This window comes from Ascaphus truei, chromosome 1 (genome assembly GCF_040206685.1).
Source record: "Ascaphus truei isolate aAscTru1 chromosome 1, aAscTru1.hap1, whole genome shotgun sequence".
Taxonomy (NCBI): Eukaryota; Metazoa; Chordata; class Amphibia; order Anura; family Ascaphidae; genus Ascaphus; species Ascaphus truei.
This window is the reverse complement of record NC_134483.1, coordinates 511,322,688-511,466,866: the sequence shown is the minus strand read 5'-3', so window position 1 is coordinate 511,466,866 and position 144,179 is coordinate 511,322,688. Positions and strand designations below refer to the sequence as shown.

At 42.4% G+C, this 144,179-nt stretch overlaps 1 protein-coding gene across 21 annotated transcripts; it reads left to right on the top strand.

Moving 5' to 3' along the window:
• Positions 1–45,677: 45,677 nt before the first annotated feature.
• Positions 45,678–142,550, top strand: ADD1 (adducin 1). 21 transcript variants are annotated; one of them, XM_075570539.1, is made up of 19 exons: positions 45,678–46,172; positions 95,192–95,316; positions 96,914–97,127; positions 98,625–98,787; positions 99,768–99,919; positions 104,286–104,366; positions 107,412–107,561; positions 108,715–108,858; positions 108,968–109,066; positions 109,453–109,626; positions 110,725–111,069; positions 116,321–116,422; positions 118,180–118,269; positions 118,370–118,387; positions 120,581–120,673; positions 128,738–128,894; positions 129,457–129,660; positions 131,501–131,590; positions 138,344–142,550. In XM_075570539.1, the coding sequence occupies exons 3-19, from the start codon at positions 96,933–96,935 to the stop codon at positions 138,715–138,717; spliced, it is 2,631 nt and encodes an 876-aa protein (XP_075426654.1). In that variant the 5' UTR covers positions 45,678–46,172; positions 95,192–95,316; positions 96,914–96,932; the 3' UTR covers positions 138,718–142,550. The 21 variants fall into 21 exon arrangements, with proteins under 21 accessions (XP_075426654.1, XP_075426644.1, XP_075426752.1 ...); XM_075570629.1 differs by lacking the exons at positions 45,678–46,172; positions 95,192–95,316 and adding exons at positions 62,754–62,810; positions 133,752–133,785 and having other exon boundaries at positions 138,344–138,482; XM_075570529.1 differs by lacking the exon at positions 95,192–95,316 and having other exon boundaries at positions 45,680–46,172.
• Positions 142,551–144,179: the final 1,629 nt, after the last annotated feature.

The window sequence follows — 144,179 nt, the reverse complement described above, 5'->3', positions numbered from 1 at the left end:
AGATTGTAGGGGAGACAGGTGAGAGGCAGGAAGGCCGGACAGTAGAAGGTTAGTGAATGAGGGAATGTGTTAGTTAAAACAGTGGAGCAACAGAGAAGAGGGTGTATCTGCAATATTACAGAGGGAAAAAACGGTTTAAGTTGCATTGTGAATGTGAGAGGAGTCAAATGTGAGACAAAGGCAGTGTGCTTGTGATACTGGGTATATGATAGTGTTGCCAACAGCAATGTAGAAGGGTCCAGGTTTGGGAGAAAGTATGAGGAGCTCTGTCATTGACATGTTAAGTTTGAATCGGCGGAGATCCATCCAGGATATAGTGGAGAGACATTCAGAGACTTTGGTCTCTATAGCAGGATAGTTCTGTTACCTTTTCTACTGCAATATACAGATGTAGCCACACTTGTAGCCTTGAAGCTGAGCACCTGGGGCCCTGACTTAAACTGGACCATGTAGAGCAAGCATGTCAAACTCAAATGCTAACAAGGGCCAAATAAACAAGGTTTTAAGTCTAGGTGGGCCGCAAAAAAAAACAACTTACATTTTCATAGAAACGTAGATTTATTTCGAAAAGTACTGCAGAGAGAGAGGCAGAGAGAGAGGGGCAGAGGCACGGGGACAGGGACGGGCACAGGGACAGAGGCACAGGGACAGAGGCTCTCCCTGACACTCCCTCTCCCTGACACTCCCTCTCCCTGACACTCTCCCTCTCCCTGACACTCTCCCCCTGACACACTCTCTCCCTCTCCCTGACACTCTCCCTGACTCTCTCCCTGCACTCTCTCCCTCTCCCTGACACTCTCTCCCTCTCCCTGACACTCTCCCTCTCCCTGACACTCCCTCTCCCTCTCCCTGACACACTCTCTCTCCCTGACACTCTCTCTCCCTGACACTCTCTCCCTGACACTCTCTCCCTCTCCCTGACACTCTCCCTCTCCCTGACACTCTCTCCCTCTGCCTGACACTCTCTCCCTCTCCCTGACACTCTCTCTCTCCCTGACACTCTCCCTCTCCCTGACACTCTCCCTCTCCCTGACACTCTCCCTCTCCCTGACACTCTCCCTCTCCCTGACACTCTCCCTCTCCCTGACACTCTCTCAGACACACACACACACACACTCATATATATATACACACACACACACACACACACACAGGTTTACCAGGCTTCAAGGAGAATGCAGTATCTCCGCCGGGGTTTTGACTCTGCCCCCGTGTCCTCCCACACACGGCACGAGTGCAGATTGACTGCACCCGGCCACCGTACGCCTCCAGCCCCTGCAGGCCAGATTTTACTTCCGCCCGTGCTACTCGCTTCCCCCACACCCGCGCTCGCTTCTCCTGCGGCCAAAACTTTTAACCGCCGCCCATGTGCTCGCCGACACACACGACCGCCGCGCTGGTTGTGAGCGGGCCGCAAAAATATCCGTTGCGGGCCGCATGTTTGACATGCCTGATGTAGAGCATATATTTCCCCTCGGGTAGATAACTAATTTAAATCCCTTAAGCCCATGATTTGTTTTAAATGTATGCCTGAGAATTTATATTTCTAGGAGCCAACCCCCCGATCTTAACTCAGAAGACCCCTTTTTGATGCTAGGGGGAGAAGTAGAGGATGAGTTTGAATGTTTGTGGCACACATATGTAAGTTACTTTATATTAAACTACAAGCATGCGCCACTTTTGTGCGCCATAAATGATGTTAAAATTACCTGTAAAGTTTTTGGGGATGTAAAAAACAAATGCAAATATTGGCAAACATTTCTTGATGCATCCACATGTATGAACATAATCACTCTGTTGATGCTTCGTCTATCAGCAATTTTTCTCGTGCATTTGTTTAATGAGAAGCTAAAGTAAATATATCCTCGTTATTCATGGAGATATATCAATTAAATATCTTTTAAATTAGGTTATTAGGCTAATGATTTAAGGTGAATTTTTTTTTTTAAAGGCAATGAACTCTTGCAATCCATTTTGAAAACACAAGTCTTTATACATTGTTCCCCTTATTGTTAATTATGACTTTGGGCGTAATTATATATACCCAAAAGGAAAGAACTCATTCAAGTCAACTGGGTTTTATGACCCAGTTCATCCATTAATGTACACTCTTATTTAGAATGTAACAAGAAATTGATTGGAATTGTTATCAATAGACTGACTGTCTTTCTCGGTTGTATCATTATTTGTCACTTCTTCCTGCCGCCCTCCTCCTGAACCGCAGCGTCAAATTACGCCGCGGACATCACCAACGTGACGTCACACAGCGTCTTGTTCCATGGCAACGCGACGTCACAGCGTCAAATGACGGCACAACATCTTGTTTCCATGGTAACATGACGCAGTGCGATACCACGTTGGTGACATTCATGGCGTCATTTGATGCTGCGGTTCAGAAGAAGGAGAGCGGCAGCAAGGACGCGGCCATCACAGCTAAGTACAGGAGAGAAAAAGATGCGGGCCCAAAAACATTTTTTCACCGGGGTCCGAAACCGCTCTTGGTGGCCCTAGACAAGGGCTAATACTTTTACTATTCATCTGAGCAGTAGATCCCTAAAATGAACTATATCTCCCCCAAACCAAAACAGACTACACCTCAATTTGCTGACACCACCATAGATAGTTGAAGGGCTTATCTTTAGGAAAATGTGTGATTTAGGGTCTTTGGTCCATGTTTACTGTGAAAAGTATGATTAACACACCTATTGTAACAAAATAAGTCAGAAAATGAGGTGAGATGCATTTAGAGCCCAGAGACCGTACGAAAATAGTACAGTGCTTAGTTACAGAAAAAGAATAAGGTAACAAACATAGTAAATGCAGACAGTTTCGAGAAATAAAAAGGGATATTAAACAGAAAACCTAACATATAACAATATCAGATCCCTCCAAGAGGTCGTGGAGATTGAAATATAGAATTCACGTGTCGTTGGCATAAAACAAACCACTTGTTGAATTCTAATTTCATATCCCAAATACAGGCTTTTTATCCAAAAAGCTCTGTATTGGGATAGGATGAGCCCACCCTCTGGGGCGAATCCTTAACTCCCCCACATCAATCTCTTGATATTTATGATGGGGTGACAGGTTCTTTAAAACTCAAATGGCTCAGAGTACAAATGACCTCATTACGTTCTTTCTGTACCAACGAGAATAATGAGACCTACCTTTTTGCGTTCAGGTGAGTTCGACGGATGCATACTGTAAAAATTAGGAGTTGCCCATGCAAGACTGATTTCGAGGGGCAAACAAATATCTGACTTTTGCACTCAAAATAGTGTTTAGTATCATTTCACCCGTCTGATGTCAAATGCAACAAAGATGTATTTTTTTTTATCCTTGTAAATTATATTAAATCCCAAATATTTTATATTTAGTCAATCTAAATTTAGACATGTGGAATGTCTTCCTTGCCACAACATCTGTTTTGCCCAGATCCCTTTGGAATCCCCGTAAAGTCCATTCAATAAGTCCTGGTTACTTTTACTATTGTAGCACCCCTGTGCGATTCCTATTTAGTTAACGGGTTAAAAGGGATTTAAGGCGTTAACTCTTAATAATACCCCATTTTGATATATTGTTGCAAAGTAACCAAGCAGAGGCCTGTTTACTCCCTGTATTCTAGAACAGGGGTGCGCAAACTTTGTATGCCCGCCCCCGGCACCCTCTTACCTGCTCTCTGGCATCATGGCAAAGCGTCGCCATTTGACGTCACGTCGTCGCTATCACATGCTACAAGAGGAGAGCCAGATAGAAGGTAAGAGGCAGTTACGGTGGCCCTGCACTCTTTCCCGTCAATCAATTTAAATGTCGTGGGGAACAGCACAGGGCCTCTGTTCAGGGTGCGCTACCTTGTTCTTGAAATTGCTGGAATGGTCACATGGTTCAAAGTGACTCATCATAATCTAAGATCTGCCACTTTTCTGCCCAGAAACAGAGAGTTGGGGTTGGGGGGTTATAAATAGGAGGGACCTAGAACTCCACCTTCCAATCCCAGGAGCAACCAGAGGATGGAGTCTCACCTGTACAGAGTTAAGTTACTGATGTAACTGGAGTATAAGCCTTTGTGTTGTTTTGATAGAGAGGGAAGGGCCCTTGAAGACAGACTCCCTAGAAATGTAGGAGTACAGGCTCCCTGCTGGGAGGGCCCAGAACAGGGAAGTGTTCACTAAAGAAATAGGGTCGCACTATATGGCCCTGAGGGGTGTTCCACCCACAATAGTGAAATACGGGTACTTCAGTCAAGGGTCCTAGTTAAAGCCTAGGAGTATCACCAGGGAATTACAGGAGGGAAAGAATCTCTCCAGTTCTGTCCCAAGTGATAGGGTGAATGCTTAGGTGAAATGGCGCCCTGCCCATGGATCTCAGAGGTGAGGAACCACCATCATCTGTTGTCTTTCCCTGCAATGTGGATAACAAAGTAAAGTGCCTCTTTGGGAAGTCTGCCAGAGCATTCCAAAGAAGATGTATTGGACTGTTCCTGTTTAATAAAGTTTAAGAAAAGTTCTTGACGCCCTCCATTCATTTGCTTACCACACCAGCTTGCACGGATGAAAAACATCCTGAGAGACAAGGTAATACTGTAAGAGCCGCTGAGCATCATCTGCATTTTAGTACCACACCTGACTGACATTGGGACACTTTGGTGTGGCCACTTCTATGTTGGCCAGGGAAAGAGGTGTTACACTATCAACAAAGGTTGTGGATCTATGGTTTTAATGACCCTACCATCCCAGGTCACGCTCAGATAACTGCACTTTTAGGCCTGGGACATAGTGGTTTTAAGCTCGCTGAGGCGGGCTGAGCCGCGCTGATCAGATGCACAAAGCCCCTGCATCTGTCATCAGCGCGGCTATAGTTTCTCCCTCCGCATGTGTGCGGAGGCGGAGAAACTTTCCCGAGACAGGCAGTTTTGAAATTTGCCGCGCGGAGGAGCGGTCACGTGACCGCTCCCATCCAATGGGAGCGGGGGACTAGCCCCGCCTCCCGCTCCGCCTCCTGGCACGCCTCCGCCCCGCCCCCAGAGCGCACTCACTGCCTCGCCTGCAAGGACAGGGAAAAGCCCCATTTTGGAGCAGGCGAGGCAGAGCAGGAGCGCGGCTCAGCGCTGTTTGCTCCTCTATGTCCCAGGCCTTAGACATAAGCACAGAAAAACAGCCGGGTCATTGTGGCCTGACGTCAATAAAATAAAACATGTATTTTTAAGATCTAACTTCTAATTCAAATTAACATTTTGGTGTACTGGAGTGTTAGAAGACAGAATATTAGATAGGCCCTATTGTCACACCCTACATGTGTATTAAGAAATAAAAATAATAATACTGAAAGGACAGAAAAAAATAACCAAAAGATACCAGCACGGTAGTGCTTATTCAGTCTCTAGTGCGCCCCACATTCCAATGAGATGTGTCAAAAATAAAATACATCTAAAAAAAAAAAAGGGGGGAAAAACAGAATAAGTCCCAATGACTTGTACAGTGTGCATGAATTCGTTGAACTTGTAGAATCATTTATATTACACATTTCTATCTTTCCTTATTAACCGAGTTTAAATTATGTTTTCATTGAACTGAAATCATTCATGGAAGTGCAAACATTTTAGGTTGTCGTGTTGTCCCATGACATGCGGGGGGGGGGGGAGGGGGAATGGGGGGGTAGGACGATGTACCAACATTTCCAATTAGCAATCAGCCGGGGCCCTATATAGGAAGCATGCATGGAACACCAAGGTACTCTTTGATAAAGTGCCTGTCGGCAAGAAACGCGTCAGAGGAACCTGTTGATTTTGTTGTATGTTTCTAGGCTTAATGCCTGAATAAACTAGCCTATTTTTAACCCGCCCCCAGCCCGGATTCTTTTGCAGTGCTTGTTCCCGTTACCTTCGCTTGCTGTCCCATGACATACCACAGTAAAAAAAGATCGGTCAGTGTTAATTTTGAACGGATTCAGCTTTTTCTGTGATTGTGTTAATTATGCATTGATGTGACTTTGTTTATTTGAACTAGGCATACATCTATACTGCGATTCTATAAGATTATAAAGGTTTCTCGTAAAATTATGGCAACCAGGAATTCGTTTTCTAACTGTTCAAAGTACTTTGTAGGTGTAACGGGTATTCCCCCACCCAATCGCATATAGAGTGTATGTGAGGGGGAACCTATATGTTACCAGGTGTGGTGCGTTATACCTGTCAGGCCCACAGGAGGTCTGAGCCTCCGCTAGTGAGAGCCTGGGGTGAATCTCTGGAATGTTTCTTGTCAGCGCCTCCACCTATGTGAGATTCTAGGAGTGTAGAGTGGCCCTCACATAGGAACATCCATAAAGTAACCAGCCCACACAAAAGGTTATGGCTAAAAGGGTTTACTATATGACAAATAACACAACATAACATACTTCAACAATATGACATTGACAGTGTCCCTCTATAACACTAATAGGCACAACTACCCAGTCACCACGCAGGGCTTTGTACCCCACACGTTATATCAATAGTCCCAAATGTCCCACAATACCCCAAGTGAGTGACTGTTGGTAAAGTTGGTGCACTTATAGATACCTGCCCGGGCACACGTCCGTGCTCAGGTGTAAAGCTCTTCAAAAGGGTCTGACGCAGGAACAGGAATCCGCCTCCGCGTGAGGTGTCTCCCTCGTGGAGCGTCGCACCCACAGAATGTCTCTTGTAGTAGAGCCTGTCTGAGCCCAGACGCAGGCCGCGATCACTGAGTGCAACTGGCACCGGTGATATCACATAGGACTGGGTACTATAGAAAGCAAACCCCCCTTGCACTGAAAGGGACCTTTCCTGAAACTGCCAAACTAACTGATGTGGCTGCACTGCAAGCCACACTGTCTCTTCTTGTCAGAGCACACAGCACTGCAGCTGTGTCACTGACAAGACTCAGACTCGGATAAGGGCAGGGTCCCTACCTAAGGGGTCTTCCCCATGAACTTACCCACTAACCTAGTGGGGAGTGGGGCCTACCTTGGCCTGGGGTGTCTGGGGCCTAGTACAGCAGAGCACTGCATCTGTGTACACTACCTTCCCCAATCGCTTCCTGGATCCAACTGACAAAACCCTGTCTGCACACAACATTGTATCTTCTTTGCTGCAGGAGAAGCTGCCAGCTCTATTGGCTTCAATGCTGCCTGTGACCAGGGTGAAAGTGCAGTCCCCAGAGGCTGCTGGGAATTGTAGTTCTTGGTACAGCTCTTTCCTATGGGGACCGCGTGCGCGATCTTTATTGCGCATGTCTGAAGCTGTAATGGCCGCCGCTACTCTTAACTGAGCAAGCGCAACTTCCAAGAGCTCTTGCACACATGTAATGGCCACCTCTATGCTTGCCAACCTCTGTGCATTGCACGGCACAGGCGCGAACTCCCGCGCCAACCTCAACATGGCCGCCGCGATTGCTTTGCTTACGCGCAAGCCTCCGCACATGCGCGAACACATTAAACATGGCGGCGTCCTGCCGCAGCTGCCACCGGGAGCCCCCGGGAACGCGCTCGCCCCCGCAGCAGCACACACGCCAGGGGGAAAGAAACCTGCAGACAGGGGGACCAGAGGGACCCCGGCTACAATCTCCCCCTGGTGGAAATACCAACGTCCCCGCTCGGAGGACAGCGTCACACAGCACAATAAAGTTATATAATGAAAATACAGTGCATAGTATATACAACTTATCACAGGTGCTTTAACGTTATTGGTACATGGCATATCACACACAGTAATACCCGAGGCCAACTGAGTGTTAGCTGTTTGCTGAGACCAATTGTGGGGTGCCCTTAACTGATAATGTGGGGGTACCTCACTTTGACTTTGGTGAGCCTCCGCCTGGGTAGTCTCCGTTACCGACACTGGAGTCTCTGTAGACTCTCTGAGATTGTGGTCATGTGCAACAGTCACTGGTTCCATACTACTGGTGGAAGGAATAGCACAGTGTCTCTTGGCCAGACCTTTACCCGGCCATCCGCGGCATGGATGCGGTAGGCCAGGAGGCCTTGACCCTTTCCGCGGTTCACCACATGGTGAATGGAGCGCTTCTTTTTGAGCTTAAAAGAGGCAAATTTCACGGTATCACTCACAACACAGTCCTTGTCCCTACGCACTTGGGCGGCTTCCACTGGGAAGCGAGCGATTAGCAATGTCTCCGTAATCAAAGTCTTTGTTACATCCTGCAGGGAGTAAAGGGTTGATACCTTACCACTGTGGTGATTCATGGTGGCCAACAGGTCCTCGGGGACTCCGTCAGTTCCCACCTCGGCTGTCTTGGTACCTGGCCCCGGCACTTCTGGGGCAGTCCACTCATTGTCTTGAAACTCAGGAGCGTTGGATCCCAGTCCTGGGACCATTTGGGTTGGAGCGCACGGGCTCACACTAAGTTCGATCACAGTAATACTTATGGCAGAACTGGACATCATGATGGGGCTGACTTTCCTCTTCACCTAGACGATAGGCGGTGGGTACTGGTCCACTCGCACCACTGGACAGCAATCTTCTAAGGGGGACACCTCCGCCAGGACGCGATGCCGAGTGGAGCCAATCGCCCTGGTGGCCAGACTTAAGGAGCTACCGTGCTCCGCAGTCACCTGGAAGCTCACACCCGACACGCCTGGGGCAGTCAACTCACCCTTGTCGTTGTTAGGTACTGATCCAAAGCCTAGGACCGATGGTACCATCGTAGTAGGCCGGACTGGCCGTTGTAGGGCACACGGGCCCTCATCAGGGTCCGCTGCAATTGAGGTAGTTGGTTCTTTGTCTGCAGCTTCACTTCAGTGGTCCGCCGGTTGGCGCATCACCACAAGTCGTTGACTACTGTCTTCAGTAGTACAGGATAGGGGTAGGGACATCTCCGCAGGGGAACAGCGTCGGGGCGCCTCGCATTCACTGGCGGCAACCGGCATGAAGCGGTCCTGCTCCGGTAGTACCAGTGGTAGCGATCCCCCTTCTCCCTGGTTAGTCACCTTACCCTTCGTTGATTCCGTCAGCTGTGGTTCCATCATCTGGGGTTCCGGTTTTGGAACCGGATCTGGAGCCATCTCTGTCATCGGGGCTTGGTACTTCTCAAGCGTAGGCAGAAAAGGGCTAGACACAAGATGGTTTGCTCCATTCACAAAGAAAATAGCTCCCCAAACAAATTCTTTACCCAGGAATACACAATCGGGGCCCAAACACCTCAAGCTGGTGATCCCGTCAGTGGATACTTCCCGGAATCCTTTAGGCAATGAATAATAGGCAAAGTCCATATCGCCCTTCCTCACTTTATGCAGACACAGGCACAAAAGAAATGGTTGACTTACTTTCCTCGCTCGCCATGCCCCTGGTAGCTGAGGTTGTGGTTTACTGCATCCTGTATCTTTTTTAGGGGGAACAGAAGTTGCTACTGACAGTTCACTGTGCTCACTCCCCCTGGTGGAATTTAGAGGAGGGGCGGCACACTCTTTCAAGGGGTGTTTCTGGCTCTGTGCTGAGTCACTCACATCGCAGGGGAGGGGCTCTGATTTTCGCGCCAAACCCAGACAGATTTTTGCAACACTTTTCTGTGCAGGCTGGCAGTCAGCAGCACGTGCGCTCTCCTGACTTGGCGGGAGACGCCATTTTAGGTGTGACTCGTTTTTGGCATTCCCTGATGAGAAAACCTCCATTTTGTGTACAGTCCCGTTAACTACGCTAGGGCTCTCTGCATATAAAAGGGGATAGCCTTCTGGTGGGGCACCTGGGGCTGATAAAGTCCAAGGGCCATTTTCCCTGCATAATTCCTGACCCGCCACTATCCATAGGCTACTCCACTGGACAGTGATGTCAAACCTTTGCTCCATCTGCTTCCACTCTTGGTCTAGGCCCAGGAGTTTCTTTAGGGCCTCCCAAATTTCAATCCCATCCACATGACTGGGAACGTTCCTCTTCTACCACCACGTGACTAGGCAGTGCTTTACGCCAGCAGGCCCAAGAATGGACCTCATGGATTGAGGGTATGAACATGGTGGACAATTTGACACAAAAATAAAATAGGGCACCCCAGGTCTGATCTCAGCAGCGCCTCCAAATGTAACGGGTATTCCCCCACCCAATCGCATATAGAGTGTATGTGAGGGGGAACCTATATGTTACCAGGTGTGGTGCGTTACACCTGTCAGGCCCACAGGCGGTCTGAGCCTCCGCTAGTGAGAGCCTGGGGTGAATCTCTGGAACGTTTCTTGTCAGCGCCTCCACCTATGTGAGATTCTAGGAGTGTAGAGTGGCCCTCACATAGGAACATCCATGAAGTAACCAGCCCACACCAAAGGTTATGGCTAAAAGGGTTTACTATATGACAAATAACACAACATAACATACTTCAACAATATGACATTGACAGTGTCCTTCTATAACACTAATAGGCACAACTACCCAGTCACCATGCAGGGCTTTGTACCCCACATGTTATATCAATAGTCCCAAATGTCCCACAATACCCCAAGTGAGTGACTGTTGGTAAAGTTGGTGCACTTATAGATACCTGCCCGGGCACACGTCCGTGCCCGGGTGTAAAGCTCTTCAAAAAGGGTCTGACGCAGGAACAGGAATCCGCCACCGCGTGAGGTGTCTCCCTCGTGGAGCGTCGCACCCACAGAATGTCTCTTGTAGTAGAGCCTGTCTGAGCCCAGACGCAGGCCGCGATCACTGAGTGCAACTGGCACCGGTGATATCACATAGAACTGGGTACTATAGAAAGCAAACCCCCCTTGCACTGAAAGGGGCCTTTCCTGAAACTGCCAAACTAACTGATGTGGCTGCACTGCAAGCCACACTGTCTCTTCTTGTCAGAGCACACAGCACTGCAGCTGTGTCACTGACAAGACTCAGACTCGGATAAGGGCAGGGTCCCTACCTAAGGGGCCTTCCCTATGAACTTACCCACTAACCTAGTGGGGAGTGGGGTCTACCTTGGCCTGGGGTGTCTGGGGCCTAGTACAGCAGAGCACTGCATCTGTGTACACTACCTTCCCCAATCGCTTCCTGGATCCAACTGACAAAACCCTGTCTGCACACAACATTGTATCTCCTTTGCTGCAGGAGAAGCTGCCAGCTCTATTGGCTTCAATGCTGCCTGTGACCAGGGTGAAAGTGCAGTCCCCAGTGGCTGCTGGGAATTGTAGTTCTTGGTACAGCTCTTTCCTATGGGGACCGCGTGCGCGATCTTTACTGCGCATGTCTGAAGCTGTAATGGCCGCCACTACTCTTAACTGAGCATGCGCAACTTCCAAGAGCTCTTGCACACATGTAATGGCCACCACTATGCTTGCCAACCTCTGTGCATTGCACGGCACAGGCGCCAACTCCCGCGCCAACCTCAACATGGCTGCCGCGATTGCTCTGCTTACGCGCAAGCCTCCGCACATGCGCGAACACATTAACATGGCGGCGTCCTGCCGCAGCTGCCACCGGGAGCCCCCGGGAACGCGCTTGCCCCCACAGCAGCACACATGCAAGGGAGAAAGAAACCTGCAGACAGGGGGACCAGGGGGACCCTAGCTACATAGGCAATTCTTTATATGGTATTAAACAAAATTTAACATTCAGTAGATTCAGAGGATATTTTCCCATAACCTGTTTTAATTAATAGGATGCGGGGATATGTAAAAACTAATATAAAAAGATTATGCGGGGATATGTAAAAACTAATATAAAAAGATTATAGTGGATGGCAATACTTTCTAAACATATTTACACTAGTACAGCCAAATGAAATAATAATAAAACATTGCCTTCCCCTCCACTACCATACACACATACTGGATTATGTGCAAGCCCTGGGAGTTTGAACACAGAATAGCATGGGAAGGGATATATGGATCAGGACAGAGAAGGGGTGTGCAAGAACAAACTTTATTAATATGATACGCAAGGGAAAGTAGTCATGTCAGCAGTGTGACAAGGAAGCTGCTGTCTTGTTCTGTTTGCCTTAATCAGCCTCTTCATTTAGCAACCCACCTCTCAGCTATACACAGTATAGTGCCAACAGCACCAGAATGCACTACAGGAAAAAAAATGCAGACATATACTACCACGTTGTCTCCCAAGATTAGCCACAAGGAACGGGACGGACGAGTCAGTCTTTTTCTCAAGATCAACCTACTATAAAATAAGTGAGAGCACTTCTTCAGGAATTTAAAGCTCTCTTGGGTCTGATCTTCCACCTGCCGTTAGCTGACTCCTTCTCTGGCAAGGATTGCAGAATTTGGTGTTTAAGGAGTCTATTACAAGGAAAACTAATAGCCATCTTTTCAATACATGCTCCAAATGAGAACCAACCTCCAGTGTTTGATTCTCTAATTCAGAACTATAAATATTATTTTGTCGGGTGCTTTAATTGTGAGGTGGGGCGGTTGATCTAATCATTTCCATATATTGACTCGTCTCCATTTTGTAAAGTGAAACAACACCTTTTTCTTGCAAAGCAGAAGAATTTACGTTAATAAAGATACATAGCAAACAATGACTGTCTTACATGTAAACAGAGAAGCCCCAGTTCACATCCAATATGACAAATTATTTTCTATGTTTTTTCTTCTCCTGAAGTTCAATCTTTTGGCGACATGTGATGTCTGCAACTATGTTAAGGTAGACCCTTCAAGCAGGTGCGTACACTACCAATGTTATACCGTATTCACTTTGTATCTCCTCCACTGCATAGTGAAAAGAGGAAACAAAGCAATGATATAATCAATAGCATGGGATCCGTGACATGTATGCGATGACTAAAGTGTTTATATTTAGAAGCACTATATGTGCTATGTGTGAGCTACAGGGCACTTGCTAGAAAAACAGAAGCGCCTTAAGAAATAGTGAAACAAAATCTAAAAAAAACTACAAGAAAAATATAGATGTATACTTCCCAAGCTTATTTCTGCAGCAAATGTCATCACCACCTTTCTCCTGGGGAAGACATCTCTCAATGACTACTGATTTTACATGTGTGCTTGGACCTGCTGATTAAATCGGGTGGGATGGGTGAGCTAACTAAGAGGAGGTGGCACATACCTCGCATCAATTTACAAATCAAAATACACAATCGTAGCCAGCTCAAAACCCAGTCCCACAGTATTTTATATTTAATTGTGTCAACTGGAGTGCCACTGCGAAAGTGACCTCAAATATACAACAGGGCAGAGTCTTACAGTAAAGACTAGGTCAAGAATTCAGTGCTCTTGAATAGGGCATTTCTCAACAGAATAACTGCAATAGAGGTGTATTAAAGGTCTTAAATATAGATATTGTAATTAACAAATGCCGCCTACCCATGGAGTCTGTAGTTCAACTTTTATGTTTTATGTGGCCAAACTGTGCTTCGAGGAGATCTTCAGCAACCGGCCGCATCTGGTGAGAGCGCGCACATGCCCCCACACCTCCCCGCGAACGGCCGCTCTGCTCCTGACCGCCGCAGTGAGTACCCAGAGGGGAGTGGGCCCGCAACAGAAGGGGGACCATGCTACAATTAATTAATCTCTCGTACATGTGAAGCTTGATCTTAACGGTCAGAGACCACAATTAAATGCTCTCTAAAAAATATGACACTAGTGAGGTAGTCCAATCTTCCACCGCATACACAGGAACCGTATTGTCATTCAGAGATCAACATATTCAATTGGCTTGTAAAGCTAGAGATGAGGTATTATCTGTGTAGACCACTGTAAGTCAGAGATAGATAGTGCGAATAGATTAAAAAATCTATATATATATTTTTTTTAAATTAATCAGCCTGAAAAATATCAGTGCTATAAAAAGCAAATTGCGAAAAAAGGGAGAAATCTATATTGGATCAATGAGGCTGTATAAACAGTATATGCCGAGTCCCAATAGTATAAATGTCCTTAACAAGCTATATCCCAGCTCTTGCATATTAGGTTATAGGTACATCCCATGTGAGAATTAGTGTCTCAGCCAACAATTGTTCTCCTTACCCCCTGCAATGACGCTCTTCTGGTTGGTGGCACAATATAGAGGAAAAGAAGGAGCACACAGGAGACTTATTTTGAGTTTGAAAAAACTTAAATAAAGTATTCACAGCATCAGAGTTAATAAAGGTAATGTTTCAGGACTAATGCGTCCCTTCCTCAGACCAGGAGGTGCTGGGTCTGAGGAAGGGACGCATTAGTCCTGAAACGTTACCTTTATTAGCTCTGGTGCTGTGAATACTTTTGTAGCCAGGTCTTACCTTTATCTCCGCAGGCAGGGAGAATAGGGAGGTTGCTGCGTGTAGGGAGTGCTTCGGTGCATCGGAGGCTCTGCAGTGACCTGAGCAATAGGGCGCCGCCATGTTGGTGTTCGCGCATGCGCGGTGAGCCGTGGAGGTGGTGAGGGAGCAGAGGTCGCGCATGCGCAACAAGAGGTTGCAAAGCCCGCGAAAGAGGAGCGGTTCCTATAGGGTGGAGCGCACGGGACTAGGAGTCCCATCAGCTATAGCGAGACCAGGTGACGTCAGGGAGCTAATAGGGCGGTCAGAATAACGGGGGGTTAGAGGTTGCGCAGGGGAGCACGCCGCGCAGACCGGAGCCGGAGGAGGAAGGAGCTCTGCGTGTAGGGAGGCCGCTAGCCCCTTACACTAGGCCTCATACCCCAGCCCAGTTAGGCCCTGAATCCCCGTAGAGTGGAGCGGAAGTAGGGCCTGGCCATCAGATAGGGTGCAGTCCCTTAGTTCAGCAGAACAGTGAGACATTCAGAGACTATTGTACAATCTTAAAGAGGTCTGGGCTCAGACCTCTGCTGCACAGCACAGCCACACGGGTGGGATCGCCCCGTGAAGGTACTCCTGGAGAATCCATCGGTCGTCTGATCCTTTGTGAAGTTCTTTGGCAGGCCCTGGCGCTGGAGCGCTCGGCAGGTAACCCCATCAAGTGCACCAACTGTATACATATATATATTCCTATTCGAACACAGTGGCTGCGCAGTCACACACGTATACCTCACTTTGGGGGTGGGGCAATATTGAGTGTGGGAAGTGGACACGGTGTGGGTACACGGTGAGGGGGTCGCGTCCTGCGAGACGCAGTTGTATAGTGTCTCCGCCAAAGAGGGACACCTGTTGATCATATACAAAGTTATGGTTGTGTCAGTAAAGTCATCGGTTATATATATATATTGTGTGTGTGTGTGTGTGTGTGTGTGTGTGTGTGTGTGTGTGTGTGTGTGTGTGTGTGTGTGTGTGTGTGTGTGTGTGTGTGTGTGTGTGTAATACATTATTGTCCTGCGAGGAACAACTTCCACTCTGCTGGGAGCCATCGCAGGTGGAGGCGCTGCACCAAGTAATAGATATCCGTATTCATATCAGCTGCCCCAGGCTCTCCGTAGCAGAGGCTCAGTCCCTGCGAGCCAACAGGTCACATAGCATTGGTAGCGTACTGTATTAATAGGAAACAGGGCTACACTTTATTGAAGTTTTTTCAAACTCAAAACAAGTCTCCTGTGTGCTGCTTCTTTTCCTCTATTTTGTGCCTATTATCAGGTCCAGCTTTGAGACGCTGGGACCATTGGAAGGTAAGCACCAGAAGCAAAATAATATTTATATACTCTTTACAAACAGTGGTGGTCCTTCTGGTTGGTGGGACCGGAGCGGTATACCCCTATGCCAAACGGTATACAGTCGGCTTATCCCCGGCTTCTCCTCCCGCACTCACCGCTTCCGCGTCACGTAGGGTAGTCACCACACGTTTATCGAGAACTGGGTAAGTTGTAGTTCCTCCTTACCCCCTGCAGTGACGCTCATCTGGATGGTGGGAGCGGAGCAGTGTATCGCTGTGCCACACGGTATACAACCGGCTTCTCCTCCCGCACTCGCCGCTTCCGCGTCACGTGGGGTGGTATTTGCGCTATTTTGTTATATATATCTATATGTTAAAAGTAGCACTGTATGTCTTGTATTTGTCTTACAACCCAGGTCCCCCCCCTCCCCCTTTTCCTTCCCCAATACTACTTAACGCATTTTATAGAACAAAATTAAATGGGGGTTATGTGATATATGTCAAATATCTTGTGAATCTGTCTTGAAAATACAAAATAAAAAGTAACAATAAAAAGAAAAGTTCCGGGCGCAGTTCATTTTAACATCTGCATATATATACCCAGCCTGCACGGATCCAGCACCTTGCAAAGATATGAGACACTGAGCACAGCCATATAAATGGTCTATCTGATGTAAACTCCTTAACAGCCGGACAAGGAGGGTTACAAACGTTACATACGTTGACCCTCTGGGAGATTATGCTATTAGGCCTCATCCAGGGTTGCTTCTTGCTGGCGGAGGCGCGCTGAGGCGCGCTTCCGCTCGGCACTGAGCCCCTACAGCTGCAATTAGAGTGGCTTTAGTAGGGACTTGCCTACGCTTCCGCAAGCGTGCGGAAGCGTAGGTCTTAGCAGATTTTTACATTTCAGCACTCGCCGAAGCGCAGGGCCGGTCACGTGAGCTGTTCACCCAATGAGGGCGAACCAGCTCCGTGACGTCACTGGCCCGCCCCCGGCCTGCCCCCGACACGCCCCCTGACGGCGCGCTAAGGCCAGGGAAAGCACCTTTCCCTGAGCCTCAGCGCGCCTCAGCACGCCAGCGGGGAGCTTGGCCGAGGCCTTACAGTGTATCATGTGCTTGGTACCTGCTGGTTCACAGAATCTCTGAAGTTCCGCCGATGGTGTTGGGGAAGACAGGACAGGCTTTTGGGGTGATAGATGGTTCTCTCTCAATGGTGCTGCGCCTCCATCTCTTACAGGCTCCAGGAATGCTGGAGACAATCCCTTCAGAAGAATCATGGTTCTGAAAAGGCTATTGTGAATTTATCTTCAGAAGTACTAGTAGCCCAGGGCTAGAGTGACATCTACAGGTTAAAAAATTAACAGGAGAAATATATTTAACAAAAGGTCAAGACCACTATCTTTAGAACCACAATTTTTTTTTAAACGACATGAATACGTATAGAGCATATATAGCATATATAGCAACTGCAAAAGCTTTACACAGTTTACAGTGAAGTGGATGTGACCTGGTTTGACTAGGGAAGTATGGAATATGTGCACCTCCTTTTTAATAGGTAATACAAACCTCTCTCTAAGGCATGTAATACAGTGTGCGCGCGTCAATTAGAATTGGCTGTGTCCAAGCATGGCGTTCTATACTTCAGGCGTGCACGCAGCAGTGAGCGGTGGCGTAGCAGATGACCGCAAAAAATACAGGAATATTTATATTTTCGTGCTGCTGCCGCACCACGTGACACTGCCAAGCCAATCACAGCGCGGCTATCGCACGTCTATAGCACGTCTATAGCCAAGGCCGCCACCGCTTACAACATATAAACGAAACGTGCGCACCAGCACCAACTATATAGCAAGTGAAGGCTAGGTCCCCAGTGCCTGCTGCAGCGCACACTATGGCATGCGCTGCAGGGACAAGAAACGCCCCTCAATGGGGACGGGTCCGCTTGCTGCCTTGGCCACCACGTTGCGCGACCAGATTTTTCTTAAGACAGTTGAACTGGCGACGGAGCGCTGTTCAGCCAATGAGGGCGAACCTGCCGGGTGTCATCATTGCCACGCTCCCCCTCCCCCCCGGTCTTTCCACCTGCAGCTCCGCACAGACCCCGGGGATCACAACGCCAGCACCGGGGTCGTAGCCTAATGCTTCTACTGACCTCTCCCCACACAGCTATGGTATGTTTTTTTTTTCTTTTTAATAATTAAAATGTTATTTAAATAAGACAGTGGTTGTTTATTTACAATATCTCTAACCAGGGTCTCTACCCAGGCACCCGGTTGGTGAGCAGGTGGTGTTTGTTTCCCCACTGTCGGCGGCCCTGCGAGCCTCTCTCCGTTCACTCACACACCCACTCTTCTCGCACACACTCCCATACCCTTCTCTCACATTATTCTGGATCCAGGGTCATGTCTGGAGGTATGAATGAACCCAGCTAGCTTCAACTCAGCCCTCTTTCCAAAGCACAACAAGTCCTGTATATTTTCTTCACTTTATTTAGGGAAAGCAGCAATAAAGACAGGCACTTGTGGATGAGATGTTTGTGTTGGAATAATGTCTCTCTGTGGGTGCTTTGTAGTAAGGGCAGGTGAAAAGGATGAGGCCCTGCCAGTAGAGCAAATTACAAAAGGTACTCACTCAGCCAGTGTTGAAGGTGGAAAAGGAAGTGTGAGTGTATTCTGGGTAACAAGATAGCCTGGGGACAGACCATCAGTAGGCAAGGCAGAGGGGGAGAAGGCAGACTAGCCCATTCTGATAGAAAGGCTGAGGTTGCTGTAGCAACTCACTGGCATAATGCAGAGACAGGGATCGCAACACTGTGTCTAACACACAGGCACTGTGTGTGTACAGAGCAAACTACATGCAGCTGGAATGAGAACGTGACAAGCAGAAGCTGCAAAGGAAAGGGGGGCGGGTGAAACAAATATGTGGTTCTTGTTCCATGACACTCCCCGTCTGGTATCTGGAGATACCACTATAATGAAGTATGTGGAACATATGTGCAATGCAAACATAATATAACAATGCAAAAGTACATGTTCACATAGCGATCTGATACCGGCATGCATCACTGGCTTCAAAGTCCCTTGGCCAAGGTTCTTGGGCAAAGGATGCAAAGTGGATGCACCGCTACAGGTTAGCTGGGCGCACCACAGTGTCTCTCTTGGTGAAAGTCCCTGGCACTGTTTCCTTTTGAACTTATGGAAGAACAGTCCTTTTGACTCTGTGGTTTTATCTACAGAGTGCATCCCCTTGTAGGTATGCCAGTTGTGGCAGCCTGTCACTCTGACACCTGGCGTTTGGCATAAGGAGATGGCTTTTGGCTTCTTGCGGAAGCGGATCGACACTCCTGGAAGACTAGTTGTCGAATCTAGTCCAATAAATAGGGCTTCATTCGGGGAGACTCCCTGGAGCTGAGCACTGGGGCTGAACACTACACGGATTTGATCGGGTTCCTGAGGGTGGTAGACCCCAGATGATTGGAGGTACCAGCATTCTTCACCTTTCTTTATTAGAGGTGCTGGCATTGCGTTGCCGGTAAGGAATATCTTCTGGATGAAGGCCACAAAGTTGTTTTTGGTCTCCGGTTCCCTTTGTAGGTCGCAGAGGTGCGAAGTGAACCTAGAGATGGCATGTTCTCCATTGTTTGGGAGGCACCTTCTTGGTGAACGGAATGGTAGTGGGTTCACCCAACTGCCCGGTCCGTCTTTGACGAGCTCCTTGACCGTTAACGTCAGGAATCCTCTATCTCCAATCGATGGTGTTTGCTTGTCGTCGTCCCTTGTGGTCTGGAACGCTGTGAACCCTAAGTCATTGGTGCATTCCTCTTGCAAGAGGACGTCTCCACATATTTTGGTGATACGCCTTTGTGTCTCTTTGTTGACTGCCCTCAGGAGGTTGTTCTCTCCCCGGACATGACGAAAAACAGTCTCTTTTGTCCTTGTAAATCCTTTTGGGAAATGTCTCTGCAACTGTCTCCTCTTACGTGTGCGAAAAGAACAGTCTATTTATCCCTGTGGTTTCACCTGCAGGGTACAATTCTTTGCGGCTATTCCAGCCGTGGCAGCTGGCTGCTTTGTCGCTTGACATTCTGTGGAGAGGAATGGCTGTACGTCTCAGCTGTGTCATTGCTCTCAGGTGGACTATCTGATTGTTTCTTTCCTTTTGGGAGATCCTTTTGTCGGTCACCTTCGGGTGGATACTTTCTTCCTTCGTTGGAGTCGACTCGTTATCCTTTGTTGTCTTAACCACTAAGCATCCTAGGCCATTGTCACATCCCCCTGATGTGAGGATGTTCTTGTCGATCTCAGGGGTATGACCTTGTCTCTTCTCTTCACTTGGCCCTCCTGTCGCTTGGAGATGGCCAAGACCTGGTTCAGAGAGGGATGTGTGTCCACATTCTGTTATCACCGTTCTGCGGGCGTCAATATAGTCTTGTCCGTGCTCTTTGTCAGTGCACGCGTTGCCCACTATCACCCATCCTAGGTCAAGTCTTTGGGCGTATGGTGCATTGTGGGGTCCGTTACGCTGTTTACAGACTTTATGTACCCTCAAGATGTCCCTACCGAGCAGCAGCAAGATCTTGGCGCCTTGTTCTACCGGCGGGATGTAGTTGGCTATTCCTCTGAGGTGCGGGTGATGGCGTGCCACGTCTGGTGTGGGAATCTCATCCCTGTTTGTGGCCATGTGGTTGCACTCAATGAGTGTGGGGAGAGCTATCTTCACTCTGTTATCCACTGAACATATGACTTAACCGCTTGCTCTTCTCCCTGTTGTCTCAGTTGACCCTGCACAGGTTCTGAGGGTGTAGGGTGAGGCATTGTCTTGCGAGTTGAATAAGTGGAAGAACTCCGTCTTCGCCAATGATCTGTTGCTTTGATCGTCGAGGATTGCATACATCCGAATAGCCTTCTCAGGTTGTCCCTGGGGGTGCACTGCGACAAGGCATATTTTGGAACAGGACATTTTCTCACTTCCTTTTCCGCAAACCTCTGTGCCCGGAGACGTGACAGATGTTGGCTCTCCTTCTCCTTCCTCCCCGCCATGCTCCGCTACGGAGGATGGGTTGTTGAGTTGGTGGAGTGTCAGCGCCTCTGGATGTAAAGATGTTACGTGCTTGTCACTTTTGCACACTGCACATTTGATCTCTTCTTTACAGTCTCTGGCTAGGTGAGTCGTGGAACCGCAGCACCTGAAGCAAACTCTGAATTCACCAAGTAACCTCTTGCGTTCTTCTAGGGACTTCATCCTGAACCCAAAGCACTTGTTAAGTGGGTGTGGCTTCTTGTGTATGGGACATTCCCTTTTTGGGTCCCTTGGTTCCTCGTCTCCGGCGACCGACTGATCGGGAGTAGTTTGGGTCGTGGGAGGCACGTCCGTCCTGTGGACCGAGATGGGTGTTTGAGTGTTACCGTATCTCGCCACTGGTCTCTCATTCCTCAGACTGCTTGCCCTGTGTGTGGTTTGCGCACCCAAGATGAAACTGGGATCGTTCCTTGTCCTTGCCGCTTCGCGGATGAAGCTCAAGAAGAATGAGAATGGGGGGAAGGCGACTTGCTTCTCCCTTTTGTATTTGGAGCCTTGCGAAATCCATCTTTCTTGGAGGTTGTAGGGTAGCTTCTCCAAGATGGGTCTCACTCCACGAGCTGAGTCCAAGACGTTGAGACCTGTTAAGGAATGGTCTTTCCTTGCAAACTCCAGCTCTTGCAGCAGGTCCCCGAGCTCTCGTAACTTCGAGTAGTCTTTAGCTGTGATCTTGGGAAAGCTGTCGACTCTTTTGAAGAGCGAATCCTCGACTGCTTCGGGGCTACCGTAGCACTCTTCTAGCCTTTCCCATACTAGGTCAAGACCTACTTGGGGGTGGTTCGCGTTTGCCATCCGAAGTCTCTTCGCGTGCTCCCTGGATTCGTTTTCCAGCCATTTGGATAGCAGGTTGAGCTCTTCCCTTGCTGAGAAGCCCAGGCTGTTGATTGCGTCCTTGAACGTGAACTTACATGTCCGGTAGTTCTCAGGACGGTCGTCAAAGTTGGTGAGTCATGTTTGCACCAGGTCACGCCGGATCATGTACTTGGCTATGTCTGTCAGGCCTGAAGCATCGGCGTGTTAGTCACGTTCTGAGGTTGTTGCTGGGAGGGTCCGTGCGGTCGCCTCTTCCTTGGCGTGGACGCGTGATGACTGCTGGTCAGTGTGAGGGGCTGTGTTCTCACGTGTGGGTGTACTTGGATTGCGAGCCTGTTGTGGTGCATCCGTGTGCGCGCTGGCGTGTGGATCACTGTTGCGGCTGTGGCTATCCCAGGCAGCATGTACCATTGAAGGAGCAACGTCTTCTCCTCGTGGACCTAGCAAGTTTTCGGTGTCTGTGGAGTCACTCCCTCCGTGTTGAGATGGTGCGCTGGTGATTACACTAAAGAGACTCCTTATGTAGTCTTCAGTGCATTGGGCTGGATTCTCTGAGGCTATCCGTCTGTACGGTTGCTCCCCGCCATCCTGTTGCGCGACTGCTTCTAAGACTTCGGCTTGGGCTATGGCGGCAGCAGCTTCCCTTTCTTGATTTAGGGCCTCTAGGTTAACGTCCACCTCTGTCTTTTTCCGTGCAGTGGTGACAGTGGCTGCCTGCTCCTTCTCTTCTAAGCGGGCCCTTTCTAGTTTCATGGCTGCCTCTTTCTAAGCGTATGCGGCCCTGGCACGCGCGGCCTCTGCGGTGGCTCGCGCCTTGGTGGCGTTTGCGCTAGACACGTGAGATTGCGCTGATATTGCTGACCTTGATGAGTGCCTGGATGCGCTTGAGCGCTGTGATGCTGTTTCCAGCAAAAGGTCTTTTCTCCTACTCTCGGCCTCCGTGATAGTGGATCGCACGCGGCTGTCACGCGTTAGGTCAATGTTACTCTGTAAGTCTCTTTCTTGTAGGCTTTCGCTGGTGTTGGCCCTGGTCAGGTAAATAATGTATGCCTCTGACAGCTCTTGATAACGCGAGTGATCAGTCCTTAATTGCGTTATTGCCTGCTCGAGCTGTTGCGCATAGTTGCCAACGCTAGTAACATTGCGTATTCCCAGTGTGGTTGTTTCCCAGGCTAACTCTAATTTAGCGCGGTGCGCTTCAATGTCAGCCTCATATTTTTCGCTGGCCTTTTGTGTCAGTGTGACTGTCCGTTTAGGCCTTGCGTCTGCCTGTTGCAGTTGCGCAGCGGTCTCTGTGTCTGAGTGGTCACTCTCCTGCGTGATATCTGGTGAGGCTCTGAGTTCTGCCATGCTGTAGGTGTGTGTAGGCCTTAGCCAGTGCGTGTGGCGTGCGGTCTTTTACCTGCGTCAGCGATGGGCGACTGTCTCAGATGATGCCGAGCGGTGTCCTGCAGCGTTCAGCGTAGGGGTAGCTTTACTCACAGGTGTCCGGTGGCTCTGACCCGTGTCCTGGCGGGTGCCTGGTGGCGTGGCCCTTGGTGGCGCTAGCTGTGGGGACGTGCGCAGGGGTAGGTGAGATGGTAGCTCTTCACTATGGAGCTGTGCAGAGAGTGGGCTCAAAGACAGAAAAGAGCAATCAATGTTCTGTGTGTATTGCAGTCTGACTGCAGTGCTGCTGCCTTTGTGTGAGCTGCAGGCTGTGTGCAGTGTAAGCTGCTTGCTGTTTGTAAGGGTGCTGCAGGCTGTGTCCAGAGACTGCTCTGTGATAGCATAAAGTCTAGAGTAGCAGCTCCTGTATGTATATCTCCAAGACACACGGTCTTCCTTTTCACTATTCTGGATCCAGGGTCATGTCTGGAGGTATGAATGAACCCAGCTAGCTTCAACTCAGCCCTCTTTCCAAAGCACAACAAGTCATGTACATTTTCTTCACTTTATTTAGGGAAAGCAGCAATAAAAACAGGCACTTGTGGATGAGATGTTTGTGTTGGAATAATGTCTCTCTGTGTGTGTGTGTGCTTTGTAGTAAGGGCAGGTGAAAAGGATGAGGCCCTGCCAGTAGAGCAAATTACAGAAGGTACTCACTCAGCCAGTGTTGAAGGTGGAAAAGGAAGTGTGAGTGTATTCTGGGTAACAAGATAGCCTGGGGACAGACCATCAGTAGGCAAGGCAGAGGAGGAGAAGGCAGACTAGCCCATTCTGATAGAAAGGCTGAGGTTGCTGTAGCAACTCACTGGCATAATGCAGAGACAGGGATCGCAACACTGTGTCTAACACACAGGCACTGTGTGTGTACAAAGCAAAATACATGCAGCTGGAATGAGAACGTGACAAGCAGAAGCTGCAAAGGAAAGGGGGGGGGGGGTGAAACAGAGATGCGGTTCTTGTTCCATGACACACATGCTCCCCCCCTTCACTCACACCCACCCTTCTCTCACACCCGTGCCCCCCCTTCTCTCAATGTTTAATTGCTGCGGGGCCTATGTAACCCCTTTAGGGCGGGGGTCATCAGAAGTCGGGGAGGCTTCTCTCCCTCAAGTCGGGTCCCCGAAGACATGCCCGGGCGGTAGTTACACCACTGGTGCGGTGGGTCCCCAGCAGCAGCGGCGGTGGGTCCCCCTGCAGCAGCCAAGCGGTCAGTCTGCAATACTTTACCTCCTCCTATCAGTGACAGGATCCAACTTCCGCCAGACCGGAGGAGGGAGCTGCAGAGTCCCTGGACCAGCACAGGACTGCGTCTCACCCCAAAGTAAGCCCGTTATTATACCCAAGGCAGCCAGCGGCACCGTGCGGCTCAAAATCAAATTGCTACAATACAATTAAAGTTTAGTTACCAAGCGTGACGCGCTCACGCAGACACGAACTTCAGGGCGGCACACAGGAGAACAGACCTGGGATTTTGTTTTCAGCAGGCAATGGCCGCGTCATATGAGCGGTTCAGCCAATGAGGGCAATACGCTCACGGCCACGCCTCTGTCTCCTCCGGCTGCCTCTCGTGTTGCTCGGCCGGATCGCATTGATGACGTCACACACCCAGCCGGAGCTGGTATATTCGTAGCCTAAGATTGGTGGGGGTGTCGGTGTGGGTCTCCAGGGCAAGTGTGTGTGTGTTGAGGGTCTCTTACCTTCTCCGGAGCGGCATCTCTTCCTGCAGCGGTGTCATGGTGACCCATCGTCAAATGACGCCGCAACATCACATGGCGATGCTTTGCCATGACAACAGAACCGCACATGACGCTGCAGGAGATGGGCCGTTATTGAAGGAATCAACCTGTAAATACCTGAAACCCGCTCCCTGTCAACCAATGTGACAAACAAACCCAAATTGCCACATGCCAGAATTAAAAGATTATATAGTGAAGTAACTGAGCCAAACGGTCGCAGGCTAGAATAGCTCCGCTTCCAGACTCTATTAGGCCTTTGTTACAGATCAAAACACCAAAAAAACAATAAAAACATATCGGAGCGGCGGGTGAGCGATCAAGGACCCCCCGAGGTCCAGACGGGGTTGTCCGGGGAAAGGGAGCAGACACAAGCTCGAGGACTGAGGGGCCTCTGCTGACTTGTCCCCGCGAGTTAGCTAAAATGGACGCCTGGCTGGCGCATTTCCCCAGATAGCCGCGACTACTAACAAGCTGAAAGTCTCCGGACGGGAGGGCCTTAAGGGGCAACGAGCTGACTTCCAGCAACAAGAAGGTGAGGCAGTGCGCTTGGGAAGCAGCGGGGAAGTCCCCCCCTCCTACTCAGACCCGACCGCTGGCTCTGTCAGGGAGAAGTGAGCGCGAGCAGCAGTGCACATCCCTGCCTCTGCCCCCCCCCCCCTGACGTCAAAGTCGTCCCCGTCACCTTACCTCATCCCCGTCGGAGCAGCAGCAGCAGTGCTGCGGGTAGGGAGCTGCCGGCGGGTTTGCACTGAAGGGAGCGGTGGCCATTTTGGATCGGCGCTCCGAGGTGGTGCCGCCAGAGTGTGAGGCCCTGCATCTCCCCCGGCTGGGGCCTCTCACGAAGGGGGGACCCCTGCGGTGATCTCCTTGGACAGCTCACGGGCAGGAGCAGCGCATGATCCTCGAGCCTCACCATCATCCCCAAAATGGCTGCCGTGAGGCAGTGAAGGGAGGCGAGGTGCAGCTGTATGCCAGAGAAAAGAGAGACTGACTGAGACCTGATCTGGCTGTATTTCAGGAGGGCTGCAACCTGAGGCAGCTGAATTCTCCCACACAAATTAATAAAAATGTAGGCGAACACCTTTCCCAGATCCTGGTGAACTGAAAGGGGGCTTACTGCCACTGACTCACAGCAGAACATTAACCAGAGGAACAGCATGTCCGCTCAGCTCCGAACATAAACAGAGCATACACTTCCCATAAACCACCATACAAAAAAAAAAAAACACCCCCAAAAATAATTTCAATAAAAATATGTCCCAGCAAAGGGGTGCATATGTGTGATCTACAAAATGACCGTGCGACGCGCATGTGCGTCAAGGAGCGAGATGTCCGCCTGATCCGGTAGCCCCGCCCCAGAACCCCACTTCTAACAGCTATTCAGCAATCATCCAACAATAGCCAACCCACTAATCCCCCTCCAAACATGCCTCGCAACTCTGCACCCAAAGTATGCCTTCCAAGGTCGAGAAAGACCCCCCTCGGCCCAGCGCCTCAAATTTCTTCGGAAAGCAACCCGAGCAAGCACAGGCAAGCCAAAAAAAGCATTGGGACGCAGGGTGAGGGGGAGTCAGAAACAGAGGTGGGCTCCAGACCCACTGAATTCCCTCAAACAGGATATAGATGACTTAAACATAAAACTAAAATCTGCGTTTCAGTTTGAAATTCAAAAAGCTATAAAAGACCTCCGCGGGGATCTGGCCCATGTGGAGGAGCGAGCTTCTGATTTGGAGGCCAGGTTCAAAAAGTTTGGGGAGGTGCAGGACTCTTTAGTGCAGGACATGGCCACTATGAAAGACCAAGTTGCATAGCTCAGAGATGCAGGAAGATCAGGACAATCGCCCCCGGAGGAATAACATCTGTGTGCGGGGCATACCTGAGGAGGTAGATGACCTCAATGACTTCCAATCAGGGCTGTTTATCATGCTATGCCCTGATCTATCTGAGCCTCAAATGCAAATGGATAAAGCACATAGAGCTCTGAGACCCAGGGCCCCTAATCAGGACAAATCGAGGGATGTAATCCTGCGCCTTCATTATTACAGAACAAAAGAATCATGACAGAGGCCAGACACCGTGAGTTTATTGAATTTGACTCCATAAAACTACAGCTGTTCCCGGATATGGCAGCAATCACGCTACAAAAACGCAGAAATCGAAAGAAGATCACAGAAATCCTACGCAACGCTGGAATCAGATATCGGTGGGGTTTCCCCTTCCACCTCATAGTACTCAAAGATGGCACCCAAGTTTCAATCAAGGATCCAAGCGAAGCCCCCAGCTTTCTTGCGAGATTAGGGCTGCAGTCGAGGCCATCGGAAGCGCAGGGAGATGGGTCGACCCCAAAGAGAGGCCAATCGAAATGGGTCAAGGTGGGTGCTCAGAGCAGTTCACAATATCCTCTGGGGGTGTCAAGAGGTCTGACGGTGGATCGGGAGGCCAGAAGTGGTTCTCCTCTGCAAGATAACCCATGAGATAAGTGGTTCTTTACTCGGACTGTGGACGTGATGGACACTGGGCCGTTTATATCCCTGGGTATGATCCAAATCCTCGTCAGGTATCCCGAGCTCCTAGGAGCCGAGTAAGCGGTCGTACGCTTGTAATGTTACAAGCCAGAGTCACTGTCGTAAAGTTCTGAATGTTTTCATGCATGTATTACAATGTTTAAAAAATTGGGGGCTCTGCCTCTCTACTAGTCAAATTGGGGTCTGATCTCTCTGGGAGTGGGGAGGGTGAAAGTATTTTTTAGATAAGGGTAGGTTGTCTATTGTCTAAGATGCGGGTTCTTGGGGCTGCTGACGGGCGGCCGCAGATGTTACGTCGCAGGTTTTTAACCTGAGTTACTGTCTGACTCAAGCCACTAATGTGGTCAGGCAGGAGTCCTAACCATTGGAGCCACTTAGTGGCCTCAAACTTTTTTCCGTAATTTTTTTTATTTTTGTTCATTTACTGTTGCTCCCTTCCCTCGTATGTTTCCCTCCACCTTTGGTAACAGCAAGGTTAAAATATTGTATTCTCAGATATATGTACCTCTCATGTTCCTACTTATTAACTTACTCGTTGTTATTAACAGATATACAAATTATACTCAACCTCCTCCATGATGGGTTCCCTTAAGATCATATCCCATGTTACAGGGCTCAACAGCCAAGCTAAACACCGGACGCCATTTTCTAACTATAAAATGTCTATTAAAAAGAAGATGTCATATTTTTGCCGGATACTCCTTTTTCAAAACGTCGCCAACCAACCTTTTTACATAAACAATTTCCACAGATGTTCTTCTCATCTGCAATAGTAAAAAAAGGGGTGGCCATAGTTTTCAATAACAATACTCCCTTTCAACTAAACCTCAAAAAAACTGATAATGATGGGCGCATTATTTTCTTGACAGGCCGGATTGGTGGGGCTGAGGTCATTGTTGGTTAATATTTATGTCCCTAACACAGCAAAGGCCCCCTATTTTCAAAAGGTTCTAGATCTAATCCAAAAATTCAGAAAAGGCCTTTTGATTGTGGCAGGAGATTTTAACCTGGTCCTGTCCCCAATCTAGACAGATCTAGTGTTCCAGCGACAGGGACTTATAGCCCTGGCTCGCAGGAACCTGGACAATCTATTAAAAAACACACAAATGGTAGATGTTTGGAGATCTCTACACCCTATGGAAAGGGACTACACATTCTACTCTGCTACTCATCGTTCATAATCCAGGATTGACATGATTCTGGTGGATGTCCGACTGATAGGATGTATATTAGCCTTTGGGATTCTCCCTATCACATGGTCAGATCATGCAATGATAGATAACACAATACCACACTTAAATGCTCTTAAGATGGCAGGCCAATGAAGACTTAATGAATCTCTCTTATGTGTCCCGGACATAGTAACACCTCTTAATGAAGATATCAAGTTCTATTTTGCCAATAACTACTTCCCCGAGGTCCCAGTGTCCACAGTATGGGAGGCCCATAAATCCGTCATAAGAAGCGCTCTTATGAGGGTAGCCTCGTTTAAGAAAAAAATTAGAATAAAAAAAACCGAGGAGCTAACCAAAGAACTAGCAAAACTCGAAAAGAGCCATAAAACTACTCAATCAGCCGAGGCACTGGCAAGGATCATTAGAACTAGAGGAGAATTAAACCTCTGCTTGGCAAACAATACTGAGCAAGCTATGAGATGGACATCTCAGAAATATTATGAACGAGGGAATAAGGCCCATACTATGCTAGCCAGGAAACTAAGAGGCCCAAGCAGCTTGGGGGAGGGATTCCAGGCCATAACCCTTAAAGATGGGGTCCTGTCCCACAATCCAACCAAAATTGTAGAGGAATTTAGAAAATTCTATCGGGAACTTTATAACAGGACAGATAAAACCACACATCCACCTCCTAAAACGAGTCTCCCTCAATTTCTACGATCATGCCACCTCACAACTCTAACGCCTGAACAATTATCAAAACCTAACCGCAAAATCTCCTGCGAGGAAATAATGTTTGCAATTAAAGGCCTTAAAAACCTTAAATCTCCTTGTCCTGATGGTTTTTCCAGATTGTACTAGAAATTTGTTTCCAAAATGATCCCCCCCAATTGAAGATTTTATTCAATAAATGTATGGAAGCAGAGCCTATTCCCGACACCATGGCCTCAGCGAACATTGTGGTGATCCTTAAGAACGGGAAGGACCCTACAAGTTGTTCGAGCTATTGTCCTATCTCCCTAATTAATACTGACCTGAAATTGTTTGCAAAGATATTAGCCAATCGACTGAATGAGTACATGGCACACTTGGTGCACCACGATCAGGTGGGTTTTATTCCTACCAGACAAGCCACAGATAATGTGCACCACATTGTAGACCTGACGCACTCAGAAAGCATAGGGGGTACACCACTCCTATGCCTCTCTCTAAACACCGAAAATGCCTTTGATAGACTCAACTGGGACTTCCTATTCTCTGTACTCAAACATATGGGTTTCGCCGGGGCACTTCCTACAAGCTATCAGAGGCCTATATCAGCACCCCTCAGCTACAGTCAGATGCGCTGGCATCATCACTAATAAAATACAAATAACTAATGGCACTAGGCAGGGGTGCCCCTGTCCCCTTTGCTGTTTTCATTCTCCATGGAACCCCTGGCAGCCTCCATTAAATTAAACCCCAATATATCAGGGATAAATATTGGGGATAATAACAATAACATTTCGTTATTTGCAGACAACGTATTTTTGACCCTCTCACGCCCTCTGATCTCTCTCCAAAATCTCTACCAATCTCTTGACGATTTCGGAAAGAGGTCGGGCTTCAAAATGAATCACACCAAATCTCTGACATTACCGGTTAACCTGTCCAAGGACACAGTCAAGCTCCTAAAACGTAATTTCGATTTCTCATGGCAATCTCACTATGGGCCTCATGCAGTAAGCGACGATTATGTGAAATCGGCAAGCTTATCGATTAGTCATGTTATTGGCGTTTTTCCCTCTCCGTATGCAGTAAGTGCCGAATACATTCAAAATCAACCAGAAAACAAATCCGCCCACTCTCACGATGATGAGCCGATCACACACAGGTGTATCGGCGTGCGTGGCGGGGTGCTGTTAGGTTGCACAATCACAAATCTTGCTGAATCAGGCGAAACAAGCATGTTTTTGATTGCGCGCCATATTTAAAGGCAACGTGTACTGCTAATCATTCTCTGTGTTGTTGGGAGTGAGAGAGAGAGAGACGCACAGAGCTGGACGATTGAAGATTTGCATATTGACTGAGAGACTTGTTGTGTATTGGGTGAGCTTTGTCCTTTGTTGTTTTGTTTACATCTTTGTCTTGTTTTATATGTGGAAGTGGGTCGTGTGATTGCCTGTACATTTCTTGTCTGTTTTTTGTGAGTGCTGGAAGTATGCCCGCAAAGCGTGGGAAGAGTGATGCTGGTGGGAGTGGGAGTGCTACTCGTGCGAGTACGCGTCGGAGTGAACGTTCTGTTCAGGGGAGTGATGTTGCTGGTGCACCGAGTGGTGTTGCTGGGAGTGGGAGTGCTGTTGTTGGGAGTGGGAGTGCTGGTGCTGCGAGTGGTGTTGCTGGGAGTGGGAGTGCTGTTGTTGGGAGTGGGAGTGCTGGTGCTGCGAGTGGTGTTGCTGGGAGTGGGAGTGCTGTTGTTGGGAGTGGGAGTGCTGTTGTTGGGAGTGGGAGTGCTGTTGCTGTGAGTGGGAGTGCTGGTGCTGGGAGTGCTGGTGCTAGGAGTGTGAGTGCTGGTGCTAGGAGTGTGAGTGCTGGTGCTAGGAGTGGGAGTGCTGGTGCTAGGAGTGGGAGTGCTGGTGCTAGGAGTGGGAGTGCTGGTGCTGGGAGTGCTGCTGGTGGCGCAGTTGCTGATGGGGTGTCTGGTGGTGGCGTGCTTGCTGGTGGCCAGCTTTTGGAGGCTCTTCCATTGGAAGAAGGAGAGTCCAGTCAGCACCAGCCAAGCTCTGACCCTAAACCTGCTCGGAAAAAACGTGTGGAGAAGCCACGTAATCCTCGCTTCAATGACCAGGAAAATAGGGCTCTTGTCACTGGCATTCTGGAGCACTATGACAGTCTCTATGGACATTTAGTAGGTAAGTGTAACTTTACATTTATTATTCAAATACATGTGATCCTAGGTCATCTGAGTTTTGTTCATATGCAAATATGGGTACACAATATCTTTCTATGTTCATTAGTGTGGAAACACAGCTTTTTATCATGCCTTACAAGGACAAATAAACACAGGCGGTCAATTTGCCAGAACTGCATACAATATGAATGCAACCTTGCTTACATGTATAGGTTTAGTAGTGAATGCTCATGTGCTGCACATATTACACATAAAACAGCATGTTTGCTATCTCTTGGAACAGCTAGCAGTGTAGGAAACTGGTGCTTATATTATTATTAATTTACCTCATATCTTTTATATGTTTTTCAAGGGCGGACAAGTGCAGCAAGCAAAAAAGAAATGTGGGACACAATAGTCATTGGTGTCAATGCCTGTGGGAATAGTGTCAGGGACAAGTATCATTGTCGGAAAAGATTTGATGATATTAGGTCCAAATTGAAAAAGAAAATACAAGACCAACGCGTGCATGCTACTGGCACTGGAGGTGGGCCCACACCACAACGTCTCATATTGACTCCATTGGAGGAGCTGCTTCGGCCAAAATTACTTACCGTCGTCGTGGAAGGCTTGGCTGGTGACCGTGACATTGGAATTTATCCGTCACAATTTCCAGCAGGTGATAAATATTACTGTACTAGGCGTGTCGTTGCTTACAGTTATTTTGCATATTTACACTGCTTTTTATACTGTCTTCACAATATAAGCATACCTGCATCTATATATGTATATGTCTGATTCTGTATATATATATCTCAAAATAGACATATATGTAGTAGTCCTACTAAAAGCAGTAACTAATATAGCACGTGCCATTGCGTGCTCATTTACATGTGAATTCCCAAAATGCATAGCTGCAGTGGAAGCAATTGATGGTGGGCGAAGATGGGGAACAACAGGGTAGTACACATGTGTAACACATGTTCATGAGAAATTATTAGTAGCTACAGGTACAGAACAGAAATATGTATCATATTATTGTGTATTTTATTGATTTTACTCCGACAAACATGACATTACTGCCTATTTTAAGCATGCATCAAAGAAATTGCATGTAACGGCCTACAAACATCACTGGCACTAACACATCTATAGTTGCTTATGAAAAGGTCCATTTTTGCTTTATGTCATATACAGACAGCATAATGAGGCACACGTATCATATGTTATGTCATTGTTTTCATAACTTAAACACTGCAGATGACTACTTAGCTCATCTACCATTGTGTTAAAGCAGCTGCAATTAATATCTCATCACAGCATACACTTCAACAGAGGGGGTGGGGTTCAGCACACACACTAATTACAGCCTCATTTCACGGTCAACTTAGTTCACACCATTTGCACCTGTTTCAAGTCATTGAAAGGTGTGGCTGATTAGGCTTTTTGGGGAAGGGAATACCTTTCTTACAACCTGAATAGCACAACTGAAGTTAATCACACTCATTTGAAAGCTTAACTCTAGCTACTAAATGCCCCAACAACTCATTACTTATCAAAGCGTACGTCACACATTAGTTCACTCATATCTATAGTTGAACTACTATGAAAGACACATTATCACACACTGCATGTGTTGTCTTGTTGAGTCACAGCCACATTCAGGTGTGCCACATCTTCGATTAATGTACCACACATATCCTCTACCAAAAACAACACTTTTTGCAATATGACCACCTTCATGATAACCATTGTGAATGGTCATCTCATGATAGTTATGTACATTATGATACTGATATCACTACACAACATATGATTTTTATGTACTCATTTAATCTATTTATCCTCACGCATTACTGCAGAAACATAGTATGTTGTATGTTAGGGAACTCAAAAATTCTAAGTACACAGGCATGTACAGTGTTATTAAAACTATTTATGTTCACTTTCACACACATTTTCGGTTAAGGAACTGATGTTGTTAGTTAATCATAAATACAGAACATACAATAAGTGTTTGTTCAATATTTACACATGTAAATGTAAAACTTATGTTATTGTTATATATAGTTGCCCCTGGAGGACATGTGTCACCTGAGATGGAACAAGTGTCTTCACCTGGGTCAGCCAGCTCAACACTACTAGAAGGTGAGTGTATCATTTGCTGGCCATATAATATGTGCTCTTCTATATGTTATGTTGTCATGTGCATTATTTGTTTTGCACATCTTCTTTAAATAGGATTACTTAGTGTCAGTGAAAATTAAGTGTAAGGCAACATGTATTGTGTTAGTGATGTTAATTATCATGTAGGACTTCTGAGTTTAGAGCAACTTTTCATTCATTCATATTTCATACTGAGTCCAAACATTATTCGTAAGTCAAGGTAGTTTTTAATGAGGTTATAAAACGTATGCTAACATGTTAGGTGTTACTTAGGACACAGTACAATTACATAGTAACACAGCATACATTAACATGCCATTTAATAATGTGTACATTTCTTTTTAGAACATCATGGTGATGAGGATGATGAGTATGATGAGGATGACGCCACAGAAGAGACTGAAATACAATCATGTGACCATGAAGAGGTGCCAATAGAAACTGTTGTACCGCCAAATCGTCCATCAACTTCCACATACGATGCAATTGTAGCTTCAGAGGGAAAAATAGTGGACGCAGAAAATCGTCGCCATTCAGACATGATGACAGTGCTGGAAAGGATGATTGGACTGCAGGAAGAAACAGTATCACAATTGGCACATCTCCACAGAGTCTTCATTGAAGTGCCTAAACAGTTGCAAAAAATCAACACCTCATTCGAAGCATTAGTTGATCAGCAAACACAAGCTAATTACTGGAGAATGACTAATGTACCACAATTCAACACCTCCCAGCCAGGATCTGTTCATGCAGGTCAGTTTTCACCACATTCATCTGATATTCATTCACCAGGCCCAAATGTTACCGGTCAAGTAGCAGACATTGCTGTGCAGGTTCCTGATGACATCCTACCGCTGCCATCTGTACAAATTCAGCAGCAGACACCTACAAAGGAGGCGACAAAAACAAAACAAGACACACATGAAACAGACCAACCATCACTTGTGCAGTGTCTACCAACTTGCTCACATGTGTCACTGGGCACAAGCCCTGTCCGTGAACAGTCACTACCCAAAAGCCCTGTAGGTGAGTCGCTGCCCAAAAGCCCTGTAGGTGAATCGCTGCCCAAAAGCCCTGTAGGTGAATCGCTGCCCAAAAGCCCTGTAGGTGAATCACTGCCCAAAAGCCCTGTAGGTGAGTCACTGGCCACAAGCCCTGTAGGTGAGTCACTGGCCACAAGCCCCGTAGGTGAACAGTCACTGGCCACAAGCCCTGCCCGTGAAGTGCCAGAGGCCACTCAAAGTGGCTCTGTTGTGCCTAAAGTTGGTGGCAAAAGAAAAAGGAAAATTCAAGAGACAACAAGCAGGCCTGTTACTCGCTCGCAAAAGGAACAAAAAAAATAAATGTTATAATTCAGAAAATATGTCTTTGGCCTTGTTTTGTTGACTTCAGATTATCTAATTACTATTGTATGTATGCTGAAGACTGTGTTGTTTCCAAACTTTCAACTATGTTCTTGTACACGTGAAGTTTTGGAAATGTTAACACTCATAATTAATTGTGTTATAAATATTTATGTTGTAATCGTCTGTTCAGTAATGGTCCACCAGGAGCCAGTTGCTAAGTTTAGAGAAGCTGCCATTGACTTTGCAGCAAAACATTGCATTTGGGTGTGTTAATTGATGTAAGAATTGCATATGCATATTAGTCACATGCAATTATTAAAACACCTAAGTAAGTGCAAACATCTTTCTTGTACGTGTACAGCAGGATTATGTGTAAATTATTACTTACCTTTGCCTTGCTTGGCCATTGTAATTTTGTCCTTTAATCAGTTGTGTGTTCGTTTCTATAACATCTCAGAATGTATAATAATATATATATACACACACACACACACACTGAGTGAGTGTGAGTGTGAGTGTGTGAGTGTGTATATATATATGTATATGTGTGTATATATATATATGTATATGTGTGTATATATGTATATGTGTGTATATATATATATGTATATGTGTGTATATATATATATGTATATGTGTGTATATATATATGTATATGTGTGTATATATATATATATATATATATATATGTATATGTGTGTATATATATATATATATATATATATATATATATAGTACTATATAAACTGGTATACACAAACTAATACACTTCATGCTTCCTTGTGAAAACACTATTTTAATAATACAGGCCTAATGTTTGAGAAATATCCTAAGTATGAGACTCTAACAGTATTGTGCTTAAACAAATGTTTATTACTTAATTCAATCATGTTTCTCACCATTTAAATAGGTTTCATACAAGGTATACTTAATGCCATCAATGTTGTGTGTACTCCTGCAATATAAAAAAAAAAAAAATATTATATATAAATATATATATATTTTTATAAGAGATATATTTATATATATATATATATATATATATATATATATATATATATATATATATATATATATATACACACGTATTTAAACTCATGCAGACAGGGAGTTAACCAGACTTTCACATACACACAGAAATGTAAGCGGGGAAAAAACATTTCTTTTTGCAGGTGTGTTTTTACTGATATGCCTGGCTAAGAAATATTTTCACACACTGGTCTTTGTTAGTTTTCAAAAAAACACTATGTGAACGCATTCACAGTCTAGGGATGTTTTTCACAAACGAGATAAAAGAAGGAGAAATGTTTCTCCCACAGTCCCATATCACGAACCACAACTGTTAACCCAATTAGACAAACAAATCCAATTGGCGTTTGAAATAAGGAGTCAAAGTAGTTACTTTTGTTGACCTTGACAAGGAAAAACAGGAGTTTGTTAGCCATTCAGCACATTCATTTTGATGAGCAAATAACACAGACCTGCACACAGCTTTTGTGCTACTCAGACATGGCTGATGAATTCGTTAACAATATTAATCCCCTTTTAGGGTATAAGTACATGATCTGTGAAGCCATCTTGAACAGTCGCGGACAGAAAGCAAGCACACGCCAAATCGATGATTTCATTCGAGCAAAATATCCTTATTACCAAGACCGTAAGCATGCACGGAATTTTAATTCCTCAATAAGATTCACTTTATCAAGTAATGACTTTTTTGAACGTGACCAGGATAAGCTACAACACACCTATGGTTTCTGGAAGATTGCCCCGGAAAAACAATTTATCCTGAAAGACGGCACTTATATTGTCGTGAAAGGCATATTTATTCCTAATGGCAATAGCAATGTATCCGCTACTACTGATCCGTTTGAATCGATACGTGCTGCAATATCTGCAGCCTCCATTCCTGAAACCCACATTGTACAAGAACAAAAGTACTATGATTATGTACCAAGCCTTTCAGCTGAAATTGCATTGGAATGGGAACCGGAAGAAATGAACCTACCTCCCGACCAATTATTTGAAGAAAGCAGTGGCGATTCCTATGAGCGCATCCTGGAGGAGATATGTGCCATACTGGATTCAGCGGTTGGGTTAAGCGTGGATGAAAATGGCTTGCATTTCTGGAGCGACCAGTTGCAGCCAGGCGAAGAGTTAATTCTAGAAGAATGGTAAATATAACAATCGTTATGCGTTGACTCTGCGTTTAAATTTTTTTTTTTTTTGTAACCACCATTTTCACTTTCAATGCGTGGATACAGCGTAACATTGCAGACTGCATAACATGTAGCGATCACAAACAAATTGTTTCCTAATACAATATAGTAGGACCTGAAAGAGTAGTACACATTGCTGACGGAATAAATATACGTACTTTCCTATCCCTTTAAACATATTAGCAACATTTTACCATTACTCTAACACATACCTGTTTTGTTATCATGCAACATCTACAACATTGAAAACCGGGTCCACCACGTATGACGTGGGACCCTTGTCATGGGCCAAGGCGTCCTTAAAAAGGATTAGTGATGTAAGTCCCGCCCCCAAGCGACGTGCGCGCCTCAAAGCCTATTGGCTGTCATGTTTTGTTATAGTAACGGTAACTGCAGTGTGTGATGCGTGCGGCTCAGTGTTTGTAGGCGTACCCTGGGCGTTAGCCGAATGTTAATTGAGTGGGAGGAGTGTTAGCGTGCGTTTCACGCTGGCTTAACATGACGTCACACGTATTGCATTTGCGCATTGTGTTATCGGCCGTGCTTTCTGTTCAAACACGTCTGTTTAAAAAGAATACAGATGTACTCGTTTAGAACGAATGTAGTTTCGTCTTCATTGTATTTGAAATAAAGATGTTATGTTTACTGGTATTTTCAACATGTATTGAACGCACAACGTACGCTTTGTTTTGCGCATGCGCTAACAGTTAGTGGAGCCAAGCGTGAAGTGCGTGCGCACACAAAGATGTGCGCGCACATCTTTCAGTATACAGGCAACGTTCACTTCTTATACATAGTTATGCCTGCTACAAATTTAAAGAAACATTACATACTGATGAACAGTTTTACTTCTAACATATAAGTGAGTGACGTGTGTATCTACACAATCATATAGAGCTGCGTAACGCGTTGTCACGGATGCATATCTAGTAAGGTGCCATCTTTGACCATCATGTGTTTGCTGTATTTCAGAGATGTCGGGGAAGATACAATCGGATCAATGTATGATTTCAGAAGAGTCTACCTTTATATGAGATGATTGTGAGGAGGAGCCACCGACTACTATACTACATATGGAACTAATTTTATATTGCTTGCAGCGCTTATTAACAAACAATTAAAAATGTGATACCCTTATGCCTATATTGCATAAGCACTTAATTAACATAATGATGTTGCAAAAGAGTGCCTCATGAATTTTTATTGAGTGTTCTTTAATGACTACTAACATTTTATGACATGGTGTGTTTTATATATAACAACCATTCCCACTCTGCTAACACATTTGTGTATTCTAATATGTAATGGAACGTATGACTGTCGAAACTATGTAACAATAATAATAATAATATGAGCATGTTCATGTATAGGGCTGCTAGTTGTACGCAGCGATTTACAGACACATGTTTCAGCCTGAGGTCCCTGGCCCGCATGAGGCACAGGGAGATAAAGTGACTTGGCCAAGGTCACAAGGAGCCCACACCGGGAATTGAACCAGACTCCCCTGCTTCAAACTATCAGTGCCAGTGTGTGTCTTTACTCAGTGAGCCACTCCTTCTCCCAATGTAAAGGACACTTACAACCAAGTAGCCATTTATTTTTAAAATCTCTTGTTACATGGGTATGTAGATAAAATGGTTTGGGACTGTAGCAAATAATGTTAGTGGCCAGATGTTATGGTCCCCTCCAATGCATGATGTTCTGAATATGACATCACCATCATGTTATGAAGTACGTTTCTGTGTATATTTCATTAACCTAACTAACTATAGTTTACTGTGTTTATTAATCGTTTAGAAATACATAGTATAGTCAATATGATGATATAAGCTACCATAATAAAGCTGGTGTTATCATTTGTCGGTGTTATACATGGATCCTACACCAATTGATAGAGACACAAACAGTTGTCTTAAAAAGTGTGTCTATGCTAGTGATGAATGTGCTCCCGTAAGTAAACAAATAAGTACAGTTATCCCCTTTTCTCCAACCACCTCTATATTACATTAATGGAAATTATAAGGAAACATACATAAAATGTGATGAAATGTGAGTAATCATTTTGTAATACAATGCACATGAAAGCTCAAGAGTAGCTAAATGCATATACATGATACAGAAAGTACATATATGTAACATTTGTGTTTAAACCAATATGTTGGGTTTTTAGTTCCAATAATTATAGGAAGATTGAGGTAGCCACATCTTATGAGAGATGTCAGCAAATATACATACCATGATCAGTCATACTGGAGATATACCTATAATGCAAAGGAACAATATATAAATTGCAAACATTGACATGCCATCTTCAGTACCGTAAACAACACAGCAAAGTGTGTATTTGGTGTTAAATGTACAACACCATGTATATTTCATGACATTCAAAATGTAAATCAGCCTGGTGTACACATCATATGGATGTACATGTTACACTGCACCAATAACATTGTATGTAAGCATACTAGAAGCATGAATGATTATGGGCATAATATGTGTTTTGTCTTAGCATAAGGAATAACACAATGCTAAAATATTATTGCTTTGTTACCCAAGTTGTATTCACATACACACAACTAAAGTACAATTGAAGAGGGATTATATAACCTGTGCAACAATAACATACCGGTGCCACATCCCTTTGTGCACACAGCAGAGAAAAGAAAGGTGTGCAACCCATATTCATCTGTGTCCTAACAGAAGGTTATATAAAGAAACATTATTGTTAATATAACATAATTAAACTATAAAAGTAGTACTAGGAACATATGAGTTTGTACTTACAAGAAAAAAATGAATTGATGAGATTCTGTCGTGTCTGGCCACCACTGGCTGTTTGTTCATTTTCAGCAGCTACATGGGTGGGATGCTCGTCTACCAAAGCCTCAGCTAGGTCTGACTGTACATTGTGCCTGAGTGCAACATTGTGCAAAATGCAACAGGCAAGGATAATATCAGACACTTTTTGAGGCTTGTATAGAAGAGCCCCACCAGTTCTGTCCAGACACCTAAACCTGGTCTTGAGTAGGCCAAATGTCCTCTCTATAACAGATCTTGTAGATATATGGGCTGCATTGTACCTGTCCTCTGCTTCAGTTTGAGGGTTTAGCACCGGAGTCAAGAGCCACGGCCTAATTCCGTATCCTGAGTCACCTATAATGAATGGAGCACACATAAGCTGACATTAGTGATCAAATTGTACAATGCCAACATTCCTAAATCAACATGTGTTTTGTGTTAGAACATGTAAATATGTACTCACCCAGCAGCCAACCAGGTTCAAAATGTCCCTCTTCGAACGCATGGAAGACTGAAGAGTTCCTCAGGATAGAGGAATCGTGACTGGAACCAGGGAACTTGGGTACCACATGCATTATCCTCATCGTGGCATCACATACCACCTGTACATTGAGTGAATGGTAGTGCTTCCGATTGCGGTACACATGCTCACTCTGACTAGGTGCAATCAAAGCAACATGTGTGCAATCGATTGCACCCAGCACACATGGTATCCCTGCTATATTATAAAAGCCAGTCCTGACTTCCAGCCACTCTGTCGCCTCTGTAGGAAAATGAATATAATTCCTAGCGCGTCTATTGAGTGCATAGAGAAACTGGGTCAAGGCCCGCGAGAATGTAGATTGCGAGACCCCGCCCACTATGCCCACAGTTGTCTGGTATGACGCGGAAGCAAGATAATGTAATGAGCACAGCATTTTAACAAGCCCAGGGACTGCACGACCTCTGGCTGTGAAAAAATCTAAATCCCCCCTTATCTCCTCATAAAGAGCTAAGATTGCTGCTGAACTCAAACGATAGCGACTTACAATCTCCTCCTCACTCATCCCATCTAACAGGGTTCTCTCCCTGTACAGACGCGGACGAGGCACAAGTTGTCTCCTCTGTCTTCTCCTCTGATCTCCTGTCCCTCTCCCTGTCCCTGTCGTATCCGCGTCACTGTCACTGTCCCTCGGTGTGTCCCTCCCTTGCCCTATATGATTCTCTTCATCATCAAGCATGTCATAGAAAAGAATGTTCCTCCGTCTCCTAAACAATCTCAACATTTTGAAATGAGTAGCTGTGAATGAGCAGGTAATGTGCGTCCTTTAAATAGGTATGTGATGATGTCAGGTGACATAGTAAAATGCAAGGTGTTACATTAACATAATAAAGTACTTCTGTGGCAAGCTGTGTGCACTTGTTGTTCTAAGTATTTGTTGTGTGTATTCTGCAGGGAATGATGATATTTGGCAATGATGTGACGTGAAGCTTTGTACAAAGATTGCTTGCAAATAAATAGTTGCATGTGCAATGCATGTAACACTTGTGAACGCAAGAGTCAGTCATGTAATGAGACAAAAAGGCTGAGATTGACGTGGGAAAAGTTTTGTGTAACGTGTAATTATCCATGTTATTGTGACATGTTGGCAACAATGAATAGTCGTGTGCATATGCATGCATTTGTGTAAGGAGGATAGTTGGTATAGAATGAGTTTACAAGGTGTCCCAATGATGAATTACTGTACATGTGTGTATAAGTTAGGTTGAAGTGCTTGTAATGCAACGGTTACAATGTAAACATGCAATGTGATTGAGCGTCCAATAAGTGACGTCATGAAAATAGGGAGGACCCAAAAGTATATGTAAACATGAGAAGACAGATGTACATGAACGTTTAAAGATGCGTGTCACATTACAAGCATTGTGTAATGTAAAGGAAGATGAATATACTGTGTATGAGTGACATGTGTGACATGTGTGACATCATGTAAATAATTGTCGCTGAGTTGAGTAAAATGTGTGATATGATGTGAGGTTCTCCTTTAAGAGTGTAGTATAGTATTTTCCCTTGCCACATCATCACATGATGAGTAATGTGACCCGCAAATGCTGAAAACATGTAAAAGTCGAATGTTATGCAAATAAGACACATCAGCTGTGACACAATGCAGGGAATGCCCCCACACTGTAATGCAAATCCCCCTTGTATTGTGAGCAATGAAACGTAAACAGTACTATACTGTTATACGTCCCCGCTCCATTGACTTCCATTGATGTACAGAAGATGTTTTTTTTCTAAGTGCCGTTCCGGCAGCCTTAGCGATCGTTCTCCCGTCCAAACTGCCAACTTTAGTTGGCGGGAGAAATCGGCCATAACATCTCAATTTCGTAGTGCCGATCAGCCCCGATAAGCTGTTTTTTTTTGTTGAATCCAGCCGATTTAAAAAAGTGGCGATCAGTGTCGAAAACAGGCTTATCGGCAGGCGACTGGCCATAACCAAATTATCGGCTCCGAAACCTGGCGATATGAAGCACTTATCGGCGCTTACTGAATCTCAAACCCAATTTTGGCTATAACATGGCCATATTTCCCTTATCAACGCTTACTGCATGAGGCCCTATATCCCCTACCTTGGAATCAACATTACTAAATCATATGAAACTCTATACAAATTCAACTACCCCAAACGAATCAAAAACCTGAAGAAGGATCTAGAAACATGGGGTAAATATAACATATTATGGATTGGCAAGATTGCATCCATTAAAATGAATCTCCTGCCACAGATAATGTACTTTTTCCGCACACTCCCTATTGGGATTCCGGCTAAAGATCTTAAGGTCCTCCAATCCAGCATCACAAAATTTGCATGGAACAGGAAGCACCCAAGGCTCAAAAGAGAGGTATTATATAGATCTGCGGTGAAAGGTGGGCTAGGCCTCCCTAGTCTGTTGAGATACTATAAGGCCTCCCAGTTGAGTCAGATTCTGCTTTGGAACTCTGAGCCGCAAATGAGAGGCTGTGTAGATATCGAGAATGTTGAGTCCAAACCAGCAGATATTAAAACTCTTTTATGGCTGACCAAATCTGGCAGACCACTAAACACTAACTCTTACCCAGTGATTAGACATTCACTGACACTTTGGGACTGTCTGAAATTTAAACTTACAAAAGTCAGATTCCCCATGATCCCACTTTTTGGTAACCCAGATTTTGACCCAGGCAGATCATTGTGTGCATTCCAAGCTTGGAGGGCAGCTGGTATTACCAGAGTGGGGAACTTGTTCACCGATACGGAGATAATTCCATTCCCAGAGCTACAAAAAAAAAAAGGAACCTGCCACTCTCTGAAGTATTCAGATATCTACAAGTTAAACATTTTGTCACCCAGTTCTTTGAGGCTGGCGATCCTCCTTCACACAGCTATTTTGAATCTCTATTTAAGAATAGATTTCAGGAGAGGGGCATGATTTATGTACTATTCCCTAATTAACTCGGGGGCAGATAATAAATATTCCCACATGCTGAAATGGGAGCAAGAGCTGGGTGAGATCCTGGACGACGAAGACTGGGCTGATATTTGGGAGGCTGCGGCAAAAAGTTCTATCTGCACTGTGGTCAAAGAGAACTCCTATAAACTATTATTCCGGTGTTATACGACTCCAGTTAGGCTCCATGCAATATTCAATTTCCACTCGCCAGCTTGTTTCAGGGGTTGCGGACAAAATGGCTTAATGTCACACATTTGGTGGAACTGCCCAAAACTTGTCCCCCTATGGAGACTCATTAATAGACTACTAAATGTGGATCTGAGACCTGACCCATGGTCCGCCCTACTAGTCAGACCAGTTCAAGATATCCCAAGAGCCTCAGCCAAGTTGATCGCTCATGTCAGCTACGAGATGCTGTATAGCTAGGGTGACCATTTGTCCCGCTTTTGCCGGGACAGTCCCGTTTTTTTGTGTCCTGTACCGGTTCCCTGTCTGTCCCGGAAATCTCCCGGGTTTTGGCCCTGGTCCAGGTATGCGGCGGTGAGGAGGATGCCGTGCGGGAGCAGGTAAGTTTTTTTTTTTATGTTTAATGAATGATTGCCGGGGGGCGGGACTTAGAATGTCGGCCGGGCCGCAGGGGATTGGCTGCAGGTCAGAGGGTGCCGGGGGCGGGGCTTCTGCTTCCTTCTGCAGAGCGCACGTGGTGTGTGTGTCTCTGCCCGCTCATGGCTCCGCTGTCGGCTGTGCAGTGTCTCCCCCCCTCTGCCCGCCCCGGGGTGATAGGAGGTGGGTTTTTGTTACTTTGCCTCCTGTCCTGGCACTCCCTTCCCCCCCCCGGTCCCCTTGGTGCGGGAGATAGGCGCGGGCAGTGGTGGCTGCGCGGTGTCCCCCCATTCTGCCCCGGGAACCCGTGGCTGCCCACCCGGGGTGATAGGCTGGCCGCCGGGGGAGGGGGGCGGCAGTTTGTACCTTTGCGTTCCGGCGCTCCCATTCCCCCCACCCCTTGGTGCGGGAGATGGGCGCCGGGGTGGGTGCAGGGGCTGCCTCTGTCTGTACTCCACAGTGTGTGTGTGTGTATCAGTGTGTACCTGTGTGTATATCAGTGTGTGTGTATATCAGTGTGTGTGTGTACAAGTGTGTGTACAAGTGTGTGTGTGTCTCCCTCTCTCCCTCCCCCTCTATGTCTTATCTTAACTGCCGTATACCTACACCGAAGTAACCTACCCTGCTTTCTTCCAGATCTGACTCAAGTTTCACGCGGGAGACATCGCAAGACAGGTAGGGAACACCTTACCTCCAGTATAGTACCTTGAGGGACTGCAGATCAGGTAAGATCCCAAGCGGGATTGCTGCTTTAGATATTGTGAAGAGGGGGCATCCTGACACTGGTTAATGGGTTCAGAATCATTCACATCTGGCTTTTTTTTTTGTTTGATTAGTGAGGTCATCCGACACACACACGTAACAAGGACTAATGGTAGTAAAGTATAAGTGTACTACAATAAATAAACTGTTATGTAAAAAAAAAAAAGTGTCCCGGTTTTTCATTTTCAAAATCTGGTCACCCTATGTATAGCGGCATCCTGGAAAAAACAGGAAGCCCCCTCTATGGCCATGGTAAAACGCAGAATATGGCATATCGCTACGATGGAAAAACTCACGGCCTTCCTGAGAGAGCTGCCTCAAGTTCTCCCAGACCTGGTACCCATGGTTTGCCAAAGAGGACGGCCAGAGGGATATTAGAGTATTGGCATGGGCAAGACTCCTCTATCACAGAGTCACTATCCAAATAAGGGAGAGTAATGAATATTAAGTATAAATATTACCCAGAAACAATAGATTTGCCCAGTTGCAAAAAGGAAAAATAAAGGTAGACTTTTGCAAATTATTGTTACTACCACCCTCCCTCCCCCTCTTTTCCCCTTGTTTTGTCGTGTCCATTATATTGTGTCCAATTTTATTTAAGTGTTGAATTATTACGGGATGTATGTATGTCTTTATTTATATAGCGCCATTAGTGTATATAGCGCTTCACATTAGTAATACACGTGACAATCATGTAAAGGAGGACCCCAACAATTTGGCTATTGATTACATTTGTATAAGTGGGTCCGCACCATGTGGGTTCCGGTTTTTGCTGCATTACATCCATAACGCTCCTATTTTACCTTCTGTACCCCACTTGAAAACTGCCAATACAAAATTAGTTGGGGGAAAAAAAAGATTATATAGCATTTTACAATTTAAAATCGAGCTATAAATACTAAAACCAGCATTTGAGGGGGCAAAAAATTACTTCAAAGACTCCCCGTCCCCACACAGCAGTAAGCAGGAGGTGGAATTGGAACCGGCAGCTAACGGTCCGCCTTTTAAACTGCGTCAGAGCCCTCCCTTTTCCCGCCTTTCACAGGCAGCTAATGAGAGCCCGTGTTGTTTCGACCTCGGCAGCCACCGGCCAATCGGCGCTCTCGGACTTGGTTCCCTCAGGCCGCACCCTGGACCGTTGTCGCCGTTGATTACAATCAGTGCGGGAGGGAAACGCAGAGAGGGAGGAGGCGGTGGATAGGGCGGACACAGAGAGGGGGGCGGGGATCATGTAAATGAGTGCAGGAGGGGAGAGGCCCGTGTTGGGGGAGGTAATGTCACAGAGGATATAGCCGGAGGGCGGGTTTGTTTCGGGAAAGGACATGTTCAGTTATATTGGGAAGGTGTAGTTGGAGTATTTAGGCCTCGAAGGCGATAGCCAGCCACCTCCCCGCATACAGACACTGTCAGGAGGAGGGCAGAGGTCGCACACTGGCTGGGGTACCGGAGGGGGGAGGAGAGTGAGGTGGAGAGGCGTTCATGCGCATTGTGAGGGGAGAGGCGCATAGGGAGGGGGAGCCCACACACTCCCACAGAGCGGGAGGGGCGCGGACATTTGTCACAGAGGAAGGGGGAGCGGCTGCTATAAACATTATTATACAGAGAGGCCGCGGGAAAGGGATCTTCCTCCCCCGGGGGGATACCGGAGCTGATCGGAGTATTTGTTTTTGTTATTGAGGTAAGAGGCGCTGGGTTGCTGGTGTGTAACGGTCTGGTTGTTTTATGCATAGGCTTGAACTGTGTGTCCTGGTTAATATGGAGGAGCTGTACATTAGGAGATGCTGGTTGGGTATAAGCGGAGGGGGTGCGAAAAAGATGCGGGTTGTAGTGAAGGTACAATAAGATGGGGAGGTAGTGATGGGGGGGAGGTAGTGATGGGGGGGGGTGCGAATAAGATGGGGAGGTTGTAGTGATGGGGGACTGCGAATAAGATGAGGGGGCTGCGAATGAGATGGGGAGGTTGTAGCGATGAGGGGGCTGCGAATGAGATGGGGAGGTTGTTGTGGGGGGGCCTGCGAATGAGATGGGGAGGTTGTTGTGGGGGGTGGTGGTGGGGTGGCGTGGAAAGGGGCTGCAAATAAAATGGGAGATTGTAGTTACAGTATATGGATGGGTGGTGGCTGCAAATAATGTTCCAACATATCCTGCAGTGGGATAGGGTGTATGACAAGTAATAAAATGATATTAACATGCACTGATTTGGACAAGAGTGGGACTGTTTAATGTGTCCAGGGAAAGCTGTGCAGGTTGATGAGTGCCTATACATAAAATGAATTCATTTCTTAAGGAGTCCTGTGCATCGGGTGCGTTTTGAGGTGGTGTTCTGGTATATGATGCTCACTGATGTGGGGGTGTGTGAAATGCTGTTGGTGCATAGGGTTAGTTGGTGTATGTATACATTTTTATTTATATAGCACCTACAGCTGCTATTGGCGTTTTACAAGAGGTACAGAAAATAATGGTAAAGATCAAACAAAATGAAATCCATGCTCTGGAGAGCTTTCAATCTAAGGCTGCGGTCCCAATAATGTCTGTGACATGCGCGCCCGGCGGGGGACAGAGGCGGCGCGTGCACAGCGCTAACCGCGGTCTGACAGGGAGAGAGCTTGCGACGGGAGGGGGCGTGGCCATCACGTCACGCGGCAGGTTCGCCCTCATTGGGTGAACTCCCGGTGGGGGCGTGGCCACGCCTCCGTCACAAGTTTTAAACTCCATTTCATTGAGTTTAAAAAATCTTGCAGCACGGCGCGGCTGCACCTTCAGCGTGAAGGTGCGTACTGGGCCCTTCCCCATTGAGGGGCGGTGCTTACACGCACAGCGCACGCCAAGCCGTGCGCTGTGGCAGTGACTGGGACCGCAGCCTAAGACTGCGCTTATAGCGACGGTGACGTCACACTGTGGCGGTTGCTGGAAAAATCGAATTGACTTTACTGCCAGCGATCACTACCAAGCTGTCGCGTCGCTTCTACTGTACGCGCACGCGACGGCGGCCATATATTTGTTTTCCCGCGCGTTGCAGGCACTATAAGTGCAGCCTTGGATTGAAAGCTCAATGGAAACTAAACTGATGGAAAACTAAGGCTGCGCTTATAGTGATGTCGCGTCAAAACAAGTAGTAAGTGCGACGGCTTGGTCTCGATCGCTGCAAGTCATCTCAATTTGATTTTTCCAGCGATCGTAGCCTGACGTCGCCAGCACTATAAGGCCGAGGCCCCGCTGCATCCGACAGAGCGCCCGCACTGCATACAGGCGGCGCGTGGAGAGGCACTTCACCGCTATCTGAGGTCCGTAGGGAGCATTTTTTAAGGCGCGAGGGTGTGTGGCCAAAACGGGTCGGGGGGGGGGGCGCGGCCATTGAGCCTGTGGAGAGGGGTGGAGGAGGTTGTAGGTCCAGGAGGAGAGGGAGAAGGTTGGAGTCTGCTGATGTCTGAGACAAGCTAGGTGTGTGTGTGGCCTGGCTTTTAACCTCTTCGCTGCCAGTGAAGGAGCTGAGGTTGAGGGTCCGCAGGAGAGGCGGGGTGGGTTGTGGGGGAAGCTCTGACAGCTCCAGGAAGGTACAGCCCCCGGTGCTGATAGGCTCACCGGCGCACCACGTGACGCGTCACCACTCGGGATCACAATCCTCTTGCATCCCCTGCTGGCTGACGTGTCACAGTGCGTAGTGAGCCCGGCAGTGAGGAGGGACTGGGGCCGACTCGGGAGAAAGTCATGAGCAGGTGAGTGACACGCACACGGCCGCGCGCGCAGTTGGATGCAGCGGGACCGCAGCCTAAGGCTGCGGCCATAGTAAATACTGTAGAGGGCGCCAGCGTTCACTCTGTTTCTCCCCGCCGCAGGAGAGATCTGTGTTCTGCATGCAGAAGAGATGGCGGGGCGTGGTGACGTCACAGAGCTGGTTCGCCCTCATTGGGCGAACCGCTCACATGACCCGGCTGCTGCTCGGCCGCCGCGCATGAAAACAGATTTTTCTGTTTTCTCCTGCATCGCAAGCCCCGGCGCCTCTGCTACCGTGCGCGTTGGCACGCTCTACAGACAGCCTCATAAAGGCACATCTATGTGATCGCGCCCGCCCTCCTGCGTGCCGTCGCGATCACCATGGCCGCAGCCTAATAGACGGCAGGTGAGGGAATAAGTGAAGTAGATGGCAGTTCTTGTCTAAAATGGATATAGGAGTAACTGTGTGTGGAACAATAGCCATGAGTCTAGGCCAGGGGTGCGCAAACTGGGGGGCATGCAATATATATATTTTTTTTTGGGAGGGGGTGTGCTGGTTACAGAGGTCCCCTCACTCTTACCCAAGGCATTTAAACTAAAGGTCGAGGTGCCGCGCGAGTCCTATGTAACTCACTTACCGTGATTCAGCCGACTTTGGGTGACGTGTCACCATGGCAACGCAGCGGCATTTGATGCCGGCACAGAGGTAAGGGGGGACGCGAGCACTAGATGTTTGTGCACTACTGGTCTAGGCTAAAAAAATGCTTCACTTAGATGAGTTTTAATGTTAGTCTTAAAGGTGGGGAGGGAAGGTGCTTGGTGTAAACAGTGAGGGATTTCCACAGGTGTGGGGCAGTGAGGGGGGAAAAGTTTTAAGGCTAGAGAGCCGTGTAGGGGAAATGGATTGAAAGGAGACAGTTTTGTGTACAACGTAGGAGACTATCAGGGGCAGAGCGCGAAATCAGAGCTGATATGTAGGGAGGAGAATGAGTGGAGATAACTTTGTGAGTGATCCGAAACTTGGAAGCCAGGAGAGGGATTTAAGAAGAAGATAAGCAGACTGTTTTGGGAGAAAGTGAAATTATTCTAGCAGCAGAATTTTGGATAGGTTGCAGGGGATAAAGTTGTGAGGCAGGAAGGCCTGGTAGCAGTTTGTTACAATAATACAGATGGGAGAGGATAAGGGCATGCATTAGAGCAGTGTTTCCCAACTCCAGTCCTCAGGGAACCCCAACAGGCCAGGTCTTAAGGATATCCCTGCTCCAGCACAGGTGTCTCAGTCAAAATGACTGAGCTGCTGATTGACCTACCTGTGCTGGAGCAGGGATATCCTTAAGACTTGACCTGTTGGAGTTCCCTGAGGACTGGATTTGGGAAACACTGCATTAGAGTTTTAGCAGTAGTGTGACAGAGGAAAGAGCGGTTCTTAGCAATATTACGATGGAAGACGTTACCAGTTTTAACCATGCCATGAATGTGAAGGGAGAAGGAAAGGGAAGTCAAATGTCACTCCTAGGCAACATGCTTTGGCAACCGGGTAGATGGTAGAACCATTTACAGTTATTGAAAAGGTTGGACCAGGTTTAGGGGGAAATATGAGGCGCTCAGTGTCGTGATAATTTAATGAGTGATTAAAATACTTATATATCTGGTACTGCATGGGTTAATCTGGTTACCCTTTGTCTTAAATACAATATATTGGGTTTGACAGGTAAAGATCTGTCCTGGGTCTGCTGATCTACAAAGAGGGCTTTTAATGGGGGTTAGGGGGAGGAGAAGGGGGCAGCTATCACTGATGGCCCACTAAAAGTGAAATGTGACGGGCAGATCTTGGGCTGTCAGCCTTAAAGAAAACTGACATTCTTGAATGATCACTTGTGCATCACAGAGAGAGGTGACAAACAGGTCATCACTTAGTGGGAGGACTTTATTAAATATAAGAAATTATGGGCCTTAAAACAATTCATACGCGTGCGTAACAAATAAATATGTCATACCACACCCGGCATCGGTAAGAGGTGCGTAAGACCGAACTGTTTCTTCTGTGAAGATAGATGTTGGGCTGTCACATTTTATATGCAGGTGTTTATGTGAACACTGACGCAACTGTGAAGACGGTGCCTGTGTAAGTATTCAAGAAATGAAGATATGAGGCCATATGTATTTCTGTAGATTTTAAACGTTCGGGTTTTTTTTCCCACACCTTTTTATTGGGTTCATTTTCATCATACAGGCGATCAGCTTAGACTTATTCTGTTAGTCATATTGTATCACCCATTTTTTACATACAATGTTTACAATGTTTTTCAAACACAAATCATATCTTTTTTAACTTTGAATTCTAACTTAGGTTCCTTTTCAGCATATGGGCGATCAGTTTTGACTTTTCCAGTTACAGTCACAATATGTCACCCATATTTTATACACAATGTTTACAGTATTTTTCAAACTCAAATCATATCTATTTTAACTTTGAACTCGAACGCAACTTGCTGTGTTGGTATTTTTACTCTTTTTCTTCTTTCCGTTCCCTATCTTGTCCTTTTATCCCATACCGTCCTTTGTCATCAGGCCTCTGTCCTCTAGGAACAAATTCCACCTCTGATGAAAGTCCCCCATTGTTCTGTTCCTGTCTATGGATGTCTCCAGTCTATCTATTGTCATTAGTTTATATAGTGTGTCATGTAGTTGTTCCATTGAGGGCTGTTGTGTTTGTATCCAGTTTAACATAATGGTCTTTCTTGCGGCTAATAGTACAACTACAGTGGGTCTAGTTACTGATCTGCTGATTTGTTTACCCTCTGTCCAATTCTCTATGTTCGCGAATATCATAGGTATTGGGTCCTTCACCCATGAGATCTTTAGTTTTGTTTTCATGTATACACTTGGTCCCAGTATCTGGATATATGTATGCAGGTCCAGAGGCAATGTTTAGGTGTCTTGCATTTGGGACAGAACGTGGTGTCCTCTGTCCTAGTCTTTATCTGTTTTATGAATGCTATGTAGGCCCTATGTGTTATTTTGCATTTCCCTCCATGTCTCTGATTGCATAATCTTGTGTACCCTTTGGATACCTTGTATTAGTTGATCTATGCTTTGTATTTCTGGGAAGTCTCTTTGCCCTGAGTGTGTTGGCATATGTGGTCCCCATATCCTGATCCCTTATAATGTTGTATAGTTCTGATAGCTTTTTTCCTGCTCTTTCGAGTTGAAGTATTCATCTATTTTGTGGTTTTTTTAGTACTGTTGTTTTGTGGTTTGTCAATTTGTTGCAAAAGCTAATTAGCTGTGTGTATGAAAAGGCGTGCATTAAATTTTGGGGAATGTCCCATTTTTGTGCAAACTCTTGGAATGTCATGTATTCCTGTTTGTCTGTGTTGATCACATGTTCTAAGCACGTAATGCCTTTTTTTTTTCCAGACTTGGAATGATGGTTGGGTATATCATGGTATAAATTTGGGGTTGTCTTGGATTGGTATATATCTTGAGATTGTGTAGGAGAGTTTAAACTTTTTTTCCTCGCCGTTTTCCACGTTGTTATGGTGTCTTTGATTAGAATATTATTTCTTTGGGTTACTGGGATGTCTCTCCATTTTGTGTGTATTAGCTCTCTCAGGGAGGTCTCTGGTGAGAACTCTTTTTCTAGTTCTAGGGAGGAGTAATGGTTAGTGTCTTTTATCCAGTCTCCTACATGTCTCATTATACTTGCTATATTATAGTTCCTGATATTTGGTAGGTTGATGCCTCCCTAAACATTCTTTTATTTTTTTTTATTTTTTTTTGACAAGTTGTAAAACTGTCAATTTAGTAGATGGTTTACAACAAGGGTAGGCTTATGGTCTTCTAAATGAAAGTCCGAATTCAACAAGGTGTCCGTATCTCCGACACATTAATTTTCATCTACTACTCCATTGATCTCTCTGGGAACGACCTATGACATATGGTAACATACTGTTTAGGGATTTCTGTTGTTTTTGTTTTTTTCCTGTTATTTTAAGAAACTGTTCTGCATTTTTTTGTAATTGTATGTTCTTGTAGTAAACGTTTTTTTTTCTGTAATATAAAGCACTGTATTTTTATAAATGATAAAACAATCTTTAATAATAATGCTTTGGGATGAGTGAACCGTTGCACATTTTGTAGAGTATTTGTTTTCAGACACATTTTTGCTAGAACAGATATTTTTGTCTTAAGCGCATAGTTTTTTCTATAATAAATAGGGACCCCAAGACTGCAAGTTTATCTATTTCTTGGGTTCTGGCAGCGGATATATATGATTGCAATTGAGTAAGGGGTTAATGTTAACTGATTGAAAGTACCTATCGGGAGATACAGGTGAGTTGGCTAGAGTAGCTGTGTAGTAATCCTGTTTGCAGATCTAGGTCACATGCGCGCAAGTGTGCTGGTCGTGACACATGGTATATTGTGATGGATTCAGGGGAGATATTGTTCATTTTGAGGGTCCTTGGCGAAGGTGACAGTGGGTCTGCTAGTGAGCTGTGTAATAACCCTTGTCCTAATGCAATCACATGCTCACAGCTGTGCCGTGTGTGATACTCAGTTATAGCCATAATACCGACAGTGTGCCATCCACGGGGATATAGCCAGGAGTCTGAGATTAAGACTGAATTGCAGGTGTGGGGGTGGTGAAATGTATGTGTATCATCTGCATAGAGCTATCTAAAGCCAAGAGTTGATGAGGTCACTAAATGATAGTGTGTGGATAGAGAGAAAAGGAGAGGTCCCTGTACGAGTTACACCAACAGACTGGTAAACACAAGACGATGAGGTTGGCAACACAGACCGAAAATCTGCGGTGGGAGAGATGAGAACTAGGACAGAGCTTTGTTGCGAGATACCATGGGAGTTTAGTGGGGGGGTGCATTATATGCTGTGTGGGGGGCCTTGCATACATGCAGTTTGTGTTGTGTGGGAGTAGGGGGAGGAGCTGTGTTTAGATGCATTTGAGCAGTTTTATTTGCAAATAATGACAATCTTTGGTTACATAAAAGTGCATATTTCCATTACTGATGCATTACATGAAACCACAAACAGGAAAGCATCTGCTGGACTCTTGGGTGTGACTGGGTTAAACACAATGTTATTCATTGTTTTGCTGTGTGAGACCACTTTTCGTTTTTAGATTGCAACAGTCATTTAAGGAGAGGATAACCAATTGATTTTGACATTTATTTTTATGACTGCTGTAAATTAGGGCCATTGAAGATATACTTTATCAGCTGTTACAAAAGCAGAGATTCTGCTACTTTTCAGACATTTTAATAATATAAGCTTTGATTATCATCTTCTTAATGCGTACTACATGTAAAACCAGCAAGCGGTGTGTTATTATATCACATTAGAATGAACATAGTTTACATCAAAGATCACTTCCCTTAACAATTCTGTCTGTTTTGTCTATTATCTATTTTCATAGCATTAAGTTAAAGCACTCACGCCCATTTTTTAACTAAGTCTTGATTTATATTGGTTTTCAAAAAAATGTCAAATAGGATTTAGGTTTGGGATGTTATGGAGATATGAAGGCGATTTTAGCAAGCCAGTTTCTTTCATGTTTTACTCTTTTTACATTAGTTGTAGAGTACACTTCCAGATAAGGAATAATTTACCAACGTCACAGAGCCAGCTTTCTTATCCCTGGTTTTCAACCATAAAACCTTCCTATTTATAGTTTACCTTTTGCTCTCAAGGCCCCTTTTTTTTATTTTTTATTTGGCAGATCACCTAATGTGTGACCTTTTCAGACGAACCAATTAAAACAGCAGTCCAAGCTGCGGTTTAATTTTTTTTTTTTTAAATCCCCTTTAATATGTGCATCAATACAATCCACATAAGTAGCTAAATTGTCGATCGCTCCGTTCTCCTATGATCGATCGGTGAAGATTGGCTCTGGAGTTCACTAAATGTCCATCAGTGCAGCAGAAGAGGACCGAAGATGCAAAGTTCTGTGGGGAAGATCACATGACCAGGCAGTCACTAGATACAATTGGTGCACTGTTAGAGAGGGGGCAGGGCTCAAAAAGGGGTGTGCCAGTGCCTGTTTCAGAAGAGGTAGGGGATTTGACATTGTAAATGGTTGCTATAGAAACAAAAAATGCTGGTAACGTTATAATACATTAAAAATGTAATTCAAGGTTGTTTAAAAAAAATGCTGCAAGTATTTTCTCCTAATACAGAACTTATTTAAAAAAAACAAAACACGTAGGATATTGCTTAATCTGCAGCTTTAATTCAGTGTCTGAATCTGTTTATAATTGTATGCACTTGTATTTTTTTTTTTTTCAGAAATTCCTTTTTTGTAATGCACCTTTTTTTGTGAGATGTCCATGTTTTTGTTTTAGAACTCTATGGTCCTCTATTGTCATTCTAATTACAGCTGTAAACCTTGGTATTTAATCATATTATGAGGGGTGTATCAACATTGAATTCTTAAATTTGTATGTGCAATGTTTTTTTTTCTCCTTATGGAATTAATTACCACCTTTGGTTTTAAATGTAAATAATTTTTTTTAACTTATCACCCCTAAAAAGTACTTTGTCTGTTTTTTTTTTTAATATTCTTTGCATTTCTCTAATGAACATTACTGTAAATTTAAAGGCAATCCAAGGACACTTTAAGGATTTATTTTGTTTAATGTATGCAGCCTTTGATTACCTAAGCTGCCAATTGATTTGGTTCTCCCGTGATCGATCAGCAAAGATCCTGGTTCACTACATGGCTGCGTTTCCATTTCAATCAATCCTTTAGTCAGTGTAACTCGGCAGCTACAATGTATTCTTATTTTACGACGTTAACATGATCTATTGTTACAGTTTGCAGCTCAAACTGTTGGGAATATTGGCAACAAATGATCACAAACAGGAAAGTGTTGTAAAGATCTTGCACTGCTGGGGAGCTGTGCTTAAGCCTGCTATAGAAATCAATGGATGCTCAGTATATTAAAAATGGCATTAAAAGTTGAATGGGGAAAAAAATGTACGTATTGGGTAATACAGAACTGATTTATTTAAAATAAAAATGCACGTAGGATATTGCGTCGATTTTTGCGCTTTTTGCGCTATTTAAAGCATAACGGCTACTTATCTTCTATGAGAATAATGATGGCTTTGTGGGCTGGCTGACTGGTTCTTAACAAGACATTAGAGAAACAATGTTAAAAACCCCTCAACACATTTGTTTACAATGGAAATGTTAAGTAAAAAATAAAAAAACACTAATCGAAGAAATGTAACCAATTAAACATGCAGATGTCCTTGGTTTACTTTCATCCTAGGCAGGACTTCCTCTTTAAGGAATGCACTGCAGTCTCATTTAGCACTGAACATTTTATCAATGTTTCTTAAATTTCTGAAAATAGTAGTGCCATCGTTTATTTATTTTTTATATATGTACATGGGTAGAAAGGTAGAGAATCTCAAATTTTAAACCCTATATACACACATTGTAGTGCACCAAATAAGTGACTTTTTTCTTCTGAGTATTCAAGACTTTAGGTATTTAATAACAAATGTATAGAAATTGGAGATGGAGGTAGCACACAGGAGACTTTAAATGGAGTACTAAATACAGCAGACGGTTTTTGAACATCAGAGCAATAACAAAGCAGTAACGTTTCAGGACAATCCTGGCCCTTAGACAGGATTGTCCTGAAACGTTACTGCCTTGTTATTGCTCTGATGTACTAAATACAGCAGAAGTTTTTTGAACTCCATTTAAAGTCTCCTGTGTGCTACCTCTATCTTCAATTTCGACTACATTTATGTGGATCCAGCCTTGAGACGCCGGGGTCAACAGAGAGTGAGCACCAAGGAGAAAAACTGATAATTATATCTTTAAGCATTGGTGTGCCATGTATATACCTTTATTATAATAACAAATGTATAGGCGTCTTAATTTTGAAAAGTGCACCTTTTTGTAGGCCCTATGCAGTCTATTTTAAAGAGATCTGGTTTTATTATATTGCTAATATTTACAGTTATGTTGCAAAAAAGAGGAGTGCCCTCTGTGTCAAAGCAGGTCAGATAAACCATCTAATAGTTAGCAAAAATGGTAACGGGAACAAAAACAATACAAAAGGAAATGTAGAGGAAAGATGCAATAAAACCATATATGATCTTCTCTCCTCTCACAGCAATAATATAGCGTGGGTCTCCTCTTCCCCAGACAGTGATTCTCTGAAAAGAGGAAAGAAAGAGAATGATGGTGGAGATCATAAGATTTATAAATGAAATCAGTATAAACCACAGAGTTTGCACTCACAATTTTGCTGTTCTTTTAAGCATGGTAAATAGTATGGCCTTTTCTCCGGGATCGATGGCGGTAAGGAGCTCTCTTGAACTGCATAAAGCCAGATGCCATCTTTCAAATTTCGAGCCCTCTCAGCTCTGGTTTCATGATCACTCAGCTGGAACTTGGCATGGTTTGTCACAACAGGTTCTCGCTCCGTCTCCTCTCTTCTCCGTGACCACCAAAAACGCCACACGTTTCACATGAAATGCTTCATCCAGAATCTCTAACCGCACATCTAATCTGATGGACTTTTTATATAAACACACAATTTCTCTGTCGCTTGTTGTGGACTTTTTATATACCCATATCAATTAATCAAAAGTTTTTATTCATAACACATTCAACTAATTATAAACACTAACGTTAACCATCCACAGTGCATAGGAGGAACACTACCTAGCATACATGTAGGATATTTATTTAAACATCTATATCCAATGATCATCAATCGTCAGTATGTAGCACAAAGTAATGGATTGTAATTAAAAACCGTGCAAACGTGCATACACTTAAAGTGAAAGGTAAAAACACCAATCACTTTCTATAAAGTAATAGACATCACAATATGATAGAATCTAAACTGAAATTTCCTTACTTGATATACATATTGAACAAAGTAAAAAAACCTCTTGCTCTATATAGTGGAATAAAACACTTGTAGCTATCACTATAATAACATAATCTAATCCTAATAATCTAGATACATTCTGACCCATGTACCGTGAATTAAAATATAGTTGCATGCATTTATTAAAAATAAATATAAGATACATAGTAAAAATCAGATCAATCTGAAAGGGGAAGCGGGTGAAGACAAAAGAAAATATATTGAACAAATATCTTTTGATTTAAACATCTTTCAACTAAAGGACATAAACAAAAAGTAAGTGGATAAGAATGTTGGAGGACTGCAGGAAACATTCATTTCAAAATGTCATTCTTAGAATTTGAGCATTTACTGGAATATAATCTTACTGTATATATTTGACCTTAATAAAAACTTAAAACTAAAATACAAATAGTTAAAAGGAATCAATCACAATTCCATATTAAATTCATACATTAAAAGATTCAATTTCAACATGTAATCCATCAGGGATCAGAGTTTTAAGTAAAAAAATCCAGTGTCTCCCTTTGTGCCAATTTCCACACCCTGTCCCATCCATCTGTACATGTTCAATGGCTTTATAAAAAAAAAAGTCCCTCAGGGTTGGCTGTATGAAATTGATAAAAATGTTTCTTAACGTTGTTTGTTAGTATGCATTTCCTCATGTAACCTATATGTTCTTATATTCGGACATGTACTGGCCTTGTTTTGCCACGTGGTTAGGCACTTTTTAGGACCGTTCCTTTGGGATTTTAGTTTTGTCATACAGGACATTATACTGATTGACTTCTTTGGTGTCACTTCCATTTCCAAGTGACAAGGGCGCTTCAGCACTGAATCCATTAGATGTATATATTTATGACACAGGACTGGATAAAGATATGGATAACTGCTTGAAGATAGTAAAGTCCCCAGGTGGGCCAATGTACCCTGAAGGGTAAGGTGTAAGGCTAAAAAAAAAAAACATCAAACCCTCGTGGGATGGTCCCTGGACTCACATTGAGCAATCATGAATAAGAAAAAGTACATACAGAAATCTCTTAATCCTGAGGTCCTGGTAGGCGTGCAGCCTGGAGTGGAGAGGTAAACATGAAGAACAAAGTGGTTCTGGCGCAGCAGCCAAAAAGTGGGTCCCAAACAATAGATATTAAAAAGAATTCTTTATTAATACATCTTAAAAAGTGGAGGCACTAACCCTCCTACGCGTTTCGTGTTCCAAAAAAACCCACTTAATCAATGAGTATACACTATATTGGTAATGCTTCCTTATATACACATTCCAATGCCCCGTTTTTGCGCCAAAAATGGCGACGTAGGACCGCCCACAAAGCGTGATGACATCACGCACCCGTCGGACACGCCCCCCAGCCGCTCTGAGACAAAACGGAGCACTACAACCCACTCCTGCACCAATTCAGGCCCGAGAGCACTGCGGAGGTATCTCCCACCAACCCGGCACTTACCCACAATAAGCCGCTATTCCGGTGAGTGCGGAGACAAGGTGGTATTCCCTGTCAACCGCGTCATCAACGGGGGTGGCCCCTCATGACCAGTGTCGGATCTATAGCTCCACCCCTACTGCACTCAAGCCCAAGCACAGAAAGTGGAAAATACGCCCGTTGAAGCCAAGGAGCCAATGGGTGCATGTCCCCAGGAATGGGCAAGCCCACACTTCGTCACTTGTTGCTAAACAGTAACAGCAGAGTAGAGAAAAAACATTATAACTACATTCAAAGCCCAAGTATGGCTAAAGGACATTGTTTCTACTCTTGTTAATGGGCAAGATAAAATTAAAAACATAACAAACATACAAATATACCATAGTCTCCTAAAGAAACTGTGCAGCAGATATTTATGAAAATTATATATTGAAGATAATTGATTAATATTATTAATTATTATCTCTAATCTTAAGAGATCCATCTAACCACAGATCAAGAAAAACTCCTTATATACAAGTAGATAAACAGACATATAAATTTGAGCATGAAAATCTTCCAGACGATCAAAAAATTACATGTAATAAAAATGAACCTTAACTGACATTCTTGAGTAATGATGCAGAAAAGTTTTGGTCTATATAAGAAATCTAAAGGTATCTATACAATGCTTATGGCACTTGTTCACGTTTCACTTATTTATCCTACGAATGTATTTCACTATTTGTATTTCTTTTTCAGAACAATTACACATTTCTTATTTAACACATTTTACTTCACAAAGGAGTGTCTGTTTAATGCTCTGCTCACATTCTATATTTACATTTAGAAATTGAAATAATTACAGTTAGTATAAGGTAATAAACAGTCAATTTGACCATTTCCAGATTTCACAAATTGATTAGATTATATCCTGTTGAAAGTTTCATCTGCATCTAAATATTAAAAATTCACCCAGAAAGCCTTTTACTCCAATACATCTAGGAACAAATGGCAACGATCGCCCCTATACCAGTGAAGGGCAACCTATAACGGTCTAGGTGGACATCTGGCTGCAACAAAACCGCCCCATACGCTCCAAAATGCGATCTTTGATTTAAAGTGAGATACACATTGTCATAAAAAGTTAATTGTTACTCTCGTGGATAAAACTTTGTTGTATTTCATGTTGGTCATATTTTACTCCATTACACACTGGACTATGGACAGCATCTCCTTAGTTCAGAGTTGCCACATCTGTGTGAATATCGGTCTCCCTGTGGGAGGGTATTGCCCACCAATGTCTTGTTATTTATCATTGAATGTCTTGTAGGACCTTTTTTAATTAGTATTTTTTTTATGCCACATAAAATGAAACCTGAAAAAGACATGCATATAAAAAAAAGCTTAATGTACTGACCCCCCTGACATGAACATCTGTGTATACTTGCAAAGACAAAAAACACTTTATTCATTGCATTATCAAACAACAATTACAGAAAAGAAGGCTGTTTCTTTTATCACAAACCCAGAAAGCACGCCTGCACCTAAAATTTGACAGCCTAACTTCTATTTTCGCAGGAGAAACAGTTGCCTTTTGCGCCTCTTACCCATGTTCTGTAGTAGTGCGTGGTATGGTTTGATTTGTCTAATAGCAACAGTGAAAGATATTCCTTTGTTAAGATTATGAATTGCTGTTAGGCCCATTTCCTATATTTAATAATGTCCTCCAACTAACTGATGACCGATTTTGTCCCCTCCCTCTGGGATGCACAAGTGTTAATTCAAAACTGTGTTCATTTTCTTTGAGGCTGACTGCCAAGGATCTGGCTATCATCGCTAGCCTTATAAACTACACATTTCACTTTTAGTGGGCCATACGTGATACACGCCCCCCCCCCCCCCCCACTCAAGCACAGACACAGGAAGGGTCTTGACCTGACATACACAATATCTTGTAATTTTTAAGACAAACTGTAACCACATTAACCCCTAAACCACCAGATTGATTAAAATACTTAATATTCCCTGCCATTTTTATTACAAAATGTTATAACTTATGTGGTTAATTCATAGATTTGTCGTATTCCAGCTAAGTTTAGCTCAACGTTCAATACAGTGAAGGTCGGCAAAGAACACATGCTTATTGGTAGCACTTACAAACTAATTGTGAATACATTAAGTACTTAAAGGTGAATTCAAGGACAAAATTAACCTTTCAAAAATACCCTTCATTATTTGTGACGTGATTGAGACTCCTTCCTGCAACTTTCACCTTAATTTCTTATGCTTTGCTGACAGAACCAGCAATGTAAAAGTAATTTTGCATTTTAACTTTCAAAATTGTTCTAATAACTCAAATCGTAATTCTTCTACTTTTTCTAACATAATGCATAATTGTGTTATTTTGGGAGATGACGGAAGTGGATTCTAAAGAGTTGTTGTTACCCAAGAGCGAATACACTTTTAATGCATTTGTTCTACATTTTAGCATGATGCATTTTTAAATGGTCCATTAACATTAGCTGTAGGGAAGTAAAACGTTGCTAATTTGGTTTTCTGCATGTACAGCTCTAATGGATTTGCCCTTGCCAGTGTTTTGATTCTTATACCTGTTCAAAGAACTCCACAAGTATTGGGCGATTAGGATATACAGGTCAACTCCCTTATAATGCTGTGCTTGGGGTCCAAAGAATCACATTGCGTTATAATCGGATTGCGTTAAATACTTTATTTTACAATGCATACAATTGTACATTATTTCTAAGATACCAATAATCGTGTTGTAAAGTAGTCATAAATAAAAAAATTGGGAGCCATGCTTGCATCGCGTTATAAGCGGATTTGCATTGTAACGGATCGCGTTATAACGGAGTTGAGCTGTACATGCAAAATGCCAAACAATATTGTAAGCTATTTAAATCAAGAAATACTTGTTAATTTTGTAGTGTTGGAAATTGTTGAACTGTCGAAATACAGTAACACTACCAGGAATAAAAAAACGGACATAGCTTTGCAAGTCCTTAAATTGACAACTGCATATTGGAATGTAGATCTAGTAGTGTCAGAGCTGATCTTGCTTACATGCTAGACATTCTTGTGAGCCAAAATGTACATTTGGATTCCTCCCATGTTTTTAATTCATTATTTTTTGGGGGTTAAAACATACATATTAACCACATTCTTAGGGTTATTCTAGCTATTTTGCAATATTCAGACTTTGGATATTTTGGGAGGTGGGGTATTTGAACATAAGCAACCCAATGTTTAATAATGAAGATAAAAGTAGGATTCTTAAAAATAGTTTTCTCTTTGAATAAATTGGAAAAACATCAGATTAGGCAGATTTTTTATTTTTTTTCCCCCCTTTTGGACCGTCTTTGCGAATTCCTCATTAGCACCTAAACCTAACTTTAGGTGCATTAATATTTTGAGTCAATACCGGGAGATCAATGCATGTGTTCTGTTGAGGGTGTGTTCATTCTTACCGCACAGGCCTGAGACAATCTGTCCATGCTTGTTTGTTTTAGTTTATTAGTTTTGATTTATTTCTGTTTTGTTGCTTTGATTGAATATAATAAGCATGCTGAGTAAACATTCAGATATATTTTGATAACTGGAATAAGTGCTATTGTGGTTTACATGTGTCTAGACGTGCTGCAGATGAACATGCTTAAAACCGCGGCTGGGGAGGATTATAGCTGGGCAGCCGCAGTGTTCATTCTCCTGGCCAGACAGCCTGGAAGAGCTGCGCAGAGAAGCCGTCTTTGTCTCCTCGAGCAACTCCTCACGGCAGTCATTAGTTAGTTCGGTCTGTCCTGCCCCTTAATGATGTAGATGCCTGAACATGGGTTTGTACGTCATGAGGGGGAATACTAGAGGACCATATTCTGTCATATACGTCATCACTGGGTTGGACATTTAAATGATGTTTTTTTTTTTTTTGGTATCTGTCTTACCCTTAATGTAGATGGCCGAATATGGTCCTCTAGTATTCCCCCTCGTGACGTACAAACCCATATTTGGGCCTCTACGTCATGGGGTAGGACACATCGGTCTGACTGACTCGGGGTGACAGTGTCTGATTCTCTGCTCTGCGCAGCTCTTAGAGATGCTACCTCTTCCATCTGATGGCCTGTGAGGATTAACGCTTGGACCCCGCAGAGTTAATCCTCTCAGGCTGCTTACTGGTTCTGGGGGACGTTATCGCAGGCAGCTCAGTGTGGTTCGGCGGCCGTACATGAAAGCAGAACCGAGAACAGTAAAGTAAGTCTGAACACATCTGTATATTTGGCCATGAGGGTAATTTTCACTTCACTCCAAGACATTTAAATATGCTGTTCCATAATTGAAAATAAAATTGACTTAATGGAAAGTACTTAACGAATAATCCCTTTTATTACCAACTGAACATTGAGGCATTGCAGAATATTTATTGCTGATGCATACAGTATAGAACTCTTTAAGCTCTGTTTTCATGCTTCCTTTTTATACATTTTGGAATGGTCATGTTGCCATTCCACACTTCCATTAATTTTAATGTTTAGTATAGATTATTCAATTAGCATTGCATAAAGTACTTGCCTATAAAGTCATGGTGCATTGCTTTTGGGGTAGTTTTAATTGCAAACATTAAAAAAATTAGTTTCCAAATTGTTCTGCTTACATTGGCGGTAACCAACAATGTATTCTGTTGGTGTTTGGATTTAAAGCAGAAATACATTCCCCATTTTTTTTCTTTTTCTTATTTCTATATGTAAAGCATGTGTACATTCTAACCTAAGCTGGCAATCGTTTGGTGCGTCTGTTATAAATCTGTCAAAATACTGATTGTGTGCCTAAGACTCATTAAAAATGGCATTAACTAATACTAATTTATTTCTATTATCATCATTATCTAATTCTACAGACCTGATTTTATAAAAAAAAAAATAAGATTTCATGTGTTTTGCTGCTCTAGACCCCCCTCCTCCCCTGTGATTTTGATGTAATGGGAATAAAGCGCCTTGCACAAAGTAGAGATATATATATATATATATATATATATATATATATATATATATATATATATATATATATATATATATATATATATTTTTTTTTTTAAATCGCAGTAGTGGATACAATTGGCGCAATGAAATGAAGTGTCCAATATTTCTTTCATTGTAGTATCACTGTCATTTGAACTATGTTCATCTGCTTTCAGAATTCTCAGTCCAAAAAGTTAACTGGAAAGGAAGTGTTATCTTGGAAAACAATTTTGATTATTTGAAGAGCGGATGTGAATGACAGCATTCATGGAGCTTCCTTCCTTGTTGCTATTGCCACGTAAAGAATGTTTCCTGTTGGTAGGAAAAACCTGCATGTCTCCATTGATACTTTCCCATTCCAAATCCTCCATACCAATTGGTGGTATGCTTTGTATTCAAGCTTTGTAATAGACCTGAAGTTCTGAAATGTGTTGAAAGAGTATGTAATAATAAAATGAGCAAGGAGTTACGTTGCTGAATAATTTCATTTACAGCTCAAACAAGAGAACATTGCAAAGGGAACTGAAGATATGTTGTAACACCCAATAAGTCATTTAAAATTGCCGTTCCGGCTACTCTAATATTTGTGTGTTTACATTTTATTTTACTTGCTTCAGCAAGGCTCACATGGCGCTGATATGGATTACCGCTGGTTCCTGAGCATTGAGCAAGTTGGTGCGGCCAAGAGATTAGGTTAGTTTTGACAGCCAATAGAAAGTTACAATGTCAACTGGAGAAGTTACTTTCTATGTGTGACCTTGCAGCTATATTTGGGGCGTGGGGGTTGTCAAACGTGGCGCAGACACAACTACAAATATCTCACGAACCGGCGGTGGGGCTGTTAGTAAGTTTTATACAAAGGGGGGAAAAAAGCTTTTATGGTATCTTTACTTGTTATAAGAATACCTTTTTATTAAAGGACCGCTTGGTTTAATCATGTTTTAGAAATGTTCAGAGAAGGAAATTCAGCTTAAATACATATACCTGTACTTGGTTTTGTGCCAGATGGGGCTATCATATCCTGTGGATAAGAACAGGAACTCCTGAAAAATAGTGTATGTGTATACACACAGGTCACTAGAAAGACACGCAAACCCTTCATATTGTTACATCTCAGAATTGCTGACACGAGTTGGGTGCCTGCATATGCCACTGCGTTGTGTATTTAATGCAGTTTTAAAGGGAATTTCATAATACTCTGCTTATATTTTTCATAATTAAAATGTGCAATCCACTGTTTTATAAAGTTGCATTATTTATGCAGTAGGATATGCTGCTAATGTTCAACTTATTCAAGTAATACTTGTGTATTACATCTATATAGACACTAACCTTTGGTACAAACAATGAATTAGTAAAACCTGTTCTAGAGTAACACCGTTATTTCTAAAGAACATGAGCAAACATGCCTTTTGTGTCTCAAACCTTAAAATGTGATCCCCTGTCAATGGCTGGTTAATAATTGGACCATATGATAACCATATTAAGATATTGTTCAAAAAGTTATCTATTTGTGGCATAAAGTGTAAGCCATCACATTTTATTGTCACTTGTCCTGGTGCATAGTTTTGTCTTGGAGAATAATCTTCTGTTGAACCTTTTAGAAAGGGAGTATAAAGTTGGAGTATACCTCTCCGATAAAAGAGAAATAACTAATGGAATGTGACCAGTGTCGTGTCTGTGGTCCTCTTTAAGGTTTGCTCGGTAATGGAGCCTCTGAATCCGAGGAAATAAAGATATTACAACTGCTCTTCATCACAAAAGAGCTCTCTTGGTTGATGGTTTTGCTATGTCAAATGTTGTGAATTGCTGAATAAACTGCCTGCACTATATAAGGAAAATATATATTCATTTATTATCGCTAACCAACATTTTAGCAATAGACTGCATTTGTAACCACTATTCAACACCTTTTGATAACTTTATGCTCGGCATCCATACAGGCATGCACATCTGTCATTGTTTATTTTTTCAATCCCCTCCAGCTGTTGAGGAGGGGTAAAAAAAATAAAAAAAATCTCCCCAAATGTAGATCATTTATCTGGGGAAAATCCTGTCAGACTTAATTGTGTACTGATATAAGAATAACACAAGGCACTGCAGATGTTTCTAAATGCTATTTAATGAGCCAAAAACTTAGCGATGTTTCGACCAAAGCGGTCTTTTTCATGTGGTGAGTGCACCGGTAAATATGAAAAGATTTTGCAATATATGGTGTGCAGTAGTAATCCTCCTTTTGCAATAAGACTTAATTGTCACATTGTGACAGTTATCAGGAGCTTCCCACAGTGAAGGTCTGATTACATTTTGAGAATGTGCCTAATGCAAAATAATCAAGCCACGTCCTTTTTTTATTAAAATGCTTTTTACACTGGCATTTTCCTAATCTTCAGAAGTTTTATTTATTTTTAATATAGATTTTATCAGGGCTTGTACCATTTTACTGTAAAGGTAACGAACATGCCGTTAAGGTGTAACTGTAACTACGTGTGGCTTAAGATTTAGGCCTGCAACAATTATTTAAGCTGCTGACCCTCCCTGCCTAAACAAAGTTCCCTAAAGTGCCCTACATGCAACTGTAGAGAGAATAAACATTTGTAAAAGGCAGGGGTGAACAAACTATTTTTTCTTTGTGGCCCCCTGCTCGTGCCGCCTCTCTTCTTCCCCCACCCCTCCATATCTCCCTCTTACCTTTTCTCCGGCATTGGCAGTATCATTTGACGTCACATTGCCATGGTGACAGATCGCCAGAAGCCGCCGGAGGCAAGAGATATAGATTTAGGCTAAGGCCCGCTCCCAGAGTCAGCGCGCCCGCACTACAGACAGGCGGGGCGCTGACATACACAGACCGCGATATGCGGTCTGTAAGGAGCGGGAGGTGGGCGGGAGGGGGAGGCTTGAGCGGGAGGGGGGGCGTGGCTTGAGCGGAGGGACCCGCTACTCTTCCCCCCCCCCCCTCCCTCCACGGCTCGGGCTGCTGATTGAAGGTAAGTAAAGCAACACACACACACAGACAGAGGCAGGCACTCACGCACTCAGGCACACACATACACACACACACAGACAGGCACGCACGCTGCTTTCACTCCACACTCCTCCCCGCTCCCCCAAGCCTCTCCTCCTCCCGAAGCCTCCCCTCCCCATTGGCTCACATCCACACCACGTGACGCGTCAACGCTAGGGATCACCATTCTCTTGTATCCCATAGCGGCTGACGCGCCACAGCGTGTAGTAAGCTATGCAGCCAGGGGGGACCGGGACCGGCTCCGCAGGATTCCCCTGCTGGTGGGGAACTCGCGTGTGGCCGCCCACGCCACCGAGCGCAGCGGGACCGAGAGGCCTTGCTCGCTCCCTCTGCATTTAATTGAAATGTTGGGAGAAGAGCACGGGGCCTCTGTAAGCGCTGCACACCTACCCAGTAAATTTTCCCTGCACCACTGGTATAAGGGCTTCTACTGTCTGGTATTAGGGGAAGATGCTGATTATTAGTTTTAACAAAAATATATAATGGATCTGTGAAAAGCAGTTGTGTTTGTGTTTGTTCTTGATGAGTATCAGCGTACAGAGCTTTTAACCTCATAGGTTTGTTTATTTGTTACTTAATTTTTTTTATTGATCCTTGTATATACATAACGAAATAGTGTATACAAAAAAGAAAACTAAAAGGGGGGGGGGGGAATACAATAATACAAATAAACTGGTTGTGGAACAATAAAGGGATGGGGGGGAAGAGTCAGCATTTGTAACAATATAACACAGTAAACATCATTTTGAATACCACATGTATCACTCTGTTTCAAGTATTCTAGTCTATATATGGGGCTATACCTGCATGACGGAACCAAGGAGCCCAAATCTCCGAGAATTCTGAGATAGAACCGTTAAGATAGGCTGAGAGTTTTTCCATATAAACTATATGCCAACTTTTGTTATTTATTTTGTTTAGGGATGGGGGGGCAGGTTGTTTCCAATTTTTGGCAATTGTACACCTTTTTTGGTGTGATTGGCCATTGGTTTTCCTAGCTCTATATATATATATATATATATATATATCTGTATCGGGTCATGTGGTACAGTTTCTTTATTTGAAGGAACTTTAGATAGTCCTGTATACTCAAATGTAATATACGCAGAACTCTAATGTTGGTCCACTGAAAGGTATCGAAACCTACAGTAAATCTGCCAATTTTAACTGCGATATCCATAAATCTTTTATTTACCTTTTAATGAAATTGTTGTGTTCTACCTAGGATCAATATAACTACTGGAGCTTTGAATGTAAACCAAATAAGTGATGTGAGATTATTTTATTTGCATTTTCTTACTTGTTGGCTCAATTTCAGGATGTGCGTTTGAAAAGGGTGGAGTGGACTTATCTGTCACAAAGGAGTGGCTTTGTGGTTTGTGTACGGCTCTGTGAAGTGTGACCTCATTTCAGAAAGAGTTTGCATGTGGCCTTGGGTGAGGCAATTTTTATCTGAGTCTTACGAAGTTGGTGTGAGTATTGTTTAAGCCATGGCTTGTGCCCATTTTATTTAGCTGTCCAGTTCTACAGTACACAAACAATTTATTTAAGTAGGCGCATTTCTCAGAAGACCTTTGAGGCCTAGCAGCGTATATTGGGATAGTGACTTATTACATCTGTACAATTTTAAGTACATTGCGTCTGTCAGTACTTTATAAGAAAACTAGCTGATGGACCCGGCATTGCCCGGGATGTAATGTTCTCGCTCCCACTCTCTCTCCACTCCCTTCCACTCTTCCCCCCCCCCCTCTTCACAGCTCTGCCCCCCGTTTAGAGCTGCGCCCCCCCAGTTCACATCTCCGATTCCCCCCCTCCCCCCCCAACGCTTCTTTCCTTTCCCTCCCCCCCCCTCCTGTTCACAGCTCCGTTCCCCCGTGTGTTTGGCAGCTGAGCTGACTGAGGGGGGAAGTGTGTGTGTGTGTGTTTGCCCCCCCCCCTCTCCTGACTCCCTCCCCCCCCCACCCCCCTGCGGACTGGATACCTGATGCACCCTGTGGCCCCTGGATATGATACCCCCTGGATACCTGATGCACCCTGTGGCCCCTGGATACCTGATGCACCCTGTGGCCCCTGGATCTGATACCCCCTGGATACCTGATGCACCCTGTGTCCCCTGGATACCTGATGCACCCTGTGGCCCTTGGATCTGAAACCCCCTGGATACCTGATGCACCCTGTGGCCCCTGGATACCTGATGCACCCTGTGGCCCCTGGATACCTGATGCACCCTGTGGCCCCATGATACCTGATGCACCCTGTGGCCCCTGGATACATGATGCACCCTGTGGCCCCTGTATCCCTGATGTACCCTGGCCTGTGGCCCCTGGATCTGATACCCCCTGGATACCTGATGCATCTTGGCCTGTGGCCCCTGGATACCTGCTAGCCTGTGGCCCCTGGATCTCTGATACCCCCTGGATGCCTATGGGCCCTGCTCTGTGGCCCCTGGATACCTGATCACCCTGGCTTTCTGTGAGGCATCCTTTATTGTGGCCCTTAACTAAGCTAGCCTATGCCGTGGCCTCTGTCCCCGGTTCTCCACCCGTCTTGTTGATTGATTCGGTTCCGTTGCGGCCTGAACACGCCTGCGCTGTCCTCATGACGTCACCACGGGCACCATAGAGGCGGCATATAAACAACGCCAGACGACGTGATCCCCTGCGTGTGTTTCTCTCCCTCCCCCCCTCTTCCCCCCCCCCTCTCTCCACCCCTCCCCGGCGGTCCCCCACTGAGGGGAGAGAGAACAGGGCCTGCGGGTGGTGAGAAGCGGCGTGAGCTCCTTCCATCCCGGCACTCCCGGTGTCCCCGTTGAGGGGAGAGAGAACGGGGCCCGCAGGTGGTGAGAGCTGCGGGTGATTGGGGGGGGGGAGCCGGCGGTGGGGTGGTGTTGAAGGGGCGGGGTGGGTCTTGCCAGTGCACGTTATCTCAGGTGGTGAGTAATCTGCAGGGGATGAATCTGCACAGGTTATTTTCTGAGAGTGGTAGTTCGGTATGTGAGGTCATAGAACCAAGCAGGCCAATGAGGGGCCGGGCCACGGACCAATCAGATTGGCCAGAGGGTGAGTGACAGACCACGGACCAATCAGATTGCCCATAAGCACAGCAAACATACGTTTTCAGCAAACAATATTTTCATTTTTATAGATAAATATTACTCGAGCCCTTTAGTGCTCTTATGATTAGATCACTTTTGATCGGTTTCTAGGTGGGTTTTCTCTCTATTGGTGAACTTGGTGTTAAATCTGAACGGAAGAGGACCCTTCTTTTCTCTACACGTCACTGGTGTACGTACCTTGTCTACATGATGGCTTGTGTAATTCTGCAGGATCTGAGGTATCGAAGAGGTTAAGAATGATAATGTTACATCACTTAGCGCTTTAACTTTTTCCAAGCTTTTGTGCTAGCTAGTTGCATCACAACAAAGGCTACAGTTGGTTGGAAGCATTCATGGTACTGTAATGTTGTACTCGCTCTACTTCAAAGATAAAGCAAGATTTATGTTCCACCTGTCCCACAATTATGAATAGATTTGTCTTAACTGCATTTAGAATGTTTCTGGTCTGATTTACAGTGAATCTGTTTAGTTACGTTGGATGTGCAGCTTTCCTCTCCTCCACAAAAACTCTACAACCTCTCCTGCAATCATAACTATTTCTGTTGGTCCTGTCAAAAAAGAAGCTGCAAATAAGGCTCCTCATTGAGGGCTCAACAATGACAGGAGAACAGCGTAATACATCAGCGCTTACATGTAAAACTCCATCCCTTTTTATGCAATAAGCAATTGGGGGGGGGGGGGGGATAGGGGGGAAATTAAGTGCACATTATTTCTGTATCTTTGTTTAAATTTCACCTGAGTGACCACATGAAGCTTTCTTATAGCAAGTCCTATTCTTATTGACTAAATGATCCAACGGCAATCTAATGTAGTGTGCCATTTCTATATCTTATCTTCTTTGAAACAACTGATCAATATAGCTGGCTTTATAAACTGTTTCCTACTTGCACTATGATTCCCAAAGTGCGTTTGCGGGGCATCGCACCCTGATCCAGCATTAACCATTTACTTGAATGCCAGTTACCCCTGATCAGGGGCTAATACCCTGTATTCGTGCCTGGTTGATCTCGGCCCTTGTAGATTGTGGAAAAATGGTTATACTTTGCATATATCCAGCAATACTGAATTCAAAAGTATGTCCGCTACTTATGTTTATCTGTTTAATGGTCGCAAACTAAGAATAGAACTTAGACCCGTTTTATCACCGCTAGACTAAATATTGTAAAGACTCTTCAACGTACTATGGAAATTTGACAAGTTAAATAATTTAACATACGTTTTTTTATTTTTTTTTATTTAAATCTCTGCCAAGCAACATTAAACAAGAAACTGTCTATTAGAACCGGGGCTACTCCTTTAAAACCAATTGTTCTAGGTGTGATTTTAATTTACACAGTGCCCCAAACCACTCCAATCTCTCTTGTAAGACCGTTTGTAAGTAGACTGCTAGCTAATTTGGATGGTGTAAAAAGGGAGTGTCCACAGTATAAAGTATAGTAAAGAGGGGGAGGGGGACACACACGTATTCCATGGATCCCTTGCAGCGCATGGCACTTCTAATGTTTTCTTCCTTTTGCTGTAATGATGGTGCCCCGTGGAGCTAAAAACACAAGAGGTTCATTAATCACCGGTCAAGAAGATCCGACTTGACATTCTTAAAATTGTGGAATAAAACTCATATGAATAGGAACAGTCATTAACTTTATGAAGGAACATGCAAGAACCTTTGAATTTGAGTTTAAATGTTTACTCTATTACTGCTTGCCCTTTTTTGGGGAGTTTAACATTTTTGTTCTATTTTCCCAAATCTACAGTGACCCTATGACTGAGGACAAGTCTGTATAAACATTGTTTATGTTGACTACGACACACTTCCAAAAAACTATTAACCTCTTCACCTCAGTGACACATGAAGCATACTTTCCGTTTGATCATGCTATGATTGCTTGTTTTTACAGCTGTCCAAATGGGACATTTGAAAGGTGCGGTTCCACTTAAAACCAGTGTGGACTGAACTCTGTCTTTAAGTTTAATATGTTAAAACTGGCAGTTTTAATACTTTATTTCTATATCTAAACACACCTACACGCCTACACCTCAACCTCAACCCCGTTCTAGCGCGATCCGCTACAACGCGGATCTGCTTATAACACGGTCTGAGTGTGGCTCCCAATTTTATAAACATCTCCAAGGGTAACTTTTTTTTAATTACATTTAATGCTATATTGACCTACTTGGCACCTGAAGCTCTCTCCTCTCCCTGCTTCATCTGACTGCGTCCACATGCGCGGCTTTCAATCTGACTTACGAGCGCAGAGGAGTGTCATGTGACCCTTCTCTGACCAATAATAGCCCAACAGTGAATACATTTTATATAATACACACATGCAAGTATCGAACCCATGACCCTTCATATGCTAGTAGCAATTCTCTAGCTGCTACACCATAGGGTTGGTGTGATGAATCTGAGTCTAAACAAACTTAACATCTATTGGTTTGCATTGTGCAGTAGATATTAAGTGTGTTAATAATCAGATTCATCACACCAACCCTGTGGTGTAGCAGCTAGAGAATTGCTTATGGTATAATTTATACATTTTAATTATTTTATTTATTTTAGAATTTATAAATTATATAAAATAATACCATACCCTGCAGGAATCAAACCCATGACCCTTCATATGGTATAGCAGCTAGAGAATTGCTGCTAGCATATGTAGTTGGGTTTGCACATGGGTTTGATTCCTGCATGTGTATTATATAAAATGTATTCACTGTTGGGCTGTTGTTGTTCGGAGAAGGGTCACGTGACTTCCCTCTGCTCGAAAGTCAAATTGAAAGCCGCACACATGGACGCAGCCTGATGAAGCAGGGAGAGGAGAGAGCTGCATATGTCGGGTAAGTCCTCGCTGAGCGTGGCAGCCATTTCACGATCCCGGTTGTAACGCGATCCTGGTTATAACGCGGTCTCATTATATATATATATATATATATATATATATATATATATATATATATATATATATATATATATATATATATATATATATATATATATATATATACACACAAAAAATAATAATGCTGGGTGCACACAAAGAGCCACAGACCAAAAAGAATAAGTAAAATATACTTATCAGAAATCCAGGTGCTTGCAGACACAGGGAACACCAGCCAGTCTAATGGATACACAAAAACATGAAGTTCGTAGCACACTCAATAGAAAAAGAGCTTGAAAAAAAGACCTTGTGGTCTGAAACGTACGTCGCTCTGGAGTTTTGGTGATTGCCTGATTGATTGGGATTTAATAATCCTTTTTCTATTGAGTGTGCTGCGGACTTCATGGTTGTGTGTCTGTGTACAGATACGCAAGACAGTTTTCACACGAAATCAGAGGACACAACTCTGGTTATTCAGTTAGAACGTGACATTTGGCGAATAAATGTATTTTATTAAAATATTTTAATTTAATTACATTAGTTTGCTTGAGGTATAAATGTAAAGTTTTTTTTTTACCATACAAATCTGGTGGGTATTAAATGTCCACTCCCAGATTGGATGTCTTGGCTTTGTACTCTTAATTGCTTTGCTGTGTAATATACCATGATGGGGTGCATTTAATCCATTGGGCACCGGAAGGGCCCTGGCACCAAAAAAACGCGATTACATGTCAGCGGCCCTTAACCCAGGGGTGCGCAAACTAAGGGGCGTGAGTTTTTTTTTGGGGGGGGAGTGGCATGGCTCGGCGGTTGCAGAGGCCCCGCGCTCTTCCCCAAGGCATTTAAATTAAATGCTGTAGGCCAGCGCGAGGTCTTTGCAACTTCACTTCCCATGACTCAGTCGGCTTCGGGATGAATAGTTCTTTTGGAAGCTTCTTGTATTGTCCCCAAATATATTTGTATAAAGTTATCATAACCCCTCTTAGATGCCTCTCGTCTAATGTAAACAAATCTAATTTAGCTAGCCTCTCCTCACAAATCAGATTATCCATCTCCTTTATTAATTTGGTGGCTCTTCTCTGCACTCTCTAGTTCCATAATGTCTTTTCTAAGGAGTGGTGCCCAAATTGTACTTCATATGCAAGGTGTGGTCTTACTAATGCTTTATAAAGGGGTATAATTATATTGACTTCCCTTCCAGCCATTGCCCGTTTAATGCAAGATAAGATCTTGTTTGCTTTTGCAGCCACTGCATGACTTTTGGCACTATTGCTAAACCTGCTGTCTACAAGCACTCCTAAATCCTTCTCCAAGGATTCCCCTAATTTATCCCCACTTCATTTGTAAGTCGCCTGTTTGTTCTTGTTTCCCAAATGCATAACCGTACATTTATCTGTATTAAACCGCATTTGCCATTTACCTGCCCAAGTTTCCAGTAATTACATCCTACTATGATTCTTCTACCTTACACAATTTAGTGTCATCAGCAAAGATGGAGACTTTGCTCTCTATGCCAACCTCAAGGTCATTAATTACCAAGTCTTGGCGGCATTGTTTAAACTTAGGGGATGAATTGGCTCATCGTGCCCTTTTCAGTTGAAATTCCTTTTTTAAGTCAATGGAGAATTTTGGCTGAAAACGTCCGTAGGCTCCTATTCAATATGCGGTGACGTTGCTTCCCCTGTGAGGGACTTTTTAATTATAATTTTTTTTTTAGCCCCTCTCATTTGAATACAGACCTTTATAGACCAAGGATGTGTGGACAACTGAGAGTTTTTTAATCCTTGGAGGGGTTTACACTTTTACCCATTATGCACATACTTTGTTTTGCTACTGAGCTACACTAGTTAAAACTGGGACATCTGTTCCATTGCGTTATATTTTAGGCTGCCATCTGCACTACTGTTGTTTTGGCAGTAGTCATGGTGAAACTGGAATAAGTTTTTGTGCTGGCAGGATTTTGATTCCATCAATTGCATAAGACTCACAACATCTCGCGTCTAAGCACCATCCGTTTTTTCTGTTAACCAGGGAGATCTTTGTATGAAACACAGCGGTTTTAAGTTTCTTTATTTAGTATTTTGACTGTCCAGTAAAGTAGAGATCGTGTATCCCCTAATTGTCCTAGTCCAGGGGTGTGCAACCTTTCAAGGAAGAGCCATTTTATAAAAAAATGTCTCTGTCCAAAATATTCAGAGCCACAACACATACATGAATATTACACACCACAAACACATACATGTACTGTACACACACACTAATAGGTATATACTGTATAAGCATTAACATACGACAAACTTCAATCAGAATTCGGGAAAGGGAAAAAATACGTGGGGGATAAAATGCATTGCACAATAAGTCCCTTTATTTTGTTGTTCAATATTTTTCTGCGCAAAAGTTTGGCGTTCGTTATCTCCACCGCAAAATCAAAACATGCTTTGTCCTGTGTATTTATTTACTCCCCCTACCTCCTCTTACTCAATCCCCCGAACACACTCAATTCACCCCCCCACACACACACACTCACACTCAATAACCTCCTGCCCTCCTCACATATAAATAAATACATGAAGAGAAAAAGTCTATCATAGGAATGGAACCCAGCGTGTGTGCGTGTGCGCGTGCGTGCGTGTGTGCGTGTGTGCGTGCGTGTGTGCGCGTGTGCGCGTGTGTGCGCGTGTGCGCGTGTGTGTGTGTCTGAGATAGAGATCTATACAATCTATATCGATGTGTATATCGTCTTGAAATAATGTGGATCCTTGAGATGGAGATACTTATCTTTCTGTATTCATCCTTGCAATTTCAGACCTTAAGATATTTATACTTGGGTATTTTCGCTTTATTTATTCTCTTACAGCGTTATCAAGCAAATATCTTGTAAGGGTACACACGATATCATATTTGTTTTAAGATACATTCAAGAAATATCTGATATCAAAATTTCATCTTGACCCCTTCAGTGACAGGTGGGCATCTGAGCTCTGCTTCTCAAGGGGTTACTGGTTTTGTATGTCAGTTGATTTCCCACCTTTGTTCACTCCCAGGAAGATACAGCAAGAAGATTTTATTTACCTGTCTGCTGTCTTAACAACCTTAATTGCTATGCGCCACTGGTTCCTGTATGTGTGTTTTTTTTAAAGCACTGAACACTAAAGTAGGGGCTGGGACCCGCTGCGCCCGGTGGTGCGGGCGGCCGCGTGAGCGCTACTCGCCATTGCCTTGTAGCCTCACGATCCAGTCCCAGTCCCTCCTCACTGCCAACTGACTACGTAATGTGACGCGTCAGCCAGCAGGGGATATCAGAGAATTGTGTTCCCGTTCGGTGACGCGTCACATGGTACGCGAGTCAGCCAATGGGGAGGAGGGGAGGGAAGGAGCTAGATGGGAGGCGCCTTGGGTGGGGAGCAGGGAAGGAGCTGCAGGTTAAAGTGTGTGTGTGTGTGTGTGTGTGTGTGTATGTATGTGTGTGGGGGGGTGGACGGCACCACGATCAGAGGTCGCCGCCCCGCTCCCGGCTCCCTACAGACCGCATATCACGGTCTGTGTCTGTCAGCGCCCCGCCTGTCTGCAGTGCTGGCGCGCTGACTGAGGGAGCGGGGCCTTAGCCTTAGGGGCTTATTTCGTAAGCACCATAATGTACTATTGGCCAAAAATTAAACTTGGCCACGAGGTGGCTGTGTGTTTTATTTTATTTATTTATTTTTTGTATCCGATCATGGTTCAATTGATTTGTGGCTTATTGAATAAGCCCTTTAACATAAATCACCAATGAGCTGGCTCACTGTAAAACAAGAAACCTCTAGTTGTAATATTGAAAGTGACATCTCTGCACTACAGGCATACCCTGGTTTAAGGACACTCACTTAAGTACACTCGCGAGTAAGTACATATCGCTCAATAGGAAAACGGCAGCTCACGCATGCGCCTGTCAGCACGTCCTGAACAGCAATACTGGCTCCCTACCTGTACCAAAGCTGTGCGCAAGCGGGGAGACTATAGAGACTGTTAAACATGTGTTATTTACATCAGTTATGCACGTATATGACGATTGCAGTACAGTACATGCATCGATAATTGGGAAAAAGGTAGTGCTTCACTTTAAATACATTTTCACTTTACATACATGCTCCGGTCCCATTGCGTACGTTAATGCGGGGTATGCCTGTATATGTAGTTTTTCTATTTTATTTTGGCCATGTAGTTGCCAACTGAAAGAACTAATATACTTCTACGGTTTGTGCATGGGGGATAGCGCACAGTAAAATACAAGTAGAATGCATTGTGTATACTGAGGAATGCTGAGTTACTCATTTGTGCTTTGCTGTGGGAACTTTTTCCATTGAGCATATAATGTTGTGTGCATCTTAATCAACTATTCATGTTGTACTGTGGAACAAGTCAAATAGAGCTATTTTAAGGTAACCTGATGTAAATAATTCATGCTAATTCTGTATCGCTCATTTTATAGCTGAGCCATTCCAAGTTGAGAACAAAAAGGAAAAAGACAAATTTGAAGCAAACTGAATAAAAAGAATGCATTGCTATGGTGAATATGTATCAATTGGTGTAACTTTTAGAAGAAGCAAAGCCTATCTTTAACAGCCCTGTAGTAAGGGAGGCTGGCAAGGCTTGTTTTGTGATGCCTGGCCCGTTTTAATGGTTTTCGAACAGCTGGTGGGGGCATCAAAACTGTTTATTTCCTAAGCATATGAGTATTTTTAAGTTTCTGAAATATGCTTTAGACGTTTGTTTGTAACCATGTTGCATTAATAGCTTGAAGGGTCATATTGCTACTCTTGACACCTTCCAGCCCATTCCCCTACATGGGTCACCACGGGGCATATTTTCTATGCCATTGGAAAGTGTCTTATGGCGCAGCAAGGCTTGGTAAATAATGCCCTTAATATCTGTGTCCCTTCCCTTTTTGTACCACCCTAGCTCTTTGTACCCTGGGGGGGAGGGGGGTGGCAGGGGAAAGAGAGATAAGAGGTTTGAAACGGTTGATTGTTGTTCTTTCTGCTTCTCGTGGTCTTTACCTAAAACCCTTGCTGATTTTCCAAGAAATAATTTATTATAAAGATGAGATTTAGTTTTAAGCCGTTCAAATACTGATGAAAGCGTTGGTACAGGATGAGCACTATGGTTGACCCAGGCATTGTGTTTTCACTTTATTGCATCTACAATACATGTTGCTAAATAGGATGGGAGTATAATAGGTATGTTTATCAGGAACTGAAATGGCAAGCAAAGCCATTTATTGAGCAAATTAATCTAGCAGCAAAGTGGAAAAGTGGCTACTTCAACCAGCTTACTGAAGGGAGGAATATGATCTAATACACACTACTTAGAAGTTTAACTATATCCAGAGCAAAGACTTTAAGCTGTTCAGTCTCCACAGTTATTTTTCAGTCTAAGTAACCAACTTTTTCCTTTCGGTAATTGTGCTCCCAGTGCCTCTCGGCTATATTGTTCTCTTCAGTCTTTCTTTATCAGTCTGATTTATTCCGTTTGTGCGGCCTCTTCTTGAACCTCTTAAACACGTCACCCCGGTTCCCTTGCATACAGGTCGGTTTGAGATGTTGGCTTAGGCTGGTTTCCAAGTAAAGATCTCATACCCTGAGTAATGATAGTCCTGCAATGGAGCCTATTAACTACTCCAGGATTGTTGCAATTTACCTGGTTTTGCAGTGTAATTTCATACTGTCTTAAAGATTTATTTTTCCCTTTGGGTGGTGAGAGGAAAGGGAAATGTAGTGTATTGTCTATAATTCTGCAACCACTTGGAGTAAAGGAAGATATGTCTTATAAACAGCAGCACATACTGTGAAGTGAGGGATTCAAGATTTTCTCCAAGATTTGCATGGCGCACTTGAAAGTAATGTGCTTTTAAAGATAACATTTAAAACTTGTTGTATTAAGGCGTGGGACAACCAGAAAAATAATTTGCAATTCAAGGTGACACGTACGCATTTGGGTTGACTTTAAATGAAAAAAGAAGCGCTTGAATTTCAGTAACAACTTAAACTGCGGCCCCGCTGGCACTGACATGTTTGCGGGGGGTGGGGGGAGAGTGGCGGGTGGCGGGGCGAGTTGTGGGCAAGTCGAACGCACTTGAAAGTTAAATTTTTTTGGTTTGCTCAAGTGCCAAGCTTGAGTGAGCGTGCGTGCCCGCGCACCGCGTGAGCAGGGACTTGCACATATAGATTTATGTAAAACAAATATAATCACTGCGCTTCTCCATGTAAAGAGCATGCAGCTAGTGAAGGAAATGGCCATACAAATGTGCAAAAGAGATTTATGTAAGTAAAAGCGGCAAGTACCTCGCGCTCAGCGCCAGCGGGGACGCAGCCTTATGAAAGCATGCGGCTGTAACACTAGTTTTAGTACTCAGTCTGAATATTATGATTGCAATGTATGCAAGCCTTTGCAGCATGCTGGGGTATGTAGAACTTTATTATAAATGGTAGTATTCAAACTTCTTCATTGTAACTTTATAATGGAAACCATAAAATAGAATAACATTTCTCCTGTTGTAGCAGGGTTGGGTAAGTTTCATACGTAGATATATATATTGCAATATATTTCTTGGGTGCCTTATTTGTGCATTCCTATTAATGTGCAAATATTTAATTTGTGTAATTATTTACTACTTGACCAAAGGGAACAAGCGTACTGTATAAAATGAGTAAAAATGTGTGGGGTCTGAGCACTCAAATCACAGTAAGCAAATATCTTGAATCAATATGATATACAGGCATACCCCGGTTTAAGGACACTCGCTTTAAGTACACTCGCGAGTAAGGACATAATCGCCCAATAGGCAAACGGCAGCTCACGCCTGCACCTGTCAGCACGTCCTGAACAGCAATACCGGCTCCCTACCTGTACCGAAGCTGTGCGCAAGCGGGGAGAATATATAATTTGTTTCAAATGCGCTATTTACATCAGTTATGCACGTATATGATGTTTGCAGTACAGTATATGCATCGATAAGTGGGGAAAAGGTAGTGCTTCACTTTAAGTACATTTTCACTTTACATACATGCTCCGGTCCCATTGCGTACGTTAAAGCGGTGTTATGCCTGTATTGTACTATAAAACAAAACGTATAAAGGTCAGATGATGTGACCCAAGAGATTGTCACAGAAGCGTATGTCTACCACTTTGGTCTAGGATAAGGTGACATTTTACCTAGATATCCTAGTATAGACACATGTAAGAGGTCTATAAATTATAGGGCAATTATATGATAGACATTGTGTGGTTGAACGGGAATGTAATACTTACGTGGCCCCAAACAGAAGTCTCAAAATAAGGTGCAAAAAATAAGATGAGAATCTTGGAATACGTACTTACCCCCAAAAAATCATGCAAGTACATGGGTAGAAGTCATATGAGACACATGCAAACAGCACAAAATAATTGCTTATCTCAAAAAATGTCCACCAAACAGTGTCACAGGGGAGGGATATTTCTTTTAGCCTTTCTGGCTCATTCTCACTTAAAGAGCGATCTGTGGTACCCTGTGTTGGTGTTAATAGGATGTCTGATGGCTCGAAAGAAACTGCTAACTGCAAGCTTGTGTTCTGTCTTGTGTGTGACTTGTCCTAGGCCAGAGTAAGTGGTAGACCTATACACTTGTGTGACAATCTCTTGGGTCACATCTGACATTTTGTTTTGCTGTATATTACAATATATCACATTATTGATTCAAGATGGTTGCTTATTGTGATTTTTTTTATATTTTTTTTTTTTTAAGCGCTGGGACCCCACACATTTTTGCTCATTATTTTGACCCCAAGGGGCACCTTTTGGTCCCATGTATCGCTGCTGTAAAGTGCTGCAACAACCATTCTTTTGATAGAGGTGCTGTCTGACCCTTATTCTGTATGTATAAAATAAGTAGGTTCGCTTCATGTTTAATAGACTGTGTAGCTGCATGAGCACTGTAATGGCTCACTGTAAAGCTGATATATATATATATATATATATATATATATATATATGCAAGTATAACTGTATGCTCATCTGCATGTCTTAGGCAGGTCTGCAACCCCGCCTTTCCCCATTATCACCCAGCATACAGCACTTCCACTGCAGCAAGGGAGTTTGGGAAATGACATGCAAATGAGCACACAGTGTCACTTTTTGCCTCAATAACCATTTTTAACATGGTTCCCTGTTCCCTATATATATATATATACAGTGTTCGACAAACCTATACATTTGCTCGCCCCGGGCGAGTGGATTTAACCCCCGGGCGAGTAAATATTGGCCCAAGCAGCACACGTTTGGTAGTTTCTGAATGCCTCTCTGGAATATCATCCTGGATGGCCATCCGCCGACTGAAACTTAACATGGCAAAAACAGAGCTCCTTATACTACCTCCCAAACCTGGCCCTACTACATCCTTCCACATTGCTATTGGAAATACGATCATTCACCCAGTAGCCCAAGCACGCTGCCTAGGGGTCACACTTGATTCCTCTCTCTCATTCTCCTCTCATATTCAAAACGTTTCTAAAACTTGTCGCTTTTTCCTCCGCAATATCACAAAGATACGCCCTTTCCTCTGTTACTCAACTGCTAAAACTCTGACTCAGGCCCTCATTCTCTCACGTCTCGATTACTGCAACCTCCTGCTGTCCGGCCTTCCTACCTCTCACCTGTCTCCCCTACAATCTATCCTAAACACTGCTGCCAGAATCACTCTACTCTTTCCTAGATCTGTCTCAGCGTCTCCCCTGCTGAAATCCCTCTCCTGGCTTCCGATTAAATCGCGTATCTCACACTCAATTCTACTGCTCACTTTTAAAGCTTTACATTCTTCTGCCCCTCATTACATCTCAGCCCTAATTTCTCGCTATGCACCATCACGACTCTTGCGTTCTTCTCAAGGAAGTCTTCTTACTACCCCCTTTGTATCTAAAGCTCTCTCCCGCCTTAAACCTTTCTCACTTTCTGCCCCACACCTCTGGAATGCCCTTCCCCTCAATACCCGACTAGCCCCCTCGCTATCCACCTTTAAGACCCACCTTAAGACACATCTGCTTAAAGAAGCATATGAGTAGCACTGGATAATCATGGACACATGACACAAAGCTTGGCCCCCTGCAGACGCACTTACTAGTATTCCCTCCTACTGTCTCTGTACGTTCTCCCTACCTACCAATTAGATTGTAAGCTCCTCGGAGCAGGGACTCCTTCCTTAATGTTACTTTTACAGTATGTCTGAAGCACTTATTCCCATGATCTGTTATTTATATTTGTTATTTATATGACATGTATTACTACTGTGAAGCGCTATGTACATTTTATGGCGCTATACAAATAAAGACATATACATACATAAAGACATACATACATACTAGGTGGCGAGTAGATTTTTTTGTGTGGCGAGTAGATTTTTTGGTGATTTGTCAACCACTGTGTGTGTGTGTATATATATATATATATATATATATATATATATATATATATATATATATATATATATATATATATATATATATATATATATATATATATATATATATATATATATATATATTCAATATATTTTTGATAATTTAGCTGAATCCTCAAACTCTCGAGATGGGTGTAGCCCGTTTCCCCTCTCCTTCCCCATAACCTCCCCATTATTATTATTATTATTATTATTTTTATGTCCTGAACCATATAAATTGAGTTAGAGAATCTAGCGAAAATACTGTAACTTGTTTTTACAATATAAATGGCAAAATAAGCTGCTAATAAATACTAAACTTATTAAATGGTTTCCACAGCTCAGGTCTTGCTTTGGCTGTAATGGAGAAATCAGAGATACAGTATTACTGCACTCCTGTTTTATCCAGTTGGAAGGCTTTGGATAAACTGCCTGCTATCTATTCTAGTCACGCATTTACTTTAAGATCTTTGGGCTTTTTAAGTTCCTGCCAATGGTTTTTTTTCAAGAGGCCAGCAGGATATTAAGGAAATGGCATCTAAAGAAATGTAATGGTTTTCTTTAGGAAAATCAAGAATACATAAAATACAGTCTCTAGATTGTTGCCATTTTCTAACTTTTCTGTTTTTATAGTTGATTAGTATAGGTAAAAAATGTAATGTTAAACCCTGTTATTTTGTACGTTGATGCTATATAAATACCAAAAAGCAACGGTTCATTAAAGCAATTAACTCCTCCTACTTGTCTGCTTTTTGCTCCACCAATTAATTTTTTCGGGTCACGGTAGATTGTTTGCCTTCCTCTGGATCAATATACTGTAAGTACGGTTATAGGATAATGTATGTCTAAATTTAGCAAAAAGTAAGTTGAACTTGATGGACGCATGTGTTTTTTTTCTCTCTCTCCAACCTCATCTATATAACTATGTACTGCCCTCTACTCTCAGAATGACTTTTCCATCCCTTAAATCTGTCTTCAATCCAAGGGTTTATATCGGTATAGTACTTATTCAGACCTCTAAAGTTAACCTCTTAGCCACTTTTAATGTCATATGGCAGAAGCTAAATCAATATAAATCTCTCCCCCCCCCCCCTCTTCGCTTAGTGCAGCTTCAAATGACTCTCAGGGTCATGTTGCGTCACGTGACCCGTGGTGGCATTTAACGCCACATTGCTATGGCAACGCACATGACAAACGCAGCGTTGCCATGGAGACGTGTCCAGACACCGGCTGAATCTCGGTAAGTTGAGGTTGCAGAGGCCTCACGCAACCCCCAAGCAATTAATTTGAATGCCTTCGGGAAGAGCGAGGGGCCTTTGCAACCGCCTGCGCCTCCCAGTTTGCACACCCCTGTCCTAGAGTATAATATGGTCGCTGGTTGCGAGTTACCATTTCCATATTCTTTCAAAGTGCTTGTATAACTGGGGGTCAGGATGTACTGAAACCCTAGTGTAGTGGTTCTCATCTCTCCTCTGGGTCCTGTGCAAGACAAAAACGTTTTTTGGGTAACTAACCAATAACTTATTCAGGTGCATTCGCCTATGTGCAAATGTCTTGGCTATTGCTAAAACCTGGTGTGGCCAATCTTCCGAAGAGGATCGATAAGCAGTACCGTATTGCAGGTGCTGGTTAGATCAGCTGTTTCTGTAATTCTCGGCATATTTAAGACCATGGTAAATAGGATAATATAATAAGATATACAGGCATACCCCGGTTTAAGGACACTCACTTTAAGTACACTCGCGAGTAAGGACATGTCGCCCAATAGGCAAACGCCAGCTCGCGCATGCGCCTGTCAGCACGTCCTGAACAGCAATACCGGCTCCCTACCTGTACCGAAGCTGTGCTCAAGCGGTGAGACTATAGAGCCTGTTACAAATGCGTTATTTACATCAGTTATGCACGTATTTGACGATTGCAGTACAGTACATGTATCGATAAGTGGGAAAAAGGTAGTGCTTCACTTTAAGTACATTTCCACTTTACATACATGCTCTGGTCCCATTGCGTACGTTAATGTGGAGTATGCCTGTATACTCTTATGTTGATCGGTAAAACTAGCTATTTTGTATTGACCTCCAGTGTTCAATACGATGGATGATCTGGGCAGCATGCTTTGTGTATACTTCATCAGCAGGGTACCAAAATACACAGCCTATGAAACTGGCCAAACAAAAGTTTGATCATTTTTTTCCCTCCATTGTTTGAGTGCTGACCTCTTCCTCTTGATTTTTTTTCCTCATATGGACACAATAGATAATCGCAGTACAGACAAGAACAGCACCCATCTAAAGAGGCAATCAATGCCACATTTATTCATATTTTTATAACCGTATTGAAGCAGGGGGGTTTCCGGAACTGAACCTCATTCCTTTCAGCTCCTGGGACCCCCTGCTTCTGGAGATACTTCCATAAGGCCTCGGTCCCGCTGCGCTCGTTGGCGCGGGCGGCCATGTCGCGAGTTCCCCACCAGCAGGGGAATCCTCGCGAGCCGGTCCCGGTCCCCCCTGGCGGCACAGCTGACTACACGCTGTGGCGCGTCAGCCGCTAGGAGACACAAGAGAATGGTGTTTCCTAGCTTCGACGCGTCACGTGGTGTGGCTGTGAGCCAATGGGGAGGGGAGGCTTCGGGAGGAGGAGAGGCTACGGGGAGCGGGGAGGAGTGTGGAGTGAAAGCAGGTGAGTGCCTGTCTGTGTGTGTGTCTGAGTGCGTGCGTGCCTGTCTGTGTGTGTATGTGTGTGCCTGAGTGCCTGCCTCTGTCTGTCTGTGTGTGTGTGTGTGTGTGTGTGTGTGTCTGAGTGCGTGAGTGCCTGCCTCTGTCTGTGTGTGTGTGTGAGTGCGTGAGTGCCTGCCTGCCTGTGTGTGTGTATGTGTGTATGTATGAGTGCCTGCATGTGTGTGTGTGTAGCAGCTCCAGCCCGAGTCCGTGGAGGGAGGGGGAGAGTAGCGGGTCCCTCCTTCAGCCCGTGGAGGGAGGGGGGGAGAGAGTAGCGGGTCCCTCCTGCAGCCCGTGGAGGGAGGGGGGGGAGAGTAGCGGGTCCCTCCGCTCAAGCCACGCCCCCCCCCCTCCCTGTCAAACCTCCCACTCCCGCCCACCTCCCGCTCCCGCTCCCTACAGACCGCATATCGCGGTCTGTGTATCTCAGCGCACCGCCTGTCAGCAGTGCGGGTGCGCTGACTCTGGGAGCGGGGCCTTAGCCTAAGGGGTGCCCATAGCCACTCCAGGGTTCACATTGTGGCTGCTTTTCAAAGCTTCCGGGCTCTTCGGACGCTGTGATTGTCACCTGGTGCAGCTTCCCATTGGTCCATGTGACCCAGGAGCTTTAAACTGCAGGAAATACCGACATCCCCTTCTAAAGGAAGTATCTCTCAGGAAGCAGGGGGTTCTCGGAGCTGCAATGAATAGGGTTCAGCTTCTGAGACCCCCTGCTTCACCCTGTATTTAAAAAAAAATGAAAAGCCAGAGGGAAAAAATAACGGCTCAGTTTGCCTTTTTAAAGAGGAACCATCTCAAAGAACCAAAATGTACAAATGGCAGTAACATATTATAGGGGTTACATCTGGGTGTTTGAACAGCCGGATCCCCCCCCCCCCCCCATTTCTATTGGCTTTTTGATGAGGGCAGGGTGGACTAAGGGTAAAGGAACAGTGCCCCTAAGAAATGCAATTTGTAGTAAATTACAAAAGCTGCCCAGTACTTGATATTAGCAGTTAGATTTGTTTAAAAAATCCAATGGGTTCCTTTTTTAAAAAAAATTTATGTAACGGTGACTGCATTGGATTGGTCTCTTAGGCCGCGCGTATAGTGACAGCGACGTCGCCCGAAACAAATACATTGCTGCCGCCGCGTGCTCTTATAGTGCGCGCGACGGAGCGCCGTCGCGGAAACTGGAAGCCGGCAAAATTTGATTTTTCAAGGGCTGTCGCGTCACGTGACGGCCCTTGAACAAATCCCGCCGTCCGGCGAAACATAACTTTCGCCTGAGGCTCCGTACCCATCGACTGCACTATAGGCACGGCCTTAAACAGTTTGTTGCCAGAGAGGCCTGTGATGCATTGCTTTGTAATATGTTAGTCAGCCACTTTATAAACCCTTCTAGTTTTGTGATTTTAAATTCAATTTATTTGGTATCTTAATTTCCAAATTACAATCTATGAAAAGCACAGCAACAAATATTAGAAAAATGTACAGGCAGTTTGAAAGACGCAATTTTTTAATTGCTGCTGCAATCGGAGTGGAGAGACATTTTGTATTTAGATTATTTCTCCAGGATGGCAAACTAATGAATCAGAGGTGCATGTAATCCAAGTTGTATTTTCATTTTTTTTTTTTTTAAAGTGATTTAAAGGTAAAGCGTACAGTTAAAAGCAAAAAAAGAAGCCTGGTAGATAAAGTATATTTTGCAGCTTTAAATTAAGGTCATGACACAAACCCGTAATTTCGAATTCCCTTCATGAATTAAATTTGCGTTTAGCATGTCTGCTTTGGTGGGGCACATTGTGTATCTTGCTCCACTAATAAGAAAAAAAACAAGGAAATATTGGCTCCCGTTTTGGGACACCGCTTACAGAAAGGAATCATTCATTTTACATGGCAAGTCATGCATGTGCTTGGGGAGGGAAATCACTTTTTTTTGTGTGTGTGTGTGTGTGTGTGTGTGTGTGTGTGGCGAGTAAATATTGGCCCAAGCAGCACACGTTTGGTACCAGGTGGCTATATATTTCATTTTATAAGATCCCCACGCTTTACGGGTCGGATTAACAAATGTAGGCACCAAGTATTATTGTATTTTAACAAATGTAAGGAGAAATCTTGGTTAGTAACTTTTGGCCTAGGTTTATATTTATGAAAATGAAGGCGTTACATGGAATATTCTGATAATGGCTTGTAAAATAAGTTTTCACATTTTTGTGCAATTTTTCATAGAGCAAAACTACGGGTTTTGTTTTTACATTTCACAATCTCTTTATTTTCTTGTATAGCACTGACATTGATAGTGAGCTAAGCTAAGGTCACAAGCACAGCTGTCAAAGTAATTCAAATTGGGTTACCCACTTCAAAGGCAGTGATCTTCCCACACCTTCCCATTCCTTCAGCCCACACGAACAGAACGACAGGTTTGCAGTGTTGTCTGCTGCCTTTATTGTGCTTCGTTATGGTTAGGACTGGATGGTTGAAAAACGCAAAAGCTAATGTATTTTGATTATCTCCATCTCCGATCGCTGACTAGTATTTAATGTGGAGTAGGAGATTACAGTACAAACTCCTGTCTCTTATCAGAGGGATAGACCAGGGAGCGCTGCCAAGGGATCACTTTACTGCTGCTCTTCGGCTCCAGGTTTTGTAGCATAGTTTCCCCGTAGAGTAGTCTTAAAAACGTATTCTTCTTAGGTTGTGGTTCTTCATGGTTTATTGTATTTATTTTGTTTGTTATTAGGTCTTCCAGGTGTACCTCAATCTCAAGTACAACATCTTTATTTTTGTATTTAAGAAGTTACATGAAAAGGATGGTATGTAAAGAGGTGTTTGAAATGGGACGAAGAGTACGAATACAAAGTCAAATACAAAGTCAAACGACGTAACATTGTTCGTTTTTGATCACCAGCGTTGAAATTTGTGTATCTATTTTAGGAGGGATTTAAATGATTTTGTCATTTTAAAACGTAGAAAATATTTATATTCAATGTGCCCTACAAAAAGAGCAGTTGTAAATATTTTTAAGTTGTCTTCATTTGTAAAATGCTTTGTTCTAGTAAGTGTATCCTTTCCCATAAAAAGACCAAACTCGTGTAGAGCCAGTTACTCATGGAGTTATTGTTTCTTGTAAAAATAAAAAAAATCAGTTGTGTCTCCTATATGAATCCCCGCTTTGTTTTCTTCATACGAATGCATACGAATCAGGAAGTGGTGACTTGGGCACTGTTGATGTTATGTAGTCTTTATCTTGATCTCTAATTTCTCCACTTTATTTAATTGGAATCTGCCTAGTTAGGAAGACCACATGGGTTGTCTAGTACGAGTATCCTTCTAAATTTAGACACAATTGAGCTACATCTACTCTACTTAATCAATTTTATTTTGGTAGTTCATTTCTAGAAACTATTTTCAGAAAGTGCCCATTTAGCTTAAGATTTGTTTTACGGGTACAAAGCAATGGGGGAGATGGTGTGTGTGTGTTGGTGTGTGGGTGTTGTGTGGGTGGGATGGGGTGGGTGGTGTGTGGGTGTGTTGTATAGAAAAGAATAAATGGAAAGGATGGTAGGGACAAAGGTTTGATGGAGCCACAGCTTATAAAGTTAAAGCAGCAACTCCTTCTTCCTCCATTCCCCTTCCTTTAAACCCTTACCTGAACCTGTCCGTTACTGCCACAGCCGGTCACAGAGCAAGCATAAAGCAGCATCTGGTATGAAAGAATGCTTTGGGCCTGCCGTTACTGACCAGGTCAGTCAGAGCTGTGCCCAGAACAGGCAACAGGGGCTAGCTACATTTATGATTTATCTCACCCCTGCTGTAACTCCATTATAATTTGAGTAGTACTGGAAGAGTGAGGACATGTAGCCAGATTAATGAAGCCACACATGGTTTTGCTTCTGCCACTGTCAGTCATTGGAGGCAGGCGTAAGAATGGTAACTTTACACAATTTAGTATTTAAAAAAAAAAAATTGCATTCTTTCCATTCCTAGCTTATTTATGTTTGAAATCCCTCTAGTAACATGCCTGTAATTTGACATTTTCCAGACACTCAATATGGTATGGTTTAGTGGAATTCATTCTAATAGAATTTCCTATTAACAATGTTTGATAGCCTAATGCATGCAGAACTTGATCTGACCACCTAGTTTCAAAGTTTAATATATAAAAGTTCAGTCCAACTTGCCAACATAAGGTGCAAAGATCCTAATGAGAATATTTGGAAATATATATTTTGTTATATAGAATATATAAAAATATGAATATATATATGTTTATCCTATTGCCTTCTTGTGGTTAAGAATATCATGTTTTCTCCTCCATTCCACTGGAATGTTAAGTATTTTGTGTGTTGATACCTCTTGTGTGTGTTGGCAGCTACGGACTATTTAGAGCACTATGCGCTAACGGATTATAAAACCTGTTGCCCTCTTGAGGGATGAAATGCGTTTGGTTATGGCAGTGACGTCATCACGCTAACGGAGTAAGACGAGGGTTTGGCTTACTTCACATGTAGCAAGTCGGGACATTCAGCTCCTTCCACGCTGTTCAAGCTGGTTTCGAATCCCCAAACAGTCTGCCCTTAGGACTCCGGACTTCGGTTCTTAGCCATCTTATATGCGAAGACTGATCCATTTATGTTGGGAAAATGCACTGGCTTTATATACTATATACTATATACTCTGTACTGCTTTTAATCCTGCTATCCTTGTGAGTGCACTTCTATCCCTTTCACCTATATTGAAAGTATTGTACTCTCATACACTCTTAGGCCACGCTTATAGTGCGCGCGACGGATGACATCACCGCTAGTGAAAGTTGTAATTCGCTTTCGGGCGACCAGGTCTGATAGATTCAGAGGCTGTCACATGTGGCGACAGCCTCTGAAAATCAAATTTGACCAGCTTCTAAAATTCGCGTCGCTCTTATAGCGACAGCGGCAATACATTTGTTTTTGCTGCGACGTCGCCTCGCCGGCACTGAGCGCAGCCTTACTCTGTGCGTACCTGTTTTTTTACGATTTATTTGGATGTAGCTACAGATTTACACAGTTACATAGCAGATGAGGTTGAAAAAAAGACATCACAAGTTCAACCTATACTAAATTTAGACAACAGATACTTTATCCTATATTCCACACAAAGCTGCTTGTGTCTCCTCTCCACTGGAATGGCTGGATTTCTAAAGGAGGACCATTATCTTGTGCATATTGGTCTGGTGTTTTGTTGTTGTAACTTCTACCGCCTTATATAAAAAAATCCAATGATTAAGGTAGATCTGTATACATACGCATGCACGCACATACTCTTTTTGTGGTGTAGCATCTTAGATACGTGTTTTAATACCTAATTTGACACTTGTACATGTTTGTTTAATTCAGCGGTGCTCAAACTTGGGGGGGGGGGGGGGGTGCAAGAATTTCATGGGGGGGGCGTGGCGGTTACAGAAGCCCCACGCTCTTCCCCATGTCATTTCAATTAAATGCAGGGGAGGCGTGAGGCTTCTGTAACTCCCTTACCTGCTCTGTCAGGTCTTCGGCAATGCGGTGTCAAATGATGCCGCGGGGTCATGTGACGCATCGCCATGGCAACACGCATCAAATGACGCGGCAGGGTCATGTGACATCACACGACCCGCTACGTCATTTGACGCGAGCCCTTGGAGAGGGGGGGGTGCGAACGTTGCCGGGCAGGGGTGCAGCTCAAGAAGTTTGCGCACCCCTGATTTAACTGATACAAAAATCTCATTATGCATTTAAATCATTGGTTGTATTTGCTACGCCTTTTTCTTTCTTTACACTATGTAAGGTTGCAAAGGGGGAGGGGGTGAAAGAGAGAGGTGGGGGTGTGGGTGTGGGTGGGTGGTGGTGTGGTCTAGGGTTCCTTTGCCAAAGAAAGGTTGAAACCCAGTAGCTTAGTCTAACACAGCGGTGCACTAAGTGGGGGGCTCCACCCCCAGGGGAGGCGGGAGATTTTGCTGGGGGGGCGCGGGCAGTTGCACAGGTCCCGCGCTCTTCACCCAGGCATTTAAATTAAATGCCGGGGGATCGCGTGAGGCCCCTGCAACTGTTTACTTACCGGGATTCCGCCAGCTGTGTTGCGTCGCCATGGCAACGCGATGTCAAACGACTGTGGCACCATGTGAAGTGACGTCAACTGACGCCACAGCGTCATCTGACGCGGATGAAGGTAGGTGGGGGGCGCGAGAGCCAAGGGGAGAGAGACGGGGGCGCAGCACTAAAAGTTTGCGCTCCCCTGGTCTAACAAACTATTCTTGCTGTCTGGTTTTGATGGACATCAGTCACCCAGATTTAACCCCTAAACATGTCACTTACATTAGTACACTTGATCATGGTTTGGGACTGCCCATTTGAAAGCACTCAACCTTTAACTGAACTTGTATCCATGGCAGTTTTCAGAGTAGGCTGAGAATTGGTTGCTTTGCTGTCCATGCACAACATCTGTTTTTTATAACTGTACTAATCATTCACACCTGAGCAGTTCGGCCCATGTTAAAATATCTGAGCAGTAATTCTTCCAATTCACTGCATTACTAGGACATTCTTTATAAATGTTTGAAATGTTTTATTAGTAGGGAGGGGAAAAATATTCCGGCAATTTTACATTTTCTGATGGGGGAAAAAAAGATTTTCAGTTTACTGTTACCATGGAGTCAAGAGACAGCTGGGGAGGTGGGGGGTATAGGAGTTATTTATTATCTGGTCTCTGGCGCAGTTCTTTTTGCCTTACACAGTTAAATAAAGCTAATGGAAACCGTGGGAAAGGAGGATCCTAACAATATGAGATCAGACTAGCTCATTTGTTCCTTATGACAGTCAGCTGATAAACTTACTCTGTTCATCATAGATCTTTTTTTGCAACTAGAATATTGCCTTTTTGTGTTGGATCACAGGGAACAGTTTGTAATTAGCTTGTTGTATTTTTCGGATTAAAAATGGTTTATTTTTGTGTAGCCAGCAGTTTGGAATGTGCCTTCTATTAGTTCCGCTCATCGAGTGTGGGGCATTCAAGCATCCCTCATCACATTTAATTGCAAGTTGTTTTAGATGGTCATGCTGTAATTTAATGTAATCTAAGCAAAGTGGGTTTAACTGTTGAGAAATTTCTATAATTACTCCAATTTATGTTTAATAAAATGTCCTCGTAATTTAATAAAACCATGATGCGTAGACTATTTACACGTGAAATAACATCAGAAAATTCAGAGATTTATATTTGCTTTGTTAGAGGTTACCTTGGTAAACATTTTGTCGTCATATTTGATGGCCCCCCCTCTCTCTTTTTTTTTAAATTTTTTTTTAAATTTATTATGCAACAGTTTGATTATGTAATAAAGATGTATGGTTTTGTTAACTAGACGGCAATGTGTGAGGAATGTGATCTAAACTTTATGCTGCCCAACATATACCTTTTTATAAATAACTAAAGCAGAATTTTATGAAAAATGTTAGTACTTCGCTCAAGTCTCCCCCCCAAAAACTGAAACCTGAGTTGTAAAATATGCAATATAAGAGCAGAGAGTAAAAACAGAAAACTGTTTGACATGCGCTCAGTCTGGTATACTCTGCAACAATTACACATGCGACTACATTTAAATGATAGGCTGGTAACATCCCAGTGAACCAGAATCAATAAATGATTCCACAAGTGGAATCTAATTCCTTTAAAACAATGAATAAATAGATGAAAATGTGAAATTCTTACTTGATATATAGATATATCTATATATATAAGCATGCAGTGGCTTGAGGATTGGCTTGTGTAATACGAGCTTGAGACAAAAGGTGGCACTGAGTGCTCATTTGCATGTCATTTCCCAGAATCCCTTGCTGCAGTGGAAGCGCTGTATGCTGGGTGACAATGGGGAAAGACTGGGTTGCAGACCTGCCTAAGACATGCAAATGAACATACAGTAATATTTACAGTTGCTTTATGCTTTACTGTGGAGGGTTTTTGTCACTTTTTTTACCCACCATAACCTTAATGACAGTGGTGATTACCTAGTCTAGTCTCAAACCTGCAAGCCATTAAGACCAGCCTCACACTGATGATACCCATCAAGGTTGAAACATGTATGTGAGTAGGTCTAATGGCTTTGCATCTCATCCCAGCCTCTGTTTAAAAGCTGTGTTTAAAACAGCATGCAGTGGCTTGAGGATTGGCTTGTGTAATACGAGCTTGAGACAAAAGGTGGCACTGAGTGCTCATTTGCATGTCATTTCCCAGAATCCCTTGCTGCAGTGGAAGCGCTGTATGCTGGGTGACAATGGGGAAAGACAGGGTTGCAGACCTGCCTAAGACATGCAAATGAACATACAGTAATATTTACAGTTGCTATATATATATATATACTGTGTATGTATATATGTGTGTGTGTGTATATATATATATATATATATATATATATATATATATATATATATATATATATATATATATATATATACACATATATACACATATATATATATATATATATATATATATATATATATATATATATATATATATATATACACGACTATTAAGGTTATGGTGGGTAAAAAAAGTGACTAAAACCCTCCACAGTAAAGCATAAAGCAACTGTAAATATTCCTGTATATTCATTTGCATGTCTTAGTCAGGCTTTAACATTTTTAAGCCTATAGGGAACCATGTTAAAAATGGTTATTGAGGCAAAAAGTGACACTGTGTGCTCATTTGCATGTCATTTCCCTGAATCCCTTGCTGCAGTGGAAGTGCTGTATGCTGGGTGATAATGGGGAAAGGCGGGGTTGCAGACCTGCCTAAGACATGCAGATGAGCATACAGTTATATTTGCATATATATATATATATATATATATATATATATATATCTCTCTCTCTATATTCGCTCTAAGTACTGTAACATGAAGATAGAAGATCGATGCCAGCGCGGCTCCTGTAGATATCAGACTCACCAGGTAGGAAGGTAAAATCAATTTATGAAACTACATAAAACAGATGCTAATAAGACATGACTAGGAGACCTCCTCCCACGTGTTTCGGGCAAACTCCTAGTCATGTCTTGTTAGTATCTGTTTTATGTATTTTAATAAATTGATTTTACCTTCCTACCTGGTGAGTCTGATATCTACAGGAGCCACGCTGGCATCTATCTTCTTGTCTACATCCGGATCGTGGCCGTGCAACGGAAGTAAGTCATCACCCCTGAAGGGGAACGTTTAGCCGGGAGCAGAGGGGACAGATCATTGTGAGTATCCACTCCATCCGTTAGCTGTCGCACTGCAGCCGCTCGCCACATATTGGGATCGGGAATGCACACAGCCTCAACCCCATACCTCCATTAGGCTTTTTCCTCGCTCCACTCACTAACTTATACAGGCTTATTGCCATAAGGTGTCATCCTGGAGTCATCAGACGGTTTTCTTGGTCTAAATACTGTAACATGTCTGAAAAGATTAAAGGGTTGCCCAATCATAAACAATCACTGTTAGAAATATATACCTGAAATACATAAGCATTAATGAATGTAAAATGTCCTAGACTAGAGGATGAAAAGATGTTTATCAAATGTGATGGTCAAAGTTCGTTTAGAGATGCTAATAGATTAATGTCAAAAGGTTGGCAGACACTGCTGCCCCAACTTCAGGATCACCAATCCTCTTGAAACGACGGGTGTAAAAACATGGCATGAAATCCTCTATATAACACAACCATAAAACAATACAAGAGCGCACTCAGATTAAAAAACGATATATTCGCCTGGATTTTAAGAGTGTATACTCTCACCCTAGCTTGATACTGGAACGGTCCTTCCAGTTTGCCCTGGTCACTGGAGATCAGATTAAAGCAGAGCTGATGTTGTCCACTCATGTAACAGACCTCCAGTGGAGATGGTGACCCCTGGCTTTGCAGTCAGCGGTGTCTCTCACTCTGTTAGGTCTCTTGCGCCGGGCTAGTACGTGTGGCCGTGACCAAAACACCGCCGGGACATTTCACCGCAGGACACATTGCGACGATGTCCGCTCCCATGCCTGTCCATCCGACAAGCCAGGTCTACCGCGCCTGACCGCCCGTTCCGTCAACTGCATGTTTAAATGTCACGTGGCGGTCCACTACACTGCCTATACAGGCCGCTCCGACAGGCCATCTTTTAAATATCCCTCGGACATTTAAAGATGGCATGTTGGAGCGTCCTGTCCGGCACAGGACATTTAAACATGCAGTTGTTGGAGTGGCAGATCTGCCTTGGCTTGTTGGGTCGGGCGCAGGAGCGGACATCACGGTGATATGTCCAGCAGCGAAGTGTCTTAACGGCAGCCGCGACCAAATCTCCCATTCCGTGCCAGATGTGTTCAATAAATGTACTTTTCACGTTGGCCTCCTGATGCACCATGATGAGCAGGTCACAGGTGGAACAAGGAGGGCTGAAATGTACTCCTATGTCCTCAACAGGAGGCAGCCAGCTTCCTTTGACCTTCTCTGACATATCTCAAGCCACACCAGCTGACAAGAGAACTTAAACAAGGATAGTTCACCACAGCCTGGGAACACTGCCCAAGCTCCATTTGCCAGCTCCAGTAAGTGAGGCAGAACATATTTTTTGTTTATTAGAATTTTGTTTAGAAAGCCAGTCATGGTTTGTTCTGTTTTAGTTTATGTAAAATTGGGAAATATTGAATGGCATTATGTGTTGAATGGGATGTTCCCTTGAAATAAGTGTATAGTGAATGTAAGCTGTACTTGTACAGTGCATACAGTGCATATAGTACAAATGGTGTGGGGTCATGTTCTGTAAAAAAAAATATTTAACATGATGTCCCAGGTCATATATTAATATAGTCAATGGTTTACGTGATAAAAGTACATATTTACATTCACACCTAAAAAATATAAGAAAATAATCAGACTTGTAATCAAATTGGTGTGTAATTTCCATTGGCTTACACTAATTACACTGTATTAAAGCAGGTTTATAGCAGTGTAGTTCTTCCAGAGAGCCGGACATAGCGTATGACTTCTCTTCACTGTGTACGGTTTCTTTCTGCTTATACCATTTTTTTTTGTTTTGACTATTCCGCAATAAATGACATGGGTGTATTATGGGTACTGCAGAATAATCAAAAAGTGACAAATCACTAACATTTTAAAAGTGGTCCATGTGGAGCTATGACTTTTACATTTATTTGCAAACCATAATACATAATACATCCAAGATTTATGGGCTGCTCTATTTTTGTAAAGTGTGGTTTGGTTAGTGGTAGTAGCTGGGCCTGTATTATGTTAACGTTGCACTGGTTTTCAGAGTACTGTATTCAGAAAGAGCATACCATTCCTCGGCACTATTAGTGGGGGGGGGGGAATACTGTTTGTTTTTGGCCCGGTCTGTTGGAGAAGGTGGTTTGAGATCCATGCTCCATGATCCATGCTCCATGACATCACCTTAAAGCTGCTGTTCAAGCAATATCCTACATGCCTGCTTTTTTTGTTTTTTTTTAATTGGTTCGGTACTATGAGAAAATACTTGTAGCATTTAAAAAAAAAAAGAAAACATTTTTTTAACTTTTATTTTTTCAAATATAACACTTTGTTTCTATAGCAACCATTTACAAAGTCACACCCATTCCTCTTCTGAATGGGCTCTGAAACACCCCTTTTTGAGCCCTGCCCCCTCTAGCAGTGCACCAATTGTATCTTGTGCCTGCCTGATCTTCCACACAAGTTTGCATCTTGGGTACTCTTCTGCAGCACAAACAGTGATTTAGTGAACCATTAAGCCGAATCTTCGCCGAACGATCACAGGAGAACAGATCAATCGGCAACTTTGCTAATCACTTGTCGGTGTGTAGATTGTATTGATGCACATATTGAAAAACTTTTTTTTTCTTTAAAAACGGCAGAGTGAACTGCTGCATTAAAACCTTTGCCAAGTCAGCTAATCCTCCTTGTGCACAAAGGTAAGCTCTTCAAGGGCAGGGTAATTGACACATTTCCTCTGTTGTATATGGAAATAGTCACTTAGTCACTTATTAACTTTCAGTTTAAGAGCAAAACTGCTACGTGTTAAACTGAAATTTAACTGTAACATTACACATTTTAGGTACAAAACTGCTGTGATTTTGTAATACGGTTTAATAATTCCAGAAAATAACCAACTTTTTTTTTTTTTGCTTCTAGGGCTGCATACGGTTGTGCTATGAATGGGGATTCTGTTGCAGGGGTGGTGACTTCACCACCCCCAACAAATGCTCCGCATAAGGAGAAATATTTTGACAGGGTGGATGAGAACAGCCCTGAATACCTGCGAGAGAGAAACATGGCACCAGATCTTCGCCAAGATTTTAACATGATGGAGCAGAAGAAGAGAGTCTCCATGATACTCCAAAGTCCAGTAAGTCCTCTAGCTTAATATATAAACCATCCTAAAAAAAATAATGAAGAAAAGTGTATATATGCATTAGTTTAAAAAGCAAAGATAATCGAAAAAGGATAACTTTCTTGGTCATTAGATGCTATGGTTCAAAAAAAATTCTCGACTGGGTTTGGAAAAAAAAAATATGGCGAGTTTTTTTTTTTTTTTTAAATCATGAGCAGCATGAATGTGTAAAACACCTACATAAGTTTATTACCGACCCACTGATGGACGATGCGGGTACTCATTTGGTTTGTAAGCCAAAAAGTGCAGAATATAGGCTGTTGCATTTTATGAATCGGGAGTGTCCAAGGCTAGTCCAGAGATTTCTGAAAAATGTATAGCATAAAATAATAGAGGTCTGCTTGATCTGAAACACAGTATTTTAGTTCCAGGTACTCCCTAGTTTCAGATACTTACCGTTTTAGTTGCCGCTGTTCCTGCCTGGATTTTCAAAGATTTGACCTGCGGTCATTAGCAAGCCTTAACATCACTGATCAGATTGACCTGCAAGGCCAGGGAGATTTAGCTGCCTTTTAGATCTCCAGCAACCTAGAAGAATTAAACAAGTAAGTATTTCTGGAACTGGGGGTCTCGAACTATTGACTGGTGACTAACAACCCCCCCCCCTGTTCAATTTAGGTTGAAAGTGTGTAAATTCAGTAACTTTTCACCTTCAACGTACCGGGGGTTCAGTTACATTTTGTCCTCATTGATTGTTCATGCTCTATGGATCCTCGGGCTATTTGAATGTCCATCCAACTATGCAAACTGGTGGGAACAAGTTCTTGCTGGGAAAGAAAAAATACGCTTCAGGCTTTATTTTAATCCAATATTAATTTAAATCAGAGTTTCTAATCGGCTTGATCAAATACACAATGGCTTGTGCAGCTTAATTATAGGACATCTTTAAAAGCAGCATTTTGTAACTTTATCAAAAAATAAAACAATATTCAATGCATATTCCATTCTCTTGTTGTTTAGATTTTAAATAGCACATGGGTTATACTACCTGAAACATTTTAGATTCTTGTAACATAGCAGATAGAATAACACACTGGAGTATCTTGTGCTAGTGACACCACCCTCGCTTATAGTCGTTTTTCGTCTGTTTACAAACAAAGGTCATTATTTCACGTGCGGGACAAGGTGAGAAGTGATCTGTATTTGTTAGGGTCTCGGACAGGTCTTTCAAGCTCTCTCTCTCAAGTTTAGCATTTGGACAGCTGCCAATATCTTGTGTTTTTTTCTTTTTTCGTTTTTCCCCCTTGTCTTTCTGAGGGATTTCCTGCTCTGAGATTCCACATTGCAGTGTGCCCTGATCATGCTTCCCCCTTTCCTGTTAGAAAGGAGGGAGTATTATACCTACCAGCATATACAGAAAATTACAGGGGCAATATGACTACATCAGCTTATGCTCATTATTTTGTGCAGAAAGTTATTGTCCACAATTAAGCATTTTATTTTATTTTTTAGGCATTTTGTGAGGAGTTGGAAACCATGATCCAGGACCAGTTTAAGAAAGGCAAAAATCCTACTGGTTTGTTGGCATTGCAGCAAATAGCTGATTTCATGACCACAAGTGTACCAAACGTTTACCCAGCAGCACCTCAAGGTGGAATGGCAGCATTGAACTTAAGTGAGTATATGAGCATTGGCATCCGTAACATTTACACCTCATCCAGACAACAGACAGATGTTCGTAACTAGAAGAGACTGGTGTTTCTCATTGCAATGTTTGCACATGACAAACTTAATCACGGTTGGCAAACACATTCAGGCTTTAACTAATGTTAATGGTTTGGGATTTGTGAAATGTAATACAATAGAATGTACTCGACACCAGGGGGAAAGGGAGAGAGGGGGGGAGGGTGGTGAGAAAGTTGTTTGCTTGTTTAATCGTAACCAAGATGGTTATGGTAGGGCGGAAAGAAATATTTAAAAAATCTAATCTAGTTTTCTTGCATTGTAGCGTTGTTTTTCTTATCCCATAGGGCAGTGTTCCTCAACCAGGGTGCCGGGGAACCCTGATGTGCTGTGACCCTCTGCCAGGGATGCCATGGCCCCAGGGGAACACTGTGTGCTCAGCAGACACCTCCTGCGCTGCCTGGAGATGTGAAGACTGATCCGCCTCTCCTCTTTCCGCTCGCCACAAAGGAGAGAGCAAAGGCGCTTCATATTCAGGCAGCGCAGGACACACTTGCTGAGCCACTGACAATGTTTGTGTGTCAGAAAGTGGGAGGAAGACGTGATGGCTTTTTGTGGTGAGGGAGGCAGGTGCTTTGTGGGGTTGGGGGGAAGGTATACTGTGTAAATGTGGTGTGAAAAGGGGAGATGAATGTGGAGTAAAAGGGGATGGATGTGATGTGAGGGCGAGTGTGTAAGTGGGTGGGTGTGTGCTTGTGAAAAGGAGGGCGATGTACGTGTGTAAACAAAAAGGGAATGAGTTAGGTCTGAAGAGCAGTGCCCCAAGATTTTAAAAATCCTTCAGGGGGTTCCCCAGCTCAACAAAAAAAGTTTGAGAAACCGCAGCCACAATTAGGCTTCATGCGCGCAAAATGCAGATTTATTTGCAGGTTCGCCCACCTGTCTTTCATTTCCCAATGTGTGTGTTCTCAGGCCTTGGAATGGTAACCCCAGTTAATGACCTCAGAGGATCCGATTCCATTGCTTATGAAAAGGGAGAAAAACTGCTGCGCTGTAAATTGGCAGCATTTTACAGATTAGCTGATCTGTTTGGATGGTCACAGCTTATCTACAATCACATTACAGTAAGTATTATGTTGTATGCAGAATACTCTTCCGTGTAGAGTTGGACACTATACTGGTATGATAGAAATATTGCGATGATCAAAGTGGACGATACGTAGGACTCCGTACCCCTCCCCAGGTTGATCGCTTCATATATTTCCTTCCACTCCCCCACCTCTGATATTGAGAATAGGATGATGTAATGTTTTATTTTAAAATGTAATTTACTTAACACGTTTCCTTTTGCTCAACAAAGGAGCAGTTCTGCCATGGGTTAGTTTGTTTAAGCTTTGGTTGGAAGCCAGGGGGTCTCCAGAGCTGAACCTCGTTAATTTCATCTATGGGGGACCCCCTGGCTTCTTGAGATGCCTCCAAGGTGTCCCTGCTTCTTTCCACTCCAGGGTGAATTATATAGAGCAGTAGTTCCCAAACTTTTTCGGTTCAAGGCTCCCCAAGGCGATCAGGTTTTTTTCAAGGCTCCCCAAGGCGATCAGGATTTTTCCACGGCGCCCAAAGTAAAAACAAAGTTGTATATACATACCTAACAGTTGCAGTGCGCAGTTGGTGTCTCTCTCAGACACACTCTCACTCAGACACACACTTTCACTCTCACTCTGACACACACTCTCACTCTCTGACACACACACTCTCTCTCTGACCACACACTCTCTCTCAGACACACACTCTCTCTCTCAGACACACACTCTCTCTCTCTCATACACACACACTCTCTCTCTCTCTCTCTCTCTCTCTCTCAGACACACTCTCTCTCTCTCTGACTCTCTCTCTCTCACACACACTCTCTCTCTCTCTCTCTGACACTCTCTCTCTCTCTGACACTCTCTCTCTCTCTCTCTCAGACACACACACACTCTCTCTCTCTCTCAGACACACACACTCTCTCTCTTTCTCAGACACACACAATCTCTCTCAGACACACACATACTCTCTCTCTCTCAGACACACACACACACTCACACTCACACACACACACACATACACACTCTCACACACAGATACACACACACACTCACACACAGAAACACACACACACTCACACACAGAAACACACTGGAGAGCAGAGGCAGCGACCAATGTGAGTGACTGGGGGGAAGAGGGGTGAGGAAAAGCAGGAGATCCGTGCAGGCGGCCCCCTGCACACATACACACACATACACACACATACATACACACACACACACATACACACACACACATACACACACACACACACACATACACACAGATATACACACACACAGATATATACACACACACAGATATACATACACACACACACACACACACACACACACACACACACACACACACACACACACAGATATACACACACACACACACACAGATATACACACACACACACAGATATACACACACACAGATATACACACACACAAATACACACACACACACAGATATATACACACACACACAGATATATACACACACACACAGATATACACACACACACAGATATACATACACACACACAGATATACACACACAGATACAGACACACACACACACACATACACACAGATACACGCCCACACAGATACACGCACGCACACACAGATACACGCACGCTCACACAGATACACGCACGCACACACAGATACACGCACACACACACAGATACACGCACAGATATGCACACACACACAGATACACGCACACACACACAGATACACGCACAGATATGCACACACACACACACACACAGCGATACACACACACACACCGATACAGATACACACACAGACACACACACACTCTGGAGAGCAGAGGCAGCGACGGATGTGAGTGACTGGGGTAAGAGGGGTGAGGAAAGACAGGAGATCCGTGCAGGCGGCTCCCTGCACACATACATACACACATATACATACACACATATACATACACACATATATATATATATACACACACACACACAGATACACACACACACACACACACAGAGAGATACACACACACTCTGGAGAGCAGAGGCAGCGACGGATGTGAGTGACTGGGGGGAAGAGGGGTGAGGAAAGGCAGGAGATCCGTGCAGGCGGCTCCCTACACACACACATACACACACACACACATATACATACACAGATACACACACACACATACACATACACACACACGCGCACACAGATACACACACACACAGATATACATACAGATATACATACAGATATACACACACACACAGATATACATACACACACACACACACACACACAGATATACACACACACACAGATACACACACACACACACAGATACAGACACACACAGAGATACACACACACACACACACACACACACACAGAAATACACACACACACACACACAGATACACACACACTCTGGAGAGCAGAGGCAGCGACGGATGTGAGTGACAGGGAGGGGGGGAAGAGGAGGAAAGGCAGGAGATCCGTGCAGGCGGCTCCTTGCCTCCCCGTGAACCCACCGCCAGGACAGGCAAATGTACAACTCCCTCCTCGCCCCCCCCCCCCCTACCTTCTGTCACCCAGGGCAGAAGGGGACGGGACACCGCGCAGCAGACAGAGGAGCCAGGAGCGGGAAGGCAGACACACACACTCACCGTGTGCTCTGCACAAAGCGGAAGCCCCGCCCCCGGCTTCCTCTGGCCTGCAGCCTATCCCCTGCGGCCCGGTCGGCATTAAGGAGGGATGGTGGGTAGGGATAATCGGAGGGATGGTGGGGAGGGATAATCGCGGCGCCCCTCTAGGCAAAGCGCCGCGGCGCACAGATTGGCAACTACTGATATAGAGGTTTAAAGCTCCCACTTCACACAGGCCAATAGGGAGCTGCAATATCAGCAGTCGCTGCTTCCTTTTGGCCTGCGTCATGCGGGAGCTTTCAACCTCCATGAGATATCAGCAACACAATCTGAGAGTGCATCTCGATTCAGCTCTGGAAAGTCAATGTTTCCCACCTAGGGGGAACATTTATTTTATAATATGGCACGCTCATATAGACCTGATTTTTGTAACATTTATTATAGAGTAATATTTGTAATTGTTTATCTTTTGAACAGAAATGTACCATGATTAAGAAATGTATTGTGATAATGATCTTCATGTTAATTTCTGTTTTACAATGGGATTAAACCATAATAGCAGGAGGAGCCGTGATCTCTGCAGAAATAACCATTGTACAATCTGGATCTGTGCCAGCTCTGCTTTAGTAGTTTTTTGAGTGACTGCAAACCAAAGTCCTCATGATGAGATAGAACTTCTGCATAGCACAGACTTCTAGTGTTCTCAATGAAATAAACACATTGTTTTTCTTTACATAACCCATTGGTAACATTCACTTATTGTTTTGTTTTTTTGCATAGAACTGTAGTTCAATAATAACGTACAGTACGTCTATGGTGTCAACTATCTCGATTCAGATGCTTGCTGATACTAAAGTTGTACTGTACCAGGGCAAATCACAAGTTTACTCATTCTTTATGACGAATAAGCATTAATACTACTTATATACAGCATTGACACAGACGTAGCAGACATTTTTACCGCTGGTGGGAGATTTGACACAACGTGAGATTTGCAATTGTGTACAATTGAATGGATTGGCAATGCACAATTTAGCAAACTAATATAGTGCTTTTGTGCATTAACGAGCAGTAATTCAGTTGGTAAATGAATCATTATGATGTCTGTGCTACCTTTATCTTTTCTATTCTTTTAATATTGACATTTTGATGAAACATTTAAACAATTTGAAACTGCGTATAGATTTCTTTGTGCAATGTGAACGTCCCTGCTGGCCATCGTTGACTTGGCAGGTGAAGTAAAACTAAAAGAACCTGGCTGTATATTCTCTGCATAAGATTAAGCAAAACATTGTTCACAAAGCCAAAAAAGTACTGCACCTTTAATGTAGTTAGTCTCTCTTAAATGTGTAACCATCGCAGGTGCCATCTATTCTGGATTTAACGGTTTTTGGTTTTGTTGCCACATTCAGTGGCGCAGGGTCATGCCACCTCCGCGGCCACGGACCCGCTGGCATTTTCACATGTGACTGCTTTACGGAGTAATCACGTCTACAGTTCTGTTTCTGTTCAGTGTGGTAGAAGCACCGATCGCACACAGCTCCTAAAAAAATTAGGCCAATGACGTACGTCATAAGGGCCCTTGAGAGGGACACATTTCTTGCTGTGCAGTGTACATCAATAGGGAACTGAAGTAGTTAAAACTATCATGGCCAGCAATAACTTTCCAGTGCCATGCCATTTGTCACACCGGCTATTACATTGCCTCTCCGTAGTTGTGCAATCAACCAGAATGTATTGGTAAGTGCTAAATCTTTACATTGTATTATAATGGTGTGTCTGTGTTGTAGGTCAGAGTTAGTTCAGAACAAGAACACTTCCTGATTGTTCCTTTTGGACTCCTGTACAGTGAAGTTACTGCATCCAGTCTGGTAAGCCTGAACATTCTTATATAATTATATGTATGTATATAGGGGTTGAATATTTCAACAAGAACTTGTAAAAACAACTGAACTTTAAGATTGCTTTTCCTTCAAATGCAGCCAAAGGTGCAAAGCTACACCTTATGAAAGTTTACACAGAGTTTATATCTATGTATGAGAGATAGATACAGGCAGTCCTCGGTTATCCAACGGAATATGTTCTGGAAGTAGCGTTGGATAGTGATACCGTTGTAAAGTGAGTCCCATGTTAATCAGTGGCGGTGAGCGTTGGATAACGATTCCGGCATCGAAAAACGGCTCTTAGGGTTGCGTTGGATATGCCATTCGTTGGATATGCCATTCATTGTAAAGTGAAACGTTGGATAATGAGGACTACCTGTATATTGATAACTACATATAGCTATAAAGGGGAACTTGTTTGCTTGCAGGATGGTTGTGACAACTCTAATACAGAGTGCTTTTCATGGTAATGTACAGGTTAATAAAGGCTTCAATCAGACTTAGAACTTTACAACTAATATTGACCGATTTACTATAAATCATTATTCCTGTTATTATACAGGTTACTAAGAATTTATATTAGCGTTAGGGACCCCTGAATTGTGGTCTGCCGTGAAGTTGGCTCAGGGGCTTACAACAATTTTGGCCAAAAATGTCAAACTAAAAGACCATTTTACTTAATAGATATTTATACATATATATTTAGGCACTGTACCGTGTATGAGTTTCACTGGATGTGCTAAAACTGAGCTTTGTCTGTGTTTTATGTTCTGTCTCTGGTTTTAAATATAAAGAAGGTCCCCCTGGGGACCGAAACGTTGGGCATATGTGTGCATTTTGGACACAATAAGCCATTTTTTGTGATTATCCCTTGTGCTGTGCCGGTATATTGGATCTCTAGGGATTCTTACACACTGTATATATTGATATCTATATCTCACACACATGTAATGAGGTAGAGAGATCCAGAAGTATATATTCTACCTATTGTCGAGTTTCCTTGTAGTGTATATGTATGGTCAAACTCTCTTATATAACCATTGAGAGTGATTGCACAGTTATTCAGTTAGCAGACATGATTCATTTACTAACGTTACATTTTTTAAAATCTAATCTCTAGTAATACACACACGTGTTAACATTTGTACCCAAGGAAATTATATTTGGTTATAAATCATCTGACGAATTGTGTATTTGTGTCATGTACAGAGTTCAACAAATCCCTGCCTGTGGTGGGAATAACCACATGTGGTGGGAATAACCACATGTGGTGGGAATAACCACATGTGGTGGGAATAACCACATGTGTTGGGAATAACCACATGTGTTGGACTGCATTGACTCTTGTCAATAAGCACGTCTTCCGTTTCCCCCTCTCTACTCCCCTCCCCACTCCTCTATGCATAGTGTAGCTCTGCCTGAGGCATTATGGGGTGCGGCTTCAGATGCAGTTATTAAACAGCTGTATGACCGTTTCTGTACAATCTGTTTTGTTTTTTTGCCCTTCATCCTAAACCGTAGTTTAATAGGAATGAGGATAGGTTCTTGGTCATTGGGGGCCTGGGAGGTTTGTACTAGTTGGTTATTTGTGATTTTAGTTTATTTTTCCTGTTGCTGGTTATGTTTACAATGACTTATCACCAGATTAACTACTAGAAGCCCTACATCAGTGATTCCCAACTGGGGGTTCAGGAATGGCAGATCCTAGACCGTATGGTTCTTGGGCTTATGGAGGGACTACACATTTAGTAAGGTCCCAAACTGCAAAGTAACAGCTGTCAATTACAGCAGCAGCTTTCAAAGCTGTTCTCCGCAATCCTTTGCATCCACGGCGGCATGGCTGCAGTTAAAGCCATATCCTAAATAAATCAGTTCTGTACAATGAGAAAATACTTGTAGCATTTAAAAAAAAATTTTTTTTAAAGAAATTGTTAATATATTCTAATGTGGTAAGCATTTTTGTTTCTATAGAAACCATTTACAAAGTCACACCCCCTTCCTCTTCTGAGACAGGCTCTGGCTCTTGAGCCCTGCCCTCTCTCTAGCACTGCACCAGTTGTATCTTGTAACTGCCTGGTCACATGAACTTCCACACACAACTTTGCATCCTGGGTACTCTTGTGCAGCACTAAGTGAATTAAATAACCCCCGATTAGGCGATCGATTACAGGAGAACGAATTGATCAGTAACTTAGCTAATCACTTGTCAGTGTGCAGATTGTATTGATGCACATATTGAATGGATAAAAAAAAAAAACATTCAAACAGCAGCTTGAACTGCAGTTTTATAAGCTCCTGCAGTACAGACTGCAATACCATACCACCCATGCTGTCTGCGCGCACTGAGGTGCAGTTTGGGTCCTTAAGTGTGTTCCCTCCCCACAAACTCAGGACACAAGACTGCCTGGGATTGGTCAAACGGTTTTGTTATCAATAGTCTGAAAAGGTAATTAGATTTATCTATCGCGGAACAATATTTTCTTGCTGGGGTGCACAATGTAAAGGTTGCAAACCGCTGCTCTACATGATTACCGTGCATAAAACAAGAGCATGCAGTGTTTAAAGGTACATATTTGTGCCATGGCAGTGCTGTTTTTTTTTCTTTTTTTTTTTTCCCTGTTTTAAATTTGGTGGGATATGGGGTCTCTAGTGATGTCTGCAGAAGCCCCAACAGGTGCACAATATGGTGGCTCAAATCTCCTGTGGCACCAGAGTCAATGGGAAACCGTGGCGTCATCCATCATGGTTTCCTATTGGCCTGCATAAACATGAAGGCAACACTGGCATTACATACAGTGGTAAGTATTTTTGAAAGCAGGGGATCCCCAGAGCTGAAATAATGCAGTACCGCTCTGGCGATTTCTCTCCCCTATCCTCAACCCCCCCCTGGTTTCCCACTTATTGGGATATTTTCTTAATAAAAGCAAAGAAACCCACTAGTCACGAAAAATACGTTTTTCTATGTTATGAATGCATTAGAACAAACTTGAATTGATGATGTGTTTCTGCTTTCAATCTTTCATGTTTTTGTAGGTTAAAATAAATCTTCAAGGTGAAATAATTGATCGTGGCAGCACAAACCTGGGAGTAAACAAAGCTGGCTTTACATTGCACTCTTCCATCTACGCTGCGCGACCTGATGTGAAATGCATTGTCCATATTCATACCCCTGCTGGGGCAGCTGTAAGTGTTCACTACATGTGCAAGAGGAATTTCTTTGGGATCATACTTCAAAAGGGTATACGCCAAGTGGTTAAAATGGTTTTTAAAAAGTAGTGTGCTAAACCAGCTGTGCGCAAACTCTGTTGCTGCTCGCGCCTTCCTGTCGGTGTCAGTGGGGTCATGTGAGTTGGCGTCACGTGACACGTTGCCATGGTGACTGGTGGCAAATGAAGCCATGTTGCCATGTCAACGCGTCATCTGAAGCCGGCTGAACCTCGGTAAGTTCAGTTGCAGTGGCCTCACGTGATCCCCCGGCATTTAATTTAAAAGACCACTGGATATACTCCAGTTTAAGAAAGCAAGATTCTGTATGTATCGGTCAAGTATTTTGCTTTATAGCAGCCATCTCTCCCAATATATATTTTTCACCTTCTATGAACCAGGGGGTCCTCTGGTGCTGAACTGTGACAAAAACTGGAGGCCCCCAATTGCCGAGATTTTTTTTCTTTTTAAGGAGAAACGAAGGTGGCTGTGGGGGTCACACAATTGGTAGCTGCATTGCCATCTCCAGATGTCTTTGTCCACTTCTGGACAAGAATTCTTGGAAGGAGGGGGGAGGCGGTCTCTAGCTTGGTGTGCCATAATTGACCTCTGGGGGAACACTTAGTTAAAATTAAAAAATGTAGGGGTAAAACGACAGCTTCTTTATAAGTAAAAAAAAATAAATGAGAATCCCGAATTGCCGCTTTAAAGGGAATTTGGAGATAGACAAAAACATTGTTACTGATTATGAAGTGAGGAAATGAATTGACTATACAGTATTTTTCTCATGCTACATAGCATCTGCTTTTGGGGGTTCCGCCGCTCCCGGGGGGGGAGCTGGGACCCGGCAGCGTGGCAGCACCCCCCACACAGCAATGAGCCAGCATCAGCAGCTAATAGGTCACTGCTATACTTCATCTCCCTGTCCCTGCCTGTTCCTTTTGGCATAGCTGACAAGTGGGAGAGAGAAATTTGAGAGGGCGTGTGCGCGCGCACGGGGAAAGAGCGAGGGGATTCCCTAGAACTTCAAAATCAAATTCTGGGGTTCCCTAACCAAAAAAAGTTGAAAAACACTTCTTTATTGGGTCATCTTTAATTGTATACTTTTTTTTTTTTTTTTAAATATCCTTAGGTCTCCGCAATGAAATGCGGCCTGCTGCCTCTCTCCCCAGAATCCCTTTCTCTTGGAGAGGTGACTTACCATGACTATCATGGCATACTGGTTGATGAAGAAGAAAAAGTATTAATACAGAAAAACTTGGGGCCTAGAAGCAAAGTGAGTATTTGCTCACAATTAGTCTCTTGGTACTGTACTTGTTTCTGTACTTTGTCTTGCACATTAATCTGTATATTCACTATTTCACTGATATATAATTTTATTTCAGGTGCTTATTCTCCGAAATCATGGCTTAGTAACCATGGGAGAAACTGTTGAGGAGGCTTTTTATTATATACACAATCTGATGTCTGCCTGTGAGATTCAGGTAATAAAATGTTCAATACATACGGCACTAAGCGGTTCTTTTGTGGGTATTTTTGTCACTTCAGTGACAATTTGAGGGTGGGAACCAGCAATAAAAAAATAGCTTTGAATATTTTTGTGTGCAAGATGTTGTAGTCTGCAATTAACATAATGCAGAATTATATCAGCCGGATTTTCCGAAAGAAAAATCGAAGTTTCTCTTTAATTTGGCCTGGATGGGAGGTATTCAGAGACTGTGCATGAACCTAGCAAGGTTCCTTCAGATGAAGCGTTTTGGGGAATCTTAAAATCCTGTGTATTCAGCAACTAAAGAGATGTTTTGTATGTATGAACTCGAGATCTGCTAATATTATTAATGTAAATTTAGTATTTAAAATAATGTTTCAGGTACGCACTCTGTCAAGTGCAGGAGGTCCAGATAACTTGGTACTATTAGATCCTGGGAAATATAAAAAATCTCGTTCACCTGAGTCACCGGCTGGAGAGGGAGGTGGACCACATCCAAAGTGGCTTCTTGGAGAGCAGGAATTTGAAGCTCTTATGCGTATGCTGGATAACCTGGTAAGTAAATTGACTGTGAGGTTCACGGAAAGTATTCAGTCATTTCAAGATGTAAAATGTGTTCATGCAAAAGCAGATATATTTTAGTTCAGATGTGGTGCTGCTCCACTAACCGAAAATTGTGAAAATGTTCTAGGAAAGATGTGATGTACATACAGGGTTTACAGATCATGGCAAATACTTTGTACTATAAAGATCAAATATCCGTGGGTATGTTCATATGTCTTCCACATGTCTACAAATCGGCTTAATTCACCCCATTTATCAAATGTTGCACAGTGAGTTTAGTTGCAGACAAGGATTCTGGGTAGTGAAAACCTAGAGCGCAAAGTGGGCACGTCACTATTGGCTTGCTATCCATGTTGTTACGTGGCTTTCCTACTGCATTAAACAGCTAGTGTGGCTAAGCCTAGATCAAAGATGCAGAATCGGTAGATCCGGCTGTTGTGTCCTTTTGAACACACCTGTTAGATGTACAATGTAATTACACCAAGCTAGTAAAAGCAGTGGGCGACAAATATTGAATGGATATCAAATATGTACTGCAAGTAAAAACAATAGATTGATAAGGTGGGCTTAATGATCCTATTTGCTATAAATTCTTGTATACCAAGTTCTCAAAAGCCTCAACTTCTTTGAATATTTTTGTACATGTTTAAGTTTAAAACACATGATTTTACCATTATTTTTCATAAATTAAATGGATAAAGCGCAGCCCCTCCTGTAGAAATCCTGTATGTTTTGAGGGTTTGCGCAATTGACTGTAAAAGCTCATCGGTTACATGGTTTCTTCATTTGTCTTTAATGTTATGGCTACATTGTGTGTATCCATTGGAGTTTAAGTCAACTTTGGTCTTTAGCACCAGTGCATATGGTTTTGATAAAGATTGTTGATTTCTGTACGGCAAGAGGCTGGTCAGTGACTTGTACTAAACAACCAGTGGTGCGTCAGAGCAAAAGGAAGTAGGTTGCAAGAAACTTTCAAGGTAGCACGGTGTTTAGAGTATAATTGGAGAAAAACATCCAACTGAAAGTATATTACTTTTAGCAAATATTTGGCTTAACTCAATGTTTTGTTCTTCCTGCACTTTTCTAAAGGGTTACAGAACCGGCTATCCCTACCGATGCCCCGCCCTGCGAGAAAAGGCTAAAAAGTACAGTGATGTTGAGATCCCTGCCAGCGTCACTGGCTACTCCTTTGGCAGCGACGGTGACTCAGGCACCTGTTCCCCTCTGAGACACAGTTTTCAGAAACAGCAGCGGGAGAAGACAAAGTGGCTGAACTCTGGTAGAGCAGACGATGCCTCCGAAGAAGGGCAGAACGGCGGCAGCCCCAAGTCGAAGACTAAGGTGTGGACGAACATTACACACGATCACGTGAAACCCTTGCTGCAGTCTCTCTCGTCCGGTGTCTGCGTGCCAAGCTGTATTACCAACTGCTTGGTCTGTGCCTACCTTACTGTTCATAGTTGATATAGAGCAAACTGAGGTGGCTAGCACTTGGAGGCTTTGGGAAAAATAAACCACTCCTGTCTTCACTAGTAACCTCCTACTAACCACTATTTGGCTTTTGCTCAATCTTCCTGCACTAGAAGATCTGTAGAAGAAAAAATCCTATACTCTGCTTTTCAAACTGCTTAAGACTATCATTAATTGAAGCCTTTATTTTACTTTAAGAATTAATTTGCTGCTGACTTTTACACAAAATCTGCTACTGGGGGTCTAGTGTGCATTAGATAAAATTTCGAAAAATGCAAATAAGTGTTTTACATTTCGGCAGACTTAATTTTCCCTCTTCAGCAGTGTGCCTTGCTAACATAGTTGATATACGTTTCTCTTGCCTTTCTCTTCTGCTGTGCTTGCATAAACTTCCCAAAGCCTTTAAGGGTAAAGTCCAGCTTCCTTGTGCATGAATTGTTGCATGCCAGTAGATGGCCATAATTGACAAGTGACTAAAATCTGGGTGCGGCATGACAAAAGTGCAGCTTGGGCTATCAGCCAGCACTAACCGTTTGATACTGCTTTTGTGTTCATGTTACAGTGAAGTTAGGAATGGGACGGGAGAGGTGTATATTTCAAGGTTACACTGTAAGCTATTAAGTCACACATTATTTTGAATTGTCAAGACATCCAATCCTGTATTTGCATGTTGGACCCTTCATAGACTAGCCTGGTTGGAACTGTGTTCTGTGAGCCATTTGTAAGCGGGATCATCATCTCCCAGTGCACTTGTGTTTCTGATGGCGCATAGGACCTTTTGAAAATGATTGGTTTACATAGCACCTCCCTGAAGAGTGGAAAACAATAGATTGGTCTTGGGAGTGGTATCCCCTCCTCCCCCGCACAGCAAAAACAGACAATTGAATGAAACCTTGTTAAAATATTTTAATTAAGTTGGAGGGAACTCCCTTAGGATTCATTTTTTGACAATTATTTCTAGGCAGTCTACAGCCTTTTCAAAATGTAACATACTTTATTGGACTGAAACAAATTTAAATTAAAGTCAGAATGATAGAAGTATACTTGTATTGTCTAAAGGTAGATATATTTGGTGATAGTTTCTGACCATGATGGCAGCAGAGGCAGGTTAATTGAAGTACCTCTGGTCTTTATTTCTTCTGGAACAGAAATATTTCCATGGTCCCTCACCACCTTTTACAGCAGCAATCCCGGCTGCATGTATTTTTTTTTGTTTTTTAAAGGATTGGGGACCAGGTGTCTCCAGAGCTGAAACGCAATATTTTCAGCTTAATTGGCTCTCTCCAGTTCCCGAGCTACTTACCAATGAAGGTACCAGGGTTTAAGTTCCCACACAGGGTAAACAATGGCCTTTCTAATGTCCCACATCATGTGAGCCAATAGGAACCCTCAATGCCATCAGTTGTGGCTTCATATTGGATGGTCTTTTTTAAAGCTGAACGTAAAACCAGGAAGTGCTGCCGGTACCTTCACCAGTAAGTGTCTCAGGAACTGAAGGGTCCCGGGAGCTCTGGGGCCCCTCAGTTTCAAATCCTTGTTGGGGAAAAAAAAGTGCTGCTTTAAAGTACAGAGGGCAGCTGAGTGCTATCCTGGAAGAAGTAAAAGCAAGATTGATTAGTTTTACATTTCACTGACCTTTTAATATGCCTGTTATGTCTTTAAAAAAAGCACATTACTAATCTAATATGTGATCTGTACTCCTGTTAAAAAGCTAAGAGCACCGCTTTTTTTATTGTGCAGTTCCTTGCGTACCCTTTATTTTGTAGAATTTTTTTTTTTTAGCATAAATTATCACAGTGATCATGCCATTAATTGCATGTGGGATTCTTTTTTTTTTTTTTTCTCATTTAAATCTATTCCCGATTTACCTTTCAAAATAACAATTTTCTACTTATGATCTTCTGCTTCCTATGGGAAAACATTAGTTTAAAGTTGTGGTTCCGCCTTCTTGTGTTTTTATTTTTTTATTTTTTTTACATACTGTAGGTGGGGCGCAGGGGTCTTTTCATTTCAACTGGTTCCCGTGATACTTACTGAAGGTGTCCCCAGTATCATTCCCTATCGGGGAAACAAAATTGAGGTTTTAATCACATGCGGGCCAATAGAAAGCTGCAACATCACTTGTTGCAGCTTCCTACTGGCCCACATAGAGCACCGGCAGGTCCTATGGAGGTAAGCATCCTGGGAGCCATGGGGGTCACCAGAGCTGAAATTAACATTAAGCTCTACGCGGACCTTCTGCTTCATAACCATTTTTTAAAAATGGAGACTAGGACGGAATGCTGCTATAGCCTAATTTGTATCAAAAAATGTATAAGTACTAAGGGTTTTTCTTTTCCTTTTCAATTGGTTTTAGCTGGTAATTCACTGCACTTATCGGCCATAACTACAATAGCTATTGTCTTATCGATTTTAACTTGGCCATTCCCTTTGACCCTTTGCTTGGCACTTTTGTTTTATAAATTGTATTTGCAAGCACACTGATGCCATCCATGTCTTTTCATAGCTCAGGTAAGTCCTTCAAATTGCCTTTTTTTTATATAATACACTGCTCTTACTAAGAAAACATTTAGTTATCCAAGTGACTGGAAATATCAGAACAAATCTTTTAGCGTTTAAGATATGTACTGTACTTTAACTTACTATCCTTTTATATTCTGCACAGCCGGACCGGTTCATATAGTAGTAATGCAACAATGGAAAAGTGCAATCAAGTATTTATCTGATAAGCATTGAATACCATTGTAAAATGAAAAACAGATGGCATTGATTGTGTAAACATGTTTCAGTCACAAGTGGAAAGAAGAGAAATAGAATCTGGCTTGGGTGTAATACAGTGCCTTCCCCAAATCATATGGCAAACTGCTTGTTTGTGTGAATCTTGTTTGTATGTTAATGGAACTTTGTATACTGCACATATACATAGATTTCCTGTGGTAGTAATGTGAAGCCAAATAGATGTTTCTGAAATTGAATTAGGCTTTGATGCAACCATCAGAACCTACTTTTATACTTCAAAGATTCTGAGAGAATCTCCTACTGGCTTTGAAAGAATCAAGAGCAACGCAAACTGTTTTGTTGTAGAGCTGGAAACGTTTCCAACAAAGCTAGGGTGCGATTCAAAATACATTTATGGGCAAGATATGTTATGGCCAAAATCTTTGACCTCATGGGGAATATAAAACTGAATCCATTTCGCTGCCAGGGAACACTTCTAAACATGGTATTGGTAACATTGGCTGGTTAAAACGTTTGCTGTTCTACTCGGTTGGCTCTTAAAATCAAATGATCAAATAGCAAAGTATTTTTGTTTGTATAGCTTTAGAATAAATACCTTTTTAAGGAACATCAGAATGGTGTACCGCAGTCGTTATCAACTGCTTTTCACTTCATTTTATACGGGTGAACCAGTACAAATACCCCAAGTAGTTTTAAACTAAAGGCAATTTAGCTGCTGTCCATTTTTCAGTTAACGCCACAATCTGGAGTGGCTGGAATTCTCCAAACAAAATAAGGGGTCAAGGAATTTGAACTTCCCCTCTAATAATTATATGCCAGTCATATCACATGAAGTCACAAGTAGTTTATCGCTAATGGCTTGACTGCATGGTTATTAGACATGGTTCTAGTCATTCTTTATAAATAAACGCAAACCAAATTTGTGCTAAAGAATATACAATTTTCATGAAAGTATGTTCTATTCAGACAAATACCTACATGGTATTTTGTTTAATTTTTGGATCACCCATAACACAAATGTATGTTAATCTTTCATGATGTAATGTGTTGTTGCCACCCGCCTCTTGTTTGCAGAATTTACTTTATGAAGTGATCGGATATCTGGTTGTTAAACTCTTGTATGCCAGAGGATCCCCTGGCAGGAAACAGATTGAAGTGTTTCCTAATATATGAAAATACATATATTTATTTTATGTTTGTGTTTTTATACGAACACAAAATTAAGGTGCCGTAATTATTTGCGAAGACTTAAGTGAGTATGCCATGGCTCCATTATCCATCCTGCATTTTTATCCTCTTGGGGTTGGCGAACATTTTTTCTTGCGTTGTTTCTAATTTGTGACATCACGCGGGGAATTATGTGTAATGCCCGGTAATGAAGGAAACATTGCTTTGGTCCGTGCAACTCTCCAACGTTTACAGGAGGGAAATTGGGTAACAGTGGAGCGGAGAAGCACCACAAAAATGGTGCACACTGGTAGTATAAAATAACCTTTTATGCAAAATCCATAAGCCGCTGCGACTTGAGATTTCTTTGAACTCCATGTTTTGTTTTTAGTTTTCATTTATTTTTAAGCCTAAAACTGTGAAATATTTGTAACATAAATGGCTGTTCAGTTGCTCTAATTTTGGCTGTTTCTCTGTGAAAATATTCCATGCTGTATTGTAGCGCTTTATTTATGTATTTTAAATGCAGAACTTTGGTGATGCCCACCCTCTGTATATATAATTCATATATAATGCCCTTTGTGCCAAAGTGGCGTGCAATAAATTGCAAAACTCACCAGCTTTTAAGTGTGTCTGGTAAGTGACTTTGTAATGCATTCTGCGGCCCTCATCTTATGCTTTCAATTTGCTTTGGTGTCAAATATAGGAGTGAATCAATGAAATCTGTTGTGTTTTGTTTTTTTACTCTTAACTTTAACCCTGTTGTGCTGTAGCAGCCTATGTTGACTTTCCGGAAAACAAAAAAGAAACCCAATGTTTTCGGTAGCTCATTGATGGAATTTCCAGCAAAAATTAACATACTGCATGTATGATATGGGGTATCTTTCAACCTTATTTTGCACACAGTCCTAATTCCAGATGTGTTGAGATTGTGTGCGGTGGCTGCCCTTTTGTCTCTAACGGCAATATAGGTGTGGGGTGCATTCGATCACAAATAATTTTGAGTATTCAGTTTAAGGCTGCGTTAACAAGTTTTGCATTATTTTAGTTGCTATGCTTTTCGTTTTCTGGAGTGATAACTAAACAAGTGATGTTCTGATAATGGCTCACTACTTCAGTTTTTCATGGTTTAACTGATAGTGTACTACTTGTGCAGTAGAAACTTGCAAGAGAAAATACCCTCCTGCAGCCTATTCATTGGTTCATTTCCCTATGTGACCTGTGCAATGCATGACTGTACAATGTATATTAACTGTTTTGTGCACTGTTGAAGTTAATCTGATAATTTTAATTGTTCTTGATCTTGCAGTGGACAAAGGAGGATGGACTTAGAACTGCCTCCTCTGTGGCCCCTAACCTGTTTGTTCCATTGAACACAAACCCCAAGGATGTTCAAGAAATGAGAAACAAGGTATTTTGCCTTAGAATCACAGTTGCTCTGTGCTTAACCTACAATAATCTATAGGGATGTCATGTGGTGTAAGTAATATACATGATTGAGCTGTAGATTCAAGCAATAAAATGTACCAGATTTGCCTCCTTTTGTCTTCAATGAGCTGATTATAGATCGGTTCCCATTACTCGAACTGCTTTGAAACCCATTGCAGCAGGTTCCTCTCAAGAAGACTGTCTTGGAAAACTGACCTGAGAATAGACGGAGTTACACTTGTGTAACTAGCACTGCAAGTAATGTAGTTGTATGATCAATCTTCATCATGAATTTACAAAATTTAAGCAGTTGTGCCCTCCACCCCTAAGATTTAAAACTTTATTTTTTTTTTTTTTAATTACCCCTTTTAATTTACATGGATGGGTGGGGGGTTTCAGCTATTTTCTGTTCCAGGCACCCCCATGATTCCCAACAAATTTACTGGGAAAGGCAGCACGTTGCAGTAATGTATTTAAAAAAAACAAAATGGTTTAAATCTCCCGCATAACATGGGCCAATATAAAGCCACAAAATCATTCGTCGTGACTTCCTACTACTTGCCTGTGTGGTGAGGGTTTTAAATACCTGAAAGTACCAGCCTTGCCTTCACCAGTAAGTCCCTGGAGCTGAAATGAATGCGGTACAGATCTGGGGACCCCCTGTTTCCCACCCGGGTATAGGGGGGGGGGACAAAAACGGGGGGGAGGGGGTGGCTTTTAATTATAAATAATTAAGGCCCAGGTTAATTTTCAAATGAAGGGGCCATAAGATCTCATTTAGCTCGGCACCACTTAGTTTTACATAGCCTTAAATGTCATGACCTAATGTATTGTAACTGTAGTCAGTGAGGTACAAATCTGTGTTCACTATGCGAGTAATGGATAAGTTGTCCGAGAGTTATAAACAAAACCATATCAAAAATCAATGAATCGGGGTAAATAAAAGGACTATTACCAAAGGGACCTCTTGCCCATCTCCCCAAACCTCCTCACTCCCATCGTGGTTGTTTGTTTTTATTTTTTCTCATTTTTGACTAACTATTAAGATTGTTAAAACGATACTAAAGATATCACTGTTTATCGTTTTGATTATGGTGGGGCCTGCACCTCCTCATCCTTCTTTTTTTCTGTACCCACACCCTTCCCCCATGTTATCTAAAAAATAAATTAACATTGTTTGAAACAAAAAGCTTTCTTCACTGAAACACATGAGAGTATTGTCTATGGAAAAGACTCTCCAGAAATTAAGGTAATGAAGAAGTCCCTAATATAATTAAATATCCCTGAGAAGTCCCAGTGCTAGGTTATCATTGCTCGACATAACCCGCTCCATTTTGGCAAATGCTTCTTAATACTTCAACCTTAACAACTTGTTTTTATTCAGCACTTATTTGTTTTGAAAGCCGGTAATGTTACTCCTGTTCATACGGAAATACTGTCTGTTTTTTATACTCTGCCGTTTCATGTTTGATAGAAATTGACGAATGTGGCAGCAGTATTTTATACTGGTAACTTTAGGTTATTTTAAGTTTGCTTAACATTTACTGACCAATTTATAAAGACAATAAATACCCTAAGAAAGGATCGTTTTTCAGTATAGCAAGGTAGGATCTTACCAACCAAAACCATACTTACTGACCAAAACCATATGTTGGAAAGGCAGCCATTATGAATGAAGAAACCGCACTGAACAGACTGCTTTCTACTATTGGTTACAATTTGTTTTATTTTATGTCACAGATACGGGAGCAGAATTTGCAAGACATTAAAACTGCCGGTCCTCAGTCACAGGTCCTGTGTGGAGGGGTCATGGACAGGAACATTGTGCAGGTGAGTGACTAGTACCTTAGTAAGGCAATGTAATGCCTATTGTAAATTAAGTCTTATAATTTTCTCTTACATTTCACTAACCTTATTCTTTAATTGGCAGAGACTATCTGTGTACAAGGTAAGTATTAAAGGCAGCTTCATTACGCATAGGTTATAGCAGTAAACATAAGAGGCTTCAGTGTGTGGTATAAGCATGTAAGTGACAGATGCTTCTTGCTCCATTGCTGGATGCTATGCATGACTATGCTTCCTTATTACATCAGTCTGATGATGACTAGGTAGGCTATTTGGCCACACAATACATATTATTTAAAGGTACATAGCTTAATAGTGAAAACACTAGGTTTTATATAGCTGCCTATTTTTGTCCCATCCTGGCTCTACATGGTACTGTACTACTTATACGCTGAAGGCTGCAAACACACTGCTTTGACTTGTTCTCTTAAAGGTGTAGTCCCACTTAGTCATGTGCAGATTATAGTTGCAAAAGAATGAAAATAGTTGTATTCCATCATAGATATAAGTTTCATACCACAGGTGTAGTTTAGACCTAAAAGTTAAATCTAAAAAGCTCATTAACGAATGTTATGAAATGTACAATTTATACTACTTTTTAGGCAATTGGTTCTCCTGCATAAGAGAAAAATGAAGCAGCTATGCCTGACTTGCTGTGATTTAGGCTGAGCTATAAAGGAATTTTTAGAAGCAAATGTAATGTCACAAAAAATAAGATATTGCAGTCTAATCGGGACTACACCTTTTGATTCACCACTTTAATCGTTCTGTTCCATGGGTGGGTTTTGTTTAAGTGCCAATGCTAGACAATTGAAGTGAAGTTATGGAGGCCGTTTTAATAGGAAATAATTTTTCTTTTGTTTAGTTATCAACTGAGTTTGTATAAGAATGAAATATGAAATTAACTACGAATCACAATCTATAATGTAACTATTTTGGTGTCCTAATGAACGTCAGAAAGTCTGATACGAGAGCTCCAATGGCATTCGCCAGGTGTGATTTGTGTAGAGTTGATCAAGACCTCTATCAGAACTGGCTGTTCTAGCAGAATCGAAAAATACAACTTTTTCTTCTGCTGTCGACGTGCTGGGGCCATGTGATGAAATGATCACATGACCATGGATTTGGATTGTTCATAGCACGATTGTGCCACATTCTCTGACACCTAAACTGTTTTAATCCCATGCTGCTGGAAGCTCATGTATTGAACGACCTAGGCAATTAATAGTGGAGACAAACAAGGCAGCTATTAAAAAATTATAAACCTGTGATGAGTCAACCATCTTGTATCGACAGTGTTTAGCGCATTGGCAGAACTTGAGAATGCTTGGCCAGAAATGTGCACAGTTGTTTGAAGTCACACATTTTACTGGCAAATGTAAATGTGTTTGACATTCGGTTTATTTGCATAATCTTCTCTGTTTTGATCTTGAGCTTCAACCCTTTGAGTCTCTGTGCTTTATAACTGGAATTAGAAATAAAAAGTAGGTAGAATAATTTCTACCTATTTAAACTACGCCCGTTAAAACAAACTCTGAGGTCATTTATCTGATATTAATTTGAATAGGGATTTATGCACAGTTTAGAAGGCTATGTAGATTTTATACCAGCGTCAAAAACGGTTGCTTCAAAAACCTTATGGGAATTAGTTTACTTGGGTGAATCAAGTTACAAACATTTATAAAAAAGTAAAGCTAAATAACAATCTGAATACATTCACTAACTATGCAGATAACTAAATTTCTGCATTGTTAATTGGGCTACAAGACTGGAGGTTTGGAATAAATACTTTGTTCATATTAATTGTGTAGCTCATAGACACCACATTTTGTTTCAAAGATTGTTGTGGTGTTTATAGACTACTTTCCTTGTACATTAATAACCTAATCCCCCATACAGTACGCCTGACTCTCAAAAATATAAATAACACCCTTTTTTGGCCGCTACTTCCTTCCATTTCAACATATATAGATTTATTACACACATTTTGTTACATCAACTGTTTAAGGCATAAAGGTGTAAGTATGTAATTCACAGTTCTGTGCTTTCTCATTCAGTCATGTTGCCTATATGGTCCAAATCTCATACAATTTGTGAACATGTCAGTGATGTATTTGTTACCCTAGTCGTCATGTTGTAGCCAGCAGCATTCATCCTCTTGCGATACTGTTTGTGTGCATGTTTCACATCTCATCGCTGTCACGTCTAGTTGTTTGCATGCTCATACCTAGCTCTATAATGTGTTTTGGTTCATGTGAGGCTCAGTTTGCTGTGTTTACTCGATTTACTGTTGCAGGACGCGCCTCTTTCAGACTGTTCGGAAACTATTGAAGGGCTCGATCTCTCAGAGCAGGTCATTAGTCCAACTAAAACCCTCTCAGTTAGAAAGGTATATACTGCCCTGTCATTACTACTTGAATTTGGATAGCTCATTTGAAAAGCAGCAGTGGCATGTACTTGGTCTTTTGAGATTTCTGGTGGAGGAGGTAGTTTCTTCATCCTAAGGGATTCAGGAATGACAATTTTAGATGCAGACATGGTGTCCGCTGTCTGCATGTGTCCTGCCTGTCTACTGACTGGTTTTCTATTGTAAGCATATTCATCCCCCATATTCTTGAAGTCTGGCAAAACAAAAGCAGTATATCTACCGTCAGTACCACAGTGCTACAGTAAATGTTGAATCCCAGAACAACCTGATTCAAAGGTTAATGGGGTGTGATGTCGGATGTCCCATAACCGTACGTCTCAAAGTGCCATGGTCTGTCACCGCTGCTTTAAACCATACATTTAGCGTGTTCTATGGCCTCTTTATGTTGCCTTGAATTATGTCAAACATAGTACTAGTGAACATGCTCTAAAATGCTGGAACGATTCTGCGTATAGCTGTTGCAAATATATTGAAACCCTCCAGTGGTTTTTAAACATGATTCCGCACACCAAGATTGCAGCACAACTTACAAATAAGGATGACCAATAAATAATAGGACAACGATCCTCTTATTCATTGACTTACAAGTAGCCAATGCCTGTTTTTGTTTCCAGAAAGTGCGGGGGGATTTCAGGTTAATTGGGGACAAAAAAGTTTGTGGTATTAAAGATGCAATCCCACAGTTGGTCACTTGAATTTCCATGGGGTATCTACCTTTTATCCTACCCTGTTCTTGGAGAGCCAATAAAGATGTGGGTATGGGAGGGATTGTGGCTGGACAAGCTCTTGCTGACCACCATGATGACTTTACAAATAAATTGTGTCAGATTTGGTTAAAGGTATGAATTACTCGGTTGAAACCCCTTAAACATGTCTCTGGAATTAGTTCACTTTGCTCTGAGGTGAGATTGCACATTTAAAGATTTGAAGACTTGAGTAGTAATTTAGTTTAAAAAAAAAAAAAAACACACACATCCTCATTCATTGCTAGAAATCTATGCCAGCGCATCCCGAATTAAGGGAATACTTTAAAGAAACTAAAGCTAAAAACGGAAGTTGATAAGAGAAAAAAAATTATAGCTCCAGTTGAGTTAAAGTGTTACTCCATTTCTCAATGGTCATGTGAAACAAGGAATTGTTCATTTGTAGAGTATTTGGGTAACCTATACAAAAGGTTAGTATTTTTATTAATCTTTTTGCTATTGTTCTAGGTATGCACTGCTTTTACCTACAGCATGATCTAAAGGTTTTAGGAAAACTAGATTGGCATTAGATATCTAGTTGTATTTTTAAATTCACAATCTTGTTTCATTGATTAGGCCAAAGCAAGAAATGCTATCACTTGCTCAAATATACTTAACTTTTACAAATTGCCTTTATTTATTTTTTACTTGTGCCCACATAAAGTAGAGTGAAATATTCCACTGATGTTTTTATGTCAAGAATTTTTGGAAAAAAAGAACATGTTCTCTCCTCTAAGTGCCTGCAACATTTGGCAGAGCAAAAAACTTCCAAAGTGCAAACTCTCCTCTTAGGAGGAAACAAGTAATATAACACAAGTGAATAAAGTGTTGAATTAATACATTCTTTAAAAGTCCACTCACATGGTGAAATTCAAACACATTGCAATCAGAAATGTTGTTGTCAGATTATCTGATCTGCGTGCTGGGTTGAGAGATCAGGAACTCCCCAGGATCATAAAATAAAACATATAGAACAGTTGCATACATACATACATACATACATACATACATACATACATACATACATACATACATACATACAGCTCAACCCCCTTATAATGCTGTGCTTGGGGTCCAAAGAATCACATTGCGTTATAAGAAATAATGTACAATTATATGTATTGTACAATAAAGTATTTAAGATGCCAATAATAGTGTTGTAAAGTATTCATAAATATGAAAATTGGGAGCCATGCTTGTATCGCATTATAAGCGGATTCGTGTTGTAGCGGGTGCGTTATAACGGGGTTGGGACATACATACATACATACATACATACATACATACATACATACATACATACATACATACATGATGAGCAGTGAGCCCATACAAATTCACATGCTCCAAGATAATAAAAAAAAAAGTGTGTTTATGACCACTGGGTCAACGATGCCAGCGTCCTGCCAGCACATAGCTAGAATGGTGGCTGGTAAAACTCTACTGTCCTCGGTCTAGCGGAGAGTCACACTTCCGGGTTTCCCCAGCGGTCACGGCGTCGACTGAGCCAATGGGAGCTGTGCTTAATTAAGGGTGTTAATGAACACCCTTCTACCAGCTGTACCTCTCCCCATATGGTGATTATCACCAACACATTATTTATTGAAATAAGCGGTCACTATATTATTCACTTGAGTGTTTAGGTTTGCGCCTTCTCTTCTGCTGCAACATTTGGCAGAGGCCTGTCATTGGGCCAGGCTGCACCAACTTTTTAAACCATACATTTAAATATATATATTTTAGTTACACACCCACACACCAAGAGCTGTACAAAATTAAATGTAAAAATCATTTAAATTACCATTTATTACTATGATGCAATTGAAATCTTAATGTACATAAGCCTCTAATGCCTCTAGTTTCAAGTTGTAAAGTGGTGAAGAGACCTAAACGTTCTTTCCTTGACGGTGAAATGTAAACTACTGCTCCTTTTGAAAGTCTGTATAGACCTTTTTAAATCAAATATTTCAGTTTCCGTGCTGCAAGTGTAGGTAGTACGTTTACAATTAAGTTAATCACATGCTTCTCTAGTATTGTAAAGTATTTCAATTATTATTTTTCATTGTGTAGCACCTGTTAACCCCCCCCCCCCCCCCCCCTCCTGCCACGGAAGATCTGTCCATTACATGGGTGTTTCCCTGGGTACTGTAGCTCACCTGCTGGTTCAGGAAGTCTGAGTTGCTAGTTTGGGAGCAGCAACAGGGCAGGCTTTCTTGTTGTTCTTACGGTGTAGCGCCTCCATCCCATTAGGATCCTGCGGATTGCATGATGATCCCCACAGGCCATACTCCTCCCCAATAACCACACAGCATATTGTTCCAACGGCAGCTTTATTGCATGTACAGGATGAAATCTCCTTCCCTGGAGCAAACCCTCGGGGCTTGAGGCCCCAAGAGCCCCTCCTAATCTCAACCCTCTTATAGGGAAAAGGGCACCATAACCATCCAGAGCACACTCAATTTGGTGAAGTGTCAGCTGTTATACCTGGCTTGTAACCCTGCCCCATAACAGGGCAGGTCCAGGTACTGACTGGCATCACACCATATACATGTGACCCAGTCAGTATCCTCCTCAGGTATGACACTCTAACTGCTGGCTTAGGCCTGCCCCTAGATAAGCAACATAGTATCCATCCAGGCTGCAACTGCAGGCTAGACCCTGCGCAGGAGTTTAACCCCAATACAAACCCCAACACTGCTTGTTCCTATCAGGACGTAGTGTTGAGGCCAGTAGAAAGTTATAGCTAGGGGCACTTGGCTACATGGGGCATGTAGCCCCATACTTTGTTAAATGTACTAGAGTTGCCAAAAAGAGTAAAAGCAGTCGGTCACATCTTTCTATAGCTTTTAGTTTTATTTTCAGCATTTAAAATATAGGTCTCGCTATCCAATACTAAATATTAAAGCAATAAATACACTCCTAAAATAATGACACTTCAGTGTGGCAATGTTTCTCAAGCAGTGTGCCTCAATGCAACAAACGTGGGAAAACAAACCGGGTGGGATTTTTTTTTTTTTTTTAAATTGACATTTGATAGTCCCAGGAAAAATAAAGGATCAGATAACAGGGAGAGGTTTTTTTTTATTTTATTTTTTAACACACACACACACACACACAGACACACCAAAAGTAAAGAATTTGCAGGAGTAGAGAAAGTGGTCGACTGTCCAAAGCAGCACGCAAAATTAAAAGGGAGCAGGGCCTTTGAAATTTGACCGTCTGATGCTTTTTTAACTACTTTGATGAGGCAGAGGTGGCCTTGGGGTTCTTGGTGCCCTGGGCAAGAGACATTGGGGTCCCATTTTAGGTTTGAATTTCTGATTTAAATTTCACTTGACCCTGTGGAAGAGACAATGAAAGTATTACTAAATTTGGGGCCCACACAGTTGCCCCGTGAAGGAAACTGCCCTGCCAATTGGAAAAGGGCTTGAGGCCTTGTGACTGGATACACACATCTGCACCCTGCAGCAGACTCCCCCGGGAAGCTTTATCACGCATTAGCACTGTTATCTCCGATTTGATGAACGTACAGGCCCGGAAAACGAAGGAAATGAAACGTAACACAAGTCAGATTTCAAATTCCTTTGTCTCAGTTTATTAAGCATAGAGTAAAGATTTTTATACAGAAAAAAAGAATAGGTTTGGTTAGAGGCGTAATGTAAGTGTAACTTGGGTGTGGCTTAGATTAGAGGTGTGATTTATGGGCAGGACATATTAGTGGAAAGATTTTGGGACGTAATTCTCCCAATACAGGCACTGTCTGAATACATAGCTTATTCATTGTTTGTTATCAAAAAACCTTGAATTCCTCTAGCAACTTGTTAGGTGATCCTGCCTCTCTCAGAGAACCAGCCTTTTTGTTTACTGACTAAAACAGCAGGAAACTGACAACACAAAAAGTATCTTAGCAAGATCCTGAGCAGGGAGGAAATTGTAATTTTGGCAGCAGCTGAATACATGAGAAGTTATATTTCAGCAAAAGGCTGACTACAACTTAACTGGTTATTACAGACAAAATGGATGACTTGACACAAGTGCAGATTCTGGCCTGACAGATTCTACTGGTCCTAACACCCCGGTTTTCCCTTACTTAGGGCCACTATTGGGTAAAAGCAGTTTCAGTGGAATGAATGGTTCAGAAGCCAGATTGCAATGGGTCTAAAAGTTGAGAAAATTGAGAAAGCGTGAAGAGACATTCAAGAAACTTTGATCCTAAAGGCCGGAGAGACAGGGCAATAGTTAATGGGGGAAGTATGATCAAGGGTTGGTGTTTTTGAGGATGAGTGTGACTATTGCATTTTTGAATGCACAGGTAAAGTTGCCTGACCATTTGGCTGTGATTAGTCAAAGAATAACAAGTCTTTTTCTGTTGTGTGTGTGTTTTTTTGTTTTTTTACCATATGCCCTGTAGAGTTCAATCAGATGACTAGAACCAGCAGTACAGAAATACTGTTTAACCTTTCACTGCAAGAGGACAAATGCCTTGCAGACCCTTGCCAGAAAAAGGGTTGGCTAAGAAAGCTTGTGTTTAAACCTTTACATTTCTTGAAAATAAATACAATGGGAGTGGGTTTAAGTGTCTTTTGCTATGTTGGCAGGGAAATTGTACCAAATCCGTTTTCTGGTTTTCATTTTGTCTGTCTGCTACATTTTGTTTTACGTCAGCTTTCCAGTCTCATATGGTACAATCTGGGATAGATTTATGTAGTCAAGAGTTTGTCCATGAAAATAAAAGGAATGAGACATACAATTTACATTATAGAGTACTCTTAGTCTCTCAACAAAATAAAATGCAATGGCTTGGGTAAGTGGCCACGTAGCTACTACCTTGCAATGTGATCGCAACCGTGGCATGCTATTGAGCATAATAAATGTAATAATATAATATTCGGAGGGGATTTGCAAATGTAGCAATTAACTCTTCTGTTTTACTCCAAATGTACTTCGGGTGTCCAGCTTCTCCCGTGTTCAGAAATTCTTCAGCAGTAGTGCCCAGTTTAAGGCGGGATATCTTCTTCCTCTTGGTCCCCTTGTCGGCCTGTTGAACACCACATCTTGACTAGCACAGCAAATAATGACCAAGGCAGAGCTACTTACTTTGCCACCTCTGCACTGGCGCGAAATGCACAAAACTATTGTTATCCCGGTCGTTGCCAGAGTGGTCATATCTGCATTGCTTTGGCAATGGGTTAAGCAAAGAATGAAACTGATGTTTTTGCTGTTTGCTATACTTATTGCTAATTGCATCTACTTGCTTTTTAACATGTCTTAATATACAAATAAAAAGCTTTATTAGAATGCCAGTATATAAATGGGAAAAGTTACAAATGTTATCGGACAGCAAATTATTAAAAAAAAAAAACGTTCCAGCAATAATAAAAAATGTAGATTCCTTAAATGTAGTGGTACAATCAAACCTAGGTAGGAACAGTTTGAATCTATGCATCAACTAGGTGAAAAGTGTGTTTTGCCGCAGTGCTCTATTTGTTGGATTGTTATCCTATCTTAGAAACCATTTTTTACATTTGGAGCAGAATGTTAGACTTGCACCACTTGAGATCGGGTTAAAAGAATGGTGCACAGAGACGTAGAGCTGGATACATCTCGTGTGCAGCATGTAGCTCATCCCCAACTACTCTTATGCTAAATTTATAGTCCTGGCTACAGCGACGGCTTGCAGCCGCAAAGCAACCCAATGTAGTCTATGGCGACGAGCAGCGACAAAGCTACCAAAATCTCTGTAGCTGAAAGATTTTGATATTTGCAGCTACAGAAAGCACATGTGACTTGCAGCAAGCCAATCACATAGCATTTGGTGGACATTTGTCTTCCAAAAAACAAATCATCCCTGAGGTAGGGATTATCCATCATAAACACTCATCTCATATTCCTCTCGAAGTCATTGTATAAAGTAATTCTAATACTCTGTTTACTTGTTTGAGGTATCAGCCCTTTGACAAATATATCGATCTTAATATCAAGTCTTTAGAGATACAGTAGTTTTGCTGCCTTTAAATGTTTCAACACTACTTGTTGGTTTTCTTCCACTCATATTGCTAATCAGTTGTTTTGGAGCTGGAACTCTCCGTTTCTGCCTTCCCCTTTCCTTCCTCCTTGCTGACACCGCCCCTCTGCCTTCCCCCTACCTGACGTCACCGCCCCTTGCAGTCAGCTACATCACACACCAGAGTGCAACTTTTGCGACGGGATTGAGTGGCATGACTGATGGTGTCGCTGTAGCAAGGACTATAAACTTACCCTAACATACACTTCCAAGTCACATGCTGATGCAGACAAGGAAAAATTGGAGCAGTTGATAAAAATGCCCCCCCTCTTGCTCCAAAATTGCCTTGATACATAGACCCTATATTATACCAGGTCTTTCTCACCTCCCTGCCAACAGGAACTATTTGTATACAGTTATCACGGTAGTAGAGGAAACCAGAGAAACCGTACTCGTGGTCAGAATCGTGAATCAAAACGTACAATGATTTTAAATACTTGTATGATTTTAATTTCTTTAAGGCAGGGGTCGCAAACTTTTTACCTTGCACCCCCCTGCCGGCAGTTCCCCTCTCTCCGCGCCCCCACCCCCGCTTACCTCCGCTCCGACGTCGGCTCCAGCGTCATGACGTGACGTTGCCATAGCAACGTGACGACTCATGGCGTCATTTGACGCCGGAGCCAAGGTAAGTGAGGTTTCGCTGCTCCCCCGGCATTCATTTTAGTGCCTTCGGGAAGCGGGCGGGGTTTACAGAGGCGCGCCCCCCCACAGTCAGTCTCGCGCCCCCCCAGTTTGCGCACCGCTGCTTTAAGGCATTACAATTAGGGACCTAAATCATCCAACACCATTCGCCTAATATTTATAGCTATCTCTACATTTTCACAACTTGATGTGACACACTTCAACTTAAAACTGCGATGTCGCTTTCAAAATTTAGTATGAGCTGTTGCTTTAGTAGAATAAACTCAAAGCAAACAGTCAATTGCAAAAAAATTGAATTAGTCTAGTTTATAAAAGGATTCATATAAATAAAGAATGTGAAAGTAACGTATATAGTCATATATAAAGTAATCTCTCTGATATAGGGCACTTCCCATTCTTCATATTGGTAGGTCAGGAATGAACTGTGGGATTTTCTTTGTCTATTAGGATCTGTCACATGTATTATTTAGAGAAAGTTTGTCCTTGATTGTGACTAAAGGCTTGTTTTTGCCGTGTGTGTGGGGTTTATATTTAGAACACATCAACAACAAACCTATGCTCTTTCTACTTCAACAGGGAGAGCTGGTGACTGCATCAAAAGCGATCATTGAGAAAGAGTATCAGCCACGAGTTATAGTGAGCACTGCTGGTCCAAACCCTTTCAACAAGTTCACAGATAGAGAATTGGACGAGTATCGCAAAGAAGTGGAACGCAAACAGAAGGATGCTGAAGGTTTGTCATCTTGATGAAGATAGCATGGACAGAAACACTAACGGTGTGCTCTGTACTGTATTTCCACAATCTTTGACACGAATATGTATATAATCTCTTAGTGCAGACATCCACTTGATAAATTATGGAGCATATCAAATATTAGTATGGTTGTATCAGTAGCATATCTATTTTAGAAAAAGCTACAACCACACACAACACTTTATTTCTGCATTGGCTGAAAAATATCCATGTATACTGCAGAAATGTTAGTGTTAACGAACACATTTTGAATATATGTTTTATTAAGTTTGAATTGCCAGTATTGAGTTTTTATCACTTTTATATACCCTGTTTGCTGATGTAACCACTTTTCATGATTTTCGTCTTCAATTCAGATGTTCATACACCAGGTTATTTATGTAGCGACCACTATACAAATATTTGTGTGCAAGGTATTCAAAAATAATTACTAATCTTTTCCAAGTACTAGTGTATGTTCTTCACATCCACTGCACTGACAGTTGTGCACTTGCAATTTGCACCCACCTTTTTCTGTATAACATTGCGACATCCTACCTAGATGAGATATCACGTTTTGGAGAAACTGTTGTGTTGGGACTTGAAGAGAAATTAACAGAGGGTCACAGCACAAAGTGTCAAGATGCACCGGTAAACAAACTAACAGAACAAGAACCTACACATCAGCTCTCAACACTCCCGAGAGAAGCAAGTGACGAAGACACAAATGGTGACCTGGAGCCTGGGCTATTGGTAAAATCTGTGTGTAAGTTCCCTGTGATAGCGGTGTCAAGTCCAGAGTTAAAGCTGCAAGCCCTGCATCTTCATTTTGAAGAGTCTGAGACATCTGAGTCCCCACACAAAGAGTTTCATACTGCTGTCATCCGGGCACTTGGCTCCAGCCTGGACCGCTTAACTAATACTTCAGGTACTGACCATCCGGTGTGAAACCTATTTCTTCAATCAATGGCCCACCGTTCTTCCTTGATCATTTTTGGGTATTCTTTGTTTCTGTGATCTCAAGAGGAAAGGAATCTTCACTCTTTATCATCCTACATGGTTCTTTGTTTCATTAATTCCTTGGTGATGTTAATGCACATATCTTACTAAGGGTTTCTCGCCTATCTTCTCTCATTATTACAATCACAAGGTGGATGCACAAAATAAGAATATCTGCACAGAATAAATATATCTTGTTGGGTGCTCCAAAGCGTCTTATGAATTGCTGAAAGAAATCGAAATAACAGTACGGCTTTCCTTAGCTTGGAGGTGGGGGGTTCTCAAGAAAAAGCTATGCCGTGTGCATCTTTGTCTAATGAAGCTGAGCAACCAACAAAATATTGATAACGAGACAGTTCTTTCAAATTTAATTCTGTTAAGTAATAAAATGGTGACATGATCATTTTGTTTTTGGTAAGGGCAGTGCAGCACCTTGCTCATAGGAGCATACTAATGGTGAAATACTGGTGCTGAGAAACTAAAAGGGGGAAGTGAGACTAACCTTTCATGCATGGAAATTGAAATGAAGTAAATAAACTAAACCTTGTGTATCTCACATACTTTCTAATTCAGCAATTTACAGGCAATTAAAAGGAAGTAACTGGTGTTCTTGTGGTGTGCTTTTCCATACTCCGGTCCACTTTTCTTTTTCCTTTTCCCCCCCTCTGTCTTGCCACAGTTTACAAGTAACCTCAGTATTAAAAAAAGCAATAGGCTTGTAACACTTTAGTGCCAAATGTGCATCGAAAGCGCTTAAGGGGTCAATTATTTCACAGAAAAAGTACAGGATTATTCCCTTTGGCAAAAATGATTGTCATGCCCTCAGTTACCAGTCACACACCTTCACACATTCATATGAGCGCTATTCCGTCTAAAAAATTAATATTTCGCTTCCATAAACTATACTTTAGAAATAAAGTGAATTGTACAATAACATGTTTTATAGCGCATTGCATGTCTAATGTAAATAGTGAAACAATCTGCCATTTTGAATGTATAGAACTATTGTAGTATAGCCATACCCATCACTGGTATTTTTTACAGACTATTTATGCTTGTGTTTTAGTGCATGTTAGACAGTGACAAAACTGCCATTTATCTGCTCAGGAGAATCCTCTCCAGTATACAGTGACAATGTTATACTGAGTGAGATACTAATATTTACTCAAGCCATTTCAGTGGTTAGCCAATGTATGTAAACTGGTTGCATCCAAGCATGTCATTTTGTCACTTGTGGTAGAACGGCAATCACAAATGTAGCTTGTGGGCAAACTTCAGTGCTTTATTAGTTCCATAAATATTGTCTTCTCTTTACTTAAGCATAGATGTGGCTGAAGGCATTTAACACTCCATGAGCTGACCACACATTAAATAGAGCCACTTCAGCAGATAACTTGATTTTGTCAAGCTTTCGAAAAATATAGTTATTTTTTTCCTTTTTTTTTTTTTTAATGTCCATGTATTGAAAAGCAGCCACTGTACATCTTTTACTGTCTTTGAAATGCTCTGAGTGACCAGTAACGGACATTGGTATCCTGGCAGGGAAATGTTTTTGCTGCTTTCCAAATCTTTTAACAACTTGTACTTTTCCATTTTTAATTGTGCAGACCAATCAGAAGAGCTTGCAGAACAGAAAGAAAACACCCCTGACCATGCTTTAACCCGCACGCCTCCCAGCACCCCAATTAAACAAGAAGGTATGTTTGTGCTTGAATATGCCGGCTTGAAGGCTTATTTTAGAGGACCAGTAATGCATACATTTAGTCATCAAAGCGCCCATTTGGTAGGTCACTCTGTGCTATACTGAAAACTAATGGTGCATAATGTGCATTTGATCTTAATAAAAAATGAAGAATTTATACTTGTTACTTATCAGACCTGTCTGAAGATGTGAAAATTGGAAGTCATTATGAAACGGCCATAAACAGGACAGAAGTGATGGGGAACTTAGCTGCTGCTTTGAATTATCTTCGCTGCTACTTTTGTCCTGTTAACAGCTTGTAAAAAAATATATATTATATTTATATACAGTATTTATATATTTATATATTCATATTGATCTTTTCCTTTATGCTGGTTGAATGTGCCCTGGTTTTTCATAATGCCTGTCCAGCTCCTAAGCAGTTTGTGCTCTCACAGTTGATATAACATCGACATTCAATATGAAGAGAAAGTCGTGTAACCATAAACATTGTATCACTATAATCCCATTGCTTAATGGGTTAGCACTGTAGCCCCACAAGCCAATCTATGATTGTAAGGTCGCCCGAGCACCTCTGTATTCTCCACAGCTTGTGTCTTAAACAATTAGAAGAGCGGAGCTGCTTTGTGGTATATATTAGTTGCCTGGATTCTGGAATACCAGAGGTCACATTTCTAAATGGATATAAACCAAAAAGAAGGGCTTGGAGGAAATACAACGTACATATATTTTACAAAAAGACTTATCAAGAAAGGCTATGGGGCTTATTGTATAAGCTCAGGAGCGATCGGCCAAAAAAAACCTCCCATTTAAAGCTGCAGTTAAGGCAATTTCCTATGTGTTTTTTTTAATAAATCTGTTAAAATACTTGTAGCATTTAAAAAAAAAAAAAAAAAAAAAAAAAAAAATTTTTTAATGTATTCTAATGTAACAAGCGTTTTTGTTTCTGTGGCAACCATTTACAAAGTCACACCCCCTTCCTGTTGTGAAACAGGCTCTGGCACACCCCTTTTGCCTTCTCTGCCTGGTGACATGATCTTCCACACAGAACTTTGCATCTTGGGTCCTCTTCTGCAGCACTGACAGTGATTTAAAGAACCCCTGAGCAAAATCTTTGCCAATCGATTACAGGAGAACGGATCGATGGTAAACTTAGCTAATCACTTGTCAGTGTGCAGATTGTATTTATTTAGTTCTTTTTTTTTTACTTCAGCTTTGTCAATGGGTGTTTTCACTGATCGGCTGCTTCGGAGCCTGAAGAGTAAGCCCCTTAGGGTTTTCCTATACATCCTAATAGAAAGAGGGTGTTACTGTGGCTTTTAAATGCCAGTAGTAAAAATAAGAGAAGCATTTTGCAGTGCTGTACCATTTATTTGCACAAAGACACTGTGAATACTTCTTGACTGGATAGTGATGTGTATTATACATCCTCTGAACAACGGAGTTGAAATATAAATTGTGATTTATCTCGGCCATGCAATATAAAAGGGAAGAATCCAGTAATGAGTGGGATTCCGAGGAAATTATAACATATACAATGTCCAAACCGTATGAACGGTGTTGGGTGTAATTGTTCGTTATTCCAACAGAAAACTATGAATTATTTTTTGAGGTATGGCTATATCTGCCATGACGGAATAAAGAACCATTATTTTTATGGTAACATATTTTCCAATAGTCTGAACTGTGTTCTGCCAATGTTGCATTCTTCTAAATATTGTTTTTAAGTAAACCTACAAGTATGTTTGCTAATTTTTCAGTTTTATTTTTTACCTGAGGAACCCAAGATTAGCTTCTTACTGCTCGATGGTTTAGCAACAAAGGAGTTAAACAGATATTTAAATGACCGGTTACAAATAGACATACAAACATCACATCCGTTGACAGTAGGAGGGGAACCTTACACTATTTGGCCAAATATCCCCCTATAGTACAGCTTTTTGTGCTGTGTAAGCACTGTCGTGTATTTGTGTTCTCTCCTTCATATTGAGATCACCTGTCTGAGAGACTTTCATTCACCTCTACATTCCTTGTCCTTATCCTCTCAAAAATGGTGCCAGCCATTTGTTTGATTTTAACACAACAGCATCGATGAATGCATTCGATTTTTCTTTTCTACTTGTGCTTTTTTCTTCTTGTGGCTGCCTTACAAACAGGAGATGGATATGCTAAAGAGTACCTGTTACCATAGTAAGTATCATCTCATTCTGTGAACTCTTCCGCTTCCTTTTTCCCAGAATCCTTGTGTGCTTTGCTTCATTCTATCGCATCTTTGTTTTCAGTTTTATTAATAATGTTTCATTTGTATAGAATGACTTTATTTTGACATTGTGCTGAGAATGTACTGTTCTCTGAACTGAGACCTGTAATTAATGAGCAGGTATAGAGCCTAACTACGGCTGGAAGGCTGAATACATACAACCACTGCAAAGCTATACTATTCCGAGCTACATTTAATCCAGCAGTTTAAAAACTGGGGAAAAACACAAGTGTTCATAATGAAATGTGTATGCAAAACGTTTCTGATCAATATTTCCAGTGTTTAAGCAATTATACTGTTAATAAATTAGACCAAATTAGACCACGCATTTTCACTGGTTTGAGTGGCACAAAGTGGTACAAAGGGTTACGGGTTTCAAGAAGTTTATCTACTAACCTATAGTACTGCTGCTTTTTATTTTTGAACATACTGTAGTTGTACTTTCTTTGTATCAAAAAAATTAACTTAATTTAATAAGGCTCTCGCTTGTTTTTATAGTGTAAACTTTTAAACGTTTCTAAAATTAAAGCCAACAGTCATAATTCTGTTTGATTTCTTTTTTTTCCCCCTCATTCCTTTTTGAATGATTTTTAATATATTAAAGTTTCCTTGGGTTGCTATAGAAATTAGTTATGAAACGACACTTTTTTGAAATAGGCCTCCTTAGTGCATTCCCAGGGAAGCAGGATCTTCGCCGAACGATCACGGGAGAGCGGATCTATCGGCGTCTTAGATAATTGCATTGCTGTTAAAGCAAAGAACTACTGTATTTATTAAAACAAAACAAACTTTAAAACAATGGGATGCTTTCCAAATATTTGGCAGGCTTGTGATTTCTAGGACAAAGTACCACAATTTTCTATGCCCTAGCCCCAGGTGTGGCCCATAATGGCATTTGAGCTGGCCCGTGTGACACACCGGAAATACAGCTCCCCTCAGCAAGACCGGAAGGGAGCTGGGGCCTCGTAGCAGATGCAGAAGTTGAACCCGAACTCGTGTAAGGCCGGCATGAGAAGAGCCTGATCCCTGGAGGATCCTGTACTACTGCACCCCCAGGGCAGATGTGAAGGGGTGGGGTGGGGGGCATTGAGGGTAAGGAGGAATTCTGAGTAAGGGGGGGACGGTGGAATTCTGAGGGGGTAGGGGGACAATTATATGGGAGGCTGGTGAGAAATGGGTTGACACAGGGGGGGGTGAGGGTGTAACAGAAAGAGAAGGGTGGTTGACAGAACTGCCGACATGGGGGTGGGGGGGTTGGGTAGAAACTCTAGACATGCCCTGTATGCCATGCCCGAGCATCGAGGCAGGAAAGAGGGGGGGCACAGCAGCAAAAGTTTCCCCGTTTTAGACAACTGTTTTTTTTTAGCAAACCCTATGATTGCCTGCTATTCCTAGAACATTGTTTTGCATCTAAAAATCAGAGCACCTGGGCATGAGCTGCTTTTTTTCCCCGAGTGCCTCTTTTGTATTATTTTTTACACTCATTCCCACAGTGCATCAATTATCTGCTGCGTAAAGATCTGCCTGTAATTCGGACACTTTGCACTGCATTGTTATTAACTCCTCATTTCAGATGTATTGGATTTCTTGTGTATATGTTTATAAGTTAAAGTATTGGTTTTACACTGATGGAAAGTGTGTTTTATGACCCAAGACTTCTAGAAAAGAATAATTTGAGATAATCATGTGTAAAAACCTTGAGACTTGGGGGAACCTGTGTGTAAATGTACCACAAATAGACCGCATTTCTCCTGTTTAACTTGGATACGCTCTTTATTGTTTTTTACACTCTATGCTAATTATGTAGTTGGAAAAAAAAAAGTGCATTTAATCTGTCAAATTCACATTATTTCATAATATCGCAAATTGAACCCATTGAAAGTGCAAACAAGAAAATCTATAGGAAAATAGTTTTAAGAGCACCCCTTTCCCCAGAACAATTTTTATAAAGTAAGGTGTTCCAGTATTAATCATTGTATATTTTTTTTTTTTATATATATATATATATAAGAAAGAAATGTAGTTGTACTGTTTTCAGTTGTGAACCCTTTGCTGTCTTGTGTTGACAAAAGGTTGCAAAACACTATTCATATTGATTTTATTTAAAGGGATTGCAGTCTTTTTTTTAATGTTTTTATTTATTTTCTCAAAATGAATGAAGCCAAATGATCGGTTTTGTTTTAAATGATGTGTGTGTGTGGGGGGCTGTACAGGCAGTCCTCGGTTATCCGATACAATGCGTTACTCAAAATGGCGTTGGATAGCGAAATGTTGTAAAGCGAAACACGTTTTCCCATAGGAACACTGTTTAAATTAAATATTTTACGCAGGCAATACGATAGGCAGCACACACATAAATTATATAGTGTATATATAATGTATATCATTTATAATATATATAAAAAATATAAAATATATAAAATAATATATTGTATAGTATAATATATAATATAGTATAGTAATAGTATATAGTGTATAGTATAGTATATAATATAATATTATATATACGCTCTTACGACGCTTTGCAACACGTATGTGTGTGTGTGTGTGTGTGTGTGTGTGTGTGTGTGTGTGTGTGTGTATATATATATACACTTATACATAAACAACGTTGCAAAGCTAGTAAGAGCGTTGGATAAGCCGTTTTGGCGTTGTAAAAATGAACATATGTATGCATTGCATAGCGTTGGATAAGCCATTCGTTGTAAAACGAAGCGTTGTAAAACGAGGACTGCCTGTATATTAAAGGTACAGAAAAGCTTTTGAACTTTATTTCTTTGGGATTTAAAAAGCCCAGTCTCAGTTGGAGCAATTTACAAAAAAAACTGCTTAGCTGCTAGTCTGCGGGGCTGTACAAATTGGTTAAATTTGGAGTTCCACTTTTTATTTTTTATAACAAGTTTGATCATCCGTCACAGATTTTTGCTTTTTATGTTGCTTGTTTTCACTTTATGGGAATTAACCATTTATTGCATCACAAATGCTGACCATTAAAATAATAGTCCCAAAACGAGTGTAACTGGAGTGCTGTCTAAAGAAAAAAAAAATGATGGGATAATAGTCTTCGAGCATGGACGGCCAAGTCCATTCTTCAAGGGCCACCAACAGGTCAGGTATTCAGGATATCCCTGCTGCAGCACAGGTGGCTGTCGTTGATTGAGCACCATGTGCTGAAGTATGGATATCCTAAAAACCTGACCTGTTTGTGGCCCTTGAGGACTGGAGTTGGTCTCATGTCTCTATATCTTAGACTGTAAGTATGGAGTCAACCTGCTAAATCTTTTCTGGTGTATCACGTAGAACAAATGACCACTCTCTGCTTTAGTTTCCCACCTTACTGGACATAGATAAAAGTCCCAGCAGGTTGCACCCCATGTGGGAAGACAGGTGAACACTTGTGGATCCGTAGTCTAGTATAGCTCCATTAAAACCCATTTGTATTTTTTTCTATTATATGTGCTTGCATTTTTCAACTTTCTAGAATCCAGGAAAGCTTTATCCTAATGTAAGAGTTTATTTTATGCCATTTTCAGTGCTTTCATGCCTTAAAAAAATCTTTGTACTAAAACTACCGCAACGTCTAAATCAACAATCGAAAACATAATTGATACACGTTATACACGTTATACATATCCTCTTTTTGTGAAATGAGTACACGTTTGCAAATACTTGACCATATTCACACTTTAAAAAAAAATTTTTAAAAATCCTCATTGGAATATGGATATCTGTAAACCACATACATGTAAGTACTATAATCGACACATTTTGTTTAATAAAAAAAAGTATTTACCATTCATTTGGATTGCTCACAATGACATAGCTTGCATATATTTAACACCGTTTTCCAAAATATCTTCAGCACTCGAGGGGTTGTATTGAAAAATGTATTATAATTGGGATCACTCTAATTGTTCTCATTGCATTGGTTTTTAACAACATTTAAACTGATTTTTCTAATTTTTTGTAAACAAACTAGTTTCTAAAGAAGAAGAGGTTTTTTCTTTTTTTTTTTTTCTTTCTCTTTGCCTTTGACACCTCTGGATTCTTAACTGCTTTTTAACAATATACTTGGGCTTTTAATATCTCTTTTTTTCTTTCCCCAAAATGATTTATTTTTTTCCCCCTAATTAAAGATATGTTCCGTACTGAATGTATTACACACTTATAAATTTCTTCCATATTGGCTTCGTGTCAAAGAAATTAATAATGTTTGTTTAGAATTAGTAAAACAAAGTTGTATTTTAAACAAGGCATTAAAAAAAATGAAATATAATCTACCTGATTTACTGAACTGCTCCACGTCCGTAAAAAAACAACTGGACTTGTCAATTTATTTCAAATGTACAGAGGTTTAAATATCCTAAACAAAAAATGCTTTGCATGTGAATAATGTAAAAAAGTGTGTAATAGTATACAGTAAGTACTTTGTTTGCAGATTACCATATGTACACATCATTGACTAATTATTGCTTACCCATCCACTAGAATCACAACAGGAGCAGACTTACAAAGATGACAGTGATGCTGCAACTTTCAAGCAAACCCTTCCAGACCTCACCCCTGACGAGCCTTCAGAAGCACTCGGCTTCCCTGCTTTGGGAAAGGAGGAGGTGGAGGAGGAAGAAGAAAGTACTTCTTGTGATGGAGAGCTGGCCAAGACCCATGCAGAATCATCTCACGCTGCAAACCAAGAACCTCAACCTGAGCTCGTTGACTCTCCCCCCACGCCAGTGGCAGAGGAAGCGGCGCAAGCTGACGCTGGCAGCGATGAATCTCCAGGAAAATCACCCTCCAAAAAGAAAAAGAAGTTCCGCACTCCTTCCTTCCTTAAGAAGAACAAAAAGAAGAGTGAACCCTAAAGACCTGCAGGAACACTGTCATGTTTCTAAATCTAAGAGTCAGTCCGTTCATTAACCACTTGAATGTAGGCAATTGTGTTGTTTTTGTCTTTTCGTTATATAAAGGAATGCAAGAGAACACAATAACAGAACCTGCTAGTTCTAGCTTGATCAATGTTAAACTGGGAAATTAACATGCATATAAGGTGCTAACCTGTGTGTTTAGCAGCCAACCACAGAAAGAGAGCATTTAAATTTGTAGAAATCCTTAAAATGTAATCCCGACAACTTTATTTTGTGTTCAAATTGTACGTCTCGCTTTGCTTTACTTAATGCACTCCTTTAGCTTGTGATCACAAAACTACCGACTCCTAAACATGCTGATTCTCTATTACCCACCATTAACACAATTGCGCGCCTTGTATATACAGTATGTATCTGCTTTATAGGGGAAAGTGATGCATCACATAACGTAGTGCTTTAGTAACTGCCAAATTCCTGCTCTTAAAGTTCTGATCTTTTCCCTTACCTTTCTTCTGATCCAACAGAGCTTGCACAATTTTGCCCCCCTTGAGTAACACAGCTGCTTTGAATTGCACCAACTAGGCAAACGTTAAATCTATCAATTTGCCTTTTATTATTCAGCCATAACATGCATTATTGGCGGTCAGTGTAATTACAGGTTCAAGGTGACTAATCTGAACTGGTTATGCTGTTCATCAGCTGACATAGTTGTTCCTTTATTTTTAGGGACTGCTGCCTTAATAATGCTTAACTATCATGCACTAATTTCTTGTTCATGCCTGTTTAGTCTTCAGCTTTTTTCTTAGTACAAAGTTGAGCATGAAAAAGAATTAAAGGTGAATTCACTTTAAACAGATTATTGTACTTCTATATCTCTATATACTACATTGTAATGACATATGCAGTTATTCAACTTGCCATTTTTATGGCTGCTCATTGCATATAAATTTACTCGCCCTTGTTTTCTCTTTCACACTTATATGTATGTCAACTATTTGGTACCACTTATGGGAAGCTGTAAGGCTAACATCTTGTAAAGGACCCAAAATATTTCACAATCTCTGACTTGAGTTGCTAACACACAATGCAGTTTTTTAATTCAAGGGTGAGACCATACTTGACATATTAAAGGATTTGCATCCCCAACACTAGTGGCATTTTACATTCAATGTCCCCACTGCCTGTTAGCGATTGTGCATGATCTCAACTTTTTCCCTCTGAAATCCACAGCCTCTTGCTGTCTAGAAAAGATTTTGCCTGCACTAAAGGTAAATACAAGATGGTTTATGTGACAACGGGTTCAGCTTTTAATTCTGCTGTTTCAACGGTGTTTTTTAATTGTGTGTGCAAATTAGTACATTGGCATCCGTGCAGCTGAAATAGAAGGAAGGATCGCTACAGAAGTAGGCCTTAAACAAGAGTTGAGTCCACCTTTAATTTGACTGCATTGATTTTTTTTTTTTTTAACACACATTTTACTGCAATATATATTTCAAGCAATTGACCTGTCATAACATTGTTGGAAAGGTAAATGAGCTAGATTAGTAAAATAGAGCAACAAATCAACATTCATATTAGTCTAAAGGACTAGCATTTCAAAGCAGTCAGTCTTTCTTAATAAAAAGGTATCGTTATATACAGTTGCATAATTGCAGAATTAACATAAGTTAAATCAGGTGTCCCGAAGATTGAGATTTCTCCTTTGTTATTAGGAGGCTAACCATAAAGTCTGGTTCTGTGTTTCCAAGGAAGTAGTATTAGCCTCTTGTGTTTTTATGGTCCCCAGATTAATGTTGGTTACTTCTTGTTAACCTCAAGTCTTCCATGGTTTGCCATTCTCAGCACTCTGACTGCTCTACCTTTCAGTCTGTTGAGACACAGAGGACTAAAACGTATATTTCCACTTTATTTGCCTCACAGTTCTCTACACGTTAAACATTTTCACATTTGCCCTGAATCAAAATGGATGAGAAACTTCCAAACGTGTTTACGTAGAAATTGTAGTTTGGAGATGCTATACATTTTCAATCTGCACACATTTTGTATTTGATTGCAGATTTTTAATTTGACATGCTCTAAATAATTGAGATTATTGAGGCCGTTCTAACATTTGGTCCCAAAACAGAAGTGCTATTGTAGCTTAAAAAAATCAATACTCGTCATATAAATGTAGTTTTAATAGTTTGTATTTTCAATGTAAACTTGTTTATGGAATGGCATAAAATCAAAACTGCAGAAACCATTCACATCCATAAATCTCATCACTCTCAAAATGTGGTTTACTTTTAAGAGAAAATTATGTTGAATGTCATGACACTTGGCCTAGGTCTGTATCATACAAATTACTCCAGAAATTGTGCATTTTATTATTTAAGTTGGTCATCTAAAAATGTAGGCTCATCTAATGGGCCAAACAGGGGTGGTAGGCATATGTTTCTGTTGTCAAATTTCTATTGTTTCCATAGTAACCAAATGCTTTGGAAGACCTTTGCAATCTTTACAAAGTCTTTCTAATTATTTACAGGGGAACTTTTATCTCCAGCAAAGTACCAAACCCCTCATGTTTCTTTTTTATTTTAATTATGTGGTCAATGGTCAAACGGCTAAAAGTGAAGGGGATTCATTCTGAGATATAAAAATAAATAACACCGGCCCCATTAAAAAAATAAATGAAACCTGTCGGGACACAACCAAGTAAAATCTTTAGCTTCTGCCTGATGTGTGGGACATAGAAAACAATATGTTGAATTTTATATTTACACGTAGGGCCACATACAGTACTACTACTCATTTGTAAAAAGAACACAGACCTATTCTCTACAGGTGCAAGCCTCTGGTCATTTTAACATGCTTATTTTTATAGGCATAAATCCATTTCAACCCCTCTCCCTCATTATCCTTAAAAATGCTACAATAGATTAACATTACACAATCATCCCTCATTATTTATACAATCTGACGTGAACGTGCGCCTCATTTTGATGTATAACTTTTGAAATCCCCGGATAAAAAACTAAATACATTTGTTAGGCTGCAAGCCAATAATTTGAGATGACATTTTGTACTTTTCTTAAGAAACAAAGCTTTTGAGATTGAATGCAGATTTCTAAGGAGAACAGGCTTCATTCATAGTGCTTTTCTTTTCCTCTGTTTTATCGGTCCTACATGGTGAGCTCGTTGGGTGCATGAAATATGTATCTTGAATTACAACTTTAACTCCAAATTATGAAAGAGCAACACAGATGCCTTACAGTGGGTAATTTGAGGACCTTACTGGCTCATTGGAAAGACATTTACTCTAGAATGCATACATTATGATTAGGCAATACTGTTGGCCAATAAGAGAGCATACCTGTAAAGTCCCATATATAATGCATTGACGCAGGTCGGTTTTGTGTTCACAAATGTGAGAAGAGCTGTTTCGTATTCAGCATTGTGAATAGCTAAACTTTGTGTAGTAATGGAGACGCAATTCAGAGAGATCTAATCAGCAATGTTTAGTCAGGACTGCATGGCACGAATAACTGTCAAAAATTATATTTTAACCTTGATTCCTTTGTACACTATAAACATCACTTATTTGCTGAATTATTTTCTGTTGCCAGCTTCATGTAATTATAGTACTAAGCAATTGCTTTTGTTTCAGTTTATTCCTTCCATATTATCTTTCACTACTTACGCAATGATTTTTGCTTCTGATCTTTGTATCGACGTATAAAATATAATTGTGTATTGTCACCCATTGCGAGAGGCTAAAGCAAGTCATGTATTTTCTTTTCTCCTTATTGTACTGTTCTTTCACTCACAAATAAAAAAATCTTTAAACTGTGGTAGTGAATTTTAATCTGTTACAAAGCCACTGTCGTTTCAAAAGAAACCAGGGGCTCCAGAGAAAATAAAATAAGGGCTTTATATTAAAAAATATACTGTACTTGTGACTCAAAAGTAACGGTTTGATCGTGACGTGCGCATGATGGTGTGCGCGTCACGAACAAGGGGCGGCCCTCTCATTCCGTGTGAGCGCATGCTCAAAGCGTGATGGTGTGACCAAGACAAGAAATTTGTCTTATGGCGTGGGGTCCGAGCGATGGCTTCGTGGCGGTTCAGCCAATGAGGGCGAACCGGCCGTGTGACGTCATGGCTGCGTCCCCACCATGCCCCCTCCATCATGAGCAATGAGAACTCCACTGATTATTCAGATATGGGTGGATGTGCCGCCAGGCGCTCCAACGTGCGCACGCACTAACTGGGGCTGTAGCGTAAGAGTTCACCAGTGAGTTGTAGGCCTACGTGCATCTGTTATGCTTATGTGGGTTTAAGTTTCCCAGAATTGCCCTGTAACCTCAAGCAACCTATTTAATTCAACCAATTTAACCTTAGCAATTTGAGCCCATCGACCTTGTTGCTTCTGGATGAAGATAGAAAGAATTGTGAAACCGGGCGCTTCTAATAGTGAATAAGGTTAATGTGAAACCACTAACAGTGTAATTATACTGAACAAATACCTAATATCTAAATCAAGTGAAATAAGTGTACCTTAAATTAAGTGAATCACACCTCCAATTTAAATGTAACCTTCACCAAACAGTGAATTAACAATAATAAATACGGTGAAAAAATACATATAGCAGCTCAAGGAACCCTTGTGATGGATTGTTCTGATACCAAAAGTGGTATGTTGTCTTCCAGGTAAGGTGAGCGCTCATTGAGCAGGTGATGACAATATGAAATAGCAAGATAGAAAAGAATCCCCTTATGTGGCACTAACGACACCTAAATTAATTAAAAATCAATTTTATTATAATAAATTAATATGTGAGGGATTAAAGACAAAAAACAGACAAAACAAACGAGTAAACACAAAGTATAAAAATTCGGAGAGTGTTCGCAAAGGTCATCAAGGAGCAGATGAACAGCACTAAATAGAGCTGCTGAATAAAACTTATACCCACAAAAATGTTGTGTTTTGACTCCTTATATCCTTAATGGGATAATGATCCCTGTGTGTACTTGTGTATCAATACATTGGTAATGTTGAGGTTATATTATAAAAGTCATGTAAATGCCATTGGAGGATGTAAACTTGTGTGACTGAATAAGCTAAAAGCTATATAGCATTCCTGATGCATAATTCCATCTTAGAAACCCAAATGAGTGGGTGGGTATAGTAACCCCTCCACCACTGAGCTAATTATATTAATTTGCTCAGCTGGGTAGCACTAGGAGGTACACTACCTGCAATTTCGTATCAGAAGTGTCAAGTCCAGTGCTCAGCTCTGGCTGGTTGGAAACATGAGTGAGCATACTAAAATGTCTGCATTATATCTCTTAGAAACACCAATGCACAACAAATGCTGAGTAGAATGCCTAAAGGTATATGTTAGAACCTGAAGGACCCAAATAAGTGGGTGGGTATAGTAGCCCCTCCACCACTGAGCAAGGTGTATTTATTTGCTCCG

What these genes read in the sequence shown, in the direction of transcription:
- ADD1 (XM_075570510.1), top strand. Translation starts at nt 62,785, where the DNA reads ATGAAAGCAGAACCGAGAACAGTAAA. An exon ending in AATGGCAGCATTGAACTTAA is followed by an intron (nt 98,788 to 99,767) that starts GTGAGTATATGA and finishes GTGTGTTCTCAG; the next exon opens with GCCTTGGAATGGTAACCCCA. An exon ending in TTATCTACAATCACATTACA is followed by an intron (nt 99,920 to 104,285) that starts GTAAGTATTATG and finishes TCTGTGTTGTAG; the next exon opens with GTCAGAGTTAGTTCAGAACA.